Here is a 121,896-nt window from a genome sequence, read left to right as displayed (position 1 = left end):
AGTGGTTTGGAAGCTTTTTTCAAATAGGGAAAATGATGGCACAGAAAGTTGTACTGCTTGCATACTCTGCAATAGTTTATGTAATAGTTTATGTGATGCTTAGAAATAAATGGCCGCCTCCTAATTTCCAATCCCTGTCACTGGAAAGAATTTAATAGTATTGTCTTACTGTCATTATATTTTGTTTTAAGATTATCATCTATTAATAGTAAATGAAACTGTTCTCCTATTAATGGTAGCAATATAAAGTTTCCCTTTAAAATAACATGTAAGTAAAAGTGTCTTGCTGGCAAGCAATTAGAGGAGGGATCCTATCACAAATTGGAACACCCAGGGCATATGCTGACAGGGATAATCTGAGCGACAGCCTTCAAGTTCTATAGAAACCATAAAACTATGGTTTTTAAATAAAGCAATAAACACACAAGTTGGCCAGGATCAGAGAACACGGATTTGCATGCCACCTCACGCTTGGAGCACCAGTTTCTTAGTTTCCTTTTTTGGCTCTTTCTAGAAGGCAGATATGGATCCTGGGCAAATGTACAACGGTGACAGAGAGAGCACGGTTCTCGGGGACACTCTTGAGAGTCTACTAAGGAGACTATAAATAGGGCACCATCTTTGTTTGATATTTATGATATTTGTTAGAGCAAGTATTTTTTTTTTAGCTAAAAAATGATAACTATCTTATTTAAGTGGCAAATAGTTGGAATGGTAATTTTTGTTTTTAGCAAAGCTACAAGAGGAAAAGCCACAAATGGGAGTGGGAGGATTGGCAGGGGAGAAGAGAGAAAGAGGTGGGGAGATAGATACAAAGATCTAAACCCGAAACAACTGGGCAAAATTTAGAAAAGGAAGCTCATGATTTTGTTTAAGAACAATTTATAGGACCAGAAATTAGAACATATATTAACCTTGGGGAAGTCTTAGAACTTGTATTGCACTTAGATTTCTTCATCTGACAATAAAGACAGCAATAACTGACTTACCCCACACAAATTAATGTGTGGATTGCATGAGATAATGTATATAAAGCACCAGGTCCTATTAGGTGGTCAATAAATGTGACTTCCCCATGAAACCAAAAGAACTCAGTTCCTAATCTTACTAGTTATATAACCATGGGTCAGTTTATTTATCAATCGAATTTTTCCAAAATGTATATGAGGCAGATTCTAAGAATTCCAAATAATAAAACAGCATACATAAAATGTCAGAATCAGGAAAAATACAGATTAGGATAGAAAAGCAAAACCAGCATTATGCTAAGTGAAATAAGTCAGACAGAGAAAGACAAATACCATATGATCCCACCTATAAGTGGAATCTAAAGAAAAGAACAACTGAGCAAACCAATCAGAAACAGCCTCAGAGATTTAGAGAAAAACTGAGGGTTGCTAGCAGGGAGGGGGTGGGGATAAGGGAGAAGGTGAGGGGATTAGAAATTACCAAATTGGTAACCACAAGATTTCCACAGGGATACGAAAAGATGGTTTGGGGAATATCATTAATAATGTTGTAAAGATTTTGTAGGGTATTCGATGGACACTTGTCTTATTAGGGAGGTCACTTCAGGGATGCTGTAGATGCCTGATCACTGCACTGTACACCTGAAGCTGAAGCTGAGTAACAATGAATGTCAACTACAATTTAATATATACATGGTCACAGGATATGGAGTACAGCATAAGGCATAGAGTCAATGGAATTATAACAGTGATATATGATGTCAGAGGGGCACCATGTTTCCCCAAAAATAAGACCTAGCCAGACCATCAGCTCTAATGCATCTTTTGGAGCAAAAATGAATATAAGACCTGGTTTTATTTTAATATAATGGTCCAGCTAGGTCTTATTTTCGGGGAAATGCGGTAGTAGATTGGGGGAGGGAGTTATTACTTTGTGAGGGGTGTAAATTGAGCTAGTACATTGTTTTGTACTGAAACTAATAAAAAAAAAGAAAAGAAAGAAAGAAAAACAGAAAAGCAAGACCTGGAAAAACAATATATAACATAGATGTCCAGACCAGTAAGTCCTACATAAGCACTAATGTGTGCTAAAGTACAAAATTACCTTTGGGCTTCCTAGCAACCCAAAAGAAAACGGAAAAATGTTCCATTACAAAATATTCCTTTGTTCTCCATGAGGGAAAGAACTATCAAATACTGATGGCAAACCTATGTTTTTCAGGGCATTCTCACTTCAAGCTTTAGTCTCCTCATTTTTATAACAACACAAATAGCTAGCTTTCAGGATAGATGTTAAAGACTAAGAAAAATAATGTATATGAAAAAGTATTTTATCAATAGGATGTGCTATGTAAAAAGTAAATATATTACAAACCTTAATTTTATCTAATAGAGCAAATTTCTCACACTTTTGTATTTTCACTTGAAATATTGAGCTAAATTATTTTTACCATACACTACCTAGCATCCCCAGGCCCTATTCTAATAGTTTACATATATTTAATTACTCCTCATAGAACTAGTAGGTACTATTATCCCCCATCAGATGAAGAAATTGGGGCACAAAAACGTTAAGTAACATTCACAAGGTTAATTACTCTGCTACCGTGTTTCCCCGAAAATAAGACCAGGTCTTATATTAAGTTTTGCTCCAAAAGACACATTGGGGCTTATTTTCAGGGGATGTCATTAAAAATCATGCTAGGGCTTATTTTCTGGTTAGGTCTTATTTTGGGGGAAACACAGTAGGAGCAGGTAGCAGTGCTAACATTAATATCCAGGAAATTTGACCACTAAGTCCATGGTCTTTAACCATCTTTGTGCCTTCATACAACCAGATAGAAATTATTTCTGCTTATAGAGCTTATGTAACTATAAAAAATACCAATCTGTACAGCGAATATAAACCAAGCAATAAAACCAATAAGTTTTAAATTAAAAGTCTTAATTTTATGTGGCAGATGAAACTGTTTTTCTCATCACCAACTATAGCATGAATTACTCTCAGGTTACCACCAGGTAGTGTGAGATGACAATCCCTATCACTTTCTTTGTTCATTCAAATTACTCTAAACCATTTGTTCATACAATTTGTTGTGATATCATGTGGCCTTCACTTGCATAAATGTATCATGTACACATTAAGGCTGCTTTGGTTCTTTTCTCATTAGCTCTCTGAGTAAAGAAGAATTGCTCAATGCTGACTCAATTATAAATACAAACACAAGATTAAAATCACTGGGTTGCGCTTGGCTGTAGAGACGTCATTCAGATGAACCATAAGATGCTTATATTCTTTATAAAATTATTATTTAAATGAAAATGGAAGCACTAGAGAACTCTCTCCCGCAGAGAGTCTCCAGAATAGTCTTTCAAGTTTCCACCCCTTTCTATCATATACTCAGGGTGTGAGGACAGAGCCCCAGAAAGCAGTTTCCAGGCTCTCGGCCTCACATAGAAAGGTGCTGGCTCAGGTAGTAAATGGCCATCAACTGTGATTGGATGGCCATCAGCTGTGGCTAGTTGGCCGTCAGCTGTAACCAGAGAGCCACTGGCCACTAATATAACTGCTGTGGCTACGCTAGCAGAAAATGGGGGCTAGCAAGAAGATGGTGGCTGAGCTAACAAGAGCGGATTGCAGAGAGGTGGATGCTGCCAGAGAGAATATAGTGATATGACTCCCCTACTTATGGCTCCGTGGGTGTTCCTTTCTGGTCTCATCATATCCTACGTTCTCTTGTGGGGAACGGGAGCAGAGACCCCACCTGGCACCCTGCACAACACAGGGCATTTGGGGGCATCTGGAGCTGGGGAGTCCAGCTAGTTTGAGTCCTATTTTAATATAGACCACCGGGTAAAGAGAGAAACAGTGGGCAGAGATTTGACTACCATAAATCTGTTTTGATGGTACCAAGTGCCACAAGCAGGCCCAAGGAGCCTCAGAGTGACAGAGGATTCTTTGGGGTTCTTTTGGCAACAGGAAATTCCAGCATCATGCTTGGCACAGTCTCAAGCCTAGAGGGTTACAGCTCTCAATGAACAGTTAGTTCAGCCCTTATTTCTCAGATTCCCAGGGTGAAAGCTGATCCAGAATGAGCTTTTTTTTTTTAACCCTTGTTTCCTATTGTAAGTACCCCACAAATTATGGTTGCAAACTGAAGTTTGATGTATTAATTTTCCAAATATATACAATGGACACAGCAAATGTGAAAATGCAAACATTTTAAGACTTCTATGATGACACTGAATATATTACAACACTCACTACAGAGAGGCCAAGACAGAGCTCAGCATGCCAGCTTTGGGCCTAAATTTACCACAAAATAAAGAGCCAATAACACAGATATTTACTAGCATTCCTGAGAGTGAAATCTGTCCCCTAAAATAGAGGGACTCTAACTTACTCTCACAATGACAGAAACCTGATCTGGGCCTCATCAACATTTTACACTAACTCCCGGATAAGCAGGCTCTTTAAAGAACCCTCAGTGAGGATAAATAGTACCCATCTGGCATTTTCTTTTGCTACTGAAAATTGTTTAGGAGTAAATAATGGTGAGTCAAAAAATTAAGGATGGTAATATCGAGACCTTGTCACATATACGTTAAAGGTAGCAAACTGTTGACTGACACCCTATCCTGATTTTCCCTGTATAATCCAAACTGTTATCCCACTGCAATTATTAATAATGCCATTTTCATTCTTGAAATTATTCTGGATTTAACTATAAATTATCTGGTCACTCTTATCTATTGCACAATCCCATATTATTTTATGCTTCATCTTCCCCTTTTTTTACTCTTCTCCCTCATCCCCCAAGAATCCCATATCTTCATTTTTGCCCATTGGCTGTCTTTCCTTGTTTTCCAAATGTTTCATGCTTCAAAGTTACCCCTCTTTACAATATGCACTCCCATATAACCCCATTCATTCAGCTCAGATCTTGGTAAATGATTAGGGAGTAAGCAATCTGATTATTTCAATTACAATAGTTCATACTTGTGCTATCTGTGATTTCACAAATAATTTATAACTAAAGAGGAGAACAGTTTTCTAATGCCTCTTGCAAACTCTTTGCCCTTTATCAAAGTAAAGTGCAATTGTGTTAATTATGTAATCACTTCTGTCTGAGTTATTTTTGTGACTGCTATTATATATACTTGTTCAGTTATATAATAGGGATCGCTGACTTGGCACCCTTTATTCTGAAAGTTTGCCAACACAAAAAGAAGTACAAGGAAAGACATTGGAAAGAGATGCAGATGAGCAGGACTACAAGTTGTTAGTATATTTTTATTACACATTTCTATATTTCCAAATGGCTGGTGATGACTTTATATTACTTCTACCACTGGGGAAAAATGAATACAATAAAAGAGAATAATATGCAAGAAGAGTAAAAAACACTTAGACCATTAGTTATTTTTATCAATAAGAATATCTGAAACTAGATTTGCTATTGGATGATAGTCTGCTAATTATAAATATATATATTTACATCACATATGTCATGTAATGCTTCTTTCAATAGTTAAATGTTGAAGTGAATCATCACACTGGCAATCTGGCTTTGCAAGAATTGTCTCTCTTTTACTAGTCACCCTTACTAGCAAAATAAATGCCCACTGTTTCCTAGTGTGTGGCCCTGTAAGGTGTTAACCCGGCCACATAGAAATAAGCCTTGTAAAAGCACATTTTGGTATGGGATGCTACTTCTCTATACCACCTGCTGTGAGCACCAAAATTTTGATGGTAATTGCCAGTTGAGGGCTATTCAATCCCCAAATCTAACTTATAATAATGCCTAAAATGTTCTTTTAATGAAATACAATATAATGACAGGAGGATTCATTAAGTGTAACTAACTAAATATTAAAATACAAGTCATCTGTGTAGATTCTATCAGTAACATCAATCCCCACTCCCCCCACACTAAGGAATTATATGAATCTTTAGCTTGGAGAGCTCCAAGATGGCAGAGTATATAAACACTGTGCCTTCATGCTTCCATAAATACATTAAAATTACAACTAAATTGTAGAACAATTAACACGGAGTACCATCTGAAGTCTAGCCAAACAGAAGTCCTATAACAAAAACATAAAGAAGAAACCACAACGAGACTAGTAGGAGGGGCAGAGACGCAGAACGGGCCCCAAACCTCCTGGTGGTGGTTGAGAATCAGGAAAAATACCTCAGCTGCGGAGGTTCCGCCCAGAATGGCGAGCCCCATACCAGGCTCTGCAGCCCAGAGTACTGTTGCTGGGAAGAGGAGCCCTCACAACATCTGGCTTTGAAAAACACTGGGAATTCCAACCATTCAGGTGGGACAGAAGGCTGTGGGAAACTTAGGCATCCATCCTCTTAAATGGCCCCATTCACAGATTCACTCGCTCACAGGCACTCACCTTAGGCTCCATGGAGGGTCGGTGACTCAGGGGGCCTCAGAGATATGCAAGAGGCACACTGAGGAGTGTGGCTTCAGGGACTAGAGGACAGTCAGCATTTTCCCAGTGAGGAGTCTTCTTCCTATACAGCCGGCAGGCAGGCGCCATCTTTCCTATGTTGATCCCACCCCCACAGGCCAAATCTAAATCTGATTGGCCTGGTGAGCTCTGCTGCTCCACCCTGCCTCACCCACCTGGGGCACCACAGGAGGCACTTTCTCCAAGAGCATCCATCCCTGCCAGCATTGAACTCTTTCTAGGAAAATTTTCAGAGCCCACGGGCCGCAGGCGGGCAGTGACTGGCCTTGGTGTACTCCAAGACTTTTGCTGAGTCATTCCAGGCTCAGCATTGGCACCAAACCAGAGTCTACATTAATCTGGTGACCACAGTTCTTCCCACTCTAAGTGACTCCCTGAGACTTTGTCTCACCCAACATGCACATCACATGAGGCTTTATCAGTGGCTGAAACTTAAGGGAGCTGGCAGTGGCAGCAGGCTTCCAGGTTTCCTGGCTTTTTGCAGTTACCCCAGGCCTGATACTGGTAGCAGCCATGCGTGGTTCACAGCATGGCCTCTTCTATGGCCCTCCAGCTTTAGCACAGGCAGCAAACAACTGCGGATCACTTTGTAGCTCCTACCAGGTAGCCCCCAGCCAGTCACAGGCAGTGGCTGACCTGGGCTTGCACCAGAGCCCCTCCCAAGATGCCCCGGAACCAACATACTTAGAGATTGGCTTCAGATTACAGCATGGCCCTGCCCAATTAGCCACACTAGTGGGTGGCTCCCACACAGCAGCCACACAGCAGCCAATAAGCTATGGATGTGGCCAAACCCCACAGCCAGTCAGCCCAAGGGTCAACCCCGCCCACTGAGTGTCAATAGCAGTCAAGGCTCAACTATAACAAGAGAGCATATACAATCCACACAAAGGACACTCCTGGAGTACCCAGCTCAGGTGCCCAGGAAGAAACTGTGCCACTGGGCCCCACAAACACCTATTATATACACCCAGCCAAGACTAGGAGACACAGCAAATCTACCTAATACATAGTAACAAACACAGAGAGGCAGCCAAAATGATGAAACAAAGAAATACATCCCAAATAAAAGAACAGGAGAAAACTCCAGAAAAAGAACTAAACAAAATGGAGGCAAGTAACCCATCAGAGACAGAGTTCAAAACAATGGTTATAAGGATACTCAAGGAACTTAGTGAGAACTTTGACAAAGAGATAGCAAGCATAAAAAAGGACATAGAAACCATACCAAAAAAACAACAAAAAAAACAACACACACACAAATAGAAAAAGACCAGACAGAAGTGAAGAATACAATATCTGAAATGAAGAATGCACTACAAGGAATCACCAGCAGACTTGATGAAGCAAATGATCGAATCAGCAATTTGGAACATAAAGTAGCAGAAGACATCCAATCAGAACAGCAAAAAGAAAAAAGAATCCAAAAAAATGAAGATAGTCCCCCAAAATGGGACAATATCAAGCATAACAATATTTGCATCATAGGAATACCAGAAGGAGAAGACAGAAAGCAAGAGATTGAGAACCTATTTGAAAAAATAATAACTGAAAACTTTCCTAACCCAGTGAAGGAAATAGACATACAAGTACAGGAAACACAGAGAGACCCACACAAGACCCATTATAATTAATATGGCAAAAGTTACAGACAAAGAGAGAATCCTAAAAGCACCAAGAGAAAGGCAACAAGTAACTCATTAGGGAGCTCCCATAAGATTGTCAGCTGATTTCTCAACAGAAACTTTGCAAGCCAGGAGAGATTGGCACAAAATATTCAGTGTGATGAAAAGCAAGGAACTACAACCCACATTACTACACCCAGCAAAGCTATCATTTAAAATCAAAGGACAGATAAAGAGCTCCCCAGACAAGAAAAAGCTAAAGTAGTTCACCACCAAAACAATATTACAAGAAATTTTAAAGAGACTTCTTTGAGATGGAAAAAAATCCAAATTATGAATAATAAAATGGGAATAGCTACATATCTATCAACAACTACTTTCAAAGTAAATGGATTAAATGTTCCAATCAAAACACATAGAAGTGCTGGATGGACAAGCAACTCACTTCAGATTGAAAGACACACATAGACAGAAAGTAAAGGGATGAAAAAAGATATTTCATGAAAATGGAAATGAAAAAACAAACAAACAAAAAATCTGGGATAGCAATACTTATACCTGACAAAAGAGACTTTAAAACAAAGTGTATAAGAAGAGACCCAATAATCTCACTTAAGGTTATTTATCCGAAGAGACCCAAAATGGTACTTCGAAGTGTTGTGTGCATCCATATGTTCATTGCAGCATTGTTTACAATGCCCAAGATGTGGAGGCAGCCTGGGTGTCTGTTGATGGAAGAATGGATAGAGAATAGGTGTACACATATACAATGGAATATTGCTCGGCCATGGAAGGGAATGGGTTCTTGCCATCTGCAGCGGCATGGCTGGAACTGGAGGGTATTGTGCTCAGTGGAGTGTCAGACAGAGAAAGACAGATGCAATGCAATTTCACTTATATATGGGATCTAAGAACAAAATTAACAAACAAAACAGAAAGAAACTCATAGATGCAGAAACATTGTGATGGTTGCCAGATGGGAGGGGAGTTGGGGGTGTGGGTAAAAGAAGGGGTAGGGATTAAGAAGTACAAATTGGTTGTTACAAAATAGTTATGGGGTGTAAGGTATAGCATAAGAGATACAGTCAATAATATTATAATAACTATGTATGGTGTCAGATGTGTACTACATTTTTGGGGGTCATAGATGAGGGGGGTTGGGACAGGGTGAAAAGGTGAAGGGATTAAAAAGTACAAATTGGTAGTTATAAAATAGTCATGGGGATGTAAAGTAAAGCATAGGAAATATAATCAATAATACGGTAATAACTATGTATAGTGCTAGGTATTAGGCTAGTCAGGGGGATCGCTTCTTAAATTATATAAATGTCTAACCACTAAGCTGAACACTTGGAATTAATATGAAAGAATATTGAATGTCAACTGTAATTGATAAATTTAAAAAGGAAGTGAAAGAGGAAGGGGAATAGAGGTCCAAATTTCCAGGCATAAAACTCAAGGGGATGCAATATACAGCATGAGGAATATAGTCAACAATATTGTGATAGTATACATAGTATGGTGTCAGATGGTTGCTGGACTTATCATAATGATCGCTTCTTTAGGTATATAAATGTTGCATAACTACGGTGTACCCCTGAAACTAATATTGTTTGTTAGCTATATATTTAATAAAAATCTTAAACAGAAAAAAATGAAGAAAAAAAGAATCCTTAGCTTGTTATAGCTAGGAAAATTATTTATGATTTGATCCTATTAAACTCTTCTTCCTTTGTCATCCTAGACTTGAATTATTTGTGGACTTTCTGTTTGTTCAATCACTCTCAATAATGATTCATGTTCCATAACCATAAATGGTGTTGATTGTGTGGAAGCTTTAATGATCTCTTACAGAAACTTCTCATCTCTCTTTCTATAATTGTTCAAGTTTCATACTTTAAGAGTCTTTACCAACTGTGTTTCTATTGCTATAGCTATTCCAGTTCCTCTTTTCCTTCATAAACTCATGCAATGCTGAAATTTTAAGCAGTATGGTCTCTGTCAATGTGTGATTTTTTTTCATCATTACCCTGCAATATGTGTGTGTGTGTGTGTGTGTGTGTGTGTGTGTGTATGTTGTGGGGAGTTTGTTATGGAGGGAGGAGTTCTTTATAGTCCTTTTTTTAATACCAAAAACAATAATTTTCATATTGATAATTAAATGAAAATTTCCTGTTGTTGTGTTTTTACTATGATACTTCCTATATCATACTGCAAGAAAACATCAACCTAGGGCTCTGCTGTCTAACCATTTCAGATCCACTAGGTCCACAATAGGTCAATTACCACAGATCCAAGAATTCTGATAAGCCACACAGGAATGAGAAACTTGAATGACAGTTAGTTAAGATCACTCAAGATTTAGGGTTCATAAAATGAAGATGGCTGCTACTGACAGCGTCATGCATATATAGCTGTCAAATAGAATATAAGAAAAATAATACCGAGAGAGTGAATATTGGTGAAATATGCAGCTCTAGAACACCGTGCCGGCAACATAATTATAGAAAAATGTATAAATACAGGAGCACCATTTTTTTTTAATTGGGGAATATTGGGGAACAGTATGTTTCTCCAGGGCCCATCAGCTCCAAGTCATTGTCCTTCAATCTAGTGCGGAGCTCAGCTCCAAGTCCAGTCTCCGTTTTCAATCTTTAGTTGCAGGAGGCGCAGCCCACCATCCTATGCAGGAATTGAACCAGCAACCTTGTTGTTGAGAGCTCCCACTCTAACCAACTGGCCATCCGGCCTCCCCAGGAGCACCATTTTTTAAATGAGAGAAATGGATAGCTGTCTTAGGAACTTAGAACAAAAAGATTATTGAATACTGTTTAAAGGAATTAAATCTGTCCAGCTCTTTTACAAGGTCTATATTCAAAATTTCAAAACCTATTACTCTGTAATATATTAAAATAGCCTTCTTTAATGAAGGGCTAACATATATAAAATAGAGCACACTTAGTGTACTAATCAATGAACAAGTCAATAAATTTTACATATATAATATATATCTACATATATGACACATATATATATAAATATATGCTTATCTCATACATATATGTAACCACATGCCACCACAACCCAGATTAAGACAGATTTTTTGCATTCATAAAGTTCCCTCATTCCCCTTCTCTAGTACTACACAATTACTACACAGCAATTAAAAAGTAGCTCACTTTAACAGAGCAAATACTTTGAAGATTATTCACACTAATTGAACTAGGAATTGTATTTGCCTATGAAAAAGAGACCCCCATAAAAAAAAACCAAAAAAAAAACACCGTGCTTTAAACAAATTAGTGGTTTATTTTTTTTCTCCTGTTAAAGAAGGTCTAGATGGAGTGGTGGCTCCAGAGAACCTAGCTTTCCTCCTTCTGGTCAGCTACCCTTAGCCAAGGCGTGACTCTTGGTTGTTATAATAGAGTTCCTGATGCCACCCAAGTGTGGTGACTAACCTCCAAGCAGGAAGAAGGGTGAAGGTGAGAAGCAGACAGCACTGCCTGCTGAGTCAGCCACCTTCAAATGCTTTCCCAGAAGCTCCACCAAACGACTTCAGCTTAAATCTCACTGGTTAAAACTGTGTGATAAACACAATTTTGGGTGGCAAACCCAAAGTAAAATTGGATTTTATTAGTAAGAAAGAAAAGGGAGATGGATATTGGTTAGTCAGCAAGCAGTCTTGGCCACACCAATGATCACAAACTGCTCCCATGAATGACCTTTCTTGGAAATGCCATTTCTTGTAATGGATAAATGAAATCTGTATCATCCCGCAATGGATGATGAGTTCTGAAATAAACACTCTTATAATCTCTGCTAAAGGCATAATATTAAAACATTTTGAAAAGAAAAAGTCTAGTGAGTTACTGCTTTAAAATATGTTTGCCAAAAAAACAAGCAAACATAGCTTTTCACTGTTCTTAAGAGGACAATATGGGGGAAATGTAAAGGCTAAAATTCAAAGGATTTCTCTGAGACCACACAAATAACTTATTATTAAAGAAATTGAATAATATGGTGTACAGTAATCAGTAGGGCCCACAAATGGAAATCTGGCCATTTACAAATTATAACTATTCATAATCATTAGGATTATGAGCTTTCATTCAAGCTAAGAATAATTTTTTTAAATACCTGAATGGGACTAAAATCTACAGATCCACAATCTCTTATCCACAATTATGCATTCCTAAAATCTTTAAACTCTGAAAGCTTTTTCACAAGTTGTAGTATCTGTTTGGTGACAAAACCTGACCTAAACTGATATGAGACTACTTACAGTCTGTTTTTACCCCCATTTAGTTTGGTTGGTAATATATTTCACTGCAAAAATACTACTGTATTTGATTATGGGGTACTGTATCATGTTATTACTTTAAAATTATTAGATTTTAAGTTAGCAGATTTCTTGTATTCCATGAGGTCCCCAGGTTCATCTCCTCAGCCTACTACCGCATAGCAATTACACAATCACAGATTTTAACAGGGAAAATACTTTGAGGATTACTCACACTGATTGTAGTAAGAATTGCATTTGGTTATGAGGAAGAGACTCCATAAATGGTGCTTTTAACAAAATTAGTGGTTTTCTTTTTCGCTCATGAAAAAAAAAAAGGTCTAGATGGAATGGAGGCTTCACAGAAACCAGCGTCTGAATTCCAAAAATATATCTTCCTTCACCTCACAGTTCTGAGCTGTAAAGATCTTAAAAACTGCATTACCTAACAGGTTCAAAATTTGATTTGTTTAGAGATTCCTATTACAATCAAAGCTCACTCAAAGCATTACACATCATTGAATTGATCTGCTTTTTAAATGTTTCTAACTCTCAGAATCTAAGAAATTGAACATATTATTGCTGCCCATGTGTACATAATATTGTAGTTTGCTAACAGCCAGTTAGTGAATTCAAAAAGAATAACTGCTTGTATTCCAATTATATTAGTTAAATTCAAGCTTTAATAATGTTTTGCCTCTTTGTTTAATAAAAAGTGTTAATTGAGCTTTGTTCAACTGATATGAAATGTAAGGTTTTTTTGAATAAAAAATACCAAAGGCAATACAACTATAATGAAGCAGAAAACTGAGGTAAATTGTTGCCTGAATTCTTCCTTTTCATTTTACTAGTAATATGTATGATCATAGATAATTGTTTCTTGTTCGTATTTATTTGTGAACTCATTCATAACCAATGGCTATAACACGCAAATGAAATGTGGCTTTTAAAAAATATAATACCAAAACACTGTGGTGCAGCTATTTCAGTTCAAAATTAGCATGGAGTTTTTTTCCTCCATTTCGCCACAGCTTCTCTGGATCTTTTCATCACTAAAACCTCCAAAATTTCAAATTCCAACATTTTACTCTCTGAATACAATTCACTTTCTTAGATATGGACCTCCTTGCTGTAGCTTTCCACTCTGCAGAATGTCACTAGATTTCTGACTTCATCGGATGTCATTTTCCCTTTCAAAATACTGCACAGACATTGGCCTTGTTTTACTTCCTGGAATACTCCAAGCTCCATTCTGCCTCCGGGCATTCGCACACGTTCTAACCTTTTCCTGGTCGTCTATTTCATGTATTTTTCAAGTTTGGCTCCTTCTCATCCTTCAAATCTAGATTCAATGTCACCTGCTTTGAAACAACTTTCTTTGCCACCTTATCTACGTGTTTCCTTCCCTGTTATTGTCTAAGACTGCACTCTGTTTCTTTCTTTAAATAGCACTTACCATAATTGGCAATTTAATATTTGCTGGCTTCTTCTTCTGTCTCCCCACTAGACTATCAGCTCCATGAAGGAGATAAACTGTCTACTTGTTTATTAATATATATTCATATAATACCAAGCACCATGCCTGGCACACTCTAAGCTCTCAAGAACTATTTAAGTGAACAACAAGAGAATTACTTATCCTATGTCTTACAGTGGTAATTTTTCCAACCATCCTACTCTACATTTTACCTTTACTGAAACAAAAGATGTTCAAATCTTGTACATGATGAATATTGTCACAAAATCTCTGAAGAAAATTCTCTCCCAGGAAAGTATATAATTTAAAATATTCATAATGTGGAAAATGTACGGAATATTCTAATCTATAGATAATAAAATAGATAATAAAAGTATATATACATATATACACATGTAAATTATATTTGCATAATTATATATGTATAGATACATATATGGATGTACATGTGTATGTAAGGGTGGGAGAAGGGATGGGAAAGAAAAGGACAGGGCTGGGGTGGTAGAAAAACAAAAGTATAGAGTGAAAATGGCCCCTAACAAAATTTTTCTATTGGAAGGAAAACCACTTAAAAATTTCTGAAGAATTTTAATCTACTCTCTTCATTAGATGACTTCTTAAAAATGTTTTCTTGATTTCAATCAAATAAATGTCATTGAAATTTAGTCTCATCAGGTCACTATTAGTGAGACCACAAAATAAAATGGAAATATTGGTATTTTCCTTACCATGATTGTTCATCAAATACATCTGAATCTGAGTCTTTCATTGTCTACTTTCCTTGAAGATAGAACAAGGGCAGTAGATGCAGCCCAGAGAAAGGGTCTAAGTGAAGTTTTATATACATTGGCCTAGCACCTACGTCTGTAGGTGACCTGTCTGGCAAAAGTTCAAGGAGATTTCTCTGAATACATAGTCAGCTCTACCTCCTGGTTTATCTGGACAGTCTCTAGGTATTTCAGTTAATGCCCCCTTTCACTCTCAAAAATGTCCTGGTTTAGCCGATGAATTAAATAGTCGCCCCACCTATAGCTCTTTAAGAATGTTACCTATTAAATACCAGGCAAGGATAGAAATACTAGACGTGTGTTGGGGGGGCGGGGGGGGGGCGGGTTGGGGGCGCGCGCGCGCGCCTGGGAAAAGGTCCCCTGAAGAATGCAAGCAATTCCCCACCCCTTTCTTCATCCAATTCCTTTAAACCCTATTCTATCCTTGGCTCATTAGAAATTTATCTGGCAAAGAATTTTGCACTGAATGTGTTCAACTAAAATGTATATGCAGTATTTGACACATTATGATATGTGCTGTCTTTTGTGACTTCACATTTGCAATCAGTCATAGTGTAGCATTCGTTTGACATTATTATTTTTTAAATTTTAGACTTCATTTTTATTTAAAAGCTCAGTTGCAACCACCAAATACCTGACTCAGCTCACAACTAGAGACAGAGCATCAAATTTCCCAGCCCACTTAATTTGAAAGCCTGCCAAGATAGGTGAAAGACCTTATAAATATGTAAAGCAGGAAGTTCAAATTACAGTCAAGTAAATCTTTAGTGATTGATGTTCTTTTCAAAACAATTAAAAAAAAACTAATAAAAAGCAGCACATTTCTAAGACCCCCTTACCAAACGAGTCACCCGAGTTCAGACTGGACAATGTACTTTTAGTACTGTATTTATTTTGGATTTTTACCACTTCCTGGAGGCCAGGACGAGGCACAGTGGGAGGATCCAAAAAAACTCAGTACCACAGCCATTTTGTTTGTAAGGCAGAGTGGTAGAATTCTGTCAGCCAGTGAAGGTTTTTGAAATAGAATTTTTAAGGAGGAAAAAAAAAGTATCCCCATTGTTTAATTTAACCACCAAAGTCATTATTTTATTTTTATTCTTTGCAGGAATGGTAGTTATTATGGCTAACAAATTTTATTTTTTCCAAGGAATTAAAGCTTTCAGAGCTAAAGGAGTCGTGAATTTGTGCAAGGATGACTGGCTTCTTTAGGTACCTTAATCTCGAATCAAAAGTGTTTTGACGAAAATAGTATGCAAATGGCCGTATTCGTATCGAAATTATATACCGACGTTTGTAAAGTAATAAACAATTTGCTTAAGAAAAGCATTAAATTCCGTAAAAACCCACATATAAGAAACAAGAGTGTTCCTTGAGACGTTAAAATGGCATTTTCCTGAGCTAACAGGCAGTCGTGGGTGCTATTGTTTTGCAGTGTCACTTAATAACGAGCTTAGACTTTTGTCATTTGGGTGGCTGTGCTTTTAAAAGCCCAGTGTAAAATGGCACACACACTGCATTTTTTTCCGAGCTGCAGGAGGTGGGGGGGAGCGGGGGATAGTGCAGACTGTAGGGACACTGCCCTCCTAGCCAATCAGAGCACGCCTGCTTGCCATCGCAAAGTTGTTAACCCCAGAGTCTTCTGGCTGCCGCTGTCTCCTCTGCTTTTAATCTTCCGTGGATATTTCTCCGATTTTTCCCAAACGCCCACAGATCCTGGGGGAAGGCACCCCATTCAGCCACCGATCATGGAAGAAAGTGTTACTTTTTATTTACCAAAAATTTTAAAGATGTTTCAAGATCCATATGCTGCCTGGAGGCTGTTGTTTCTAGGGACACAAGTATCCAGCCTATATTGTTACAATTATTTTTCAAGAACTGGCTTCTTCTTTGCCTACACTAATGGTAAGTTTAATATAATTTTAAACATTTATGTCATTAAATCTTTGAACGAGCTACCAGATAAAAAGGATTTTCATTGTGTTTCTTCTAACAAAACCAATCTTTGTATTTTTCTTTAGCGTTGATCTGCACATTCCACCTAATCTTGTCTGGTTAATTTTTACCAAAAGAAAAAAAATAGTTTTTTTTCATTGTTAAAGCTAAATATTTATAATATAAATTATACTTTAATTACTGTGAACTACGGAGGAACTCAGCTATTTCAAGATGGACTTGTTTTGTGCCAGCAATGTTGGTAATGCCAAATATGTGCATATCCTCTTTATAAAAATTATATATTACCTAATTTGTCCAGGACTAAATTATCAGCAGGCAAACTATGGACGTAGTTTTGGATTTTTTTTTTAAGGCCTATTGTGGTTTTCTTGATGGATTACTTGGATACAAACTACAGAAAAGCTGCCCTTGGTATAATGAAGGTGGAGATTGACATAACCCAGTTTATATTAAGTTATGGCTGTTACTAAATAGTGAGTCTTTTATTTGCTGATCAGATCTAAACTTATATTCCATGATATTAATTCTTTAATGCTCTTCATTAGATAATCTTTGCAGATCTACCTTGCTTTTCTCCAAAAAGGTACATTTGGGAGACATTTTGTAATTTTTGGCATTTTTCTAATTTTTTTTCTTTTTGCACACGGTGGGAGATCTTTTTTGTTTTGCATTGATCTGTGTTGGTGGCGCTGTAGTGCTCCTCAACAATTTATGTCAGTTTCACTAAAAGAAAAAAGGAGGAAAAAGAAGAGGTGGGGCAAGATTTGATCTATTATCTTATCCCTTTATTTCCTTAAAGAAAGTTCAATTTAGTCAGAAGAAATTATTCAGTGGTATGATTTAAATGCTTTCTGTGAACTGTGAACTGTGGGTGAGAGCAGACATGTCGTCACAACCAGTCCAGGGAGCATCAGGGGCAAGCATGCAGTTTGCAGTTGTGTTTTATCTGATATGATTATCACTAGATCAGAATTCTTTAATAATAAAGCTGTCGGTTTACCCTCTCCTTCCTTAGTAACATTTTATGTTTTCCGTATATTATAACATTACACATGTTAATGTCTTAACAAAAGGTCTGAGTTTTAGTTCACTAAACATTGTAAAAGTTGAATTTCATTTTGAACCTAGGGATTTCTTAAATAACTATTCTAAGTTTGTCCTGGGAATTTTCTAGTAGTTTGACATATAACAATGCCTATATTATTGTTTATTTTGAAATGATACTTCGGTTGAATTAATGTAATCCTTACTTTAAAAAGATCAAATATTTTTGGAATAAATTTTCTAAGAATATGTATGCAACTGCTTTTAACTTTTAAATATTGGTATCACATATCTGAATGTAGGATAAATCTTTTCCATCTTTGTTCTTATTGAGAGTTATCTGATTAGAGAATATGGGATTTAGGCCCAAAGCCTCACAAGAACAAAAATGTATATTACAATATGACATAGGTTTTACTGGCCTCTGTGGACATTTTAATTGTTTATGAAGATAGTAAGTATATCCTTCATTCAAAAAGAAAGTAGTTGTACCTAAAAACATATTATTTTGACAAATAAAATAAAAACAACTGAAATAATATCCTAGACCACCTTTCCATAGGATTGAATAGATTATTTCTTGAGAGAGTAAAAATTTCTGTGAGTTATTTAGTGTTTTTATTCACATTGAAATATATAAATGCTCATTTGACTAATCATTTAAAATCCTAAAATTCTGAAGTAAAAGAATGTGTGACAATGAGTAGAAATATATTTCTGATTTTTGTGTCCCTATAATTTACCTGTTTAGGATCCTTTCCTTGAACCTCAAAAATAATTATTATGCCTATATTTTGTTTATATTATGCTATAAAAATTTGAAAATATTCAGTGTGACATTTTATCTCTTTGTAAAATTTAAATACCCCCATCAAGGCTAGTTATGACATTATAGATTATTTATAGAATGAAATACTGCAGGTATAAATATATTATCTAACCCTCTGGTCATGATGGAGAGTTTAGTTCTCTAAAGTTGATCTACTGAATAAAATATACTTGCCAATATGTTTATTGCTAAAATATTCTATTATTCAGCTGGTGATATTTTAATTTGTGAAAACGAAGAATGTTTATGTATTTTAGCCCCCCTTTTAAAAACAAACTGATGCTGTGAAGTCCATATGTAGCTATGCAATGCTCTTTGTTCTCCTACATCATTGACTATTACATCATTGATTATGAAGTAACCATTATAGTTAAATCTTTAAAAAATCATCCATAGATATTTATATTAAAGATAGTCTTCTATCTGTGCTCTTACATCACCATGTAAGTAAGGAGGTTCAAGTCTATGAGGCAAAAACAATTCATTATTTTATATTATTCTCCATTTTTAAATCCACCTTGTGCTTCATTTTAGCTCTTGATTGGGGATGTTGAATTTTTTTAATTGACAACATTTTTCTAGGCATTTAGTTCATGAGTTTGGTGTGATTATGATTAGACGTTTTATCATAAACTATGTTTTTATTGTGAAAAAAATCTTTATTTGTTAAATATAGTATATGGAGAATTCAGTTTTCCACTGTAACAGTTGCTAGATCATGAGCAATAAAGAATTGTTTAAAATCCTGAAATGTCATTTTACTCAACAATTACTTATTTCTTTCTTGCACATGATTTTATCAGAGATTCTAGCTAGTAGCAAAATTAACTATATTAAAGTATTATATCATTTTTTTCACCCTGCCCATCCCTCTGATAGAGGGAGGGGTCAATGAGTAGTGAAATGGCCAAAAAACAGGTTGCAGAAAGAAGAAACAAATGATACCAAAGACATGGAGAATCTGTAAATCAAATTCTGAACAATAAATCTCATAAAAATGAACTTGAAATTATGGAGTTTGGTCAATAACAGATATAAACTGAGAATTTTATTAAGACTTAATGCAATGAATCAATAAAATTTCCTAATTTATTAATTTGTATTCATTAATATTGCTAAAGATTGAGGAAATTTTTAGGTTAGCCAAACCTGTTAGGAAAGATGAGGTAACAAAGGGAAGAAACATTTATAGAGATATTAAGATGACCTAACATAAAATGCTGAAAATATTAGCCAGGACCAATCTAACATACCTTGGAATGAACTTTGTTAGAAGAAGGAAAAATAGCTAAAAATTGTGTCCTCTGAAAACCAGGTTCAATACAGACCTAAAATGTGTATGTTTCTAATTCCACCCACTTCTTGCACATATTTACTTCTGCTATTTCTTGCACATATCATTACTTTCCATAAGACTATACACATTCACTACTGTCCTCAGCATGGTTTTGCAAAGGAAGAAAAGGGGAAAATAATAGACAAAGTGGGTGTTTGTGTTATAACTGTTCTTTACTTTTCAAAAATATTCTCAAATAGAGAATCTAAGGGGAAAGTAAAGCAAAGATAATGGCTTCTTTATGAAAAAGATGAAAGAGGTGTACTTTATACTTGATTTGTGCAACATTTATTTTTATTTGGGGGTTTGTTTGCTCTAGATTTTTCTCCTATCTATTATGTGCTATTATGGTAAGATGCTAGGATGCAATATTAAGAAAAAGAGGGAAGGATACCTCATGGAGTTTATAGTCTAATATGGTTGAAAGTTCTAAGGACGGATACTTTAAATCTAAGGTCTTAGATGTGGGAGGGTCTCATTTGGGAATGAAGGCCAAATAAGATCTCTGGAGTAAATTTTGTTTTTAATTTAAATCTGTTTATATAAAATTGAAGGACACTTGTTGTTTAGGTACCAAATATTCACACACTGAGGGTAAAGTAGCCCTCAGTTTCTAGATATGGCCCAAATAGGTGTTACATAAATAGATGGTTACCTAATGCAAATTCCTATTGCAAAGTGAGAAATAGAAATAAAACATTAACTTATTTTCTTGGAAAGAGAGATGGAGAAGATCACTCTGGTAGTAGGACTTTTGGATGTGTCCTTCTGAAGTCCACTTAATGAAAACTTTTTAAAAATGTGGTAGAGCTTCATTTTGAACATTTTGCTCACATTCTCATGAAATAAATGCCAAAGTAAATATAAATTGTGAAATGACGCAGGGAACTAGAATTACTGTGTTAAAGGATTCTATCAGAATTAAAATATTTTTATTTTGAAATATTTTGGAATAACTTTTAATAATATTTATAACAGAAATTTTAGAAATAAAAACAAACACTTTAATTTACAAAGATAATATAATGACACATTTAGCTAATGGTTAATTAGTTAAGCACATCAGATATGGAGCAGGAAAGTAAGACTGCTGTTACATACAGCTGAATTAGAGAAGGAACTATTCATTAAGGATTCTCTATATGTGGTTTAAGAATAAAGTCACAAAATCATTTTGTCTTAGAGCCAATTAATCCATCCTAGCCAGATGTATTATGTCATTTAGTTTGCTTTCACAGTAACACAGAATGCTACTGATAGTGGCATTAAAAAAAAAAAAAGGACACTGATTATTTTAACTAAATTAATAATCAGGAGGCAAGCCAGTTCTAGGTTTGGTTCAATAGCTCAACAGCGTTTTCAAGTTCCTTAGTAGGTTTTGTTTTTTTACATTGCCGTAACGTCAGTGATGTCTTTCCTCACAGTCACAAGATGGTTGCTGCAGCTCCAAGCATCATATTCTGATAGAAAATTTTCCAAAGGGAGAATAGTTTCTCTTATGCATCTTTTTATAAGTGAAGAAATTCTTTCCAGAGGCCAACAGCACACTGTTTCTTACAGCTCATTGGCCAATTTGTGGGACATAGTCATACCAAAACCAGTCACTGAGAAGGAGATTGGAATTACCACGATTGGTTTGGCTAGGAAAGAGCTCTTGGAAGGGTGAACACCTGCTCAGTATCCAGTGCTCAATATGGTTAGCTCTTGTTTGCTTTGTATAAACTTCAACTGCTTTGTATAAACATTCTTGACTAATAAAACATGAATATCTGTTTTCACAGAGACCAAACTGGTCACAGATGCAGCTAATTTAAAAACCAAAACCAAAACAAAAAAAACTAAAACCAGACATTTAATTAGAACTTACTATGTTCATCCTCTAGGCTAAATACCCTTCTTATCTCCTGAAATCCTCACACAAACTTTGGAAATAGGACAATTACCATACCCATTTTATAGATGAGGAAACTGAGGCTTAGAGAGTTTTGGCCCAGCTTGCACAGTAAATGAAAAAGCTCAAGTTTGACGCTAGGAAGTCTGAAATCAGAGCTTGTTTACTTACCTGCTCTTCTCCACTGTTACATTAGATATTCGCAAATTTAGGTTGTATAAATTGATACTTTAAATGTACTATGTGATGTCATTGTTTCAATGAATTCTCTAGTGAATTATTTTATAAATCTAATAATCTTTTCATAAAATGAGTAATTGCCCATGTAATTTGTACATATCTGAATGTTTGTATGTTGAATTTGCTAAGGAAACACTTGTACTGCATCTCATCTCCTCAGGAATATCTCATGAAATTTTTTCAGAAGTTGAATTTTCACAGGGAAAATAATGATTGAAGACTAGAGATTCTGTGAGGCTTTGTTGAAGTGGATAAACTCGTGATTCACATCACTAGGTCCAAATATTGGCTTCTATTTCACAACTTACAAGGTCAATTTTATATACAACATGTTTCGATCTTTACCAACTTTGGGACATATGGAAGTTTTAGACTCTGGGATATTTTGGGGGGATTCAACGTACTCTAGATCAGTGGATCTCAAATGTTAGAATGACACCTACACCCACATGATGCTGGTCATGCTGATGCTGCTGGTCCATGGACCACTCTTGGAGACATTGCTCAATAGAATCAGGTAGTGCTTGCCATGATAAATATTTTGGCTTTGCAATATGCCAAACTTTAAGGGGTGGCATTTAACATTTGGCAAATATATGCATAAATACATATTGCAATATTAAATAGGGTGGTCAGGAACGGCTCAATGAAAAAAGGGAGACTTCAGCTATGACTTGAAGGAGGATTCTTCTTATGTCTCAGGATGAGTATCACATTTGAGATTTATTTGCCAGCAATTTATATATGTATGTACTTTTAACCTTTTAAAAAAATAGCAATCTATAACATAAATTATTCTTCAAAGCAGGTAAAAATAGAATTTAGTCATGCTCAATAGCAAGTTACATCTAAAAACGACTTTTATATTGTGGTATTTTGCTGGGTTTTCTCAAGATTTTATCCCACCAACCACTAAATGCCCCACACTCATTAACAGGACATGGCTTCGATGAGACTGTGAAAGAGAGGCTGCCAATGACCTATATTTAGCTCTGAAACTCTGCCCCAACCCACTGGAAACTCGCCATCCTCCAAGACCAAAGTCAGAACCTCCAGTTGAAAAACACTGTTATGTGCCAACGAGCAAAGAGGACTTTTTCCAAGAGTTTAATTGCTTCACTGCTTTGAAACTTAAGAAATTTTTAGTTCTCAAAGGCCTTTGCTCATTTTTCATTTCAAGTATAAATCCCAAGAAACAGTCTGCCAACATAAATGAGTAAAAAACAATCAGAAAATTCAATCGAGCTATCCTTCCATACCACTAGAGCCCTTGTCCAAGAAATTAGTGTGAAGTACCCAGAACAGGCAAGAGTAGTAAGTTTGGACTGGCATGGTCTAGTATCAAAGAGTCATTTAGTACCTATTTACTGATCATTTAAAATGGCCTAAAACTGCCAGGACTGTGCTGTCCAATACAGTAGTCCCTAGCCACAGGTAGCGATGTAAATTTAAATTTAAATTAATTGAAACTAATAATTCAGTGGCTACACCTGGCTAGTGGCTATCATACTGGACCACAAATTTATACAACATTTTTGTCTTAGTCTGTTCAGGCTGCTATACCAGAATACCACAGACTGGGTGGCTTATAAACAACAGAAATGTATTTCTTACAGTGACGGAGGCTAGGAAGTCCAAGATCAAGGAGCCAGTAGATTTGGCATCTGGTGAAAGTCTACTTCCTGGTCCATAGACAGCCATTTTCTCAATGTGTCCTCACATGGCAGAAAGGGAGAGGGAATTCTCTGGGGTATCTTTTATAAGGGCACTCGTCCCATTCATGAGGGCCATACCTTCATGACCTTATCACCTCCCAAAGGTGCCACCTCCAAATATCATCACGTTGGGGGTTAGGATTTCAATATATGAATTGGGTGGGGAGTGGGTATATAAACATTTAGTCTATAGCACTTTCCATGATTGCAGAAAGTTCTAGTGGACAGCACTGGTCCTTCGCCATGGTCAGCTCACACTGTTGCACCAGTGGTTCTCCACTTCGCCTGTACTTAAGATCGATCCCCCAGAAACTTAAAAATAAAATGCCTGCACCCTATCCCCAGAGAGTCTACTTGGTCTGGGATGGGATCTGAGCATAAGTCTTTTCTAAAACCTGTCCATCAGATTCTAATATGCTGTTGGAGTTAAGAATTGCTAAGTTACACTGTTGAAGTCAGCCACTAAACCTAAAATTTGAGAGATCAGTAGATTTGTATTGCTACTTCCCATTTCAAGCTTTCAAAAGCTACAATTCATCTCCTAGGAAGCGAGGAAAGTTCAAACCAAAATAAAGAAGAACTGAGCTGCCAAACCAAGTTCTATGTGATGAAACATTAAGTTGGCTGCTTAATGAACACCAACTTTAGCTGGAAGAAAACAGCCCAATAGCTGCTCTTAAGTTATAAGTTACTTCATGTCCTCAAGAGAGAGTCTTGCATGTTGAAAGACTATTCTAAAGATAATTTTAATTTTTAAAAAATAATATGACATTTATTAAACTTACATATCCAAAGGTAATTCTTATGTTTTTTTAATTTAGTTTACAAGTCTTACAATATTTATAAATCTTGCAAATTTTAGAAATCATGGTTCTTTAAAATTTGGTCTCATTTATAGCACTACTTATTAAACAGCTCCCAACTTTTTATACTGCATTTATAAAATTACTACACACAGTTACCTCCTTTGTTACTTAGCAAACATTGTCAGGAAGTTAAGAAAGTCATACATATTGAATAATTTTAACTTCTAAACCTGGTGATTCTTAAGTTCCCTTTAATGTTTCAACACTACACATAACTTAGTAGGAGTTCTATTAAAAGTCTAATAGGCGGACCTCGTACTCCATTAGATCAAATGTTCTTAAACAGAACAATTACCTACACTAAAAAACATTTCTGTACTTATTCTAAATCTTTCTGATGTTAAAAGAGTCATACCTATGTGGAAAACAGTTATGTGCAACCAAACAATTTTGGGTGTTGCCTTTCCAAGTGAATTTTTTTTTTTTTTTTTTTGGTCTGCCTTCACAGCTTATTAAGATGTCTTGTTGAGCAGAGGTTTGGTTGGAACACAATTAGACCCTTGTCCGAGACACTGATGTGACATACTGAGCCTTATTTATATTCACTGTACGAGAGAGAGAGAGAGAGAGAGAGAGAGAGAGAGAGAGAATTCTCACAGCTTACTTGCCAAAAATATTGAGTCATATATTTCCTTTTTTTTCAAGCCAGTTTAGAAATCTTTGGTCCCCATGCTAGTGGCTAGCTACATCAATTGACAAATATTTGGATTTTTCATTTCTTAATCTTCTAGAATATATAACTGTCCTTTATTCTAAATCTGGAGGCCTTTGAACTTGGCAGAATCCTACATTCTTTCACATTCTGTCCTGTAGAGCAACTCCTGCAGATATTAACAGATATTCAGTTAATACTGAATCGCTCTCATGGCACTGTCTGACTATGTGGTCACAATTCCCAAGTATATTCTATAGACAAGGTTTTTTTTAACTTCCAGAATAGCTGACTAGAAGCCTCCCCATACACATTTCTATTGAAGACATTATGAGAACACTTTAAGTACACAGCTTTGACTGATCTGTTTGAGTTCCTAGCTCTATTTACTACATGTATCACCTTGGGCCAATTACTTATCTATCCAGACCCTCAGTTTCCGCTTCTATGAAACAAGGTAATATTACCTACCTCACCTCGCTGGTGTGAGGCCACAGTGAGTTAATGCATTTAAAGCACCTAGAACCATGCCTGACATGTCATAAGCACTCAGTATCAGCTTTAAGTTCATTTTTTGCAGACACCCCTGATTTCAGGAGTCAAAATAAGCCTTACACGGTGTGATGGGAATTAAAAAGTTCACCCACTCAGGTGCATGGATATTGCAGTGTTAGACAGGCTCTCATCATCGTCTCCAGGTACTCTTAAAAATCAACAAGTCAAATAGGTTGCCCAAGAATTAAGTTTTCTTCATTATTTATTAAATCTTTAATGAGCATCTGCTACATTGAAAAACAACATTATGCTGAGCCGTAAAGGATTAAAGAGAGAACAGAAGAGAAGCATTTGAGAATTGGGGTAACTTCATAGAGAAAGTCATTTTGACCAGAGCATTGAAAGACAGGAAGGCTTTCAACGTGTAGAAATGGAGAAGACATTCCAGGTAAAGAAAGGAGCATGAGCATAGGCAGGGAGAAGAGAAAACATGACATTTAGGAATAGCAGCTACAAGTCCAGCGTGGGTAACGAGGAAGCTATAACGTGTGAGATTAGAGCCTGGGAGGCAGAAACCCGTGACAGAAGCTTGGAACCAGCGCAGGGAGGATCAGGAATCCCAAGCTAGGATGTCACTCATTGCCCACAGAACACTAATTCAAATGCTTGTAACTGGCCAGAAAATGTTGATGATGGAAATAGGAGGGAACTACCTCTTATTTATAGTAACCTGTTTACCCATTAGTCTGGTAGAGGAAAACTCCGATGGTCTGGATCTCTGGTCAGGTAAGTTTTGATGGGGAGAGTAAAATGAAGCAGAAAAGGTTGCAAGTTTGGGACAGTTTTCAGGATGTGTGGACACTGGGCAGCAGGGGGCAGCATGAGGGCGCCTAAAAGTTGAAAGAATGCACAAGGAATTTGCTTCTGTGGTATTTCTTGACAATTAATGAGTTTATATCTATAAGTTACTTATAAATTTCAATTGGAAAACACACCTTATATGACTCCTTAAGATTTTGCATTTTTTTAAAGTATGCTCGTTCAGCTATACTACGTTAAAGGAACTAGTAAAAAAGTGGGAAAACATTTTCAAATAAAATTTTAGTTAAATAATAAAATTTTTAACATATATTCTATATTATATACCAAACATGGAATTGCAAATTTTGTTTCTTTATGATTATGAAAATTTTGGACTTTTAAATGAAATTTTTTCTTTGTATCTGAAATTCAAGACTAGCTGTACTAAATTTCTCCTATTTTTCTGATAAAATTCACCTCTCACTAACCGGTTTAAAAGTTTGGATAGTTACTGATGTTAAGGATGGAAAATTGGAAGTTTCCATGTAGTTTTTTTTAACTCTGGAATTTTTTTAACTTTGGAATTCATTGTGAATGCTACATTACACCCACCACAAAATCTCTCTCTCTCTCTCTCTCTCAAGTATATGAGGAAGATATCATACTACTTCATGCACTGCATACTTAGGAAGAAACTTTCCCTCTCATTGTTCCTTCATAATTCTCTCAAAGTCCGTCATACATGTTTAGGAGGTTTGATATCTGTGTAAATCATCCTTCATGTGCTGCTTTTCATTCCCTCATTTCACCTTATTGTTTATGCTTCTTTCCATGTATTGACATAATACCTCATACTTATGACTTTAAATGGTGACATAAATTGATGGCTGACTATTCTATAATTGTTGAATATTGATTTTCAACATCACTAAGGAAAACCTGAAATGATAAGTAATCTTTTGGTCTAAGATAGTTCACCTGAAAATTAGTTCTTAAATGTCCTGAAAAGAGGTGAAAATAAACTACTTTCTAAGGTAAATTTGTGAAACATTTCCTGCATATTTTATTTCAATCATTTGTAAATTTGAAAATATAAAGATAAATTACTTAAAAGTTGTCTTTCAAAACAAGATTACCAAGATATACACAGAGGACATACCCTGTTTGTTTTTACAAGAACTAAGTTCACCTTTTTCTTTTGTATCTCCATGATTGATAATACAATGTTTGCAGTGGTGGGGCCCAATAAATGAAACATTAGGAAAATTTACTGAAGTTTATCAAACATAATCTAGTTTTTTGATGTAAGATTTAAATGTACTTTTCATACCCTCATCATACTTTTCAACTTGTTAAACTGGTTAAATTGTTCCTATTGCTGTTGATGGTGGTGTTTGGTATTTTTCTAAGTGTCTGGACAATACCATTGTGTTAATTATTTTGTTAATTTATTATATAGAAATTTCCTGTATTTTTTCAGTGAGAATATCAGACTAATTGCAGGTCTTTTTTTACAAGACTTCATAATTTTGATCATTTCTGACTCAGCTTTTATTTTGACGTTCATATCTTTTCATATAAATTCTGAAGCTGCACTTTTCAGTTATAATGATATTTGTAACTACATGGATTTCTCGGATGATATCTGATCACACTTAGGACAAATATAGTCAGGAAATACCTAAAGGCATAGTTTCTGAAGAAATCATATATTGCAAAGTTAATATCTCTTCTTAACTTTTTATATTTAAAGAATTTCATGTATCCCTGTTTTGTTCTACCAACTACAGAAAAGGGGAGATAATCTAAAATGTGAGAGTTGGAAGAATTGGGACAGATCACCAAGTCTTGGTCCTTCTTTTCAAAGTTGAGGAGACTGAGACCCAGGGAGATTAAGATCAAGATCATACATCTAGTTCGTGGCAGAACCAGGATTGGAACCTACATTTTTAAAAGTAAAGTGCTCATGAATAACTATTTAATACAAGTGAGATAGCTAAGCATAGATTATTTTTTAATTCATGATGATTCACTTATAAAAATGTAACATGATATTATAAGCTTCTGCTTTTTAAAATAGTCCTAAAAACTCCTATGATGGAGGCAATACCATTATAAAATTAGACCCTATTCTCTACACTTAAAACTGTTTTTCTTTTTATTCCCACTGAGAATTAAGAAAAGAGAATTTTAAGAAAGACCACTATATAGAATATAGTTCAAAATTAATCCTGGAGCACCATTATTTTTCAAGTAGACCGTGAAAGTTTAGTTATTTGAAAAAGCACAGATTATGGAATAACCCAGGAATATGAAGTCAAGGAGAGTTCTGTTAAGATGTAAGAAGAGCAACTAGACACTGGAAAGACAGACACAAAACAGTGTCCCCTATAAGCCTGATGTAAAGAAGTGTGTGTGTGTGTGTGTGTGTGTGTGTGTGTGTGAGTGTGTGCATAGTATTTTTGTGCATGGAAGAAGAAAGGATGGGATTTGTTCAAGAAGGAACACTTTTTTATTCAGACAGCATTTCTTTCCTTTCAAAGTTTGGGTTTTGAGTGTTTTTGTTCCAGGCAAAGAAGGACTGAACACCTAGTGCAAACCCAGTTCATCATTTATGTTAAAACGAAGATAATGAGGACCTGGGTCAGCCTACTTGGGGGCAACCATCTTTCCACCCTACCTTGGAAACTATTCCTTAATCTTCCCTTAAGAAAAATGCTCAGCGAAGCGAGTCCAGTCAAGATGGCAGAATAGGTAAAATGTGGTGTTTGCCTCCGCCCATGACCACATTAAATTACAACTAAATTATAGAACAATCAAACAGCGGAAGACTAGCTGAACAGAAGTTCTATAATGAAAGATATAAAGAAGCCATATCAAAACTTGTAGGAGGAGCAGAGACATGAAATGGGCTGGCTCCACACCCAGGTGTGGCAGTGGAGAATCAGGAAGAATAGCTCAGCTGAGGAGGTCTCCCCTGAGGAGCAAAGGATCCCAGCCTCACAATGGGCTCCCCAGCCCAGAGCACCAGTGCCAGGAAGAGGATCTCCCACAACATCTGGCTGTGAAAATCAGCAGGGATTCTGTCCATCCAGGTGAGACAGAAGGCTGCTGGAAACCCAGGCATTCTTTTAAAGGGCCCATGCATAGACTCTTGCTCCTAGGCACTCACCCTGGGCTCTGGAAGAGGGATAGTGGCTCGGGAGGCACCAGAGATATATAGGGAGAGATTGAGTTGTGGGTCTGCAGGGTGAGGGCTGAAGGGACAGCCACCGTTTTCCCTGTGTTTTGCCCTCCTCCCATGCAACCTATAGGCAGGCACCATCTTTCATGTGTTGAGCCTTCCCCCCACATGGCCAAATCTGAACCTGCATTGATCTGGTAAAATTTGCTGGATCCACCCTGGTGACTCCCTAGGACCCTGCCCCACCCAAATCATGCACTGCCAGAGGCACTGGTGTGCTCTGTGCCTTTTGCTGAGTGGCCCCAGGCTTGGCAATGCTGCCAAACCTGAATCTTCATTAATCTGGTGAACGTCACCTGACCCTGGTGACTCCCAGAGACCCCACCTCATTCCACTCAAATACTGTCTGAGGCTCTTTCAATGGCTGAGCCTTACAGGCAGTGGACAGGCTATGGTGGGCCTCAGGGTGCCCTCAGTCTTACACTGAGCTGCCCCATGCCCAGTACTGGTGGCAGCTGGCCTCAGTTCACAGTGTGGCCTCTCTCATACACCTCTAGTTCCAGCACAGGCAGCAACCAACTGAGGATTGTTTTCTACCTCCCACCAGGTAGGCCCAGGCTGGTCACAGGCAGCAGCTGACCTTCCCTGCACAGAAGCCCCTCCCAAGGGGCCCCAGAACCAACACACGTGGAGTCTGGGTTGAGACCACAACAGAACACCACCGCCCGATTAGTCCCACAAGCAGCAAACCCAAAGGGTGGTGTTGGCAGGCTCCAGAGCCCACAAGGGTGAATCCTGCTCTGTGGGGTCGCCCCCTCACAGCAGCTCATACACAGTGGGTGTGTCCAATCCTCACACGCAGTCAGCCTGAGAGTCAGTCCCATCCACTGTCCTACTTGCCAACAGCAATCAAGGCTAAACTTACAACAGGAGAGCACACACAACACAAGGGATACACTTGGGGCACCCAGCATAGGTGACCAGGGAGACTGCCACTGGGTCCCACAAGGCACCTACTACATAAGGCCACCTGGCCAAGACTGGGAGATGTAGCAGATCTACCTAATACATAGAAACAAACACAGAAATGCAGAAAAACTGAAGAAACAAAGAAATGTGTCCCAAATGAAGGAACAGGAGAAATCTCCAGAAGAAAGAACTACAACAAATGGAGGCAAGCAACCTATAAGATACTGAGTTCAAAACACTGGTTATAAGGATGCTCAAGGAACTTAATGATAACTTCAACAAAGAGATAGTAAGCATAAAAGAAGACATAGAAACCATAAAAAAGAACCAGTCAGAACTGAAGAATACAATAACTGAAATGAAGACTACATTAGAGGGAATCAAGAGTAGATTAGATGAAGCAGAGGATCAAATCAGCAATTTGGAAGACAAGGTAGCATAAAACACCCAATAGGAACAGCAAAAAGAAAAAAGAATCCAATAAAAACAAAATAAATACAGTTTAAGGGACATCTGGGACAACATCAAGAATTGCAACATTTGCAATCATCGGGGTACCAGAAGGAGAAGAGAGAGAGCAAGGAATTGAAAACCCTTTTGAAGAAATAATGACAGAAAACTTCCCTAACTTGGTGAAGGAAATAGACATAAAAGCCCAAGAAGCCCAGAGAGTCTCAAACAAGATGATCCAAAGAGGCCCACACCAAGACACATCACAATCAAAATGCCAAAGGTTAAAGACAAAGAGAATCTTAAAAGCAGCAAGAGAAAAGCAGTTAGTTACCTATAAGGGAGCTCCCATATGACTGATTTCTTTGCAAGCCAGAAAGGGATTGGCATGAAATATTCAAAATGTGAAAAGCAAGGACCTACAAACAAGATTACTCCAACCAGAAAAGCTATCATTTAGAATTGAAGGACAGATAAAGAGCATCCCAGACAAGAAAAAACTAAAGGAGTTCATCACCACCAAACAAGTATTATAAGAAATGTTATAGGGACTTCTTTAAGAAAAAAAAAATGAAAAATATGAATAATGACAATAACTACATATCTCTCAACAATTACTTTCAATGGAAATGGATTAAATGTTTCAATCAAAAGACATAGGGTAATTGAATGGATGAGAAAACAAAACCCTTACATATGCTGCCTACAAGAGCTCATTTCAGATCGAATGACAACACAGACTGAAAGCAAAGGGATGGAAAAAGATATTTCATGAAAATGGAAACGAAAAATAAAGCTGGGGTAGTAATATGTATACCAGACAAAATAGACTTTAAAACAAAGGCTATAATAAGAGACCAAAAAAAAAGGAACAGTAATTCCACTGCTGGGTATTTTATCTGAAGAAACCCAAAACACTGATTTGAAAAGATGTGTACATCCATATGTTCATTGCAGCATTATTTACAATAGCCAAAATATGGAAGCAACCTAAGTGTCCATCAATAGGTGAATGGATAAAAAAGAAGTAGTACTTATATACATTGGAATATTACTCAGCCATAAAAAAGAATGAAATCTTGCCATCTGCCACAACATAGATGGACCTAGAGGTTATTGTGCTGAATGGAGTAAATCAGACAAAGACAAATGCCATAGGATTTCACTTATATGTGGAATATAAAGAACAAAATAAATGAATAAACAAAACAGACAGACTCATAAATACAGAGAACAAACTGATGGTTACCAGATGGGAGGTGGGTTGGATGAAAAAGGTAAAGGGGTTAAGAAGTACAAATTGGTAGTTACAATATAGTTGTGGGGATATAAAGTACACAGAGAATATAGTCAATAATATTATAATAACTTTGTATAGTGCTAGATGGGTACTTGACTAATTGGGGGGATCACTTAGTAAATTATATATAAACATCTTTTATATAAACATCTAACCACTGTGCTGTACACCTGAAACTAATATAAACCGATATTTAATGTCAATTGCAATTGAAAAATAAATAAAATGCTCAACTTTTTTGTGAAATAATAATATCTACTACTTACTGAAATCTTACCTAATGACAGGTACTGAAGCTATCTTGTAAGATTTTGTAGTGATTAAATGAAATAATGCATGCAAGGCACCCAGCCCAAAGTAAGAACTCAGTAAATTTGGTTATATGGAATATTTATCCATCCCAAACAATACGCGGAAGTATGTATTATCTCCACATTATTGGAAAGGAAGCTGAAGCTCAAAGAAGTTAAGAATTTATTTAAGTTTACAGAGCTTGGAAAGACAGAGTTGAGACTCAAACCCAAATCATGTCTGGCTCTGGAGCTAGCACTTTCAATGACTACATTATACTCTATCTTTCAGTAATTTGTTTTCTTAAAGATTCTGCTTATCATCTGTTGGCAACCTTGAATGCTGTTTCTAAAAAGGGGAAACTAGTGAGCAAAGAAAATTCAGGAAGAAAACATTTTTATTGATTTTCTGTTCTAAATGGAGTGATAAGAAAAAATTTTGAGAAATTATATTGAAATTTTAAAAATGTATCATTGTAAAAATGATAATACAGGTACACTTCTTTTCTCAAATAATTCAAACTTATCATAGATTTCCTAAACATTTATATTGTGCTAGACACTCTAGAATAATTCAAACAAATAGAGCAGGATAAATTAAAAGGGATGAAAAATAAATAAAATGGGTGAATTTTGGTGTTGTCTTAAAGATTTGCTATTTAAGGATATGTCGAAAGGGCCTTAGTCTAGCAATGAAATCTTCTGTGACCAAGTGCATGATTGAACAGGTCATAGATTTTCTGTTACAAAGTGTTATATAGTATATATGCCCTTCCTAAAACTGCTATGGTGAAATTGAAATAGAATATATTCTTCCTTATATTTGAATAACACTTTGAAATTGTCAAAGATTTTTCATTATACTATCTCATTTGTTCTTCACAATGGTCTAAGAGGGAGAACAAGTATTCTTTATACCAAGCATATGAGATACTTAAGGCTCAGAAATTAAATAATTTCTATAGAGTCATACCGCTAGTAATGGTAGATTAGACTCCAGATCTTCAAACATGGTAGCCAGTATTCCATCCAGTACATAATACTGCACTATGTTGCTACTTGGAATGCAAAATGTTACTTTTCCTTTGACTGTTTTTACACAAAGCATTCACCCTGAGAGAAACAGTAGCAACCTGTGCAGAGAGGCCTTGATCCCCTGGGAGTTTGCTTGACCAGATGTGGAGATTGAGCAGTCACTGGCACTGGGCAACCACCTGATGAATCATTTGGCATTGGGGGGGGGGGGGAGTAGTGAGGTGGGGGGGGTGCAGCAAAGCTCCTTGTAGTTTTAAACATAGGAGAGATACAAAACTACTAAATAGAAACAAAACAAAAGGATTCCAGAAGATGAGTATAATATTTTATATAATGTGTGTGTGTGTGTGAGTGTGTGTGTGTGTGTGTGTGGTCTTTGGTTTCATTTGAGGACTTCTTAGTTTTGTTTCCTCAGCTATGAGTTTTGAAGCTTTTGCAATGTCATGTTTTATACTGTACATACAAAACATAAAGCTCATTAAAGTAAAATGATCTAGTCAAAGGAATAGAATTAAAATATCCTTAAAAATAGCTCACGTTTATTGAGCTTGACTTGTGTCAGGTCCATGCTAAATGCTTTGATTAATGATTTCATTGAATCCATATAACAACCTGGGTGATAGCTTGTTATGATTCCTTTTTTCAGATGGAGAAACTGTAGTTCCAAGAGCTTAAGTTAGAGTAAAAATCTCTGAATCAAAGTTCAGCATGTTCTTTTTAGTAGAGACGATTTTGAAAAGAAATATAGCTAGACATTATAGTTAATTTGGTATTAAACACCAAATCTATTGCTAAAATACAGAAATCCGCTCAATTCTAGTGCTTATTAGAATGTTGTCCAGTTTTATATTCAAATGTCTTTTTTGCACTATTTTTTGCAGGATAAAAATCTTAAGAAGTGGTAATATAGTACTTTACATTTATAAGATATTTATGCTTTTTCAAAATTTACATGTCAAACTTTTCAAACAATTAAATGGATAACTTGTTCAGAAAAACTTCTATTTCCTTGAATTGCCTAGACTGGAATTTCCCAAAGTGGGCTTTTATTGAACTAATGGCGATAATAGATAGTACATGATAAGGGGTTGCATGATCAGATAAATTTGGAAAATACCATGCTAAACATCAGTAAATAAATTTATTTGCTGCAGGACTTTTTTGAGCTTATACATTATGACTCTACACATATTTTAAAAAGAAAGCTATAATAGGCAGTATTTCCCTAGCTTATTGTTTTTTTGTGTAACTCATTTCAGAATGTAACATCTGGATTATGGAACACACTTTTGAAAAAATGCTAAGCTCATATCGTAGAAGAGATATTGACATTTAAAACCTAGGTTTTTGCCATAAGCTCAAATTGACAGTAAAATTGCCAACCTTCATGTGTATAGACTTGGCACCATTGTTAGTCAAAGAACAGCAGACATTTGTTCTGTGTCTTAAACCATGAAAATTGAAACCCATTTTTTTTTTATTTTAAATGTTCTATGAAGATTACTTGTGTTATTTATAATAAAGAGAAGTCAGTGCATTCTAAATGCCCCTTGAGAGGGTGAAGCTTAAGTAAATTACGGTATATACATAGGATAAGATAAGTGTCTGTCAAAAAATCATCCTATAAGGGTATTTCATGAGGTGGAAACATTCTCAAATTATATTGAGGACCACAAAACAATATACAGAATTATTCCTACATTATAGAACAAGCAAATGAAAAACAAAAGCAGGAAAAACTAGAATATAAACACCAAAATGTTAACCTGATTATGAGTAAATCAACTAAAAACAAAATATATATCCAAATAAATGTGCTACCATAGGGTACTCATGTTTTTTGGTTTATGAGTCTAGTGTTTGGAAAACCTGATTCAAAAGAAATCTTTAAGATCTGGATGTGGCTTATACTCTTGAGAGCAACTCACTTAAACAAGTCAGGTTGGTCTTTTGTTTACCAGTTTCTGCAACTTTAAAGATGGAAGATATGTTTTACTTCCTCCTGTCAACAGGATATTGTGAAGACTTGTGAAATAATGGAATGTATTTTCTTCTGATATTTAATGCATGAGATGCTGATGATGTTAGCTACACAGTCCCTGGCTGTGTCCCGAAGCTAAACTGATTTTGATCCTCAAAGTGCTCTCACTCCTGTGAGCAAGTACCTGGCAAAGTATCACAGGAGAACCCGGGGAATCACTTCAAAATTTTACATGGCTGTGGCTTGCCTGCTAAATGGTTAATATGCTTCAGCCACCACTCAGCCTTTAATTCCTGTCTCAAATGAGCATAGTATATTTTCCACCAATAGCATCATATAGAAATTGTGCTTGCTGTGATTTCCGGTGACATCTTCAGTGTTTTTTGTCCTTCACATTGATGATCTCCTTGAAATACTGACCTCACCTGGCTTCTCTCCATGCTTCTCCCTGCATCTCTCTGCTCTCTTCCAGGCTCTTCTTCTGTTGTCTCCTACATGTTGCTGTTCCCTGGGGCTCCCTTCTCCATGCCCTCCTCCTCTCACTCCATGAATCATTCTTCACACCTATAATCTCACTGCTCAGGTTTGAAATCATTCACTTTCCCTTCCCTACTCTGAAAGAGAGAAGGAACTGGATTCAGAGTGCTTATCTAAGCAACTGGGCATATTACTCAAAGTATAAAGACTAAATATAGTAAAAGTAAAACTTTTAATTCACTAATATTAACTTATTAGATAATAAAAAAGATAATCCTGCTTCAGAAGGAAAACAGAAACAATTTCCTTCCTGGGGTCATCCCTTCGGTCTTCATGTACCACTTATACCATGCTGATTTGTATGTGTTACTTAGTAAAAAGAATGCTCAAGTAGTGTGTTTTATGTGCTCAAAACTGTAAGGCACCTAAAGGTTGCTACTTTTCCCTTTTGCTCCCTTTTCCTTCTCCCCTGCCTCCTCTCACCACCCTCTCATTTTTATCCTTTTGCCCCTTACAACCTTGGACTAACACCAGGCTATACACGGTAATGTGACAGTGAGTGCCAGCCGTTGGGTTAAATAAGGTAACAGTAATTAAACAAAATCCCTTTTAGATAAGTACTACCAAATATTTTTAAATATATATGGCTGAATTCTTCAGTTTTTCTTCTTTTCTAAGATGGACCTTCATTCTTCTGGCAAATTAATTGTTGGAATGGATGACATTCCTTCAATACTATATTGTTATTGTTCAAATTCCAAATGGTTTCCTATTTATGCCTCCCACAACTTCTCCAGCTGCATCTAGTAGCATCTTCATTAAAATGTTGCCACAGAGTTCTCATCAACTGCCTACTAGGATAGTGAGGGAAAGATCAGATAATATATGCAACTGGGAATTAAGGAAGGCAAGTCCTAAAAATGGTCAAACTTAACCAGTCACCTTTGTTTTTCTGGGGGGAGGGGACTGCTAAAGTTTGGCAAAATCCTTGCTGTGCTCAGAGCAGATTTCCTATAAATTTAGGATTTTACATTATACATTAAGACGTATTGTATTTTATTAACATTTTTTTAATCCCAATGGTACTAGAACCACTTTGTGAATTTTTAAAAATTCTAATCTTTTCTCAGACAGGCCCAATTTGTTTTAGTTGTGTATATTGTAGATACAGTTAAACAGAAATAACTTTGAGTCCATACTGCTATAGTTTGCTAGGATTAATAATTTGTCCTTCATTCTTTTAAGGTAGAGATGACTGGAAATATTCTGAGCTATCTTATTTTATATCAGACACAGTTCTTAAATATTATATACAGAATTCTACACATAAATCAACTGTAGAGAAATCAGTAGTTCAGATATTGTTACTGTGACTCTCTTAAATATATTGCAACGCAATTGCAGTATTTCACTTTCCAACATTTTATAAATGAAAAATAAAAAAACACACATAATAAAGAGCTGCCAGTTCTTATTTTTCTAAATGTTATATTGGAAGAATTATTTGATGCCATTTCTTTGTATAGCTTATTATGAAAATAAAAAGCAAAAAGTTAAGAAAAATGATAACTTCAAGTGAAAATATATTCAGTATTTAGATCTTTTGTACAATGCTTTAAATTATTACATTTTAATCTTGAGATCATTGTGCATTCACACATTTTAAAGAAATTCATTTCACATTTTCCCAATTAAGTAAAATGCAGTATGTCACTTTATTGTGAGCTCTGTGAGGCCATAGAGATCATGTCTTGTTTATCATTTCTCTCCAGCACAAACTGCTTTGCCTAGCTCTTAGTAAATATCCAATAAATATTTGTTGAATGTTGAAGGAATGAAGAATCTGGACTCCTGCTACCAAAACTAGCATATATATATATGACATAGATCTATATGTCATATATGACATAGATCTATATCCTAAAGTTAATTCATTTACCTTATTCTTCGCTTTCAGCATACAAACATGCCCACCTCTCTCCCACCTTCAGAAATAACAAAACCAGTGACATGAATAGCTACACCTCCCTCTCCTTCTCCCTGCGCCCCCCCCCCCTCCCATTGCCAAGCCTCTTGAAAGAGTAGGCTACACTCAACATCTCTCTTTCCTCACTTCTAGTTCATTCCTCACTTTACTTTATAATCTGGTTTCTGGGCTCCACTCTGGAACCAGACGCCAGGGATTCCAGCCTCAGCATTGCCTCCCATCAGCTTTGTGACCATAGGCAGGTCTCGCAACCTCTCTAATAGGACACACCTCGTAGGGCTGTCACAAAAATTGTACATTTAAAATGTACTTCTGCATTGCCTGGCACATAGTAAATGTTCAAAAATGGTAGTTATTATTCTTACTGGTTAAAAGTGTAATAGGAGTTCAGAAATGAAAAACATTGGTATAGGCTTAAGAATTATTTTGAATTCACCTACCCACTCACTCATTCTTCAGATTAGGAAATTAGGACTCAGAGAGGTTGAGTAGTTTAAAGAAAGTTGCATGAAGGAGGTGATAGTTGAGTTGGATTTTGAGGGATAATAACAATAGTTGATATCTACCGAATGTTTTCTGTGGGCCAGAGACCATTCTAAATGCTTTACATGGGTTGTTTTATTTAATCCTCAAAAATGTGAGGTAGCATTTCAGTAGAAGTAGATGGTCTGCAGCCAGACAGGAAGAATGGAGAGAAAGGAATGAATAAAACCCTGGAGGCAGGAAAGACATGCTGATTTCTAAAGATGAGGAGCTTGTCTTAGGTGGTGATGAGAAATGTTGTTGGATATAGAGCGAGGCAAAATTATGAGGCTTTGACAACTATACCAAAAAAAAGAAAAAGAAAAGGCTTTGTGGAATGGCAAAATAAAGAGCAGTTATAAATAAATGACATGGGAAGGGGAGGATACAGATGGAGGTGGGGTTTCGGGCACTTGGATTTGGTGGCATGCATTATGAAGCCCTGAAGGGCAGTTTGAACTGTGTTCTTCATAGCCCCAGGGACCCACAGCCTGGACTAGCCACTGGGGGTTCCCTTTAGCCTCTATTAGGCGAGTACTAGCATGGTTTACTATAAAGTAGAAGCTTAATAAAGGTTTATCAAAGTAATGAATTAAAAAATGGATTGGAGGTTGTTTGTAGGTAGGACGTGATGAGAACTGAGACTATGATTAAGACAATGGCAATGGAAATAATGAGTCAAATCCCAGAAACAATTTTAAGAAGAAATAAAAGGACTTGGGCACATATTGGACATAAACTAACATGTAGAGCCATGTGTCAGGTTTATTATATGCAGCAAACTGCAGTGCATTTGACACATTCTATTTTGTTGTTTAAGCAGAAGTTCTGTATTTGACACAAATTGAAATGAATCACATGTCAGGGTAATGTTACTTTAAGTAGTTATTTTTACCATTAAAACTTCTGTCTCTTTACTTTCTACTCCTACTCCCTCCACCCAAGTTCTTCCCAGTTTTACCTGGATTGTTATTGGAGTTTCCTATGAACTCTGGCCAAATAAACTTTCTCATCTTCAAGCACACCTGCCAGTTGCCTCCTCCCACCATTTTGTTCATACTCTTGCTCTGGACCATGACTAGCCTTTCTCCTACCATTTCATTCCCATTACCAGTTGGATTCTTAGTCATTCTTCACAACCACATCACCTGCTCTCTTCTCCAAGTCTGACCAACCCAGCTAGAACTGACTGCTTTGCTTCTGAACCCCCTGACTGCATTTCACCATACTGCCTTGTTCTGGTCATTTGATTAACTGGGTATCTCTTTATCAGTATTTTTATTTATATCCCCTACAACGATGGTACTGTGTGTTGCGTAGGTATTCAGTAAATATTTATGGCATGAATCAAAAGTATTTTAAATACTGCAAATTCGTTCCCAACCACGAGTTTCCCTTTGAGGAAAGGTTAGTATATTCAGTTTTACGCTAGTATGCATCTTTTGTAACATTGAGAATTTTATTTCACCATTGTTGGAGATACTTAGAAAAAGAGGGATCTTTAGGGGAATAAAAGGAGTTAACATGAAAGACTGTGCAGGATTAGCCATTTGTGCAAGGAAACTTTTGGTTAGATAAAGGAAGCTCAAGAAAATTAAACCTGAACCTTTATTGCTGCACTCCTGCCCCTTAGAAGGGAGGGAAGTAAACTGAATATAAGAGGTTTGGGACTCCAGCCTTTGGGTCCTTGGGAACCCAGTAGGACCTGGAAGTCAGAAATCCAGGGCATTGAGCTGGATGAGGAATCAGTGCAGAAAGATGTCTCCTAGCAGGCATGTTATCTGCAAAAAGGGCAAGCTTAATTTGTAAGCATATCTCTCAACTTGCTGTGGAGGGTGATGCTAGAATTTCTAGGGAACGAGAAACTTAGTTGTATAGTGCCCATTATTACTAATGCAGGGTGTGGAACATGTTATCTGTAGGCTGTTATTTTAATGAAGGTTAAAAAATCTGTGTTTGTTTCCTTGGTGGTTTATTCATGACTTAAGACTACTTTGTTCTATAAAGTCTTAGGTTCCTCAATCAACCGAATTCAACTAGTAGGATTTTCAGAAATCTAATACTGTCGGCTGAAGAGGACTGCTGTACTAATAGTCAGCCAGTATTTTCAGAACTGTTAAACCTGGCTAGATAGGTGTCTTATTCCACAGTGCAGTTGACAATTCTTGAGGATCCCAGACTGTGACATTGTCTCTCATAACTTGGAGTCTTTGCACGTGCTCCTTCCTTTGCCTAAAATACCTTTCATCTCTTCATTTTTCTGCAAGGTTAACCCGTACTTATCCGATGTATTTTTTTCTCAGATATCATCTCCTCCAAAAAGCCTTCCCTGAATGCTTTCATTAGAGCCACTCCCCATGGATTGGGTGCCACTCCTGCCTGTTCCCACGATTGCCTCACCTCAGGTGTGGCAGTTGCCATCCACAGGTCCTTCCCCCCCTGTGCAAGCTCCTCCAGCAGCATACTTAGGCCATGAGGGCCCAATGAATGTTTTTCATTGAATGATTAAGTGCACCGTCTTAATATAGGAAGTATAAATGGAAATCCCTCTGCCTCACAGAGGTGAATTGTCAATATTAGAGTTTTAGGATCATTTTGGAGAACTCCAGTCTCTGCTCACCTTGTTTTCCCCACCGAAGTGTAGCTAAACCAATCTGAAAGCTAGCAGTGTGCCTATGGGCTGTAAGCTAGTAACAGTTCCTATCCAACCCAGCATTTGAGTAATGATTATTTTCACTGTGTAGCCTCCAGGGAGAAGAGCAGACTTAAAGAAACATTTTTCTATCTCAGTGAGTATTTGAAATTTTGCTGCCAAACTGATTAAACCCATCCCAACAGTCTTTCTGATTTTTAAAATACTCTGCTGGAAAGAGCTCTCTGGGCATAACCGTTTTCGTGTGTAATATAAACCAAATATTAACAATCTATCACATGCATCTAAAGCTCTTCTAACACAGCTTTTCCTTTATTCTTTTTCGGTTTGGCAGGAGCACTACAGATCTTTGTATGATTCAATTTTATAAAGTTTTTCAGAGAATAAATGGTGTCAATTCATTAACTATGTTGAACTAGCATTTTCTTTCAGTACCAACAGAATATCATGAGCTACAAATAACTGGCTCTAAAATTTTGAAGGTCTTGCTTTAATTTTTTTCTTAAACATTTAGCTGATAATAAATATCCCCTTTGCTTCAATTGTAATAAAAGAGTGAATATGAGTAGATAAAATGCAGGATTTTTTAAAAAAACAACCCTACTTTGTATCAGAGTAGGGTAACAACCGTTTATATTGAGCCCGATAGGTGGGAACTGACCAGTGATTTGTTGCGGAGCCTATCAAATATTATAATCCATTTTCCTTAGACGTAAAAATAATTGCTGGCAAAAGTTCACCTGAAGTAGCATTTTGCCCCTAATTTCGTTTGCATTTTTGTTTTAAGGACCTAAAACGCAGCGATAACTGTGTATCACCCACCGACTGCCATCGGTGCGCAGCGCCCCCGGAGCGCCGCTCCTAACCCCACCGCCCGCGGCCGTGGCCTCCGGCATCGCCCCTGCCCCGATCCCGGCTGCGAGCGGGGGTGACAGGTGCCGGAGCTCGCCTGTCCCGGGCAATAGCGCCGCCCAGCCAATTCTCCCGCCACGGCCATTCGGAAAGCCGGCGTGCGGTGCACATAGTTTCCGTGCACCTTCGCCTGTCAGCAAACGGCGCCGGGAGCGAGCGAGCGTGAGAAAGTGAGCGAGTGCGGGCAGCGAGAGGAGGCGCGGGGAGTCGGCTCCCGGCGTCCGAGCGCCCACTCCGCCCCGGCCGCCTCCAGGCCCGCGGAGGGCGGGGGCCTCGAGCAGCCAGGCGCGGACAGCGCGGCCGGCGGGCGCCGGGGGTTGGCGGGACGCGCGCTCCGTGCCGGCGCCCGCTCGAGCCCGCGCTCCCCCCCCCCCCGCGCCCGCGTGCCCGCGCCGCTGCGCGATGCAGTGTGGGGAATGGCTGGGGTTGGCTGAAGAGCGCACAGTGGAGTTTTAATGTCCGCCATGTTGGCCATGGCGTATTGAAGAGAGCGAGCGAGAGAGGAGCGGAGCGGCACAGCCTCCCACCCTCCCGGCTGCTGTTAGTGCCCGGACGGCGGGCTCTGCGCTCCGCCCCTCAAGTCCCCGGCAGCGGTAGGCGAGTGGGGACCGAACCCCCGGTTCTCCATGATCCCGCTGGCCGGGGCCGTTTCCCCAGAGCGGAGAGGTATCTGCTGCGCCTGAGATGAGTAAACTGTCGTTTCGGGCGCGGGCGCTAGACGCCTCGAAGCCGCTGCCGGTTTTCCGCTGTGAGGATCTGCCCGACCTGCACGAATACGCCTCGATAAACCGGGCCGTGCCGCAGATGCCCACCGGAATGGAGAAGGAAGAGGAGTCGGTACGTGTTAACTCCCCTGTCCGACCCACCGCCAGGCCCCGCTCCCTCTGCTGCCTGCGGCGGCGGCGGAGCAGCAAACCCACACAAAATGGCCGCCATCTTCTCTCCGCCGCCGACTCTCAGTCGCCGGCCGGGCCTTTACCCCGCCTCCCCCGGTCTCGACCCCCAGCCGCCACGGCCCGGCGGGGTCTCCACTGAGGCCACCCGCCGACCCCGGCCACTTGTACCCGGGTCCCACGGAGTTCGGGAACCCAAAAGGCACAAAGGGGTCACGTGACGAAGCTGCCGGCAGCCATTTTGTGGTCTCAGTTGTTGGGTTGGGCCTTGTGCATCCGGAGAGGAACGGGCTGGGTGGCGGTGGGGGTGCGGCGATCCGGGAGCCGGGGAGGACCCGCCTGCAGGCCGCTCCGCGGGCCGCTGGGTGGCGCTCTCGGGCCACCTCGGCCTTCGCGCGCTGCCGGCGCCGGGGAGCGCAGGTTCTGTGCACTGAGGGGGTACTTCAGTTCCCGGTGGCGGGGACAGCTTGTGAGGCTCAGTGCAGCCCCCACGTGGAGCTTCACAGGGGCATGTTATGTTGACTGTAGGTCTTTGAGGCTTGTATCTCCCTCCCTGCAACGAAATGTCGAGGGCACTGCTTGTTTGCCCAGACGACTTTTATAACATATAAGACTTATTTTCCGTATCCTCGTTCTGGGACTTTTGCATCCATCCCTTCCCAAGTCTAGTTAGTCGGAGGATACATAAACGTCCCTGAGTTTTGTTTTGATCCTGAGAGTATGTTGCAGATTTTTCCTTTTTTTTATGGGGGGGGGGGGAGTGCGTGGCTATTCTAAAACGTAACTTCATTATTATTGGGGTTTTTTAAAAATAAAATTTAAGTTCGCATGCTTTGTGGTTTCTCAACGTGGGGAGAGAAGACACCCAATTTAAGTAGATGTTACAGATCTAAATTTCGGAAGAGGGGCTTTTCTCATCCAGAACTGAACTAAAGTGAATTCATTCACAGAAATCTTAACATTGAGATAATCTAATTTGGGTGGGTTTCAGTATTTAAATATTTACAGCTAATGGACATTTGATCATAGCTGTGGCTTTACCTTGTTATAGAAGTTGGGTTCAGACACAAGGATAATAGAGTCTTCCTCTCATTTCCCCCAGATCCTTGACAGTATAACTTGATGACTTCTAATCCTAAGGAATTGCATTCCTTGGTTTTCAGGTACAGCCATTTAAACAGGGTGCAGTGTATTGACAGTTCAAGGAAGTCGAGGAGTCGCTGGATTTGAGTGCTACAATTTTGTTGTGGAAAATTGTACTGTAATACCTCTATTGGTACTGTAAGAATTTTAAATGTAGAAATTATGCTCTGTAATGTTGATTTTGAAAATAAAGCTGTTTAAACTGTTTGGGTTGTTCAACCTTTTAAAGTGAAATAGTTGTGACAGTCGAATGTTACTTTTGAGAGTAGTGTCTGAAATCTAACTTTACAGATAAGCTAAGTGATAAGTGTATGTAGTAGTTGAGATTGTCGGATGTAGTACCGACTTGCAGCACGTTATGAGACAGAACTCTTAATTTACTTGTATCAACATTAGAGTAGAATGGTGCCATTTGTTCATTTTTAAATAAGTGATTTGTTTTTAAAAATTAAAGTACTTGTGACTGCAGAATGTTGTCTTTTGGTTTTATTTTTGTTTCTATTTATAAGTTTTACAGATAATACTTGAAATTTGGGGTATTGGTGTTACACTGCCCTGGAAATTAATTTGTAGTTCTTGTTTTGCAGCCAAGGAAGGGGAGAACCCTGGTAAAAGCAAGATAGCACTACAGTACACTTTAGAAATTTATTTAAGTCTTGCTTTAGTTAAGTCTTGGAGAGGACCAAGAGCTACAACCTGAAATCAAAGCTGAGATCAACTCAGGTAGCAATATGCTTGTTAAATATTACAGATAATTTTTTTGTTCACTGAAATATTTTGACATTTTATAGCGCAGTGGATCTCATTAGTTTGTGACACACGTGGAGTATTTTTGCGGGCCATAAGAGATTTTTTTTTTTTTCTTTCACTACCTTTTTCTGTCATCTGTTTCACTTCACATCCAACCAAAACTATGATCAGTGAAGCATAGACCTCAGGAATAGATACTGAACTTAGTAGAAGAATATAAACAGTACCAGGTAAACAGCTGTTCTATATTCCTGTGGTTCATGCTGGTAGTAGTGGCTATATAAATCACAGTATTGAAAGTAGCATGTTACACAATTAAGAAAATGAATACTAAGCATAAATAAACGTAATTGAATTCTGACTAAACCTTAGCGAAACAAATTTTTTTTAAAATAATTTGTTGAAGCATTATTTACTTACAAAGACAAAGGGTTAAAACAAACTTTTGCCTTTGACACATTAGTTGGGGTGTCTCTTAGGTTGAGTGACCTATAACTTGAATTGAGTGTCTCGTTTAGAAAAAGCATAATCCTATGTTGATCATGAAAGATGGGACAGTTTTTGGATGAGAACAGTTTTGTATACACCACTTCATTAAGAAAGCATTTCATGATCAAAATGTATCTGCAAAATTGTGAGGTGAACTATACCTGGTAATTGTTACCATAGTTTGTTTCTATGGTAAACTTGACAGAAATTCTGGGAAAGGAACACTTATTAATATACTCCCATGTAACCAATTTTTATTATATTATAAGCTGAACACTGAATTAGGCATGCTTCTTAATTTTTAAGAAACAATTTTAGAAGTTCCCTCCTTCCCCCAGAATTAATTTTTCTCAACTTTATAACTTTGTTAGTCATTTCTTGATTATTGTAGTAGGATTGAAAAGTAACTTCAGGTTATGATAAATTGAAGGACTTGATTGAGTCATATCGTGTTTCCCCGAAAATAAGACCTAGCCAGACAATCAGCTCTAATGCGTCTTTTGGAGCAAAACTTTATATAAGACCCGGTCTTATTTTACTATATTATGTATTATGTTATCTTACATTATATAAGATCGGGTCTTATATAAGACTAGGTCTTGTATAATACTATATAAGACCCGGTCTTATTTTACTATATTAATTTACTATATTATTTTACGTTAGTTTTTGCTCCAAAAGACACTTTAGAGCTGATTGTCTGGCTAGGTCTTATTTTTGGGGAAACACTGTTGATGTTAGGGATTAAATATCTGAATTACTGTAACTTGCTATATACATTGTAACTTGCTAAATCAAGTAAACCGATTATCCTGAAAAGTTAGTACTTGTTACTAGCAGTTGGTTAAAACAGTAATTTTAAAGTACAAGGTAGTATTTTTAAAAGGAGCAGTAATACATGGAATGAGGATATAGTTTGTGATTCTAATTCTTAAATTGATGAAGATTTTGATTCACTGAATTACAGAAGTAATTTTCAAATAGGAAATCAATAGACTGTCAGCTCTAAATATGAGATAAACGAGTTTCGTTAGGGCTTAAACATATCAGAAGTTTAAGCACTTGTGGAGGGACAGATGTTGGGCCATTATATTTTAACATTTTTATTTAAGATTACAATGTTGATTTTAAGGTCTTTAAAGTTAGAAATGTTAAAATACTAAGTTTAGTGCCACAGTTTCACCTTTAATTGATAAGGGTAACTTTTATAAGATATCAGTTCTATTGAGTAATTTTATTAAAATTAATTTATTTTGGTTAAAATTGGAGCTTTAATGTAAAGTTATAATTCTCCTTTCTGAATACTTATCACTTTAAGAAAAACATTCTGAAAAAGTTGGTCTTAAAGTGATATTTGGAGCTACATGGATCCAATAGTAGTTTAACTTCTTTCATTGGGATGACTGGGGTATGTGGCTCCATTTTATTATATGGGACAGAAAATTAACCTTTCTTCTCTTAGTCTGGTTTGGGTAGGATATGTGATGTAATTAAGATGTTAATGATAATATGTTGACATTACCTACAAAGCCACCTGTGAGACTTAGAATCAGGGTCTAACCATCACAATTCAATACCTCATTTAATAGGGTTCTAACCAGATGAAAGAGCCTCATACACCTATCTTTTTTCTCTTAAAACTATATCCTTCATTACTGGCTGAGTGTACAGTCTTATTAGATGCAAGTTAAGGACCGTTTATAAAATAGACAGGTTTTTGTTTTTAATTAGGGGGAAATTGGATATATGTATTTATCTCTGATAATGAGAAAAAATAGTTATGCATTACATTTTCAAATTGATAAAAAGAATCTAGCTTTTTTACAAAAATAAGTTTAAATTACTTTAAATAAGTTTAAACTTTGATTTCTCATTTTTGAAAAATAATCTTTTTGTCCTTTAAAATTTTGTAAACCAAGATTTTTTAATCCAGATAAAATCACAGGTAATTAAGAAGCAATGATAAAATCTAGTTTCAACTTTCTACCTTGCCCAAGATATTTTTGAGTATAAGTTTCTAAGTTGGGGTTTTAAGGGCTACAGTGAAATGATTCTGGAAGTCATTGAATTTCCACGATATGCGTATAAAATTTTGTGATGGTATATTTTTCTAGGGAGAAAGTTCATATCTGTCAGTTTCCTGAGATATTGGTAATGGATGGGCACAAAAAGTTCAAAGTTAAGAGCTAATGTCCTGGAAGTTTCAGTCATTTTGGTTTTATAAGAATGTCAGTTATTACGTAGACTTACTAGGAGAAGGATAATTGAAAAATTAAAGGCTTAGGAAGAGACAGGACTCAACTACAAAAGGAACCTCTTGAAAACTATACTGCCTAGGTACCTGAAGTGTTACTGTTAGCTCTTGTTTCAGTGTACTATTTGATTTTGGTTTAAAATTTTGGATTATTACCATTTGTACTTAGACTTCATTTTCTTATAAAACAATAATCATGAAAACTAACGGTCTTATGTGTACAGTGGTGTTCGTGTGTGCTTTGTGATCTGTAACAGAATTTGTGCTAAACTACCTTTTCTTTCTGTTAATCAATAGGACTTAACTAAGAGAACCATGTAAGTATAGGGTAGCTTAACTTTTGTAAACAAGGAATAACCTATGCTCACAAGTTCATGAATTTGTGGCTAGGATTAAATACTCAACGAACCACTCATGTTTAAAATGGACTAGGTTTCAGTTTTACCTTTTGCTTTCTACTACATCTTGGTATGTAGTAGTAATGATAAAGAAACAATTGGAAGATAATCCATGTGTGTATATACACACATACACAATGGCAGGAGGTCTGTTTGTATATATAAAGGTGTGGATTCTATGATTCAGTTTTCCTGGAAAGTTAAAGGTACTTGTTGTCAGCAGTTGGTTAAAACAGTAATTTCAAAGCACAAGGTAGCATTTTTAAAAGGAGCAGCAATACATGGAATGATGGTATAGTTTGTAATTCTACTTCTTAAAAGAAGTCAACCCACAAGGAAATGAGAATTTTATGTTTTAATTTGGGAGTGAAATGAATTGTGAGTCTTTAAATGCAAAAGTGGTATGAAATAATGAAATACTTAATAGAGACAGAACTAGATAGAGTGTCTTTTGAAGTCTGATTTACATTAATATATTACACTATTCTGTAAGAATAAATTTGTGGGGAAATCAGTGAGAAAATAAGTGATTCAGATGTTTTAAACAACTTGCTAGAACTACTTTCAATGAGTTAAAGCTAACTGTTGTCTATAACACATTTATAAATTGTGGCAGATCTTTCTTGATTAATTTTATTAGCTTAAGGCCTGTGATAGTAATTTTGAGCGATTACAGTATTTGAAACATAATGAATGGACACCCATCTTTGCACCTTTAGATATATGAAGTGAATTTCATCCACCAGCCCCACTGCAGAGTAGGTAGATGAAAAACAAAAAGAAACTTGTAGTCAATAAATCTATTCTGACCCATTATTGGGAGTTGTAGCTGTGATGAGTGGGGATACAGTCAGTTCCTTAAAAGAAAATCCTTCCTCAATTATTTGTTGTTATGGAGGTTATCTTTAAAAAGTTTGGTTCAGCTTCAGATATGCGTGGTTCCATAATTTGCTGAATTTTTCAACAGATTCTTAAAGGTTTAATTTCCTTCAGTATAGCAGGTACTGGCTGAAAAAATAGGAGGACGTGGTCTTTGAGTGAATCCAAGGGCTGAGATATTCTGAGGATTAAATGTGCTATGGAATTTAATATAGGTTCAAGTGTTTTTATATATTGCAATAAATTATTTTGATAATTTTGGAATCACAGGTAGCAGTTGTATATCCTCTGAGAAAATGTACTTTAGTTTTTGTGGCCTTAGACAAGTTGGTTAACCTTCCTAAGTGAACTTTAGTCTCTTCGTATGTTAACAGTCTTCTGACCTACCTTAGGAGGTTTCTCCGAGGAGTGAATAAGGCAGTACATATATGTAAACATGCTGTACTACCAAATACTCTAGAATGGCCTTTTTGTTGATGCTCAAAAACTACTTACATTTATACAGTCCCTTGTATTTGAGTCACCTGAGATAAACATGTTAGATGTGTTCTCTGTCCTTAAGCAGTTGTGTGATATAATTGTGAAAATTTGTATCTTTAAATTAGGTAATTATTAAGAAACTGGGAGTTATTAGACCTAGGGCCTCATCCAGGTTCCAATGCTGTGTGTGTATGTGCTCTCACTCACCCAGGTTTTCTTAACTGCAAAATGAAGTAAAGCTATGATAGTTTCATGTTGTGATGAGTACATTATGGTATCAGTATACTTAAATATTTTCATATGTATTTTATGTGTATATAGGATAAACATTAAATCTTGAATTAGTTAATGGCTTCATTTGCATATTATATAAACTTTGTTTACACAGAACTAAAGTAGTCTGGGTGCATGGATAAGTGGTTCCATTTTAGTCTAGGAAGGCTCTAAAGGATTTAAAGAATATAAATGGATACAGTAGCCACCAAATGTTTTTAGCGTTACGAGAATTTGAAATTGGAGCTGGAATTTTGTAGTGATGGTTGCAAATTTGTGCTTTATCCATAAGGTAATAGGGGGAACAAAAGATAAATATGGCTGTTTTGAAGTCTAAAGCAAGAATTAGATCTTTGTTCTAAAGCTAAGTGAGAGTATTTGAGGTGAGGTATGTTGTACAAAAACGGAGAAAATACAGACAAATCCATTTTCATTCACTTTTTTTCACAAATGTTTGTTGCATATTTGCTATGAACCAACGACTGTTAATGCCCCGTAGATACAACAGTGAACAAACAGGATTCATTTTTTCATAGTTCTTACATTCTAGAACGTAGGCCCTATGAGGGCAGGAGTTTTTGTCTGCTTTTGTTCACTGATGTGTTTTCAGTGCCTGGCACATAGTTAAGTGTTCAAGATTTGTTTCAGTAAATGACCGAATTCTAATGGCAAAACACAAAAACCAAAAAGCAAATGAATAAAAGTGAAAACATACAACACAACTCTTCGGTGGCAGTGGAACAAGATAATACAAAATTTTAGATGGGGAGAGGAGGATATAGTTTTCTTTGCATAGATAGTCAAAGATATTTGAATGGTGAGAGTGAGCCAGCCCTGTGAAGGCCTGTATGAAGAATATTCCAGGCAGAGAGACCTACAGATGCAGAGAGCCTGAGGTGGAACCAGAAGACCAGTATGACTAGAATTTAGTGAAAAACGGGTTTGAGTATAAGATGACGTAGAGGTAGTCAGGGGGGTCCATATTTGGTAAGATGTTACAGGCTACCTCAGGGAGTTCGGATTGTTTTGAAATGCAGTAAGCCATTAGAGAATTTCTGGCAAGGGAGGGACATCTGAATTATGGTTTTTCAAGATGATTCTCACTACCATATGGAGAAGGAGTCATATTGGGCAAGAGTGAGAGTGGCTTTAACTAGGGTGGAGACGAGAAATGGGTGGATTTGAGGTATATTTTGAAGGTAGATCCAACAGAACTTGCTGATACATTTGAATGTACTGGATGGAGAGAAAGAATCGAGGATTAACCTGATTTTTACCTTGAGCACTGGATAGATGTGTGACTGGGCCACTTACTGAGACGGAAAATTGGAGGAGGTAGGGTATCAGAGGGATGGACTTGTTCAGTCTGAAGTGCCTGTTACTCGTGCATATTTAATTGGATATGTAAGAATGTAGTACATTAAGGCAGTTTGCACTAGAGGTGAACTATTTAGGAGTCTTGTGCTGGTACTATAAATTAGAAAGTCTTTGGTGTATAAATGGTTTTTAAAGCTGTGCCCTGGGGCTCTGGTAGAGGAGGAGCTGTTAGAAAAGCAGGAAGAAAATGAAGCTGAAAGTGTCTCAAGAAGGAAAGACTTTCGCCCCAATAAACTTGAATTTAAAAAAAAAAAAGAAGAAGGAAGGATATTGGGTTAACTGTCCACTGAGAAGATGAGTCACTATTTAATTTGATTAGATGTGTGCTATTGGTTTAAGTGGTGGGAAGAAAAGCCCAATTGAAATAGAAGAAATAATGAATAATAAGTAAAAGGGTCATAGCAAGCATAGATGACTCTTTGCAATAGTTCTATGAAAAGGAGCAGAAAAAAAAATAAGGTCATAGCTGCGGGATCAACAAATGATTTCTTTTAAAAATGAGTTACGAAGTTCCAGCAGACACAAACGAAGGGAGGGAAGCAAAGCTGAGCTCTCGAATGCCCTCGTAACTATCTAGAGAGTTTCCAGGTTGCAAGTGTAGGTGAGGGAGATCCCAAAAAGAGCCTCAGAGCTTCCTTCAGTTGAAGAGAGACAGAGTTCAGAGTTTTGGGGAGGCTGAAGTGGCTTCAGAGCAGGGCACCAGAGATGCACAAGGAGGTCCACTTAAGTCTCTGACTGAAAACATCTGTGAGGAAACTTCCAAGGCTGGGGGAAAGGCAACTGGAAGTAGGAGGAACAGTTCTGGAAGCTCACAAAGGGCTGGGAATATGTTGTGTCCTCATAGCCAGAGTAGAAAGAAAGGCCTCCTAATACGCAGGGCATCAGATACAAGTTCTCAGAAGGGTTATTTCCTTAGTAGTGGGGCCAGTTAACTCTAGACTACAGACTGTTCTGGACTCACCCTAACAAAGATCAAACACTAGCCTCCAAAGGATCAAATTAATTTCAAGTAATTTAACTTTCCCAGAGTAAAGCCCAGAATGTTTAAAGGAATACTAAAAGACCGTACAACATAAAACTAAGTGTTTGGCACCCAGTAAATTTAGCAGCCATGCAAAGAAGCTGGAAAATATAATTGATAACTAAGGAAAATGGCAACAAAAAGAGACATAGAAATAACCCAGGTAATAGAATTAGTAGATAAAAAATGTTAAAATAGCTATTAAAGATAAGAGTTTTTAGAACCAGTACAACATCCCTTCTCCCACTCAAGGACTTTGCTCCTGAAGACTATTTCCTGTCTTCTGGATCAATTTCTTGGAGGGGATGGATACTAATTAGAGAAGAAATACTTTTCCTTTTTAAAAGTAGGGAAGGCAATATATCAGAAAAGATGTAGATCAGTTGGTAGAGTTGGCAGTGGGAGGATGAGATAGTTGATCCTATTATTTTATTTTCTCTATGAAGTATGAGGTGAGGTCATCACCTCAGAGTGAGGAGGAACCTTAAGAGAGAGAAAGGTATGTGTGGGAAAGCAAACTGACTAGAGAAATGTAGTAATGTTGATGAACTAGCTGAGGGGTCAGAAAAGCGAGACCAGTCAGCTCACTTGGGCAGTTGAATGTAAGCATTCAATTTGAATACGAGCACAAAGTAGATATAAAATTTTTCCTGAGGTTTGCCCAGCAAGTACAAAGGAGGAAGAGAGAGATGAGGAGATTTAAAGTATTTGTGAAGTAGATGGTCACTCTAGACCATAACATCTAAACTGGCTAAGCTGGGAAGGAAACATCAGGGAGCCGATGAGTAGTGGGAAAATGGTAGGACTCACTGGAATAGAAGGCTCTGGAATAGAGTTCTTAGAGTGGGAGTGCTGGAATAGGTGAAACTAAGTCAGGAGTGTGGTGGCTAAAGAGTGAGATGCTTGAATTCAGATTTCAGAGGGGGCACAATTATTAGTGAAGGCAAGATCTAGAGCAGGGGTGTCCAAACTGCGGCCCGCAATCCGTTTTTAATTGGCCCGCAGCAAATTCCAAAAATATATTTAGTTTACTTAAATAAACCAGGTGAAGCAATACGTACTTCACCTCGAGTGAGTGGCCCGCTGTTTGTGTATTTTACTGCATATGGCCCTTGGTGAAAAACATTGTAAAATGTTTGGACACCCCTGATCTAGAGTATAAACCACAGGAGTGGTGGCTGAGGTAGAGAAAAGATTAGTGCGGGTGAGAAGGTCATGGTATTAGATGTATCATCCGTTTAGATTTTGTCGCTGACAGTGATGCCAGAAGCGCAGGCGTGGTTGAGAAGACTGCGAGCTCTGTGACTGTAACCTAGAGTGGATATGACAGTTGTGGAGAAAGTGTCAGTATGAACTTCTGAGGGGTTATGAGTTCGAGGACAGCACAGGAGTAGTGGTATGGAACGGGCAGGGGCAAGCAAGGAGGATGAGCACGTAAGGCACCTATAAGTATGTGCAACGTGGGGAAATAAACAGCTTCTGCTTGAAAGGGTTACAGGGAGAACTGTTTTGGGAAGACACTGCCAGGCTTCAGGTAGGACAAGAAGAAGAGAGAACAGTGGAAGAACTTGAGACTATAAAGAGTTTATTGGTATATCTTTATTCTAAAGAACAGAGTGGCAGAGTTTGGGAAGGTGGGGAAAGGTGGAAGATTGCGTCCGCTTAAGGGATACTGAGATGAGGATGGTGATAAGAGCCAGGGCGATGCTGTGAAGTCTTGGACTTGGGTGGCAGTGGGTATGAAGAATGATGGGATTTGTCCAGCCTACTTCAGATGCGCAGTTTTAGACAACCTTTCCACTAGATACGCTGAACTGTGCCAGGACCGTTCTGCAGCTGAAGAGGGGCCTGAAGGAAGGGCAGCCCCACTAGGTAGAAACTGGTGGTTCTATAAACTCCAAGGAGTCCTGTCACTCCTGTGGCACAGTTGTATAGATGACTTTACCTGGAAGGATCTTTGCACAGCACTTCTTTCGAGACCCAGTAAATGGATCTTTAGGGTTGCTGTTGAACATCTGAGAACTCTCCTTCCTCTGCATTGGTTCTCAACAGGGACTGGGCCATTTTGTCACTCTCAGGACATTCTGGAAAACAGGATGCTTCTGATTGTTACAATTTCGGGGAGACGCTATTGGGGCCAGGAACAGTATAAATTCCACCATGCAGAGGATAATCCTGCAAAACAAAGAATTGCCCATGTGACTTTTGACTTTCCCACAGAACTTCCCAGTAGGTCAGGTTTCCAATTATAAATTACCTGAGTCTAGGACCTAATTCCATTTTCACATGTAAAGTACTTTTTATACAGTTCGATATATCCTAAAATTTCCAGGACTGCAACAAAATATAAGGGAATGTTGTACTTTATTTTGTTTAGAACTTTTGCAGGAGATGTTATTACCATTTTGGAAATAACTTCAACAATACCATTTGTGGTATTTGAGTCAATAGCAGTATAGGCCTGCATAAAGTCTGGTTTTTTAGCTGTGGCATTCTCTATAGACATGTAACCTGTGTTTCCTTCATTTTGTGTTCTGGATACATACCCCAAGCTTTACAAGTTGAAATACATATTTTATTATAAATTACTTTCCTTTTATTGGTTTTGTTTTGCAATTTGGTCCTTGGACTGATTATTTGAAGAACATGTGTAAGTAGAATGGTGAAGGATTTAAAAAAAGAGGGAGCATTGGGTCTGATAGGGTTGAGAACATCTGTACTGGGTTTAAAACATCAACTGTGGAGTTAGTTAAAGTTCTGGTTGTGCTTCTTACCCCAAGTCTCTCTAAGTGTGATGTAAGAATTAAACCAGATCCTGTGTAAAGTGTGTAGCGTGGTGTCTCACCTATACCTAGTAAGTGCTCAGGTCTTTTTAGCTTATTTTAGTTTCACTTTTAGCCCTTGAAGGATAGAAATGTGTTTTTAAGGTAGGTTTAAAATTTTTCAACAAATTTTCCTCATAACATTTTTGTTATGGAGTGTTTAGATAGTGGGTGGATACTGGTTTTTATACATATTTAGTTGTGTTTATGATAGAATGTGAGCTACTAAGCAAGGTATCAAAAAACATCGCCTTAAGTAGAGGAGGATGTCAACTCCAATGGATTGTTTTCTCAAATGCAAGCTTGGTTTCCCAATGGGTACCTGAGATACATGTGTGTTTTGAAGAATTTGTCAGCATTTATTTTTTTGCACTTTTTAAGAGGTTCTGTACATTTTGGCGATTTTTAGTTCTTAAGGCTGCCCTTCATGTAAATCAACGCATTTGGATCTAAGAATTACTGTTAAAAGGTTAGGATGCCCTCTTTATTCTGAAAGCATTGTAATTTCTTCTTAACTGGTCTCCCCACTCTAGTTTTCATATTTCTAACCCCCTCAAAGTTACCAGGGTGATCTTTTAAAAATGTGAGTGGTTGTTACTTTGATATCTAAAAATCCTCTTTTTTTTTTTTTTTTTTGGTAATAGAATAACATGTAAAAACTCCTTTGGGGTTACTGACCTGTCTCCATTTCTAGTCTTTTCCCTTTCTCTTTCTTAACCCCTGTATTAACTATTTATTGCTGCATAACAAATTACTCCCAAACTCCCAAACTTAGCAGCTTAAAACAAAAAACACTTTATTGTATCACAGTTTCTAAGAGCTAGGAATCTAGGCGCAGCGTATCTGGGTTACAATGGCCCAGGATCTTTTACAAGGTCCCCGTCAAGTTCTTGCTAAGGGCTGCAATCTTCTAAAGGCTTGGCTGAGTCGGAGACTCACTTCTTAGCTCACTCACATACTTGTTAGCAGGCTTCAGTTCCTGGCTGACCGGAGGTCTCTGTTCATGAGCGTCTCCATTGCTGTCTCACTGTCATCATAGCAGGAGGCTTCACCCAGAGGGAGTGATACAAAAGAAAGAGTACAAATGACAGAAACCAGGTCTTTTATGACGTAATTTTGGAAGTTATATACTACTGTCATATACTATCAGTCACACAAACCAACCCTGCTAAATGTAAGAGAGAACTGACGACACAAGGCTGTGAATGCTCGGAGGTGGGGGCTGGTTACCACAGTCCCCACATGCAGGACACTTTCACCTCCTCCCAAAGCCCCCAAAAGTCTCATCCCATTACAGTATCAGCTTACAGTCCAGCATCCCATCCGGATGGTCTCAGGTACAGTTGAGGCTTCTCAGATGTAGTTCTGTAAGTACTAAAGTACAAATTCTTTCAACCTAAGAACCTAAAGAGAGATAACCCCACACACACACAGTATACAATATTGGGTCAGTTTTAGGGTAACAGCTGTGAAACGTTCCTATTCAAAGGAAGGCAGAGCATGGGGGTGGTAGCCACAAGTGAGTCCCTGGCACAGAGCATTTCTGAAATCCGATCAGGCAAATGATGGTCGTTCCTTAACTCAGGTTATCAATTCCTGGGTATATTTCACTCAAGGCTCTCAGCTTTGGCCTTTGTGTGTTTGGTTCTACCCTCTAGTCACCTTTCCTTTTCCATGAAAGGTAGGTGAAGGCCTCTTTTTATTTTGTATCATCTCGTGTCTCTTGCAGTCCAAGCAGGTAATGTTGCTGAGTATATAATTCTTCTAAAATCTTTGTAAGTCTTCTGTGAACTTTATTGGGGTCCATTCCATTAGGTGAAAGCCACACCCATAAATCTTTTTGAGGTAAGCCTTTTACTACCTTGAGCTTCTGGTGAGAGAAAACACTCTTAAGCTTCCTAAAATTTAGCCTTACTGTTTGAGAGAATCTTTGAGGCACACAGTCTTTTCCAGCAGGCCTTTTGTCTGACCCAGTGGTACCACAGTACTCCTCTGAGGCACCATCTCTGATCTTTCCGAGGTCTTAACAGAAGATTTTTAGTCACTCCTTGGGCTTCGTTGTTTTAGATCATGTTTTTCTGTCAGTACCCTAGATTTGGTCTTGGCTCAGAATCCATTGCTAAATTTTAGCGTTATTTTCAATCTAGAGAGACTATAAATTTTCAAAATCATCAAGTCCTGGCCCCTCTAACAGTGCTTCATTTAACTAATTCTCACATTCCCCCCCCCCCCCCCCCCATATATAACAGGAAAAAAGGCAACACTTTCAACTTTGGTTGAAAATCTCCTTAGCTAAGTCACCCAGCTCATTAGGTAAATTTTCTACTTTTCACATAGCTAAAGGTGACAGTGTTACTAAACTTTCCGCCCCTTCGCCCCTTCGTAACAGGGATAACCCTTTCTCTGGTTTCCAATAACATCTGCCTCACTTTTCTGCTCTCACCTGCAGCTTTGTAAAAATACCATGAGGCTTTTATTAACAGCGTGCTCACTAATACTGGCCTTAAAGGCCATGGTCTTGTTCAAAAGCCATCCCAACAATTTAGGTTTTTGTTACACAAGGACTCTCAGTGCCAACATGTGTGTTAATGTATTGCTGCACAACTAATCCCGATCTTAGCAGCTTAAACAACAATTTCACAGGTTCTGAGGATCAGGAATATGAGAGCGGCTTTACTGGGTGGTTCTGGTTCAGTGTCTGTAGAAGGCTGTTCAGGGTTGCCGTTGTCTCAACTGGAAAATGTGCTTCCAGGCTCACTCACATTGTTGGCCGGAGGCTTCCGTTCCTCCACAAACAGGCCTCTCCATTGACTGCCTGTGTGTCCTTACATCTGGCTTTCCCAGAGCAAATGATCCAAGAGAAAGGGTGTGTACAAGTGAGTAAGAGCACGTAAGACAGAAGCTCAGTCTCTTATTACCTAATCTTGGATGTGACATACCACTGCTTCTGCCATATGCTGTTGGTCATCCAGACCAACGCTGGTACAGTGTGGGAGGGCACTGCCCAAGAGGTAAGAATCGTTGAGGGCCATCTCAGAAGCTGGCAACCACAAGCCCTCTGCTCAAACTGAAATGTACTTGGTGTTCTCTTGGCTCCTCCCCTCTGCCTATGCTTACACCACCCCTCTTTGCCCCAAATGCCTTTCCTTTCCCGACGTTCACTCAGCAAGCTCCTGTTTTATGAAGCCTCTCTTGACTTGCCCTTTCCAAGCCCTGTGACAGCAGCCCACTTTAGAAAACAAATTAATGTATGCGATTGTTTCCTTTGCTATAAGCCCTTTGAAAGCAGAAAGTGTTGTGTCTTAAAGACTTCATATTGTTCTTGCACAAATGTTTCTTTAATGTTTAAATAGTTTTGGGAAAATATAGGTACTTTATGACTATTTGTGTTCTAAAATGGGAATCAGACACCTATTTGTCTGACTATTGTGTTCTACTGTCTATTTGTGTTCTAAAATGGTAATCAGACACCGACTAAATCAGATTACTTTAGCTAACCTAGAGCTTTTGGATGAGGCTAGTGAAGTAGTATTTAAGCTATGATTTTTGTGGTTTTTGTGAGATGGGGGAGGGCATGACACACTCTAATAATTAAGCCAAAATTTTAAGCCAGAGAAAATGTCATGGCATTTCCAAAATTATGTTTTGCGAAACACTGTGCTAAAAGTACTTATATTGTGTTGACTTATCAAATAATTGTAAACTTACAAAGTACAATGCTAAATATTGTGGGGGCCACAGACAGGTCTTCGAGGGCCTTATAATTCACGTGATAAACCATAATATAAGGCAATCTTTTTAAGTCCCTGTTGTAATAGATCAGAATTACCTATTTGTACTTTGAGTAGTTATCACTCAAAGTCTAATAAAACTGTGTAAACCAACTTCGGAAATTAAGTTCCTGGAAAATCATCTTTTTTTCCCCATTTGAAATAAATATAAGTAAAATAATCTAAAATCAGTATTATTTTACTCTAAAGTTTTTACATTAAAATTCTTGTCTGATCTTAGAGTGTTTTGAAAAGCAAGATTTTGGTTGCAGGGACCTTTTTGTTACTTTCTTTGAGGTTTCCTTTTCGTCTATCGTTAAGTAGCGTCTTGACACTATATAGGAGAATTCTGCATGAATTTTCCCCTTTTGAATTTTTCCTTTAAAATGCAATTCCAATAAAATAAATGCACTCTTTTTTTCTGTGTACCATACAATCAACTCCATAAAGCTATATTCCATGATTCCTTTGTCTTGGGTTTTTCTATACACTATTTAAAAACGTCTGTTGAACTCGATTTTTTCTGAACTTTTATTTTGTGATTTTGTAGAATACACTTCAGAAATTCCTCCTAACATTTGTAGTGATGAAAAAAAATTTTTTTTAAGATGGGACAGAATAAATTGATGGAATTAATATTTTTTCTGGCCTTTATATTTTTAGGACTGGGTTTTTCATATAAAATTTTTAATTCTTATATCTAAAACCTGTTTCTTAAGGATGCCTAATACTTTGTATCACTAGTAAGAAACCAATTAAATAACTGTAATGTTCCTTTATTTCAGGGCTCAGCTATCTTAAATCCTTCCTGGAATAATTCTTAAGTTTGAATTAAAAACATCTATGATTTCTAAGATTTCTAGAAAATTTTCATTAGATAACCTGTCTTATCATTTGGGAAACAATGGAATCTAAAACAGGGAGACCAGTATTCCTAATATGTATAGCTTCTGAAAGTATTGCTGGGACCTTTGTTATATAAACATGTAACATACTGATGTTACGTTGTCAAAGTGGCCGATATATACTAGGCCTTGTGTAATCTGGCCCCTGCCTCCTTTAGGTTCCTCCAAAGCCTTCGTTTCCTCCAACCACAGGATCATCTCTCATTTAGTCCCATGTACTGAAGTAATATTCCTCTGTGGGTTGGCTTAGTAATCTTGCACTGATCCATCAAATCTCAGCTCCGGGTCACTTCTTTAGGTATATTAGGATAGGACTGTTACATGCTCCCATAATAATCACATCTTTCTTACATAGCAATTACTGTGTAAACTTCCATTTCATCTGTATGATGATTTGATTAGTCTTGACCACATGACTGTAAGCTCCAGGTACTTTTAGCTTCGGAGCTTAATACCTCCATTATTTGTTGAATGAATGACTGGATTGGCCTGTTGTTAATTTATTCGTATGTTTCTAGATCAGTCCATCCCAGAGCTGTGTTTAAAGATTAGGAACATAACTCCCATTCTAAGTTAGAACTATCTGAGGATATAATGGTTCCATCAAATGTGATGGTTCCATCAAATTCTACCATGTTGTTACTATGTGATTAGACAAGTCACTTAACTGCTAGACCTTTTATCACTTGTAAAAGGAACTTGAACTAGTTGATCTATAAGCTTGCCTCTGACTCAGTGACATTAAGGGTTTCCTTCCACTTACCAGACAGGCTAGGCAAAGTTGCGCTGTAAACATACAATCCCAAAACCTTAGTGGCTTTATAACAGATTAATTCCTAACATTGCATTGCCCATTGGGTTAATTTTGGGGGTTCTGTTCTCCATGTCCTCACTCCAGGATCCAGCTGACAGAGCAGGCTCTATCCTGAACATTGGCCCCTGGAATAGAGGAAAGAGCACTGAAGTACTTCATGTCTTGTATTAACTGATACAAGATGCTCTGTCCAGAAGTTACATGTTAGCTCAGCTCAAAGCTTGACGGCCAGAACAAGTCATATATATAGCTCCACCTAACCACAAAGGGAGCAGGAGGTGTAATCCTGCCATCTGACAAGAAGGCAAAGAAGAAAAATATTTGGCAATCAATGCTAATGACAGATCTGCCATCTGGTAAACCAAAGATTTGGATCACTCTTCCACAAAGTATACTCATCTCCTCCCTAGTGAATCCAATCTGAAAATCCCAGCTACAGAGCATCAAGCTTGAAAGTTTTAGATTTCCAGGCGATATACACACAGTTCTCTACGTCAGGTTTGCATGTGTTTCCTCTTGATCTGGAGATCTGTGAATTAAAATACTATACTATCTATACCCCCCCACACACACACCCAATATACATTGGAATAACAGGGACGTGAGAAGAACGCCCATTAGGATCACAGAAGATTGGGGGAAACACAGCAATCCCTAATCCATAGCAATTCAAAAATCCCACCAGCCTGACTTTATAAGGGGTCCCCTTCCTCTGGATGTGGGAAATATTCTTGTTTAGGTACTAAGTCCACTCTCCTGGAGGGGTTCCCCAGTCCATTGTTGGTTGTGGCTCTTGGCATTGATATCTGGGAGATTGTTCCTTTCCTGTTACCTTCCCTAGCCTTATCTGATGTAGCTATTGGAAAATATGCCCTTTGGGTTTGGGGGCTTTATAGCCTGCTTCCTACCTGTAGAAGGTTGGAGACCTAAGTGTCTGTACTCACAGATTTTTAGTCTGTCTGTGTCCTGAATACTAACATTATACCTACCGTGTTTTTCCAAAAATAAGACCTAGCCAGACAATCAGCTCTAATGCATCTTTTGGAGCAAAAATTGATATAAGACCGAGTCTTATTTTACTATAAGACTGGGTATAATTAATATAGTATAATATATAATAATACTGGGTCTTAATATTAATTTTTGCTCCAAAAGACACATTAGAGCTGATTGTCCAGCTAGGTCTTATTTTGGGGAAAACACGGTATTAATTTGCTGGAAGAGCTACACCCTTAGTGTCTCTGTTAGTATTTTTCCTCTGAAAAATTTGTTCAACTGGGAAGTATAACTGGGTGTCGCAGTTTTAACTGCGTCTCTGCTCTGAGATTCTAATCCATTCAAATGTTTTAACTATTATGGCCGTACCCTTGATTTGAACCTTACCCTCAAGGTTGATTACTCTTCCTATGTTAGTCAAAGTCCTTCTTGATTTTTAAATTGCTTCAAACACTGCAAGTCCCAAAATTTTTGGACGCTTTCCTGTCATTCCTGCTTACAAACTGGTCAGTTTTTAAAAAAATTTTTTCTTGTAATACCAAATACAGGGCAACGACCACACCATTTTATTGTTCATTTTTTTAACCTCTTCTCCTAGAGCTACAGGTTTGTTAACATACGTTACCTGCTTTTCAAGTTACCATAACTGACTTATGCCAAATATTTTGTACTGCCTAATATGCATTGCCATCCGTCCAGCCTCTTGAGAAATTTCCTTGCTGCTTGGCCCCCAAACTGGCATATCTTTTAGTCTTTGTGTTATAACAATACCCCACTTCTGGGACCAGTTTATGTTAGTCAGGATAAACTAGGTTATGTTGTGGTAACAGACAACCTTAAAAGTTTTCTTGTTAATGTCACATTTTTTCATGAATCAGCTGGGGAACCAGGATGTTGTAACAGTTAACGTCTCAAATATGGTGACAGGTGGAAGCAGCATTTTGAAGGATTTCACATCTTTGACCAGCAATTAAATACTCTGGTCCAGAAGTAACATAAGATGCTTTGACTCACAACTCATTTGCCAGAATTAGTCACCTAGAGCCACCAACCACGCCAGAGCCAGAAAACACAATTGTACTTTGTGCCTGGAAGGCAGCCAGAAATAATTTGATGAACAGAATTCAAGACTGTGTTACACTTTCAACATTCATCTTTGTGTATTAGGGAAAGATGATGAGGAAAAGAAGGTATTTATTATAGATTAAATTCTACAACTCCTTGCGTTTTGGCAGTGTGCTAACTGTTCATTTTTGGAAGACATTTGTGAAGATGGATAAGAGGTATAACTGCAGTAGGCCACCTGTAACCTATTCTGCACTCTATAGTTTGGTCAGATTGTAATAAAAATATAAATATCTCACTAGAAGGCATATTTGGTTTTTAATCTTCCTCAGCTCCATCCTTCATATCCAGGGGGCCTGGGTATTACCAGCAGTTAAGCTTTATGAGCCCTAGTTCTAAGGAGAATCCTGTAAGAGAATTTAGAAAATCTGCTGTTACTTCCTTAATTTATCTGATCCTTGTAACCATGAAGCTATTGCTCATCTCTTCAGTTATTTAAAGTCCTATCTGCATTTCTCCCAGTACTCTGAGTCCTTCCCTGAATATCAGCCAGAACTCAGCCACACGTGTTGAGCGCAAAAGAAGACAAGGAGAAATTCAGCTCCAGTAGAAAGACCATGAGGTTGTGGGGTTAGACCTGTATCCAAATCCTACTTCCTCCACTTCGGGCAAGGGACTTAATTAATCTTACTGAGCTTCACTTTCCCTATAAAATAGGTATAATAATACATCTTCAGAATGTATATTGTGTCTAATATAGGGTCTGAACCTAGTAATTAAAATTTTTACTTAATAACTAACTTCCCTCTTCTCTCTGTCATTCTCATCATGTAAATAGTAGAACATGGTCTAGTGTCTGCCAGTGGTCTGCCTTACCACAACCAGACTGCTGAATCTTAAAGATTAAACAGCATAAATAACTATGTATCGAGTCTATAAACTTTGTAAAGAAACAGTAAATATTTTGGGCTTTGCATGCTTTACAGTCTCTGTCACAACCACTCAACTGTGCTGTGATAGGGCAAACGTAGCTATAGACAATATGTAAACAAACGAGTGTGGCTTTGTTCTAATAAAACTATTTACAAAAATAAGTGTTAGGCCAATTTGCCCCTAAGGCTATGGTTTGCTAACCCCTAATCTGTGTTCATGTCCATAAAAGGAGTTCTATTGTCAGAGATTTTATAGTTTAAATACAGGCGCCCCCCCTTTTTTTTAAATAAACAGCAGAAAATACTTCACTATGAGTTGAACAATAGAGTCACAAGATTATGTTTCCTAGAAATGATAAATTATTTATTATTATAGAAGAGAGATTTTGTATACCACAGTTTAACATTACAACTTCATTTTAATGCTTACTATACTTTTTATGCTGAAAACTAAAGACTTGGTTCCACCAAACGTTTATAGATAAATCACACTAACAAGGTTCAGTGAATAATTAGGAAATGATGACTTCTTTGTCACTCATTTGGAAAAACATGATGTATTTTAGCTATGTAAAAGTCAATGATGATTCTTCTGTAAAGGAACTGTTCAACATTGTTTATCCCTGTCTATGCATTTCCCAAAATTATTTACTCACAGAACTCCACATAACACCTAATGGTATCCCTACAACTACCTTTCAGAACACTGTATTCTAAGACTAACTGGTTTAGATAGGGAAATTAAGAACCAGAAACTTAACTGACTTATAAAGATCATGCAGTTACTTGTCAACAATTCTGGAGGAAGTACTTGCATCTCTTCTTCTTGCTGACAGAGTCTACTCTTTTTTTCTTAAGTTTCCTTTTTCTATTAGCTTTAAAAAAACACTATTATTTGAAAATAATTTCAAATTTACAGAAAAGTTGCAAGAAAAAGTAGTATACCCATATATACTTATTAAAATTTTGCCCCATTTGCTTTATTATTTTTTCACACTCTTTCTGTCAGACACACACACATACTGTTTTCCCAAACTATTTGAGAGTAAATTGCCTACATCAGGACCCTAAATATTTCAGTGGGGGTTTAATCTTTTATGATGTAGATATTTCTTAAGATTACAGTCCCTTTGATTTTTTTTTTTAAATGGATACATTTGGGGTTTTCTGATATTTTCTCAGATTCAAGTTTTGCATTGCCAGCTAGACTATTACATAAGGGATGTTATATTCTCATGGCATCACATCTGGAGGCACATATATCTATCTGTCCCTCATTAGTAATGTAAATTTTGATCACCCAGTTAAGGTGTGGTCCAGTTTATCCCCTGTATAGTTACTAGTTTTCCCTTGTAACCAATAAGCAATCTATGGAGGAACCTACAACTTTTTGAGAGTCAATATAGGGAAATTGTTAAGAGCTCACACTCGAGTCACAACTGGGTTTGAATCCAGCTAACTGGATGAACCTAGGAAAGGTTACTGATCTGTGAGATAGGGATGATAGTTGCCACCTCTTTTTCTATATAGGTAGGTAGGTAGGCAGATATTATAGTTTGTGAGCTTTAAATGAAATAAGATTTGTGAAGCTCAGGCCTGGCATGTGATAAATGCTCAGTACACGTTAGCTATTATTTTAATTCTGAAAAAATGAATTAATAGGCATAGTAATAAAGCCTAAGGCTTTATAACCCAAAAAGGACTTCACAAAGTCATTTTTTCCAAGTAGACTAATATTTTATCCAAGATGAATTCTTTTTTAAAATATCTAATTATTGAGGTTCTTAACTCTTGGTGTTCTTCCCTCCCTGTTGTGCCCTGCCCCTTCTGGTGTGTGTGAGGCGAGTAGTTAGGGATTAAAACCCTATCAGGACATTTTTTTCCCTGGATTCTCACTTGCTCAGTCTTCAATTTCATAAGGATTTTTATTGAATATTAATGAAATAGACATTTACAAAATCACCCCTACCTGTTTTCTGTGGTTACCATTGTGACAGTGTTATATAATAGTTGTGAAAGACTTTCTAGAAAGAGGGGTAGACATCTTTATAGAATTATATAGAACACAGAGGTTTGAATGGACTTAAAGACATCACCTATAGGTTTTACTAGAAAGTTCTGTTCAATGCTCCCTATGGCCAGAGTGTAGAATTCAGGGTAGAAAGTGGTAAGGTGCTGAACTGGAAGAATTAGCTAGAGCTAGATCATGAAGGACCCTCTTTGCCATGTCAAGAAGTTTGAATTTCATCACAAAGGCAATAGAGAGCCAAGGATTAAGTGTGAGAGTGGTGTGATCAAACTCTTAGAAAGACCAGTGGCAGTAGCTGCAGAAGGGAATCGGAGAATAGTGTAATACTAGATGTAAAAAGGCTAGTAAAAAAAAAGTTACTGAATAATTTCTAGATATAAAATGAATGAGATCTGTAAGATCTGGTGCCTGACTTGGAAATGGGGAAGTAGGAAGCAAGAGGGCGTTGGAAAAAGTCAAGGCTTCTGGCTTAGGTGACTTGGATGTATGATGGTTCGATTCACTGAAATAGGTCAAGTAGGAGGAGGAACAGATTTGGAGATTTAGCGGATGGGGGATGTTGTGTTATGTGAAGTGTGTCTGTGGAGCATGTACTCATAAGAGGTCTTCATACATGTGTTTAGAATTCAGAAATTTGGGCGAGAAATTAAGATTCTGAATCATGTCATCAACATACAAATGGTAATAAAAGCCATGACAGTGGATGAAATTGCAAGACTTGAGTTTGTATAAGGGCTAAGGACTGTCTTGGTACAGCTTTTATTTGTACTAGATTATTTAAGCATGTTTAGTTTTAGACAAGTTTAAATGAGATGTTCAGTTTATTCAAAGCTGTTGCTTTAGGGTGTTAACCAAAAAAACATGAGAAACAACATGTGAATTTTATTTGACTGCCTGAGTTAAAACGTATTAAATAGTGGCAAATGGCTAGCTCTCAGGAATACTTTGGAGGTGCAGAAATCATCAGCCTGATGATTACAGCCAACTGTTGAATAACTATGATGTACCCCTGAAACTAATAGAATATTGTCTGTTAGCTATATTTTAATACAAATCTTTAAAATAAAATAAAGATTATAACCAAGAGCTTTTTGAGCTTTTTTAAATTTAATTTTTAGGGAAACATTCCAATAAGACTGACTTTTATGGGATTAGAAAGAAACTAATTTCAGTTCTTTCTCCTTCATGTTGCCAAACATCACATTGGGCATGCAGACGCTTAATAAGTACAGCACAAACAACTCATGTCTAAAGGGTTGTAGAGTACAAATAAGGAACATGAGTCAAGGGTCAAAATGAAACTTGATTTTTCCTAGCACTGTCTTTGACCATACTACTTAGTAACTTTTAAATCCTGAATATTTTGTAAGGAAAGTACTAAATTGACATATTTCACACTGAAGAGAAATTCAAGACTGGACTATTTCACCTATACTTTAGCAATAGTCTTCCTTTACCGTTTTTACCCTAGAAATAAAAGTAATTTCTAAGTACTGAGCGTAAGTGGGAGGAGGGGTAGAGGGTAATAGCCTTAGGATCTTTTACCATTCATTTCTTGTGGAAAATAAGTATTGAATTGTTCTTTTTCTTGCCAAACATCCTATCCTTCAACTATTTTAATTATTTACCCTTGAGTATTTTAACTACAAAAGCAAAATGTGTTCATCTTAATTTTTCTTTGCTTTTGTGAAATTTAATCTTAGTTTTTTATGAAGTCTATTCCAAACCATGACAGTTTGTGGACCTTAAATAACCAGTACAATTCACTGGCTCATTTATTCAGCACATTTTTGGGGGTACTTGTATGTGTTGTACGCAGTGCTAGATCTCTGGGGTAAAGCAGAAAAACAAATTCCTACCTTCATGGGTCTTATATTGTGGGCCAAGAAGACAGACAATAAATAAAACCATAATTCAGTATATAAAGCAGTAAATGCTACAGAGGAGAATAAAGTAGGATAGGGGATAGAGTGAGTGTTCTGGGGTTAAGAGAGGAGAGATTCCATATTTTGCAACATTTTATGAAAATTCAAACATACAGTAACGTTTCAAGAATTTTACCATGATCACCCATATACCCACAAGTTAGATTCTGCCATTAACATTTTACTCTACTTGCTTTATCGTGCATCTATCCATCTCTCCATCCATCCATCAATCCATTTTATTTTTTTGATGCATTTCAAAATAAATTGCAGGTATCAGTGCATGTTTCCCTAAATACTTCAGTATATAATTAAAAAGTTCAGTATTTGTTTACTTTTTTCTTTTGAGATTTTTTTTCCAAAGAAATTCACAAATATGTTAGCTGAATTTTAACAAAATTATATACTTGTATAAACCAGCCCCCATCAAGAGCAAACATTACCATCATCCCAGAAAATTCTTTCATTCCCCTCCAGTCAGTCCTTGCTTCATGCCCCAGAAGCACCTACTGTTCTGATTTCTTTTCACCATAGATTTATTGTGCCTGTTTTAAAACTTCATGTAAATGGACTAAAAAGTATGGACTGTCTTGTGTAAAGCTATTTTTATTCAACTCATTGTTTTGGGGATTTACTTGTGTTATATGTGTAACTAGTTTGTTCCTATTGTTGCTGAGCAGTGTTCCATTCTGTTACTATACCGCAGTTTGTTCATCTGTCCTATTGATGGACATTTGGGGTTTTTTCCTACTTTGAAGCTATTATGAATTAAGCTGTATGAACATTCTTATTCAGACCTTTTTGTGGGCTGTGTTTTCATTTCTTTCAAGTAAATACCTAGGAGTAGGTGTGCTGGGCCATGTGGGATGTGTGTTTGGTTTTATAATATCTGCCACACCTTTTTTCCACTAATGTATGAGATTTCTAGTTATTCAGCTTCTTCAGCATCATTTGATGATATCAGCCTTTCCGTTTTAGCCATTGTAGTGCCTGTGTAGTGGGAGAGCTGGTAAAGAATGATCTGCCTGCAAAGCTAACTTTTGAACAAAGACTTGAAGGTCAGGGAACGAGCTCGCTTTCCCTCCCTCCCTCCCTCCCTTTCTTTGGAGGTTATTTCTTTCAAGTTGGACAAAGAGCGTAGAATCTTGTATGACAAGCAGAGTAGAATAGTAAATGATGTCAGAGGGGTAATAAGGAAAGAAGAATGCAATTCATGGTGGACCTTGAAAGCAATTTTAAGAACTTTGGCTTTTATTCTGAGTGAGGTGGGAAATAACTAGAATATTTTGAATGGAAGAATGGTGTAATCTGACTTGTATATTAACAAATTACTCTGATTATTCTATGAAGAAGAAGCAGGGAAACCAGTTATGATGCTATTACAATGAGCCAGGCAAGAATTGGGTGTTTGGATGTTAAAAAACCTAAGGAGTAGTTGCTGGAACAGTGTTCCTAAATAGGTATTTATGTTTTGGTTCTTGGGGATGTCATTAGAAAGTATTTCAGCTCAGCCCTTTCGTTCAAGTAGCAGTGGAGTCTAGCTCTACATGCATAAATAATCAGGAGTTTAAACTTCTTAAGTGCCTTTTTACTAGTAGTCGTCACTTATTTCCCCATAAGGAATTATTATACATTATTATTGCTTTAATAAGCTGTTTTTAATTCAGTAACCCAAAAGATCTAAATGTGATCTTAATTGTTTTATGGCTAAGTGTTAAGGTCATTATTTGCTTAAATAAAAATTTAATGAATATAAATTTAATATTTATGAATTCTCACAATACAACCTTGAATAGCTCTTTTGTGGTTTGGTGATATTTATTAGAACTTAACTACAGAGCAAGTAGAAGTATCTTGTATTTTTTTCATGCATTGTGTTTAGACTGATCCTTCTCATTTTTCTATGATGATGTTTTATAAAATACTGAGAATCTGCAATAAAGGAGAATACAGTATTCGATGCTGAGTAGAGTACAAGAATAATCTTATTTCGTCCTCATCCTTAAGAGAATTTGGAGTTCCCAAATCCTACCAGAGAATACATATTTTAAAGGAAAAGATACAAAGTTTAATTTCTGTCTAATGTTACAGAGCTCACATTTTGGAGATTAGTACCTACACAAATAAATAATTACAGCACAATTTCTAAGTAGAGAATGTATGCTATAGGAGCACAAAGTAGGTGACACAAGTAGTCATTTTAAACCAGACTTTGAAGAACAAGTGGGAATTTTCCATTGTGAAGTGGGGCATGGTGAATGGTAACGTCAGCAGAGGTACCTACCCATCCACGTGAACGAAGGCACAGAGCAGATGTTGAAGACACGTTTGCAATGCTGTCCCTTCAGAAAGCTTTTTATCAGCAGATAGCTAATGCCACTCTTATTTAGTCAACAAAAATGATATCTGACTTCTCAAATATAAGTGGTATGCCCTGTTAATTCTTGAGCCAGTTAATTCTTTTGTAACTACCAATGCGTTTAACAAAGAGACCATAAAAAGCCACCTGAAAAGGCATAATTTTTCTAGGGTGTGCAAAAATAACAAAGAGGAGAGTAAAACAAACATGAACTGCTGGAAAGCAGAGAGGGAAAGATAAGTAAGAAAAAAATATTTCTCTCTGTAACACAATCAGTAATGATGGGTAGGTGGCAAGGTGACTTGCTGGACTTGGGCTGTGATGGGGAAGCGAGGTTCTAACTTGGGTCTTTGTCTCGAAGCCCCGCTCTCGCAATGCACTGGGCTGGCTGAAGTCACACCAGTGAGTAGTTAGGGATCCCAGCACAACTGCAAAGTCCATGGAGACCCGAAGGTGTGCCTCTGCACTTTCTAAAGATCGTTGTTCAGTCTGTTTCAGATCCTCTTTTGTGTTGTTCATATTGTATCTACAGAAAACATCTGTAATGACTTGCAGTACAAGAGGCTTTTTAAGTTATTTGCTTAATCATAAATTATGGTTTATCTGATTCTATTTTATGTAATATTAAATATTAAAGAATTCTTTAGATTATTTCATTTTATTTACTTCGTTTCCTGTGAGATGAGACTTGTTTTTTTATGAAAAATTGGAATTATTCTTGGTGTTTTGGTGACTAACTCTTAAATTGGCAACTGAGTCTAATTATTTATAAATATTCTATGATGTAAAGAAATTGTACCCAGCTAAGGTGTCAAACTAGTAAGTGCTCTTCAAACATAGCTTATTCCCTTTTCTTAAAACAATCTTTTAACTATTAATAGTTCTCATTCCTGAACATCTTAGTACAAATGTCACTTTGTACTAGTGAAAGTGATACTGTCCTTGAAATCCGTCTCCTATTTATATTTCCCTTAACACATTATACTGTTCTTTCATAGCACTTATCACACTTTACAAGTTATTTTTAGGCCTATTTTATTTGTATCTCTCCACCCTACTAAAGTGTAAGCTCTGCAGTGTCAGGGACTGTGTCTGTTTTATTTACCATTGTTGTTCCCACTGCCAGGTATGTAGTTGGTGCTCAGTAATATAAACTAAGTTAATTAATGGACAAACTTAAGCCCAGATGTTCTGCTCCATATCTCTAGTTTTTGTTCTATGCCAGCATTTCCCAAACTATTACAGAAGTTCTCCATGAACTATTTATAGATATTTTCTGAAAAAATGATTATGTGGGAATGATTGTATCCACCCTCATGAAGAACCACAGTTTACATTAGCATGTTAAAATCTCTCAGAAGTCCTAAAGTAAAAAACAAAAATATAAATTTAGAATCAGCTTTTTCTACCTATTTTTTTTTTCTGTCAAACTCTTTATTGGACTATGTTGATAATTCGAAATTAAGTATTCTAGTGAACACAGTTTGGGAATGATAGTGTACTCAATGCTGCAAGTTGATTTTTTTTTCTGAAATTTTATTGACAGGTATTATCTTCAGGGAACGTCTAACTTTTTATATAGCTGTAATTTAGAGTTGGATCATCTTAGGTATTTAGTCAAGACATTCCATAAATAATTGAACTGAATTCAGAACTCATTCTGATTTATTTCATTTGTTACTTGGTTTCACCATTCTTTATTTTCCTACTGGAAGCAAAAATCTCATTTTCACTTAAAATTTAATGTTGCTATTATATAATTTAATGTTCTGTTTCTTAGAAATAGATGTATATAGTTTGAGGTTTTAAAAATACTTTCATTACCTGGAAAGCTACGAGTATAATGTCTTATTTGTTTAATAGTTACTTTTTATATTTATTTTATTACAGTATAGATGGCATATAACATATTAATTTCAGGAGTACAGCACAGTGATTCTACATTTATACACCTTACAATGTGGTCACCACAATACATCTGGTAATGATCTCTCACCGTACAAAGATATTGACTGTATTTTCCGTGCCGTACATTATATCCCCGTGACTTATTTTCCCTTTATAGGTGGAAGTTTGTACCTCTTAATCCCCATCACCTTTCTCACCCATCCCCTACCCCCTTCCCTTTTGGCAGCGATCAGTTTATTCTTTGTATATGAGTCTGTTTCTGTTTTGTTTGTTCGTTTGTGTTGTTTTTTTAGATTCCAGATAGAAGTGAAATCGTAAGGTATTTGTGTTTCTCTGATATTTTTCACTTTGCATAATGCCCTGTCGGTCCATCCATGTTGTTGCAAATGGCAAGATTTCATTCTTTTTTAATGTTTTACTCTTAAACTAAACTGACTTAAATGGGAAAGGTTTTACTGACCCAAATAATGTATGTCTTTTAGAAATTATTGTTGTATCTTAGAAAATTAGTGAAATGTATTCAATTTTTTTGTCAAAAAGCATTACAAATACATTTTAGAAAATAGGGGAAATAAAATTACAGAAGAGCATTTAAAAGTTGTACCACCTGGAGATAATCTGTTAGCGTTTTGGTGTATATACTTTGAAACTGTGTGTGTGTGTGTGTGTGTGTGTGTGTGTGTGTGTGTGTGTGTGTGTGTACACATACACAGATACATACATACATATTTCTTCAACAGATATTTAAAGACAATATTTTGTGCCCAGCACAGTTTTAGGGTGGCTATTTAGCAGTAAACAAAACAACAAAAATCTTTTATGATGCCTAAATTGGGGTGGAGAGGAAATGTTGACAACAGTAAATAAACCAAGTATATGACGTGTTAGAGGATGGTAAGTGCTATAAAAAATAAAGCAGGGAAAGGAATATAGGAGTATAAAGAGGATTGTTATATATAGAGGGTGCCAAAAAAATGTATACACATTTTAAGTAAGGAAAAAACTGTATTAAAATTGTAATACTCAATATATACCGATAACATAAGATGAATACAAGTCACATGTGTACACTTTTGGCACCTCCAGTGTATGCACATCTACTTTTAGAAATACATATATATACATTCAGTTGTGTCTTTTTCTTTTAGAAAAGGTTAAACACAGATATCCTGAACATAAAATTTTTAGATCTTTTTTACTTAATAAAGTGATGGGGTTTTTCATATCATTAAATACTATTCTGAACCATTAAAAGACTACACATATTCCATTTTATAGACTATGGTCTATTTCCTATGCAGTAACCAGGGTGATCTTTTAAAACCCTTCAGGCACTGTTTCTCCTAGCAAAAGAACAAATCCTTAACATGACCCCTGACCCTGCATGGTTTGCTGCTGACCTCCTGTGCATTTGCATCTGTCATTCTCCCCCCAAGCTTCCTGTGTCCCATCCAGCCACAGAGGCCTTCTCTGGTCTCCGTCCTGTCCTGGTGTCCTCGTACATGCATGGGGAGAGAGTAAATAGGGATATGTAAGGTGATAGTTATATCCCAGTTGTTGAGGAATGATTTTTAAGACTTTGAGAAGAACGTAACCGTATTTGTTGTATATTATATACGTCTTGGGTCCTTAGTACCCTATTCTTATTCATTTAACTTTTTATCATAAAAAATTTTCAAACTTACAGAAAAGCTGAAAGAATAATACAGTGAACAATTATATTACTGTCAACCTAAATTAATGTTTAATTAATGTTTTGCAGTATTTTAAATTCTATAATAAAATGTTTTTGATTGAACCATTTAAAAGTGTGTTGTACACATCTTGACACTTCACCCTTAACTTCCATATATTAAAGGGAAATCATTTTCTTAACTGTTAAAGATTTGAGGAAATTGTGTGAAATATTTTATAAAACAAAAAACCACAAATACGATTTTTTTTAAAGCAGTAAGTATTCACTATAATGATAAACACAAATTTGACTTCAGTTTTGGAAAATGGATGTAAACATAAAGGAAAATCTTTCTACAGAATACTGTTCATACTAGAAAAACTGTAAAAATGGTAACTAAGTATATGGAAAACTCTTCAGCTTCTTTAATATTGAAAGGTATACATTTGCTACCACGTTTTGGGTACTTAGTATGTCTCAGGCATTTTATCTTAACCACAGTCACGTGTGGTAGGTACACAGATGTCCATTTGCAGATGATAAAACTTGCTGGGATAAAATTCTTGTTCCAAATCCCAAAGTTATAGAGCTAGTGAACTGTGGAGCCAACATTCAAATGCAGAGTATTTAAGCATCAATGAGAAAAGAAAAGCTCCACTTTTAGCAATGAGCAAAATGCAGCAACATTTAAGGTCAGAAAAACTTAAACATCATTGTAAAGAAATTAACCTAAAATAATAAGATAAATGGGTGAATTTAAGATTCAAAGGGATGTTAAGTTACTACATATATAAGATTATATATATATATATATATATATATATATATATATATATATATATATATATATATATATATAGTAATCTCATATACCCTTTGAGCACTTCCATTTGTAGTTGCCCTATAGATGCTTTCACAAGTCCTCAAAAATGTCTTGTATATATAATTGTACAGGAGTGGTTTTTCCAGGAGGATAGGCATCTAGGTTGTTTCCAGGGGTTTTTTTTCCTATCAGTGTCTAGTTAAATAAATTATACTTCATCTACATATAGTGGAATACAGTGCAGCTGTTGCAGAAAATTGTAGAAGTATCAGCATGGAACCATCTCCAGAATATATCAAGGGAACCAAAGCTCGAGGGATAAAGCTCTGTATGTTATGTAGTAGAATCCTAACTGTGAATTTAAATATATATAAACGTGTAGGTATTTAGTAGAGGCTACTTGCTGAAGATTGGAATTTCTTGTTTTCATACTATTGGAATATTTTTCTTCCTTGAACTTTATATAATTTTTAAAAACTAGTTTACATTTAATAAATGTTTACCAAAATTCAGTGATCATGGGGCTGGGTGAGAACTGATATTTTTATGGCAGCTGGTAGTTTCACAGACTGGCAAAATAATCCTGTGTGGTGATTAAACCAAAGCTTATTTTGAGCACCTGTGATATATGTCAGGCATTATACCGTGTTTCCCCGAAAATAAGACCTAGCCAGACCATCAGCTCTAATTCGTCTTTTGTAGCAAAATTTAATCTAACACCTGGTCTTATTTTACTATAATATAAGACCCAGTCATTAAATATATAATATAATATAATATAATATAATATAATATAATATATAATAATACAATATAATATAGTATAATACTGGGTCTTATATTAATTTTTGATCCAAAAGATGGATTAGAGCTGATTGTCTGGCTAGGTCTTATTTTCGGGAAACATGGTACTAAACGTTTTATGCATGTATATCCTACTTAAATCTCCAACCAACCCTATAAAGTAGATGCTAGTTTTTTTCTTGCTGGAGGAAACAAATTTAGAAGACTTTAGAAGATTTAGAAGTCTTGCCCAAGAGTCACAAACTCCAGAGCCTTTGCTTTCAACGCCTGATACTTTCTCTATTACTCTTCAAAAAAGGGTCTGGAAAGTCATTTAAAAAGATTTTTACTCAAGACAAAAGGCAATGTTTGAATCTGTGTCCGTTTCATCAACTGAAAATAGGGATAATAATCTCTACCCTTCTTTGAAAAGATGATATTTGCATGAATTTACTGAATAGGAGATTAGAGTGAATATTTTTTATCCATTGCCTGCTTTCCTCATACAAAAAGTTCAGATGTTTAAACCCTTTTAATCTCATCTGTAAAGTGCAATTTTAAGTGACAGTTTCAGTCAACTTTTTGAAATCTTTTGTATAATTTACCTCTTAATTTCAGTGTAGTACCTTTTCATAAACAGAAAATATACAATGTAACAAAATCTCATTTCTACTTAAAATGTTTTCACCACTAACTGTATGGTTGGCAGCATTCTTTCAAGACTACTAAAACGATGAACAAAAACCTCTTCATCAGGCTATACATTCTGTTGGCTCTTCTTTTAAGACATAAACTTACCTGTTTTCCCTTCTTTTCAGGAACACCATCTTCAGCGGGCTATTTCAGCACAGCAGGTGTATGGCGAGAAGAGGGATAATATGGTTATTCCAGTCCCAGAGGCAGAAAGTAATATTGCTTACTATGAGTCTATATATCCCGGGGAGTTTAAGATGCCAAAGCAGCTCATTCACATACAGCGTAAGTAACTACTCTTTTAATAATTATATTTTGTATATTTATTACCTTCTTATGTAACTCTTGACAGATTTTTTTATCTATTCAAGGCCATTTTCAGTACCCATTTCATTGACCAACATCAATTAATTGAGAGTTACTAGAGCCCATTTTCAACTTTTAAAATTGGGCTTGAGATTTCTGCCTGACAAAAAGAGATAGCATTTTCATCCTAGATTTTCAGTTTCATCTCTTCATGGGATCTAATATTACTTTAGACAGATAGGATAAAGACAGTGCCTCAGATATAATGGTTTTCTTACTGTTCAGAAACAGGAATAGTAATAGCCTTAAAGAACTTCTTAGTGTTACTCAGGAGTCAGCAAACTCTCTGTAAAGAGTCAGGTAGTAAACAGTTTAGACTTTGTTGGTCATTTTTGTCATTTATCACAACTGTTCGACTCTGCCGTTGTAAGGCAAAATCAACAATAGACAATACATAAACGACTGGACATGGCTGTGTTCCAGTAGAACTTGGACAGAAGCAGATGGCAACCCAGTATTGGCCATTAAGTATTACGTTACCTGTAGGATTATTTGTAGTAGCTATTTATGAGATTGAGGAAGTTCCCCTCTATTCCTAGTGTACTGAGTTGTTATCATGAAAGAGTTTTGTCAAACGTTTTTTCTTCATCAATTAATAGGATAATGTGATTTTTCTTCTTTAGCCTGTTGATGTGATAGGTTACATTGCTTGATTTTCAAATACTGAACCAGCCTCTAAGGGATCGAGATTTTGGTATTAACTCCTTTTTGCCTTATCCTGGGTCTCAAAGATTTTCTCCTATGTTTCGTTCTAGAAGTTTTAACATTTTACATTTAAGTATATGATCAATTCTGAATGTGAGGTTTACATCAAGGTTTTTTGTTTTGGGGGGGGTGTTTACCTATGGATGTCCAGTTATTCCAGCACCATTTATTGAAAAAACTATCCCTCCTCCATTGAGTTGCTTTACCTTCTTGTTCAAAAATCAATTCGGCATATTGATGTGGGTCTGTTTCTGGGTTCTGTGCTCTATTCCATTGATCTTTGTGTTTATCTCAAGACGGTGTTTTTGTCTTGATTATTACAGCTATATAATAATTTTGCTTCACAGGGAGAGTGATTCTTTATTATTTTTCTAAATTGTTTTGGGTATTCTGGGACCTTTCCATATAAATAATACAAAAATCTTTTATCTACAAAGAAACTTACTGAGATGTTGATAGGAATTATATTAAACCTATACATCATTTTAGGAAGAATTGATACCTTTAGTGTTGAGTCTTCCAGTCCATGACCACGGTATGACTCTCCAACTATTTAGATCGTCTTTGATTTCTTTCGTTGACATTTTATAAGTTTTACAATACAAATTCTGTATATGGTGTGGTTTTTCTTGTTTTTGTGGAGGTTTTTTTTTTTTTGGTTTTCTTACTTATTTTTTTATGCCTGAGTGTTTTATTTTCTTTGGAGCAATTTAAACTGATATTGCATTTTTTAATTTTGGTTTTCACTTGTTCTTTTCAGTATATAGAAATGCAATTGAATTGTTTCTTGAGCTTATGTCCCGTGATCTTAACTAAAATTACTCACTAGTTCTAGGAGATGTTTGCAGATTCTTTGGAGTTTCTATGTAGAAAATCATGTTGTAGGCTGCAAATAGAAACAGTTTGTTTGTTTGTTTTCCAATCTGTATGTCTATAATTTCTCTTTCTTTCTGTATTATAGTGGCTAGAACTTCAGTACTATGTTAAAATAAGGGTAGTGAGAGCAGATATCCTTGCCTTGTTCCTGATTTTACAGGGAAGAATTCAGTTTTTCACCATTAACTATTATGTTACCTGTAGGATTATTTGTAGTAGCTATTTATGAGATTGAGGAAGTTCCCCTCTATTCCTAGTGTACTGAGTTGTTATCATGAAAGAGTTTTGTCAAATGTTTTTTCTTCATCAATTAATAGCACAATGTGATTTTTCTTCTTTAGCTTGTTGATGTGATAGGTTACATTGCTTGATTTTCAAATATTGAACCAGCCTTACATACCTGGAATAAATCCCACTTGGCTGTGGTGTATTATTTTTTTCATATGTTGTTGGGTGAGATTTGCTAAAATTTATTGGGGAGTTTTGCATCTAAGTTAATGAAAGATACTGGTTAGTAGTAGTCTTTTTTTATACTCTTGTCTTGTTTGGTTTTGGTATCAGAGTAATATTGACCTCATAAAACAGGTTGGGAAGTGTTCCCTCTTATTCTGTTTTCTGGAAGAGATTGTGTAAAATTGATGTTAATCCTTTAAAAATTGGTATTGGCTTTTAATGTGCTAGAATAAATAAAAAGTTAATTATAGTGTAAATTTCTACAGAGTTAACATTGAATCTTGACTGCTAGGTGGTCTAGCGAATTGCCTATGAAGGGTACATTACCAATTATATATATGGACCGGTTCACTTCAGCTCCCTTAATTTCTGTTTTGTAAAGCTCTTAAATGAAAGTTACACAAACTGTTCTTCAGCGTTTTTGAGATATTAATTAGTATACCTTTGAAAAACAATGACCAAACATGTTAGAATTATTGCATGTTATATTCTCCTCTCCACCCCCAGTCATACTGCATATTACTGTGTTTATAGATTCTTAGAGTCTTACCGTTAAAAATAAATAAATAAAAGTTTATGTTTTTTTTAACCCTGCATTTTCCAAACATATTCATTACCTGTTACCTGTTAATATTTCATTGAACGTTGGTTTGGAAAAATCTCAACTCTGTTCTTGTCTTCAACAGGCTTAGGAAAGAGATCACAATTTACTCCTTTTTATCCTAGTCAGAGCTCTGAAGGAAGAAACCCATATTAAAACCATCATCCCCTTCATTAGTTCCAGACTGTAGTTATCTTCTAAGCTATTTCACTGAGTGGTGCTCACATTTCCTGATCCAAAGGGTCTTGATGGTATTTCTCTTTTGATTCGTGATCTGTAAAGCTTCTAGATTATACAGCTAGGACTTCTCCTTTCCTATTTATACTGGAAGAAAGGACAGAACAGCTCTGACCATAGTAGACAGGAACAGTTCTGTCTCCTTCTTCCCCTTGGGCTTCAAAGCTCTACTGTTAATCCTCAGAGGAAGTCTTTTTTAAAAGAGCAGTCTTGGGAGAGGTGGTTGGGGGCAGGGTGAAAAAGATGAAGGGATTAAGAAGTACAAATCGGTAGTTATAAAATAGTCATGGGATGTAAAGTAAAGCCTGGGGAATATAGTCAATAATATGGTAATAACTATGTATAGTGCCAGGTGGGTATATTGTGATAGCACAATACGGGGTCAGATGGTTGCTGGACTTATCACGGTGACCACTTCTTTAGATATGTAAATGTTGAATAACTATGGTGTACCCCTGAAACTAATATAATATTGTATATTAGCTATATTTTTAATAAAAATCTTTTTTTAAAGAGCAGTCTTGATGTATATTTATATATGTATATATGTGTATGCATAGATGTATTAAGTTGGTGCAAAAGTAATTGCGATTTTGCAATTGCTTTTAACCTTTTAAACTGCAATTACTTTTGTACCAACCTAACAGATATATGCATTTATAGTTCTGTCCACTGGAAGGGCCAAGAAGCAAATATATTCAGTAGCAATGAGCACACCTAGTACCTGTTCTCTAATCCATTCTCCACTAAATGGGACCAAGAACCGGTGAGAAAAATGGCTGGTTCCAGGGCTGGGGCCGGGTATGTACAGGATAAACCTGGAACAGCTTGTAATGCCAGACATTAAGCACTCTAAAAAAAATAGAGACATATCACAAGGACACAGGAGTTTCAGTTGGCTAATTCTGGGACAATTGAAACAATGGAATAATTAAGTACAATAATGAATTGTAAACCATTGAAAAAGTAGGAATTCATGAGTCAATACTGATAATAAATAGATAAATGGTGGAAAAGAGTAGAATGCCAAGAGCTGAATAGTACAATGTGAGAGAGAGTCCGGGATCTGGGAAATCATTTTTGCAATTACCGTGATCAAGATTGAATCACACAAGAATCATCAATGTATGCTCAATATAAGAGGAAATTTTGATGAGACGCATGATATTTGCATGGTATTAAGCTCTCCTCACAAACTGCATATTAGTTAAAAGGATGGGAAAAAATACAGTGGAGTAATCAGGCAATGTCTTGACTGGTGATCAAAACTATCATTACTTACGAGGAACAGATGAACATGTGTGCCCTACATGTCATATCCTGCGGAGGACTAAGACGGTTGAGTATTGCAGGGTACCAGTTAACAGTGCTTAATCTCATCACAGTGGGAAAAAATCAGGCACAAAGTGAGAAATGTGATGATGATGATGATGATGATGACAGTAATAAAGTCCTGGGAAGAGGGATGTTGTCTTCAAAAAATATCAGTATCTTGAAAGACAAAGAAAGGCTCTGGAAATGTTCCAGATTAAAGTTGGCTAAAGAGATAACAATGAAAATAATACTTGATCCTAGACTGGTCCTGTGCTGGCGGGGAAATGTTATAAATTATTAGATCAGCTGAGAAATTGGAATATAGGCAGAAGATTAAATTGTATGAGTGTCAATTTATGAAGTTAATGACTATACAATGATTACATAAAATAACCTCGCTCTTCTTAGGAAATACACTGTGAAGTATCTAGCAGTAAAGAGCCATTATGAATGTAATGTACTCTTCGATGGCTCAAAAAATTGTGTGTGTGTGTGTGTCTGTAGAGAGAGATGCACGTGCAAATGATAAAACAAATGAAATAAAATTTTAACTGGGTGAATCTGGGTAAAGGATATGTTGGTGTTCCTTGACCGTTTTTATTTTGTAAATTTTGTAAGTTTGAACTCCTAAATTAAAAAAAATTTTTTTAAAATAGATCTTTATAGAACTTTTTTATTACCTCTCAGAGTAGATGTGTCCTGTCTTTATGCCCTCATTCTGAAAGACTGCATTTTCTTCTTCTGTTTGCCTGTCTCCGCATCACACTACAACATACATTCTTACGCCATTATTCTTCTGGTACTACTTTCTGACATAAAATCTATAGCATGAACCAAAAAACTTTATCTACAAAGGATTTCATATCTGGAATTTCAGATCTGTCAGATCTGGGATTCTCCATTTACTCTCCCCAGGTACATTCTAGAAGTAACTCTAAGCTCTGTCTCTAGTAAAGAAGTTGAAGGATTTCCTGATCTAGCTAGCCAGTGAAAGCTTTGTCTTCTTAGGTCTAAGGCAAAGATATCAAATACCTAATACCCCATAGTAAATATCATTATTATGACAGTCTTTTCTGCTGCTCAAAATTTATTCCAGAAGTTTTGCAAGAAGATATTCCAATCATTGAGAGTTAGTGCTTGAGTTGGTAAATCTGTTTACCATTCCTGGTCTGAGAAATTTCTCCTCAACCTTGGATAGTGTACCTTCTTTTCAATCAGGGATTATATTCTGTCCCTAATCCACATTTTGTGCCATTTCATGCATCCAGATGTTTCACTATTTGCTTTTTGTATTTTTAAAATACTGTTTGGAGTTATGGACATACCCACCCATACACGCATAGTCTGAGCCATAGTATGGCACTTGGTACATAGTCCTTTATATACGTTTCATCTCTCACTAGATTCTTAAGTCCAGGGGTAAGTACTATAGTTTGTACCAGTCTGTTTAAAATAATCTAATAAATTACGTATTCTTGTGTTCTTCTTGCTTAGATTTATTTTCTCCATCTGTACATTATATTGTATTTTGCTTAACCATACACATAGCTGTATTTATCCTTAGCAAATATTTTAAAGGAGTCAGTTTGTACAGTATGGCTCCTATTATTTAACAATTATTGGCCAGCTAGGTCTCATTTTAATTGGTAGAACTTAATTAGAAGAGGCAACACATTTGCCTGTTTTTCTTTATACCCTTTGAACACACTCATTTACATGGCCCAGAAAATTTGAAGATAACTCCATTTCTATGAGCATGATAAATACGTTACATCTGTATTAGCTGTGCTTGAACTGTCAGTTGGAATTACAGATTTGGATAAAGCTATATTACACTTTAATCATTGCCTGTGGATTTTTTGGTCAACTGAAATCCTAAAGTGAATTTTTTCATGTTACCTTTTCTCTAGGGCTTTAATATTTTGTAACTGAACAAGAATTGGCTCTCCTTATATTTTTAAGATCTTAGATGTGTTTGCACCAACTAAGAGAAATAACTTCTTGCAGAGGCAATAGTAGTCTCTCAGTTAACTTCAGTGGAAAACCACTGAGCTCCCTAGGAGAGAAATTTTCCTTTCCAGTCTTGATTCTTGTTCCCTGATATTTTGGACATGACTTATCATTGATGATAAAATGTATACCAGAAGTATGTCAAGTGTATTTTGATGATGCAAAAGTAAGGTGATATTAGGTGAGCTTGTTTAGTTTTTATGACTTATTAAGCTTTGTAAATGTGATTTGATCTAAACAAAAATATTTTTTATAGTGGAGGATGCAAAAGTAATATAAAAATGAGAACCTAAAAATATAAAATATACCCTTAAGAAGGTAGAACATTGCTAGGTGGTTTTCTGCATTATCTGGATCACCGCTCTTCAATAGAACTTCAGTGGTGATGAAGATACCCTGTAATTCGTGCTGTCTGGTACAACAGTAGCCACTAGCCACGTGCTGTTTAATACTTGAAATGTGGCTAATGTGACTGAGGTACTGAATTTTTTTTTAATCAAGTTTAAATTTAATTAGCTACACATGGCTAGTGGTTACCCTATTGAACAACACAAATATGAATTACCTTGGTTAGGGCCAAAAAAACAAATGTTTTTAATCCAACAAAGTTTTCATCCACTTTGAGATCTCCAAAAACTCTGCATAGCAATAACAAACAGAATTAGATGATGGAAAATCATTGGAGGGCCTACCTATCAGGTTGTAAAGATGTTAACATAACAGAGATGTTTATGGAGTCTGAATATCCATTTACTTTAATGAGAAACATTATAGAAATGTGATATGGGTCAAAATAGAAAATGAAACATAATGGTATAATATATTCAATTCTACAAATATTTATTGGATTCCTCTATAAATACTATATTAAACTTGAAGTGTAGGGGTGGCAGATTTGGAGCAAATGGGAGTCCCTTCTTGTACCTATCATAGATACCACTAATGGATGACCGCACATTTTTTCAGATTTTCCCCCACATGAATAGATGCAGTATCAGAATGTTTTTCTGGAGAGTACTGCAAACAGTTAGCATGCAGGATGAACATGTTTACTATCTGCACCAGAGGTCAGAGATAAATAAGAAGACACAATGCCTCCTCTCGAGGAAATCAGTCATATTCTAATGCTTAACATGTAGATTATAAAGTATGTGTAGAAAACAGTACCAAAGAACGGAAGTGATCTAACCTTGGTACCAGAAACTTTCAATATTTGAATTGCTTGTAATTTATGCAAAATGTATGTTTACACAGTATTGTTCTGGGGAGAAGGTTCATAGCTTCTAAAAAAGATAAAAGTGGTTAGGAATCTCTTATTTGTAAAGGGCAGTCATGAAACGATTCCACAGGAGTTATTGTCAGGTTGGGTTTTGAAAAGAATAGTCATTTGCTAGGTGGGCAGGCAGGAACTAGCTAATGTAAAGGCCTGAGGATATGAAATAGCTTGCTGTGTTAGATACATAAAGTTGGATGTTGCTGGATCATAAAGTACTGATGAGACTGGACAGGCTACATCAAAAAGGGCCTCATATAATTTTGATTCTAAGATGACGGGAAGTTAGGAGGAATTAAGCAAGGGAAAGATGTGAGACAAATTACGACATCAGGCTACTGAATGTTTTAGTTATATTATCAACCTAGCTTTATTTTTATAAGTAATTGAATGGCGTTTAATAATACAGAGCAGTGGGTTTTTTGCCCCCCCCCCCTTTTTTCAAATCTTGACAAATACAAGAAATACCTCACAGTTCTATCATCATAGCAGTGATTCTCATGAGGGAACAAAACTTATCAAGAATGCACTCACTGAATGATAGCTGTTACTGTTGTTGGCAGTGGTTCTACCACTTCAGCTTTCAATGCCACTCCCTAAGCTTTTGGTAAAGTAGTTAAATCTGTTTTTTAAAAGAACTTAAATATTCTAAAAACAGTCTTATTTAAAGACCATATCTCTTTATATTATGTCAAAACATGAAATTGATGACATTTTATCAAGGTTTGAGCTACTTTTCATATAGTTTAACCCAATACATTTAATAATCTATGTTCTTAATAGTAGGTTTCTATTGTATTTGCTTTTGGGGGTGGGATCACATCCATGATCTTTTATCATTTATCTATATTAACAGTAAAGATAATCTCCTTTCTTAAACTTTAAATATGGGAAACAAAACTGTAATCTTATACTGTATGACTGAAAAAAAATCCAAAAAAATCTTTCTCATTTCTTTAGAAAGTTTAGGTCTTGTTTTTATCCAGACATCTGTGAGAGGTTTTTGTCAGTGGATTCACACAGTGAATGATTGCTTATGGTTTCTTCTGTCAGCTTTTAGTTTGGATGCTGAACAGCCTGATTATGATTTGGATTCTGAAGATGAAGTATTCGTGAATAAACTGAAAAAGAAAATGGACATCTGCCCATTGCAATTTGAGGAGATGATTGACCGTCTAGAAAAAGGCAGTGGTCAGCAGGTACAACTTAATTGTATATATATAATAAGAGTGTGTGTGTGTGTGTGTGTGTGTGTGTGTGTGTGTGTTGTATGCATTTATATAAATATCAACATTTATATGGAAAAATATGTTGGGGAAGGGACGTGAGCAGTCTCTGGAGTTAACAAGCACGAAGTCATATCCCATTTCTGCCCACTATGACCTGTATTGTCTAGAGCAGTATGTTTAATTTATCTGTGCCTCAGTTTTCCCATCTGCAAAATAGAGATGATAGAATGGTTGTGAAAATGAAATAAAATAGTGTATATGAAGCATCTAGCTCAATGACTGACGCGTGCAAGCTACTCTGCATGTTTGCTATTGTAAATACTGTTATTATTTTGATGGTTGTCATTTAAATTTAGAAGTGCTTTTGAACCTTATATATGTATTATATGAAAATGACATCATAATTTTACATTTAGCCAGTCAGTCTGCAGGAAGCCAAACTGCTGCTAAAAGAAGATGATGAATTAATTAGAGAAGTTTATGAATACTGGATTAAAAAGAGAAAAAACTGTCGGGGGCCATCTCTTATCCCATCAGTAAAACAAGAAAAGCGAGATGGTTCCAGCACAAATGATCCTTATGTGGCTTTTAGAAGACGTACTGAAAAAATGCAGACTCGAAAAGTGAGTGAATTTGGGAAATTGGGTGGTAATTATTTTTTGATGTAAGAAAAATTGTTTATAGTTGTGCATATCAATATCTGAAGCCTGTGTTTTAATTTGTGTTTAAATACTTTACAGTATAATGAAAAATAAATCGTAAGATTCATTGTGGAGCTATTGATATATTTTAATGTTAATCCATTTAAAATCATACACAAAATTGATTTCCTGGTGATGCATGCCCCCTTTTACTGTTTTTAAATTATTTTCTAACCCTTCAAATATATATGTTCTTATATATGTCAATAGCTATTATGTTCAGAATGCCACTAGCTAGCAATACTTATTGACATTAAATAAGCAACTTTGTATTTGCAGAATCGCAAAAATGATGAAGCCTCTTATGAAAAAATGCTTAAACTGCGTCGAGATCTAAGTCGGGCTGTTACTATTCTAGAGATGATAAAAAGAAGAGAAAAGAGTAAAAGGGAGCTATTGCACTTAACACTGGAAATTATGGAAAAGAGGTAAAGTATAATTTAATAATGTTAGTAAGTATGGTACCATTAGCATTTTCTATATTGAGTTAATTTATTTCTTAAGCAGTTATCTGTAACTCCAGAAATATCTTCTTTTAATAATAATTAGAAACTATTTAAATGTGTGGTATGATATACTTTGTATAATGTTACATATGTTCCTCTCTTTTCTTTAAAAGTGACTGAGTTCAGTAAAATTAAACTATGCCAGGTATTTCTATTTTGAAATCTTACTCTTTTGTCCTTACGTGTGTGCAGAGCTATGAGGGACAGAGCATTTGTCAATTTAAGGTTTTTTATCTTATCTGCTAGATGGTACTGATTTTAAAAAAAGCATAAGGGAGGAGGAAAGGTTTATAATCTTAACATTCAAATAAGCATTCAGCAAGGTACACAGTGAAAACTTTTAAGCTTTATTCCCGTTTCCTAGTCCCTACCCCAAAGAAAACCATTAATGAATTTCTTGTAATTCATTTCAGAAAAATTAGTTTTATAGCACAATCAATTCAAGTTAGCAGAAAGTTCCTCAGCACCATTTTAAGCATTAATTTCAACATCTCCACCGACTCTTTCACCAGAATTGTTGAGTTAAAATACGAACCTCTCCCCACCGCCCCCCACAATCATATTTATGGTGCCAGGATAATACTATAAGTCAAAAAGTAAAAGGAAGAAACCAAAAGAATTATATAATCTTTAATTTTAATAAGCATTCAGCAAATTAGTCAAATTTTAACTAATTTTACCAAGTCTAATCAGTGATTATAATTATATCTCAGTTGGTAATTAATAGTAATAAGGATAAGTACTTACAAAGATAATTTTTTAAACTTTCTTTTTTATAATTTCAGGTATAATTTGGGTGACTACAATGGAGAGATTATGTCTGAGGTCATGGCACAGAGACAACCAGTGAAACCTACTTATGCCATCCCCATCATCCCTATTACTAATAGCAGTCAATTTAAACATCAGGAAGCAATGGATGTGAAGGACTTTAAAGTTAATAAGGTGAGTAAAAATTCTGTGATGATAGTAGCTGATAATGGAGTGGTATTTTATCATTAAAATCAAAGTGAAATAAAAAGAGATACATAGAAAGCCTACCACGAAATATGCTACAAAGCCAGCTTTTCCATTCAGGACGGTCCTGTTGATAGAACAGGAGAGCTTGTAAATAATAATTAACTTTGTAATTAACTTTTCCCCAAAAACCATAATGCCATAAGCTGCATAAAACTTGAAATATTTAGCACATTTACATAACCATGATACTTGCCATGAGCTTTTTCTTCCCAACAAAGACATTTTTGCCTCTAATCTTTCTTGCATTTTTCCTACACCTTAAATTCATACCTCTCCTCGCCTCTGCTATCCCTTCCATACATATTTCTAACATGCCCTATGTTCATCAGCTCAGTCACTTTTGCCTCTGTACTTTATCCTTGTGTTTCTCCTGTTTAATGATTTCATCTTCATCCTCTAAAACTGCTCAGTTCACCACTCCAGAATACCTTCATTGTTCAGCTAGTAGTAAATCCCTACTATTTATTTTCATAACATCTCAGCTTTATGGCTTTATTATCCACTATGTTAATGGTAATCTGAAGTCTGTTTTCTGTGTATGTAAAATTGTTCATTATTATTTTCCCTGTATTTATTTGTTAGTTCTTTAGAATAAAGACTAAATATCCCTTTTTATTCTGCTGTATTTTCATAGAAAATTAAAAAAAAAAAGATACGGGAGCCAGTGGTAAATACTAAGTGCAGTTACAGGGTTTCAGAAGCTGGAAAACTTTCATTCTTTTCCTTCACTTTAATTGAAACAAAATACTTTGAGATTATGGTTAGGTTGTAGGAGCGTATTAATGTTTTCAGAGACCAACCAATCTCTAAGACTTGACAATATAAGATGGTAAAACGTAAGAGTCTTGTATCTCTTATGAGTTTGAATGCCTTCATTTAGCAGTAAACTTCATTTTAAAACTTCCCTAAAACTGCAGGTTTGTTGAACATGGTTTCCTAGTGTTTGATTAACTCATGACTTTATTGCAGCAAGATAAAGCTGATCTTATCCGACCTAAACGTAAATATGAAAAGAAGCCCAAAGTCTTACCATCGTCTGCTGCTGCTCCTCCTCAACAGACGAGTCCTGCTGCACTGCCGGTGTTTAATGCTAAAGATTTAAATCAGTATGACTTTCCCAGCTCAGACGAAGAACCTCTCTCCCAGGTAAATATAAGAATTTCCCTATGAATATAGAGGAGGAATGTAGAAAGTCACATGTCTTGACCCACTTTATTTTATTTAAAGGTTTTGTCTGGCTCTTCAGAAGCTGAGGAAGAGAATGATCCCGATGGTCCCTTTGCTTTCCGTAGGAAAGCAGGCTGTCAGTACTATGCTGTAAGTTTCAGGCTTTCTTTTTAAATTACAAACTGCTTACCCTTGACTGACAAAATAACTTGGATTTTCTTTTTTTTTCTTTTTTTTTTAAGCCTCACTTAGACCAAACTGGCAACTGGCCTTGGACTAGTCCTAAAGATGGAGGATTAGGGGATGTGCGATATAGATACTGCTTAACTACCCTTACCGTACCCCAAAGGTGTATTGGATTTGCACGAAGACGGGTTGGGCGCGGTGGAAGGTAAGGTATTTCTGTATTCGAAGCATAGCGATATTTTAGACAATAGGATAAATTGAACCTAAAATTTAAACTGAGGTAATCCGTAATAGCTCGTTTGTTCCCGCTTGTTCTTAACTAATTTTTAGACTGAAATATTTTCCTACCTGGTTCTTACATAAACATAGCTTTTAAAGCATAACTAATGTCCCTAATGGATCTGCTTTTCTTCCCAAGTTTGAAAACCTCAGATATCTATCCTTGTGGATAGAATTCTGACAAAAGGCACTAGATAAAGGCAAGAGTAAATCATGATTGCATAAATTGTATTAAGTTAAAGAAAATACAGGTTGTTTCAGGAGTTCTGGGAGATACTGAAAAAGAAGGATTAAATAGGTTAAGAAATGTCATATATAACATATGGAGTTGTTTAACTCATCAGTAAAAAGCCTCCAGGATCCATGCATGACCTGATCTTGACTTCCCAGTTTGTCAGGATCTAATTGCTCTTCTTGCTTTGGTTAAATCTGATAGAACTCCTTCGTACTTGATGCCTTTATCCTTCATACTCAATGCCTTTATCCTTCATATTTGATGCCTTTATGTGAGAAGTAGTGTGTGTGTTGAGGGGGCGGTGGAGGCAGGGAAGGAATTGCAGAATGCATAAAAGCAAAGAAAAAGAAGACTTCATGTAAAATGTGAAAAAAATTAAAAGATAAAACATAATATCAGTACTTTCAGGGAGAAACCTAAGGGTATAATTTATAATAAATAAATGGCTTATACATATATTTGTTTCATTTTTTAATCGTAATTGCAGTTTTTACCACTTAAACATTAGTTTAGAATTATCAGGGCATTAAAATACATTTTATTTAGTGCTTTTTCTCACATCGTTATGTTGACATCAGTAGTGGTGAAAATTCTCTGTTAGCTATATCTTACTCTATACCAGTTTAATATCAATGTTAGCATTTAAGATGGGGTCATTTATAAAGTTTATATTAGTAACAAAAATATATCCTCTAGAGTGATGGATCAAATATTTTGTTAGAAATTTTAATGATATAACATATCCCAAAGATCACATAGCTTTTACTGCTTTCTCCTACCTCCTCCTACCTTCATACACCACAAAAAAGTTTTTCCTTAAATAGAGGACAGGTATGCTAGCCGCATTTCATAACGTTTTCTGCTTGCTTTGTAATGAAAGTGAAAAATCTTTGGTTGAAAAGAAAAATACTTTCATATATGTAACTTATATTGGTAGACCAACCCAAAGAACTGTAAGAAACTCGCTGTTGTAAAATATTTACCTCATTCTGTGAAATGGATTACTCTCTTTTTTAATCAAATCATTATAACATAAAAGAAAGTACCTTTATCAGATATTGATATTTTAGCCTATAGAACCAAATACTGAAATAATCAAAATTATAGCTTTTAAATATTCAGTGTGAGCTGTCTGTTTGGAGTTGGGGAGAGAAAGAAAAGCCTTTTTTATGTAATTTATGAATAGCTGTTTTATATACATGTTTCCTGCCTTGTTTTTAATAGGGTCTTAATGGACAGAGCTCACTCAGACTGTGACAGTATGTTTCGCCATCTGGATTTGGAAATGCTTTCCTCACCACAACATTCTCCAGTCAATCAGTTTGCCAATACCTCAGAAACAAATACCTCGGACAAATCTTTCTCTAAAGACCTCAGTCAGATACTAGTCAATATCAAATCATGTAGATGGCGGCATTTTAGGCCTCGGACACCATCCCTACATGACAGTGACAATGATGAACTCTCCTGTAGAAAATTATATAGGAGTATAAATCGAACAGGAACAGCACAACCTGGGACCCAGACATGCAGTACCTCTACGCAAAGTAAAAGTAGCAGTGGTTCAGCACATTTTGGTATGTTTATTTGTTCTGATGTACATTTCTATACAAATGTCAGGTTCATCAATTTTTTGAATATGTGGTTTATTATATTTATGGCCAGAAGTCCTTTATTCTCAAAATAGTTAAAAAAAAAACAAAAAACTACGTTTAAGTGTTTATTTGAATCCTGTTTGTACATGTGTCTTCATTTAAACATACCTACATACAAAGGTGGTTTATTACTATTTAACCTATGACATTTGTTTCCTGGATGAACTCAGAACCACAAGATTCAGCAATTATATCTTTGAAATAATATGAAAAGAATGTGGATGATAAATTGTTGCTGTTGTATGCTTGAACTCTTCTTTTACTTAGACTGCTTAAAAGTAGACTAGCAAGTAGATTTGCAAAGTCTTATCTGTTGTCACAGTAATTCAGAGTAATTTATGAGAGAAACTAATTTTTCACAGAACGATATTTAAGTAAAAGGATTATTTTAATAATTTTGGAAACATTTTTAGATAATGTCTACTGTAGCATTATGTATGGCTACTTTGTAATGTGTCTAAAATAAATGTTGTCTACTTAAAATATTTCTAAAATTCTAGCTTTCTATTTTAAAGCATAAATCTGTGTTATCTGAGGCATGTAGATTATAGAAATCCATTCTTAAAATTGTTACTGCAGATTTTGGTAAAGATAATTTAAATAGAGATATTGAAAAGACTGGGAAGATATTTATTCTGTCCCCCTAAACATCTGGTAAGGCTACAGTAAAACCTTCTAATAAATAAGAAAATGTGCTTATTTTTAAAGACCTCCAGAAAAGATTTCATAAACTAATTTACTTTGTGGTTAGAAAAACAATATTTCTATGAAGTGGAAGTCTTTCAGCTTGTAAGAACAGTAATCACATTTCGGAAATCAGCTAGAAGATAATCTAAATTATCTAAGGCCTAACAGATTGTTTATAATCCCATCAATTTCAGTCGATGTCATGAAGAGTCACTCTATTTTTGTAGTCTTAATAGAAATGAACTTTTCAGTATGAAGGAGGACTTATTTATAGTGTGAGTGTAGAGATTTTAAAAGTATAAACTTGGGATATGTTTTCCCTGATAAAGATTTATAAACTGTATAAAATTCTTTGAGACTTCTCATAGAAAATTGGCGTGTTCATCAATCCCCAGCTCCTCCACCTCAAGATAGAGAAGTTGAATTGTGTAACTATCCTAAGAATCTTGTAATGATCTTTTTTTTGTAAATTGTTTTGCTATACAACTTAAATAAGCATTGATATTGTAAAACTTACTTGATTTGTGCTGGCCAAAGAATATTAAAAGGTGAACATTGAACAGTAGTATTACCACAAATTTAGCTGAAAAAAAAGGGTTAATAACTCTGTAATTTTCTTTTAAATCATATTCTTCCCCTATATATGTGATACAATTTTTTAAAATATGGGTTCATCAATTTTTTTTCTGTCGTACTTAATTGTTTTCAATTTTTCCTTAAATTTTACTAGATCTTCCCTTATACTTAGAGAATAAATGATTCTCTACAGATTGCTGTAGAGTAGCACTTTATTCTTTCATAGTTGTGAATATCCAGAAACCTAAAGCTTTTCTCTTTATGCTCTATAAAGTGTATTACAGTGGAGTTACATGTGCTTTTAAATGAATTAAACTATAGGCCCTTGGGGGAAAAAAATTAAAATTTAGCAGTCAAGTGTTATATAGTATTCTAAATACAATTCTACTAAAATGTATTTGCCAGTGGACCCCTGTGGGCATGGGAGAAGTGGATCTATTGTTCCCCTTGCCACACTGCCACTTCATTTATAGGTTAAGCATCTCACCTCAGGCAGTGTAATTATAGTTTTAAAGGTTTTTTTTCATAGAGCATAGCCCAAAAATACCACATCACCCAGTACTCAGCCACAGAAACTGATCTAGTCTGATGTCAGAGGGGAAACTGGTTGTATTGGGTTTATTGAAATAGATGGGTCTGTATTGTGTTACACTCTGAGGGAATTTTTAAGGCTTAATTTTTACTATACTGACTTTAGATCTTAACCATTGTATGAGATATGAGTCAATTGATATACTTGCCTGCTGCTTAAGCCAAATATGTAGGTTTTGATTTCGCCGTTTTTTATTATTCTATCAGTCTTAAATATTAATATTTAGATGTGTGCTGTGATATGATGATGCCTTCTAGACAGATTTTCCTTTTTCTTAAAAATCATCTAGTGGGCCTATTCTCATTTTTAAACAGGAAATTCTAAATAAGATATCAAGAGCCCATTATTTGTAATAAAGGGAATGAGCTTTAACACACCAACTTTTGTAGCCTCTGTTTCAACTGCTCAGAATCTTTTCTTGCTTGCTTCTCAGTCTTGGCCATTTTGTATAGTTATGTAGCCAAATAGTAGCCTGGTTAGTTACTAGAGTGCTTGGTCCTCTGGATACTATATAGCAGAATAACACAATATGGAGGAACTTGAGAAGACTTAACTATGTGTTTTCAGAATTTCCTGGACTAGATTTTAGTATAAATTATGTATTTTTAATAGTCTTTAGTTAATATGTGATTTGGACAGTTTCCAAATCCATTATTCTATTTTTTTTTTTAATCCATAAAAGCATCTCTGAAAATTTAGTGTTTTTTCAATAACTGAGTGTCATTTGCATATGTTTGGGTTTGGCTGATATCAGATGTCAGAATTAATACCCTTTTTCATAATTAGGACTCTAATTCAGAAAGACTAAAAAGAGAAAAGTGATTTTAAAACCACCATTATATGTTTAGGATTTGAATTCCTAGTTCCCAGTGAAATTTCATCTGCATATCTGCACTAAAGATTTGCTTTATTTCGCAAGTGAATAGGAAATATGTAGCTAGAATGTTAGTCTCAATATCTGTAGCTTAGTGCAGTTTACTTCAGTTTGTAACATAAAATTTTAATCTCACCATAGAAAAGGAACTCTGGATTTGAGCACTGAATATTTTCATTGTTGGATTTTGTAAAGCTGCAGGTCCTTAATCCTTATCCAAATGTGTTTCAAAATTCAGAATTACATCATCAGCAGAGTCTGGAGTAGCACCTGGAGTAAAATATATTAATGGTTGTACGGTTTTATAGTGAAGGCAAGAATATTCTCACTAAATAGGTTTGACCACAAGCAATCTCATGTTCAAGTCATTTGGAGTCAAATGAATTCAGGTTCTGTCATGTTTTGCCATCAAGTGAATTACTAAACTTCTGTTTTCAGATTGGATTTCTGGATGGCTGATAAATGCTCATAAGCTTCCATCAAACCTATCAATTCAAGTTTACTGATTAAGGGGTCATACTTTAATATTGTCTGGAGTCCTTTCACTTTATATTTATTTCTTTAAAGTTAACCCTTTTTCCTGTACTAAAATAATCCCCTGCCTTTTTACTGCTCAAAAAAATTTCTAATTGAGGTGTGGTTTTTAAAATAGGTGTTTGCGTTTGTAGGGAGCTTTGTTTGTTTGTGTACAAAATACACATTTTGGTAATCTAGAATCCATCTTCTCAACTGAATTTTTAAATTGTTTTTTCCTAAGTACCTGTCACCCACCCCACCTGCACTTCTTTGATCATTTCAGTTGATCTGCTTCAGCTATAGGAATGTGACCTAAAGGGCAGCAGCCTGAGCTGTCAGCTATGCCAGGTGCTGGTGTGCCACGTGCTAATATCCTTGTATAAGAAGGGGACTTGTAAAATCTCAGAATATTTCATCAAAAGTCCTACCTCAGAGAATTATAAGAAGCTACCAAACAGAAGTTTCTTACCTCTGTCTAGACACCTCTTGTGAGGACAATTCAACAACTTTCTTAATCAGATGATTCTCCAGTTAGGAATCTTGTTTAGAAGTTTGTCCATATATTGAACAAAAGCTGCCTCCGTAAATTTAAATCTTCTGGTTCCTGTTTTGCCTTTGGAAGCACATTGAATAAGTTTCCTTGATCTCCAACATGGTAGTGTCCTTGAAATATTCAGAGTCCTGTCATGCTCCTCCGTGTTCTCAGCTTTTAAGCGTGTCCCTCACGTGACTCTTCCACGGCCTAGATTAATGTTTGTTAGGTGCTGTATATATGAGATTTTTTTAATAACTTGGTTCAAACTCTTCGTACATAAAAAGTTTGATTATTTCTAATTTAAAAATACTAAATCTAAAATAAACTTTTGTCTATTTGTTTTTATATTTAAAAATCTCACAAGTTTCAGGGTGGTGTTCTGTCCCCCTTCCACTAGTAAATATCTTTGTGACCTCATGTGAGTTTTTTCATCTCTATTATGAGGTTGTAGGAGGAAATCACCGAGGATCCCTCCTGATTTAAAATTTTTTGGTTCTGTGAAATGATTCTGATTCTAGGTTTGGTCATCTGTCCACAAAACCCATCTTGTCCATCTTTGCATGAATTGCAAACTTAACTAACACACGATATCTAGATGTAGACATACAACCTAAAAACTTTCTACCTTAATAGAGATTTAGGGAAATAAGAGATTTAGGTCATTTTATGTTTATTTTCACTTAGCATTTGGTTAGACTTTGAATTATAATAGCATCTGAGTTATTCTTGGTTTTCTTTATAATTAATAATGTAAAACTCAATTCAGGTTGTACTTGCCCCAGTTTACTACCTTACCAAGCTTTCCTTTCATTGATAAGCCTTTTTTATTGGAATTTTATTTCTTAGAAAAAATATAAAATCTTAGCATCTCATGGCTGAAAAGGACTACAGTGATCACATAATTTGATCTTTCATATTTTCAATGAACATACTAAGTACCGTCACTTCCAGCTTATATGTTGCTCTGTACATTTCTTCTCGATCATTTATCAAAAACGTCTAGGGAAAATTTTATGACTAGACTCTAGAGATATCTAAGAAATAGGCTACCACAGTGATCTAAAATCTTTTTTAATTTTTATGAGAGTTTATTTGAGCCAAACTGATGACGTGCTGGGGAACAAGATCTCATAGTCTCCCTAAAATCTTGATGAGTATTAGTGATTTAAAATGTTGGGTGCGTTTTTATTCCTAAATCTGTATTAGGGTGAAGTTAACAGTTGTTAAAAAGTGAAATTCATAAGACCCTCAGAGACCAAGGATTAAAATGTTGATTTAAATAGGGCAAAAATACTTGGAACCTTTATTTAATCAATTTCTAAATTATTATTGTTAATTTTTTTTTATTAAAACACACAAACACCAGCAAAGTTCTACAACAGAATATTTCCATTCATATAAATTGAGTTTTTTATACAGGTCTTCAGTGAATGCTAAATTAGTTATTTCCTCAATCTGTAATTACCTGACCTTCCAGAAATGGTCCTTTATAAATATATATATATATATATATATATATATATATAGAGAGAGAGAGAGAGAGAGAGAGAGAGAGAGAGAGAGAGAGAGAATGAGAATCCTCTATTAGGAAATTCAAGACTTAGGCAATTCCCTCAAACTTGGGAAATTAAAGTATAAACCTCAAAAATGTATTAGCAAAACTAATAAATTAAGGATCTTTAGGTTTAGATAATTACTTATGGATTTGTTTAAATATAAATATTATGTGAATCATAAACATTCTTTCAGTGCTGCATTAAATTTTGTAGATTTTTTTCAAATTCTGATTCAACATATTTCTGTTATATGGACATTTCCATCATGTTGACGGAAAGTTACTTTTTGTCAACATTTAGGGATTATTCTATTATCAATAAAAGTCTTCCCTACAGAAATCAGATTTGAAGATTCAAACATAGGAAAAGAATCTCATAAAAGAACAGATACCAACTCAACAGATTTTTAACACAAAAATTTAAAAATCAATAGAATTTTCCCAACAAGAATATTTTTTTGTTCTTGCAGCACAGAAACTAAAGCTCAACTCAATATAAGAGCCTGTATAGATACTAACTTCTGAGGTTTTCTTAAATATTAGTTCATGATTTTCTGATTCATCCAAAATACAAAATTTCTACCTAAACATTTTGTAGTTGTATAAGGTGGAAGCAGTATCCTGATAGATACTTCATGAGTTATAAGTGAAAGTTACAAAACTTGATGAAGTGATATTCTAACTAAATTATCAAAATGCAATTAAAGACAACAACAAATTAGGTGGCAGTATTTTGAAAACATTAAACTTGAGATTGAGGAAATTTGCATGACTTGTAGATTCCCTGGTACCTAGGGATGCATGATAACTTTTTTTTGTTTGTTTTGAAATAATTCTTACCCAAACATCACAGGCTTCTTAAAGAAGCCTTTAAGGTCAGATGTTGTAATTGTATGTGCTTTTTATATTTTTCCTTTTTTTAATTGGCAAAAAAAAGAAACAGGTTTCCTTTTTAAAAACTGCACACACTTTTTGGGGGGTAATAAATGAACATTTTTTTGTTTGTTTTTTTTAGAACTGAGCTCTCCATAGACAAACATAAGTAGCATAACACAGTGTCTTTCCTCAGACATCATTCTGTACAGTAAATCAACATAAACAACTCCGTTCTTATTGACTGGATTTTTTCCAGGTGGGTTAATTGGGTGGGGAAAATTAATTAACCTTAAATTTGGAGCCTCTTTTCTTCCTGTTAAACGATGGGTTTTTTTTAAAAAAAAAAAAAAAAAAAAGTAATAAAACGACAACCTTAATATATTTCATACAGAGGAAATGTTTTTAACGATTAAAATTAGAAAGTATGTGGAACAGTTAGTATTTATACACAGAACTGTTAGGGGTCATCTGACTGCATTGGGGCAGTAATAGAGTAAACGAGAAACCAAATGGTAATTATCAGATTTCTTCTCAAGCTCAGTGCAAAGTTGAATTCCAAATATGTGGATGAAAAAGCTGGTATTACCTTTTTAACACTGTCTGGCACAAGTGTCGCAGCTTACAAAAATAACGGTTCTGCAACTTGGGAAGTGAGCACTTCTCTTTCCTATGTTTAACTCAGGAAGTTTAATTTTGTTTTTCTTTCGACTCAAGCCACTCTTCTTAAACGTGGGTTGAAAAAATGCTGAAAGTTTCATTTGAAAAGGACCTTTAGCAGGACCTTGAGCTTTTGTCAAATACTTTAGTTCTGCACACATTTTGTTCATGCTGAAATGTACTTTCATGTTGTAATATGTATATGATATCTGTGCATTATTACAAAGTGTTTCCTCGTTTTATGTTCAGCATTTACAGCCGAACAATACCAGCAACATCAACAGCAACTGGCTCTAATGCAGAAACAGCAGCTTGCACAAATTCAGCAACAGCAAGCAAATAGTAATTCCTCCACCAACACTTCACAGGTGAGGGATTTGTCTGTCTTATGATTATCCCTCATTGTTTCCCACCAGAGTTCATCTCTAATTACCAACTGTTGTCATAGAACCTTGCATCTAACCAGCAGAAAAGTGGCTTTCGCCTGAATCTACATCATAGCCATTCTATACAGGGTTTAGAAAGAACATTACAGGTGAGTATGGAAGCTGTTGCCTCTGCTCCCTATTTTTAAAAGTAAAACTAAAAGGCATAATTAAATGAGACGGAGACCCTGTCTTCAAGTCTGACCTGTAGTCTGTGAATGTACCTCTTTAATATGTAACCCTGCCTACACCTAGCTCATTATCTTGGGTATTTTAATTACTGTTAAAATTTAGTAAAAATTATCATACTAAAATAACCTCTTTTTGGAAGAAATCTCTTAAACCTAAAGCATGATCAGTGTTTGCCATTTAAACACATTTAAGGCATAAATGCTGAGAGATTTGAATCTCTAAGCATCTTGGAAGAAAACTTCATTAAAATAATTCAAGGACCTCCTAATTTCGAGGCTAAGTTACGATACGATATTTTGTTATTTCCATTCTAAAGGGACAGTTATCTTACTATCCCAAAAGTGCCTTTGGTTATGTGTGTATATGTGTGCAAGTAAGGTAAAAGAAGTTTACCTATTCATTTATTCATTATATGTGTTTGTAAGTCACTGAAATGTTTTACTAGCTTATTTCTTGTCCAACACTTTTGTGTTGGAGGTTTACTGTTTCCACATTATAGGAGGTTTATTTTGGTAATTGACTTGTCCATGTTATATATTATTACATGTGAAGATCACAATTCATAATCCTTGAGTTATAAGATGACTTGAACATTTCTCAAACTTAAGACTATCAAAAGCGATAAAGATATATCAGTGGTTTGCCACTTTTGTTTATATTCAAATTGATTTTGCCCTACCTGTGTAGCTTTAATACTAACCTGAGACTAAGTGACGCTGATTAGATTTTTATATTTGCTTTTTAGGGTTTTGTTTCCAAGACTTTGGATTCTGCTAGTGCTCAATTTGCTGCTTCTGCTTTGGTGACATCAGAACAACTAATGGGATTCAAGATGAAGGATGATGTGGTGCTTGGAATTGGGGTGAATGGCGTCCTTCCAGCCTCAGGTAAGGTTGTTTAAGACACTTAAATGGTTTTGATAATGTTTGTAACACATATCTGGAATAAACAGCCAAGCTGCACATTGTTTAGATGCTCCTTTCTTTTTCTCTAGGAGTATACAAGGGCTTACACCTCAGTAGTACTACACCAACAGCACTTGTACATACGAGTCCATCAACGGCAGGTTCAACTTTGTTACAGCCTTCAAACATGACACAGACTTCCAGTTCCCACAGTGCACTGAGTCATCAAGTAACTGCTGCCAATTCTGCAACAACTCAGGTTCTGATTGGGAACAACATTCGATTAACTGTACCTTCATCAGTTGCCACTGTAAACTCGATTGCCCCCATAAATGCACGACATATACCTAGGACTTTAAGTGCTGTTCCATCGTCTGCCTTAAAGCTGGCTGCCGCAGCAAACTGTCAAGTTTCCAAGGTTCCATCTTCATCTTCTGTAGATTCAGTCCCAAGGTGAGTAGTTACTTTAAGACTAAAGTGTTTGAAAAATACGAGATCTAACTTTAATTCTCTGGCATTGCTCTCTACTTATTTCTTTGTGGGTTTTTGCTCTTTTCTTTATACATTAAAATTTATAGATGAGAAATCCTTATTTTTTCAAGAACTAAACAGATAAATGCATTTCAGTATTGTTGAGAATTTGAACTAAGTGGTATAGTGAATGTTGCATATATGATTTGGGCATCATTTTCTTAGTATAATAGCTTATAATTATCTCATTTTTCTTCCACCTTTGGATGGAAGGAGTTCTCTCTAGAATGCTTCTTTTGTTTATGATTTCTCCCACAGCTTCTTGTGGAGACAGAAATGATAGACTTCCCCATGGCTAGTGTGCTACGCTGCTCTTAATAATGTAAAGGCTTATAGTATTCGTGGCTTATAGTATTCGTGGCAAGTCACGCTGTTATTTTCTATGCTAACTTGTCTTCTTGGGTTTCAGTAGACGGTTTAGAGTGTTTGCTCAGGTTCTATTCTGTTTTAAACATTAATGGTAATTAAAATCCTGCTGTTGACAAAGGACTATGGGGGAAGCAAAAAGAGAAAGACAAGGAGTTTTCAGTTTAATTAGAAGATAAGCATAAAAGTATGATAAATAATGTTAATTGTAAATAATAAATAATAGGTGAAAATCATTCTAGAGGTATCATAAAGCATTATATGTGTGTCAAATTAATTATAGATTACAGCTATAATTTCAATATAAGGTAACATCTTTTCACACCAGGAGTGTTCTGGGAATGTTCTGCAAAATAAGATCAGATTTGATCTTCGTTGGGGAGAAACAAGGAAGACAGTTGGGGAAATACAAATGTGTTCAGAGGTTAACAAGTGAACTAGTTTGTCTAGAGGTTTGAAAAGGTTAGTAGTTGGAGCTGGAATGGTGTGGAGGCATTAGACTTCCTCAGCCGTTGGGGGCCTAGGAGGAGGAGCAGGGTTTGTAGCAACAGACTAACCTTTAGTTTCCAAACCTGTGCATCCCTGTCTGCTTCTGAACTTAACAGTCACTATCTGCTCATTACTAATCCATTCTTATTAGTATTCTGGGTCTAGTCATAGCTCATCAAGCAATTATAATTCTTAAATACATGGTTTGCAGTACTAGAGAATTGTATAATCATGGAACACTTGCAGTGCATGGAAAACTTTTTATGTTCCTTCTTTTAGTCCCTTTGTTTTAAAGATGAGGAAACTGAGATCCAAAGAATTTAACTGACTTCTCCCAGCACACTCAGAGTCTAGGTGCTGGAACCATCTAAGGCCCTGGCCTCTGACCCCCAGCTCGACAGCTGTCCTACCCAATTCCACACACGCAACCAGACTTCCAAGTCCTGACGTGAATGAACCTCAGTCACATTTGTTCCTTTTTTTAAACTGTCATGAAAGGTTTAGTAGAGGAGGAAATTGAAACTATAAACTATAAAACTGAAGGATTTTTTATGTGTTTTTAACATGTAGGTTGCTTGGAAGCTAACTACAATTCTGTTAGGAATATAGTTGACCTTGGAATTGATAAACCTGACTTCTGATTGTATATTCCTGATAATAAACTTAAAGGTTCATATTCCTCTACTTGACATCTTGTCCCAAATGAGTCAAATAAATTTCTTTCTATTATTAAAAATATATAAACTTTTTATTGGGAAGATAGTCTTGATTTGTTAAATTGGTTGCAGAAAAGTAATTTATTGAACTTATTTTTTCAACAGGGAAAATCATGAATCAGAAAAGCCAGCACTAAACAACATAGCAGACAATACAGTAGCGATGGAGGTGACGTAGCTTCCTCAGGAGTGGGCCTGGAACCTGGGGACTTGATTAGGTGCTATGCATCAGTAGCATTTTGAATGCAAGGGATGATGGAATGCAGCACATGCGTTTCTGTGGCAGCTGTGGGGACTTGACAGCAGTGCTCATCTCTCATGCTTCAATTTTTCTTACTGTTAATAGGAAAAAATCAACACCTGTAATTAAGACTACAGCAATTATCTGTACAGTACTGCATCTTTGTAATACCTTGTATATACGTTACTTGAATACAGAAATGTTCATTTGTGATGCTTTGCACTTGGGGGTGGGGGGTGGGGGGGAAATAAATTGCAACAAAGAGTGTGAGATGTGAGATTGTATAGAGATGAAGTGTCATCACATCATGTGCATGGTGCGGAACCTGCTGTTTTATCTATTTATTGTGCCGTGTTTACAGTTTTTTGTACACTGTACCTTCATTGGTTCCTGTGCTGTAGTAAATGTGTTAGGTAGCTGTGGACTCCTTGGTATTTTGTAAATGGTATAACATAACTTGGTTCCCCTCTGGGTCCCTGAGTTTTCTGTGTATCACGTGAAAAAAAAATGGTGACATACATACAGAATTTTACAGAAAAAAAAGGCATCAGTTTTTAAAAAATGGGGAATGTACTGTTAAATGGGGATCTTCCTGGTCTACTATCATTAGGACAAGTAACAAGCTAAAAATGAAGTCTCTTGAATCTTCCCATCCCCACTTGCCCACAAAGCTGTGGGTAGTTTCTGGTACTTAAAGCACTAATGTTATGTTGCTGCTCTACAAACAGCCCCGTAGTCCCATTTCCTTCCACACCAAAAAGTGTTAAATCAAGTATGCAAATGGAGTCCTTACAACTGGAGTTTATGTTGTCTTGCCCTTTTTTTAGCACAAAAAAAAAATTGTACTTTTTTATTGTCGAATTGTTTAAAAGACTTCATTCTTTACTTGTTCTTACAAAAAGGATATAAGGGAGAAGAATGCAGTAATTGCTGTACGTGTATCATCATTCCAGTTTCTAAAAACAGCCAGCCAGCTTTTTTCCTTTTAAGATTCTCCAGAAGGCTGCAAGGCCAGAACCACAAATATCGGGTGCCTTCCTTTGGAAATATTTGACCTCTCTTCTGTGAAGAGAATGGTACTTAACAGACTACTACTAGTGCTTTGTCAGTACCGAAGTCTGAATGCCCAGTCCAATGGCATACATTATCCTTAAGGTTTTTAATCCCACCTGGAAAAATTGTGATAGAATTCTCACAAAATAAACCCAGGGCATTACATGTTGACAAACTAATGTGTTAGTGGTCTTTTGCTTTCATTTTCACCCCAAGTACTTTTGTGTGACTTTAATTAAAATCATTCAGTAAAGGGGGACATGGGAATGAGAGTGATGACTTCACGTGCATTTTTTCAACAATTATTGAACGATCACTCTGGTTGGGACTGTTTTTGATCCTACAACAGTGAAAAAATGCCTGCCCTCGTGGAGTTTATAATCTCAGTAATAAAAACAAAATTAATAAGTAAAATTTAAAGTGTATTATAGTAAGTATTAGGGGGGAAAGTAAAGCAAGGAAATGGGAAGAAGCAGTGCCAGGATCAGGTGGAGGGTGGGCAGGGAAGGGCTCACAGAGATGGTTATATCTGATCAGAGACCTGAAATTGAGAGGAAAGCATGCAGGTGGAGAGAATAAGTACAAAGATCCTGAGGTGGGAGTGTGCCTGGTTTACTAAGCAGCAGCTGTGTGGCTGGTGCCGCGGAGAAGGGAAGGGTAGGTCCGGGAGTAGTGGGGAGCCTGCCCATGGACCGCCTGGTAGGTGATTTTAAGGACTTGGGCTTTTCCTCTACTTGGGAAAGAAGTTTGCAGCAAAAAAGTGATGCTATCTGAACAGACTCACTCTGGCTTTGGTGTTCAGAACAGACTGCAGGGGGAGCCTAGTTAGAAGCAAATGGTAGTAATCCAAGTGAGAGACAGTCGTGACAAGGGTGGCTGTGAAAAGTAGTTGGATTTTGTTTCTATTTTAAAGGTTGACCCAGTTAACATTGCTCACTGAATAGATGTGAGATACACGAGAGAAAGATGATTTAAGGATGACTCCAAGGTCTTCGGCCTGTGCAACTCGCCACAGTTGGAGAGCACGGTGGGAGGAGTGGGTTTGGGGGAAGCTCAGTCTGGGACTATTTGAGGTCTCCATTAGACATCCAACTAGCAGTGTCAAGTAGGCAGTTGTATATAAAAGTGAAATTTGAAGCAGAGGTCTGGGCTGGCGACCAAAACTTGGGGTCATCTTCATAGATGGTGTTAAAAGCCATGAGTCTGGGTGTGATCACCAAGAGAGTGGGATTCAATCTTGGTGTAATAAATACAGCTATCACTGACCAGCTGTTGTAGAATTATTCTTACCTTTAAGAGAACTCCCTGCCTCAAAGGGACGGATTTCCAGTTTGGATAACCACTTTTGTTTATTCTGTTCTACATTCTTTAAGGAGAAAAGATAAAAAGCTGCCTTTTCAGTTCTAGTCACTGGTCAGTGTGACTAAAAATTTTAAATGTGGGCTTGAATGTACTCAAGAATAATCATGATTAAAATTTCTAAAGGAAACCTAGCAAAGGGAATGACGTCTGGACCCCCAAAGTGACTAGTATGCCTGTTGTCCACAGACCAATTTATAAATGGATTGAGGAACAAGAAAAGGAGTCCTCATCAAGCATACCCAGTTAGAAATTTGAAATGAATTGCATGGGGGTAGAGAAGTGGCAGACAGGCAAGTGATGGTCAACACCCATATTGGCACCTACTCGGTTATTTGATCATACCAACTCTGAGATGCAGAAAAAATAAATTATTCACATTTTGAAATAAGGAATTTGACTCAAAACTGCAACTTTGGCCTCTACATTTCTTGCCATTTTCCCACATACGCTGCTATCAGTGTTGTAATTAGCCTGAAGTGAAGGACTTGATAACAAAAGCAATTTAAACATTAAGATCTTAGGGAAAAGGAGAATTAGGGTATCGAGGGAACTTTGACATTTCATTTAGTTAATGCCATGTTTCCCTGAAAATAAGACCTAGCCGGACAATCAGCTCTAATGCGTCTTTTAGAGCAAAAATCATTAATATAAAAATTATATTTTTGCTCCAAAAGACGCATTAGAGCTGATCGGCTAGGTCTTATTTTCGGGGAAACACGGTAACTACCCCATATTTACAATGTAACATCCTATGCTTGGTAATTATCTCATTTAATCCTCACAATAGCCCTTTGAAGTAGGTACTAGGATTATCGCCATACTGTAGGTGAGATTCACTCAAAGTTATACAGTGATTGACTCTCTAGGATTTGAACTCTGCCAGATCAGATTCCAAAGCTGCTGTTGTTTGCATCCCCCTACTTAGTGAATAAGCCTGGAAACAGATTTCTAATACTGAAACCAGAGGCCAACCGAGTCTGGGGCTCGTGCTGCCTGAGTCGCTCAGCCAGGCACAGGAGTGCCAGGCGCCGCTCACAGGAGTTGGGCTATAGAAGAAGCATTTATTATCAGCACTAATGGTCTGAGAAGACAGTGGGTGAACACCTCCAAAAACTGCCTTCACATTCTCAGACTGGCTTGGGGTGTTTAAGGGAAAATCGGGGCCTTCCTCCAGAAGCTACCAGCGTTTGCATGGAGGCTTCCCTCTGGCAATGGGATTCTCCAGTGGTGTCAGCAACCAAGGAACAAAGATGGGAGTAGCCTAGTAGGCCTTTGAGATTGTGATCCATAAGCCTAAGGATGTCAGTCTTCAGTTTAAGGGTAATTTTCTAAAATGGAACTGGGTGGGACTGGGAGCTCAGCAGGCGATGATCTATCGTTAAGCAATAGTTCCAGGAAAGCTGAGCCTGGGGACATTGCAAGGCCTCTGTTATGGGGGGTCCCAACCAGGGCTGTTTCAATACAACTTCTTAGTAACGTTGGCTCCTGTTTTGTTTCTAAAGAAACTGGTATTCTTAATTCTGTTACTCTGGTATTATTACTGTGCTTTTGTCCATTTCATGAGCAAAAGCCCAAAAAAACTCCCAAACTGACTTTTTATCCTAAGTATAAATTTCGTTTAAAATAAAAAAGATGTTTTCTTAACTCCAAATTTAGGAGATTTTTCATGAATATGGTAACAATGTAGAATATACTACAGTGTTAATATATAATATGTTACAGAGAGGTAAGCAGTATTTCACGTTCATTAATACTTAGTAGAGCAGAACTACTTTTATCTTTTTATGTGTTAATGTTCCACATAAATTCTTTCCATAAAAGGATTTTGCTATTTTAAAACAGTTGGAAAGGAACAGCGATAGAGGAATGAATAGACAAATTGCACATTGATTCAACAAATACTTTTAAACTATGTATGCCAGGCACTAATGTAGATGTTGGGGACATGGCAGTGATGGAATTCCCTGCCTTCACGTAGAAGGCATTCTCTAGGATATGTGCTGAGTAATAGGCTAGACAAAATGAAACATAATATTAACATTAGATAAAATGTCTAATGGAGCCATCTTACTTGAGATGTTTAAAATTAACATTTATACAGCTTTGGAAATTATGGAAAACATTATTGCAAGAACCAGAGGACAATTCCAGTATTTTCTCACAAGGGTGTATTCTGAACAAATTAGGTACAAAAGCAACAAAAAAAAGTTTTATATAGGCAAAAAGTAAAATCGTGCGTTTTGAAAGAGAATCCAGTCTTATATAATGTGCCCTACTTGTGTAGTTCTATTTAAAAAGAAGTTGGTCTGTAGACTATTAGTATTATAGAGCTTTAGTCTTTACTAAAGACTATATCTGACCACATGTATTCGTTTCCCATGGCTGTTCTTATAAATTTCCACAAATCATGGCTTAAAACAACGGAAATGGATTCTCTCACAGTTCTGAAGTCCAGAAGTCCAAAATAAGTTTCATTGAGCTGAAATCAAGGTGTCAGCAAGGCCGTGCTCCCTTTGGAGGCTCTATGGCAGAATCTGTTTCTTGCCTCTTCCAACTTCTGGTGGCTGCCTAACAGCCCTTGGTATACGGTGGCATCACTCCAAAGCCTGTCTGTCTTCACATTGCCTTCTCTGAGTGTGTCTGAAAACTTCCTCTGCCTCCCTCTTGTGAGGATACATGTGACTGCATCTAGGGCCTACCTGGATCATGCAGGAGAAGCCCTTCAAGATCCTTAATTTAATCACATCGCTTACCATACAAAATAATAGTCACAGTCCTTGGGATTACGACTTGCACATATTTTTGCCACTGTACTACAATACTTACATAGCTCCAAATAGCTGAACAAAAGATAGTTAAAAAAAAAACAAAAAACAGTTTAACCTTGTATCAAGCCATTGTTATACGTAGATGGATTTTTTTTTTAAATTCCAGTTTGTCTTATCTCAAGAAAAAAAATTGTTAGGTTTCTGGAAAAAGCATCTCGAAGGATCATGGAGACAAGGGAATTGTATTGTGGATAGACAAAACATTTGGTCTCTAATCTGGAAAGATGGACAGGCTATGACAAATCATTACAAAAGATAGAGCGATCATTGATTTTGTTCAAATATTTGAATTCTAGAAATGAGGGCCTCCTGACCCCATGCATCCACACACATATTTGATTCTGGGAAAATATTTATGATTGGTGGAAGACTATGCAAGTTCACAGTGAATTAATTTAAGGCACCAACTGTGTTTAGAAGTTAGATAAAACTTTCACAACAGGTTTCATGTACGTAATAAAATTGATATGCTATTTATGGTCAAACTAGGGATTGTTTAAGATAAGTCTTACTTGTAAGGTAGACATCATAAAACCAACTTTAATTTCCCTTAGACTAATCTGATTTGACTAAAGTTAGATTTTATTGTTTATCAGTTGCACTCTTGACTAAACTCCAATCCTATGCTGTTCAGTATGCTAATTACTAATCACATTAATACTTAAATGTAAATTAAATAAAATTAAAGATTCAGTTTCCTAGGGACAGTAGCCACATTTCAAATGACCAAAGACATTTTGCCTAGTAGCCATCATATTGAACAGAACAAATACAGGACATTTATATCACTGCAGAAAGGTCAATAGCACAATGCTATTCCAAAGCCATATATATACATATACATATATACACATATATACACACACATATATATACATATGTATCTGTTTGTTGCTCATTTCTACTTAGATGTCTGAATGCATTTCAAATTCAACATGTTCCACGCTAACGTCAACTTTACTCTTCCTCCTTACCCCTAAAACAGAACCTACATATGCAATTTGGTTCTTCTCTAGTGTTCTCTAACTTAACAAATGGCACCACAATTTACTCCTCTTACAGAGCCAGAAACCCAAGTCATCCTTAGTTTTTTCTTCGACCTAACCTTTCACATCCATCAGACAAACGTGATTTTTTTTAACCTCCCATGTGTTCAATTGATACACTTCTGTCCATCTCCATTGCTGCCACATTTGTGTAGGCCACCATAATCTCTCTTCTGGACTACTGCTACAGGTCCCTAACTGCTCTCCTGCTGCCAGCCTTAATTCTAAACCTTTCCCCATCTCATTCTGCTGCCAGAGCATTCTTTCTAAAACTCAAATCTGACTATATTTAATGCCCTCAGGGTGAATGCTAAACTTCTTCACATAGTTTACAAAGACCATGTTTGGCCACTTACCTCTTCACTCTAGCCCTAATAACAGCTAAATTTATTGAGCACTTACTAAGTGCCAGCCAGCACTGCTCTATGCACTTCGTTCACATTATCTCATGTAATCCTCATAACCAAGGCCACTGGGTATGATTGTACAGGTTATGCTACTATTAAGTATGTGGCCCCATATAAACAGCAAAAAAAAAACCCAAAAACCTCCCAATTTACAGATGAGAAATCAGGGAAAAAGTAACCTGTCCAGCTAGGATGTTAACGCCAAACAATTTTAACTCCTGAAACACATAGGTACCGGGTTTCCCCCAAAATAAGACCAGGTCTTATAATAATTGTTGCTCCAAAAGATGCATTAGGGCTTATGTTCAGGGGATGTTATCCTGAAAAATCATGCTAGGGCTTATTTTCCAGTTAGGTCTTATTTTTGGGGAAACACGGTAAGTAAAGGCCATATGTTTAAGTAGCAGGTTCATTTCAATGAGGACAAGTGCAAAGTATTGTGCACTTACGGATAAATAATACAAACCATATGGAGGAGATTGTGTATTCAAAGCTAAGAGTTACGAAAACCAAAGGCTTTACCTCTAAAAAGAAATATTCCCTCTTTCTTCATAAAGTTGGAAGGTGGAAAAAATTCTCACACTCTCCACCCTTTGATAAAGTGAAGCAATAAATCTTTGTGTGACTTGTTGGCCGTTTCAGGAAACTCGATAATTTAGGCATAAATGACATCTAACAGTTTGATTATTCTGAATTTTGGATGTATACCAACAAAGAACATCCAAAATGATAAATATGTAGACACATATAAAAAACTTCTTCCTTTTTAGTCTTTTAAAAAGATAATTGACTCTTTGAAGCAAAAATAATAGTGTATTATGGCATTATAACATGAAGAGGAAGAACATGTATGTAACAGTAGCACAAAGATCAGGGATGGGAGAGGACCTAGGGACCTTATTCTATACTTGAAGTTGTATGATATCACTTGAAGTTAGATTATGATAATTTAAAGATGTATACCAAAGACCTAAAGCAACCACCAAAATAAGAAAATAAAGAGCTCTAGCTAGTAAGCCAGGAAAGAAGATAAATTAAAATCATAAACAATTATTTATTGACCTAAAAGAAAGCAGAAACAAAAAAGGAAGCAGGACAGAGAGAGTAAATAGAAAACAAATATGAACATGGTAGATTTAAACCCAATCACATCAAGAATAATATTAAATGCTAATGGTCTAAACAACCCAATTGAAAGGCAAAGATTGTCATATTGCATTAAAAAAGATAAACCCATCTATACACTGCCTACAAGAAACCCACTGTAAATCAAAGATACAAATAGGGTAAAAGTAAAAGGATGGAGGAAGATACCATGTTAACACTAATCAAAAGAAATCTGAGTGGTATATTAATATCAAAGTAAATGTCAGCAAAGAATATTATTAGGGATTAAAGAATGTCATATAATGATAAAAGGATCACTTTATCAAGAAGACAACCTGAATATTCATGCGTCTAATTCAAAATACATGAAACAATAGTAATGGAATTCAAAGGAGAAATAGGCTAATATATGAGTACAATTACAACTAGAGATTTCAATACCCCCTTTTCAATACTTGATAAAACAAGTAGACAGAAAAATCAGTGAGGACTTGAGTAGGACATTATCAATCAACTTGACATAATTGACATTTATAGAACTCCATCCAACAACTGCAGAGTATATATTGGCTTCAAATGTACTTGAAATATTTACAAAGATATACTGTGAGCCATAAAACAAGTCTCAATACATTTAAAAGGATTTAAATCATACAAAGTATCTGCTCTACCACAATGGAATTAAATTAGGATCATCAACAGAAAGCAATCTAGAAAACCCTTAAATATTTGGAAACTAAATAACAAGCTTCTAAATATCAAATGTGTCAGAGCAGAAGTCAAAAGGGGAATTAGAACATATTTTGCACTAAATGAGAATGAAAGTACACATTAAAGTTGTGAGAGAGAGCTAAAACAAAGTGTAGAGGGAAATTTATAGCTAAAAAGAAATCAACGAACTAAACCTCCTGAAGAAACTAGAATAAAAAGTGCAAATTAAACCTAAAGTAGACAGAAGAAAGGAAATGATGAGGATCAGAATGGAAAAAAAGGGGGAAAAAATAGTAAAACAATAGAGAAAATCAATGAAACCAAAAGCTTGTTCTCTGAGTAGATGGATAAGAGTGATCAACTTCTAGCCGGAATTATTAGAATAAAAAGAGAGAAAATACAGTTTACTAATATCAGGAGTATGAGAGGTAACATCATTACAGATTCTACTGGAATTAAAATGAGGAAATATTATAAGCTATATGCCAATAAATTCAACAACTTAGGTGAAATGGAAAAATTCCTTATAAGACACAAATTACCAAAGCTTCCTCCAGAAGAAACATATATTTAAAAAAAAAATTTTTTTAACTACAACAAAAGAAGACTACAGACCAATGTGCCTCATGAACATCAATACAAAGAAAATCTTTTTTAAAATTTTAGCAAATCAAATGCAACAATATACACAAAGAATCCTACATATGACCAAGTAGGAATCACCCCAAAAATGAATGTGTGGTATATGTAGGTGATTAATGCTTGAGATACTTACATAGTATTCTATCCCATGGTCCAGAAGTGACATTATAAGGCAGCTGAAATTTACCCTATGCTTCTAAGAGGGTGTGAATAGAGGTCAGATGGAGACAGAGCTGTAAGACTGTGCATTAGAAAATAAGGAACACAGTTATGTATCAACAACCAAGGATCAGATGGGGCAATGTATACCCTAGCATGTGCCAATGTGTGATCAGATAACAATTGAAACCCAGGCAGCTCTGGTTCAAATTCTGGCTATACTGCTAACTAGCTGTGTGACTTGGTATGAGTTACTTTAACTCTCTAAACTTCAGTGTCTTTATTTCTAAAATGAGGAAAATAATAGTATCTACATCCTTTGGAGAATTAAATGAGATCATGCAAGTACAGTACTCACGCAGGCCAATGTTAAAAAATTAAAAATATAAAGAATATAGTCCCTTCCCCTAAAGAAAAAAAGAACAGAATTTCATGCTGTCAAGATGATGCAGTCAGATGGGGACTAGGAAAATAATTTACAGCTTAATACTTGTTCTGGTTTTCTGTTTGTTTGCCAAATAAATTGACATACAATGTACCCTTCATTTCTTGCTCTTCCTATTATTACGAGAAATTAAGTGAGTCTCTCAATTCACTGAGCCCCAAATTGCAAAAGGAAAAGAGACATGAAAAGTTTAGTCAGTAATATGCTGGAGCCAGCTCACACTGAGTCATGAGAATCAGTTGTTAAATTTTCAGGAATTTTATGAACTGATTGTTAAACAGCCATTATTAAAAAGTAAGCTATATAAACATACAAGTAAATAAATTATATAAAAACAAAGGTAATACAAAAAGGAGAACAACCGAACAATATCCCTGGTGAATATTAATGTAAAATCTTGAACAAAATATTAGCAAACAGAATTCAACAGCACTTTAAAAGATTTACACACCATGACCAAGTAGGATTTATTCCTGGAATGCAGTGATGGCTTAACATGTAAAAATCAATCAGTATAATACAGTACATTAACAGAATGATGAGAAAAACCCACATTTTTATCTCAATTGATGTACAAAGAGCTTTTTACAAAATGTAACACCTTTTCATGATAAAAACACTCAACAAACTAGGAGTAGAAGGAAACTATCTCAACATAATAAAGGCCTACATGACAACCTCAAAACTAACATCATACTCAATGGTGAAAGACTGAAAGCTTTTCCTGTAAGATCAGAAACAAAATAAGGATGCCTGCTTTCACCACTTCTATTCACCATAGTACTGGAAGTCCCTGCCAGAGCAATTAGGCAAGAAAAAGAAATTAAAGGCAGGCAAATTGGAAAGAAAATAGTAAAATAGTTTGTTTTCACAGATGACATCGCTTTATATGTAGAAAACCTTAAAGATTCATCAAAATAACTGTTGGAATTAATGAACAAGTTCAGTAAAGTCACAGGATACAAAATCAACACACAAAAATAAGTGGTGTTTCTATATACCAACAATGAACAATCTAAAAAATAAATTTAAAAAATAATTCTATTTATAAAAGCATCAAAAATAATAAAATATTTAGAGCAACCCGTGTTCATCAACACATGACTAGATGAAGAAAATGTGTCATATACAGATAATGGATTACTATTGAGCCTTAAAAAAAGAAGTGAATCCTGTCACATGCTACATGGATGGAGATTGATTGCACAATGTGAATATACTTGACACTACACAAATGTACACTTAAATGGTTAAGGTGGTAAATTTTATGTCATGTATGTTTTACCAAGTTAAAAATTAAAAATAAAAAAACACAAAGATAATAAACACTCAAACCTCATCACTTCCTAGTAATTTTACTGTATTTACTCTATGCTTTTGCAGTTACATCTATTGTATGTATATGGTAGACATACCACATACAGGTGGGCTTCTACACCATCTCTTCCCAGCTTGACGTTTAATGACGTCACACTGATAGCTTGAAATCAGCCATGATGGGAGTATTTACCTCCACAGAAATTGGTAAACACTAAAAACGTTTGTTTGTTTGGAGTGCTGGGTTTTAAATTTTACCAGTACACCCCTAGGTCTAGCACAGGTAAAGATTTGAGCCCTCTCTGCCACTGAACAATAAGCTAATCACCTACACAGGGTGGCCCTTCCTTTCTAAGCCCTTTGACAGTACTAGGGGATGGTGACGGTGGGCGTTGACATCACATGAAGAGTGTTATTTCGGTTCACTGGCCCCAGGAGAAAGAGATGTGGAAAAGATCTCTAGGAGACTTAGTGTGGAAAGTGTGGTAAGCCTGCCGTTCTGTTTGTGAGTCTCTACAAAACTGCTGCATTATTCACAGCAGTCCTTTCTGCCCAGGATAGCCCAGACCAAACCCCTCAGACAGAAATCCCCAGGCCTGGCCCCAGCCGCCACACCCTACATCTCTATGCAAATAAATCTCTTTGATTATTAAGTGTCCCAAAGTCAGCGGTTCTGGGATTCATCCTGATGTAAAAGATCCAGATCTTTGAGGCCATCGGTAGTAAAGTCTGGCTGATAAAACGTTCTACGACTTTTCAAACACTTGCTAATTGCTTACTAATTTGGCAACTTGGTTAGCACTGTGAGTACTACGAGGAAGTCACTCGTGCCCCCTAGTGTCAAACTTTGAGAAGACAAGAACCCAGAACTGCACATAAGCCGTGGGAAATGAAAGGGCGTGTTAGGTAACAAGGCAAAGGGCAAAATAGGGCGTGTTGTGGTGCTTCCACTTGTCATGAAAGGGGTAGAGATGGGGAAGCAGGTCTATAATATCTCTAGAAATGGTACTATGTCAATGCAATGCTTTAAGTGTTTTTAAGAAATAGAGACAGCTTGTCCTTGTATAAGGAGAAATCACACAGCGAATGTTAACTGAAGCTGTGCCAACCACTCTTGGGCATCATTTCTCGAAGTCTGGTCCTCTGACCACCTGCGTCAGAGTCAGCTGGCATGCTGAGAAAAATGCATATTCCCAAACATCATCCAAACACGACAGATTTCATTTCTGTAGGTATGTACGTTTAAAACAAGCTCCCCAGGTGTTTCCGCTGAACATAATGTCTGAGGGCCATTTGAATTCAAAGATGGGGAAGAAATTCAGGTGAGCTATCATTGCTGTTTTATGTTCATATATGTTCTATCACTGAAAGTCTCTCGTGTAATCTGTCCCAGATCAAAGGAGACGAAAGGGTCAGGATAATTAAATATGATATGTAACCCTGGATGGATCCTGGTCCAGAAAAAGGACATTAGTGGGGCAATTGATGAAATTTTAAAAATGTCTGAAGATTAGTTAATAGTATAATTTCCATGTCAATTTCCTTGTTTTGGTAATTATACTATGTTATATATGAGAAGTTAGCGTTCGGGGAAGCTAGAAAAAGGGTGCCCGGGAATTCTTCGTACTATTGTTTATGTTTGCGACTTTTTGGCAAGTAAAAAAATTCTTTCAAAACTTTAAGTTACAAATTTTTAAAAATTTTAAAGTCTCTGTGGGGACAGAGTCCCAGAGAGCAGTTTCCAGCCTCTCAGCCTCACGTGGAAAGGTGCTGGCTCCAGTAGTAGTAGATGGCCATCAGCAGTGACTAGTTGGCCATCAGCTGTAACCAGTTAGCCATTAGCCACTGATATAACTGCTGTGGCTAAGCTAGCAAGCGCGGATTGCAGTTAGCAAGTGGGGTTGGTTGGTAGGATGGTAGGTTGGCAGAGAAGCACACGGCAGATTGCGGGTCCTGTGGCTCCTGCTTCCTGTGTCTCCAACCCAGCCACCAGCGAGAATATAGTGGTATGACTCCTCTAGCTATGGCTCCGTGGGTGTTCCTTTTTGGCCTCACCATATCCTGTGTTCTGGTGTGGGGAGCAGGACCAGAGACCCCGCGTGACACCCTGCATGACAGTCTCCCATTTGGTGAGTACTTTACATCCTTGCTATCTGAAGTGTGGGCCAAAAGATCAGCTGCGTGAGCTGCACTTATTAGACACGAAGATTCTTAGCAACCCCCAGGAAGCACTGGGCCAGAATCTGCAGTTTAACAAGAGTCCCAGGTAATTCATACGCTCATTCAAGATTGACACAGCAAACTTTACTCATATTACCTCATCCGATCTTCCAACATTACAATCCAGATAATTTTATTCCCATTTTATTGATGTACAGATTGAAACTCATGAAATCATCATTTGCCTATGTCCTATGAACAAATAAGTAGAAAGGCTAGATTTGAACCCATGTCTAGCTGATGCTAAAAGCCCATTCTTTTAGTTAAAGTACTGCCTACCATCTGGTTGCATATGTAAATTTTACAATTATATGCAAGACTAGGACTCAGCTCTTATAGACCCTATTTTCTGGCTTTGTGGATGAAAAAAAGGGGTTCTGTGGAAAGTAGCCTCACAGGGTAATCTGATCGTAGATTCCTAACTGGGCAGGTCATGAAGGGTAGTCACACCCCAGGCGTGTAACTTTTTTATTAAATGGCTTATCTTTGCCTTAAGCAAGCCCTGTCCATTGTTTCTATGCATCTAGGTTAACATACCTTTGAAATGGCCCCTTTCAGTCCCCTCCTAAACTGTGCAAGAGAGCACTGCTCTTAATTACCCTGTAATCTGATCCCTGCCTTGCTTTCTCCCACCTTCAAGTAATCTTCCTTATGTTCCCTTCTTAATCTCAAATGCATAAACTGTGACTCTCCAGAGCATTTGAGATCTTGATCCCTGGCATGTCATCAGATTGGCTCAAATAAACGCTTATAAAAATTCTCTACAGGCTTAGCCGTTTCTTATGTCAACAAGTGAATGGGCAGAACAGATACATTGCACAGTCTCTCCCGGCTCCAGCATCCAGTTCAGTTAACTTCGGGTCACCTTTATCCAGGCCCCACACCTAGCTGGGGTGCCGGGGTGAGAAGTAGGCCTCCATTACGTGTTTTTATCTAACCCCACCAAGGCTGATCTTCAAAAGTCATGAAGTGAGTGACAGCTCTCATTGGTGCCCTGTTCCTCTTACCGACAGGACCTCCCAATACTGCCAGTCTCTCCCTTCCCAGGCTCTTTGCCTTTATATCAGGCCAATAGATTTATGCTTTCAGCTGGGTGCATGGCTCAGAAAGACCTAAATGGACAAATTCACTGTGCAGTGTTGGCTGAAATAGCTTGCAGAGTGGTGCTCCCAGGACATCTGCATGTACGTAGTATGAAGCACGAAATAGTGGCACTCAAATGGTGACAGACACAACTGCAAGCTGGTCAGATGACATTTCCAGGCCCTTTAGGTATCATCACACACTTGTCTCTATATTCAAAGCTAACCCTTTCAGGAAGAAGCTGTCAGGTCACTCTACATAAAGCAGGAGGAAAGCAGTTACAGCCACACCTGGAGTCCTGACATGCCTCAGGCAGCTACACAGAGATAAGCATGGTGAAAGGTCTGAGGCTCATGTCAGTGTCATGCATGGTGTCATGTGGGGTCTCTGGTCCCGCTCCCCACATAAGAACGCAGGACATGGTGAGACCAAAAAGAAACACCCACAGAGCTATAGATAGGGGAGTCACACCACTGTAGTCTCCCTGGTGGCTGGGTTGGAGACACAGGAAGCAGGAGCCACACTATCTGCAACCTGCTGTCCACTTCTCTGCAATCTGCAACCCACACTCCGCCGTGCTAACTGCAATCCTCACTTGCTAGCTCAGCCACCATCTTCTTGCTAGCCCCCATTTGCTGCTAGCGTAGCCACAGCAGTTATATTAGTGGCCAATGGCTCACTGGTTGCAGCTGACGGCCATCTACTACCTGAGTGAGCATCTTTCCACGTGAGGCCGAGAACCTGGAAACTGCACTCCTCGCTCTGTCCCCAGAGTCAGTTTAGAGTTTATCTCTCAGAAGACTTACATGCAATGGTTGTCTTCCTCTGACTCCCTTTATCTCAACCCATTGTGTGCGTGTGTGTGAGAGAGAGAGAGAGAGAGAGAGAGAGAGAGAGAGAGAGAGAGAGAGAAACAGAGACAGAGACAGAGAGGCAGAGAAATTGAGACTGAGAGAATGAAATGAGAAAGATAGAAACATCCTTAAAAATCCATTCAAACTGGGTGTGTGGAGTTAAATCACCTCAAATCCTGCTGACACAGGGAGTTTCTCTTCTCTCTTTCTCTCTCCTCCATTGCATGGTTATTGGGAAATCTCACATTCTTAGAATCATATTTCCCAAGGGAGAGCCTTGTTGGGGGTAGGGGAGAGTATCCAAATCATCTGAGCAGCTTTTTAAACTACCTTTTTTTTGGAGCAATCGTTCTCAAAACTATTTTGCATAAAAATCATATGGGGTGATTTTCATAAGTCTTGAGTAGGCCCCAGGAATATGCATTTGTAATAAGTATTCCCAGGCAATTCTACTGAGGGAGGTCTAAAGACTACACGCTGGGACACAGTGTTATATACCAGCAGCACTTCTCAAACTTTCGTCAGCATTCCTAGGGATTTTGTTAAAATGCAGGTTCTGACTCAGCAGGTCGGGCCTGCAGTAGGCTAGGGGTTGTAGATCCCACATTTCTAACAAGCTCTGAGAATATGCTAATGTTGCTGGTCAGAGAACCAGCCAGAGCTGCAGGACTCTTTAGTATGAAGACTTTTCCAATTGTTCACCCTGATTTGTATGTTCTCTAGTAACGCGCTTTGCTCTGTTATAAGCTTCTTGAGTTATCAAAACTATGACTCCATCTAGGAAAGATAGGACAGTAATTTTGTACGTTCTTCTCCCTGCTAAAAAAAATAAAATAAAATAAAATATTGTGTGATTGCTTGAGCTTAGTGTCATACAGGGAGGCCTGCGGGGTCTCTGCTCCCGCTCCCCACATAAGAACGCAGGATACGGTGAGGCCAAAAAGGAACACCCATGGAGCCACAGGTAGGGGAGTCATACCACTATATTCTCTCTGGCAGCACTATACTCTCACTGGAGGCTGGATCCACACTGTCCGCAAACCGCCATCCATGCTTGCCAGCCCAGCCGCCATCTTCTTGCTAGCCCCCATTCTTTCTCTCTTCTCCTTCTTCTGCTAGCGTAGCCACAGCAGTTATATTGTGGCCAATGGCTCATTGGTTACAGCTGACGGCCAACTAGCCACAGCTGATGGCCATGCAATCACAGTTGGCCATTTACTACCTGAGCCAGCACCTGTCTATGTGAGGCCGAGAGCCTGGAAACTGCTTTCTGGGGCTCTGCCCCCACACTTAGATAAAATTATTACACAACCAAACATAACTAAGTCTTGCCAGTCAGCTAAGAATTACTCTATTTTTGAAAGCCATATACAATCCAATAAAAAGTCTGCTGGGACCAGGTGTTTTCCGGTCTTTGGAGACAAAACTGCGAATTCAGGCTCCAGCTGCGAACATTTTTCCTTCTCGATTTTTCTTTCCCTCTTGGGAAAAAAACTTAAATTCAGTGACAGCAGAACTTTACAGCTCACTCCTGTAGAGAGAACTTAAAATGTTCTGCAGGTTGTTATCTGTTGCAGTGTGTGTTCCAAAGGCCCTGGTAAAGGGACATTGTCACCTGTCCCGTAGGAGCTGATGGGAGAAGTGGCAACTTGGCCTAGGATGATCACACAGAATCAGGGTTTCATAAAGGCCATAAGATGTCCCTTAGATTTTTGTTGTTGTTGGAGTTTTTCCTCCTATTTTTTAAAATTTCTTTTTTTTAAATTGTGTTAAAATATACATAACATAAAATTTACCATTGTGGGGACAGAGTCCCAGAGAGCAGTTTCCAGGCTCTCAACCTCACGTGGAAAGGTGCTGGATCGGGTAGTCGATGGCCATCAGCTGTGACTAGTTGGCCATCAGCTGTAACCAGTTACCCATTAGCCACTAATATAACTGCTGGGGCTCTGCTAGGGAGTTGGTTGGTTGGCGGGCAGGCAGGCAGGCAGGCAGGCAGAGAAGCGCTGGCAGATTGCATCTAGCAAGTGGGGTTAGCAAGCAGATTACGATGCGGATCCTGTTGATCCTACTTCCTGTGCCTTGCCAGGCCGCCAGCGAGAGATCGGGGTGCAGGAAGACCCCTTGTTGGGGTACTGGCGGATGATTGCTTTTGCGTCTCAACCAGACGCCATCAAGAATAGAGTGGTATGACTCCCCTATCTATGGATTCGTTGTTGTTCCTTTTTTTTTTCTTTTTAAAGATTTTATTGGGGAAGGGGAACAGGACTTATTGGGGAACAGTGTGTACTTCCAGGCCTTTTTTCCAAGTGAAGTTGTCCTTTCAGTCTTAGTTGTGGAGGGCGCAGCTCAGCTCCAGGTCTGGTTGCCTTGCTAGTTGCAGGGGGCACAGCCCACCATCCCTTGCGGGAGTCAAACCGGCAACCTTGTGGTTGAGAGGACGCATTCCAACCAACTGAGCCATCCGGGAGCTCAGTGGCAGCTCAGTTCAAGGTGCCGTGTTCAATCTTATTTGCAGGGGGCGGAGCCAACCATCCCTTGCCGGACTCGAGGAGTTGAACTGGCAACCTTGTGGTTGAGAGCCCACTGGCCCATGTGGGAATCGAACCGGCAGCCTTCGGAGTTAGGAGCATGGAGCTCTAACCGCCTGAGCCACTGGGCCAGCCCCTGTTGTTCCTTTTTGACATCACCATATCCTGCGTTCTTGTGTGGGGAGTGGGACCTGAGACCCTGCATTACACATGGCGCAGACAGCTCGGTTGGTGGGTTGGTTGGCAGAGAAGCGGGCGGCGGATTGCGCATCGTGTGGATCCTGCCTCCTGTGTCTCCAACCCAGCCGCCAGCGAGACTATAGAGGTATGACTCCCCTGTCTATGGCTTTGTGGGTGTTCCTTTTGGCCTCACCATATCCTGCATTCTTGTGTAGGGAGTGGGAACAGAGACCCTACATGACAACCATTTTAGCCATTTTTAAGTGTATAGATTAGTGGCATTAAGTACATTCACGTTGTGCAATCATCACCACTACCCAGGTCCAGAACTTTTTCATCATCCCAAACTGAAACTCTGTACACATCAAACAGTAACTTCCCATTCCTGCTTCTCCACAGCCCCTGATACCCACTCTCCTACTCTCTATCTCTATGAATTTGCCTACTCTGGGTACCTCATATGTGTTAGTAAGCTCAGGCTACCATAACAAAATACCACAGGCTGGGTAACTTACACACAGACTTTTTACTTTCTCACAGTTCTGGAGGATGGAAATCTGAGATCAGGGTGGCAGCACGGGTCTTCTGTTGAGAGCTCTCTTCCTGGCTTGCAGATGGCTACCTTCTCACTGTGTCCTCACATGGCAAGAGGGCAGAGAGAGAGAGAGAGGAAGAGAGTAAGAGAGGAGGGAGGGATGAAAGGGATGTGGAGAGAGCACTCTCTGGTGCCTTTTCTTATAAGGACACTAATCCTATTGGATCAGAGCCTCCCCCTTATCACCTCATTTAAACTTAATTACCTTCATAAAGGTCCTATCTCCAAACATACTCACATTGAGGGTTGGGGCTTCAATATGAATTTTGGGAGAACACAATTAAGTCTAAAACATTAAATAAGAGAAAGTATAAAATATTTGTCCTTTTGTGTCTGGTTTATTTCATTTAGTATAATGTCTTTAAGTTTCATTTGTGTTATATAGCATGTACCAGAATTTCATTTCTTTTTAAGCCCGAATAACATTCCATTGTATGAGTATAAATGAACATTTTGTTTATTTATTCATCCATTGATGAGCATTGGGTCTTTCCCACCTTTTAGCTATTGTGAATAATGCTGCTGTGAACATTGGGGTACAGGTTCTGTGTTTCCCTGAAAATAAGACCTAGCCAGACAATCAGCTCTAATGCATCCTTTGGAGCAAAAATTAATATAAGATCCGGTCTTATTTTACTATAATATACTATTTTACTATATATTATTTTACTATATATTATTTTACTATATTATACTATATTATACTTATGTATATTATTTTACTATAATATACTTATTTTGCTATATATAATATATAATATAATATAATACTGGGTCTTATATTAATTTTTGCTCCAAAAGATGCATTAGAGCTGATTGTCTGGCTAGGTCTTATCTTCAGGGAAACACAGTATCTGTTTGAGTCCCTGCTTTCAGTATATCTCCAGTAGTGGAATCGCTGGATCAAATGGTCATTCTATGTTTAATATATATATATATTTTTAATTTTTATTGGGGAATATTGGGGAACAGTGTGTTTCTCCAGGGCCCATCAGCTCCAAGTTGTTGTTCTTCAATCTAATTGTGGAGGGTGCAGCTCAGTTCCAAGTCCAATTGCCATTTTCAATCTTAGTTGCAGGGGGTGCAGCCCACCATCCCATCCTGGAATTGAACTGGCAACGGTGTTGTTGAGAGCTCGTGCTCTAACCAGCTGGGCCATCTGGCCAACCCTCTATGTTTAATATTTTGAGGACCCACCATATGTTCCTTAGACTCGTGAGCCATGGACACATGTTGACATGCGGTTCCATGGCTCCATCATATCCCCTCAACACAGGGCCGACCTTGTCAGGATCATAAAGGGAGAATTTTATCATTTTTCTCTCTGAAGTGTGTTCAGCATCTCTCATCCTGCTTCTGTGCTGCCCACTGAGTGGCTCTTCACCTGCCAGATATGACTATGATGGACCCTGGAACTTGTTAGGACAAAGGCAGAGATGATCACATTGGATAAAATAACCAAGACCCAAAAATATTGTGTTCATATACAACTGACTTTAAATATAAAGGTATAGACAAGGTAAACATTAAAAAAAAAAAAAAAAAAAAAAAGACATACCAAGCAAAAACTAATTGAAAGAAAGCGGGAGTGGCTATATTAATATAACACAAATAGCATTATTTTCTCTCTGAGTCACTAACAATTAAATAAATATTTATTCTCTTTCTCCATTCCTCATATCAAGGGCCTGGCAAGCAATAAACATCTCCCAGCCTCTATTACACCTTTATGAAAAAAAAAAATCAGCCGCTTTTGAGACCCACACTGTCTGACTGCTGCCCCATCTTCCTTCCCTCATTCTGATCACCTCCTCTCCAACTCCAGACATTATCCTCGGAGATTTCCTGTATCACTTCTAACATGCTAGTCTCTTAGTTCTTCAGCCATTTTTATGGTTGCAGCCCAGTTTTGTATCGTCAGACTTTGGTGACGCCATCAAGGAGGTTTCAAAAGACTCAGAAGAGTACTAAATAAATCAGCAGCAATTTCAAGGACATCGCAACTACTGTATATCAAAGTCTCATAATTTCCATAAAATGTCTACCGTTGTCACACTCCTCAGGAGTATGAAGCTGTTTGAGTAGAACAGTTTCTTGTCCTGACTGACGTAGACACATCTCACATCTATGGTTACAATCGCA

At 36.8% G+C, this 121,896-nt stretch overlaps 1 protein-coding gene across 3 annotated transcripts; it reads left to right on the top strand.

The window, feature by feature from the left end:
• The first annotated feature begins 16,220 nt into the window (after window positions 1–16,220).
• On the top strand, window positions 16,221–102,442 carry EPC1 (enhancer of polycomb 1). Of its 3 annotated transcripts, none has more exons than XM_019731488.2 (15): window positions 16,221–16,529; window positions 75,794–75,953; window positions 84,557–84,702; window positions 85,149–85,355; window positions 85,713–85,861; window positions 86,725–86,884; window positions 87,929–88,105; window positions 88,187–88,276; window positions 88,369–88,517; window positions 90,051–90,403; window positions 97,599–97,717; window positions 97,798–97,884; window positions 98,712–98,853; window positions 98,961–99,324; window positions 101,079–102,442. In XM_019731488.2, exons 1-15 carry the CDS (start codon window positions 16,527–16,529, stop codon window positions 101,149–101,151), a joined length of 2,379 nt encoding a protein of 792 aa, XP_019587047.1. In that variant the 5' UTR covers window positions 16,221–16,526; the 3' UTR covers window positions 101,152–102,442. The 3 variants fall into 3 exon arrangements, with proteins under 3 accessions (XP_019587047.1, XP_019587044.1, XP_019587045.1); XM_019731485.2 differs by lacking the exon at window positions 16,221–16,529 and adding an exon at window positions 42,604–43,049; XM_019731486.2 differs by lacking the exons at window positions 16,221–16,529; window positions 97,798–97,884 and adding an exon at window positions 42,604–43,049.
• Window positions 102,443–121,896: the final 19,454 nt, after the last annotated feature.

The sequence above is a fragment of the Rhinolophus sinicus genome, chromosome 1 (assembly GCF_057876585.1).
Source record: "Rhinolophus sinicus isolate RSI-liver-muscle chromosome 1, RSI-T2T, whole genome shotgun sequence".
NCBI lineage: Eukaryota > Metazoa > Chordata > Mammalia > Chiroptera > Rhinolophidae > Rhinolophus > Rhinolophus sinicus.
The sequence above is the reverse complement of the archived record's forward strand: the minus strand, read 5'-3'. Positions and strand labels throughout refer to the sequence as shown.

Coding starts and splice junctions, on each gene's coding strand:
- EPC1 (XM_019731485.2), top strand. CDS start 42,897: ATGAGTAAACTGTCGTTTCGGGCGCGGGCGCTAGACGCCTCGAAGCCG. Junction 88,106..88,186: donor ACGAAGAACCTCTCTCCCAG/GTAAATATAAGA, acceptor TTTTATTTAAAG/GTTTTGTCTGGCTCTTCAGA. Junction 98,854..98,960: donor TGGCGTCCTTCCAGCCTCAG/GTAAGGTTGTTT, acceptor CTTTTTCTCTAG/GAGTATACAAGGGCTTACAC.